This window comes from Abrus precatorius, unplaced genomic scaffold (assembly GCF_003935025.1).
Source record: "Abrus precatorius isolate BTA unplaced genomic scaffold, Abrus_2018 Scaffold6, whole genome shotgun sequence".
NCBI lineage: Eukaryota > Viridiplantae > Streptophyta > Magnoliopsida > Fabales > Fabaceae > Abrus > Abrus precatorius.
Genome location: NW_020874406.1, coordinates 1,585,037 through 1,729,215, shown reverse-complemented (window position 1 = coordinate 1,729,215; position 144,179 = coordinate 1,585,037). Strand labels below are relative to the sequence as shown.

Genomic DNA, 144,179 nt, shown 5'->3' with positions numbered 1-144,179 from the left:
GCCCTCACCCTGGTTATACACCACTAATAGCTTAAACATCCATCCTGTCATATGATTATCATCAAAATTCCCATCACCAAGAAGCTCATATACCCCACACTATACCTATCCCAAACTAACTGATCTACCACCAACCACAAATTACTAATCTTAGCCTTGATGGAAACCCAACCATATCACCATCCCATTCCCACAAGACCTTGGGAGAATCTCAGCCAAATTATTGAGATGAACACTTCCAATCTAGAGAAAAATTTCAAATATTAAAAGAAAGATTGAAAGCTATTGAGGGGAGTAATTATGGCATCGGAGAAGCTGTGGACCTTTATTTGGTTCCAGATGTCATAATTCCTTTAAAATTTAAGGAACCAAAATTCGACAAGTACAGAGGAACAACTTTTCCAAAGAGTCATTTGATCATGTACTATAGGAAGATGGCATCACATGCTCATGATGACAAGCTGCTAATCCATTTTTTCCAAGATAGTTTGATTGAAGGAGCCTTGAGTTGGTATATGCATCTCAAACGTACACGTATTCGTAGTTGGAAAGACTTGGCTGATGCTTTCCTAAAGTAATACAAGTACAACATTAATATAACTCCTGATAGATTATAATTGCAGAACATGTTAAAGAAGGATGAGACTTTTAAAGAATACGCCCTGAAATGGAGGGTGCAACACCTTAAATTTAATTTTCAAGTAATAATTTCGTAAAATGGGAGTAGTGAAATTTTCATTTAATAAAAGATCTCATAACAAAGTTTCATAAAACGGTTCAAAACAATAAAAGATTACAATTTATATCAAAGACTGCTACAGGACTAACTCAATTACATCATAGTTTCAAAATACAATCTAAGTCCTATAACAGTTCATCCTTCCTTCACTGAGTCCGGTGTTGATCGTCTTGGACACTTGAAAAATAAATGTAAGGGTGAGTACTCTACACTATCCAACACACATTGCTAACATAGAGTCTCATCACGCGTATCTATAGGTATTCTAGCATATTTACCCAAGTTTAGGTAATTACAAGCAATATTTCAAGCATTTCATTACAGTTCATAACCGATGTACTCACGGCACTATAACAATTTACACACGTGCTCTTACCACACCTAGCCACACTCATTGTGGCACTATAATCATAGATTTACACCATGAATGGTCGCCGGTCACCCCCGCTTCATGGATATTGCGTCGGCAGTCACGAGTCGCTCAGCAAAGGTAATGGTCAGAAGTTTAGTCAGGAGGAGAGTGTATAGCACGTGGTGCACCCACGCTCACTGTTGGTGTCACCATCACTCTCTCTTCCCCAAGTATTTCTACCGTCCTCATCTTCCACACCTCTAGTGTATCACTGAACCATTCACAACATCATTACAACGACATTTAACATCCCCCATTCACACACATTTTGACCACACACATTACTCATTCATAGCACACGGTACAATTATCCATAGTTATTAACATTACACGACACATAGGCTCACATTCATTCGCACACATGGCATAAGTGCCCATATTTATTCACAACATATGACCCAATAGCCCACATTCATTTACCACACACGACACACATGTCTATTTCATACACACAACATTTCAACGTGTCATCTATACTCATTTCCATCCATTTATATCATTCAAGGACACAGAAACACACCTATGTTTGGTTCAACCATTCCACTCATCACATTCAACATCAATTCTTTATAAAAATCCACTCAAATCACTTTGAAATCATCACAATCATACCCTCTACATATTATCTATCTCAATACATCAGTTCATACATCCTATCTCAATCACATTACAAAACATAGTAAATAAACAAGTTTCAAGCAAAAATGAGATAGGGTAGAGTCTCTCTTTACCTCAAATGAAGACCCACACACAAAATTAGAAATGAGTAGACTCCCCACACAAACTGAGTCCTAAATACACAAAAACTTCTCGTGAGAACCAAGGAAAACTGATAAATAAGAGAATGGGGATGAAAAACCAAAACCCTAACCATTACAACTTACCTCCAAGCATTCCCCACAATTTCAACCTTGAATCTTGCTCCTAAACATCTTGGAGGCAATTTAATCGGTGAAATAAGATTTTGGGTCGAGAGAATCAAAGGGACCTTGAAAAGAGAAAAGGGAAAAATGAGTTTCCCAAGCCCTAGCCCCTTTAAATCTTCTCTAGTCACGACACTCTCACTACAGCTAAAATATAAAAAAAAAAAACTGCATCTTGGTTTCTGCAGAATCTCGCTGCAGCGAGACCCTCTCGCTACAGCGAGAATGCCCTGCAACAACATCCACACTTAACCTGTACACACACACACACACACACACAGATATATATATATATATATATATATATATATTCAATCTATCTAGTCTAGTCAATTCAATCCATTCACTTCATATATATACATACATATATAATAAATACACAACACATCAAAGTCCATGTAAACACTTATTTTAATAAACAAATTATATTACAAAATCTGGGATGTTACAGAGGGAAGTTGCAGCTCAAGTGGAGTCCCTTTTGTCTGGAAAGGAAATGGTAGTGATGTTTATTGATCCTCTCCAATCACCTTTCTATGATAGGATGATTAGAAATGTTTCATCAAACTTCTCTGATATTGTGATTATTGGAAAAAGAGTGGAAGAAGGAATGAGGAGCGGTAAGAAATCCCATAATTCTGTCAGAGCCTGCAATATAAAGAAATTCATGAACAGTCAAGAAATAAAGAAGGAAGGGGACACCAATGCTATAACTTTCTACCCAAGAGCAATATCTTTCACTAGACCTAACCATGCATTCTCTCAGTTTCAACCTATATTCCTTACCCCTCAAATGTCTTATCCATATGTCAATGCCATTTCACAAAACCCAAGCTACAAATCTTATCAGTCATGACCTTACCAACCAACTTCAACTACTTTTCCCATAGCACCTCCCATGAGACCACCCCAAGATTGGAGCCAAAACCTGAATGCCAACTATATTAGACCCCAAAACAATTAAGAAAGGAAGCAAATTCATTTTGACCCAATCCCTATGTCTTATACAGAGTTATTACCTCGCTTATTTCAAAGTTCACTTGTTGTACCATGTCCAATGAAACCTCTTGAACTGCCCAAGAGGGTATGATCAAAATGTAAAGTGAAAGTATCATGCTGGTGGCATTGGTTATTCGACAGAGAATTATAGAGCACTAAAGTTCAAAGTGCAAGACTTAATCAATGCCCAATGGCTAAATTTTAAGGAGGAAAATCCTAACATTATGAGTAATCCTCTCCTTGGGCATAGAGGACCATCAGTAAATGCCATTGAAGAAGGATCATCCCAAATTTTAGTGAAAAAAGTTGAAGATATCTAAAAACTTGTTCGGAGGGCAAGTGTACCCATCGAGAAGTAATAAAGGGTTCTTAAATTAAGTTCCCGAAATATCATCCCACAAGGATTGTTTTCCAATTACTAAGAATTTCCTAATTCAATTATTTAAGTTTCAAAAATATAAGATTAATTAAAACAATAATTTATAAAATTAATTATAAACTAAGAGCAAGGAATACAATACACTTCTTGGTTAAACTTATCTGAGAAGAACCTAGGGCATATGGGTTTTCTCATTCAATCCATTATGCTATTCTTCTATTTAACTCTAAATTCGATTTTCTTGTGATTACTAATCATTCATATGAATACTATTAATATCCAATGGTTATGCAATATTAATATTATTTTCTCTAAATTAAAATCCCCAATGGTCATGCAAGAAATCAATTTAAGAAAGCTTAAGGAACCTATGAACTTGTTAATTTAATAACGATTAGAAAAAAAAAGATTGGTTTGGTCCACCTAATCATTTCTCTCGTTTTACCTTACACATCTATTAATTAACCGAGGTATGGTCGTCTGACGATATAATTAATTAGGATTAAGAAAGAAGCGCAATAGGATAAAATCTAATCACAAAACAGAAATCAAATTTAGATTCAAACATCAAAAATTCATAAATTCATGAACAATAGTTTCCATAGCCCTAGCTATGGACTTAGTTACTCATGCTAAAGAAAAGAACTAAAACAATCATGAACAAAGTCATAATAAAAAGAAATAGCAAACTAGAGTGTGAGATGTCTTCTTGGTCTTCAAGTACGATCGCTTGAAGCTCCAAGTGTCGCCAAGCATGTGCTAAGGATCCCATGCAAGAGAGACGAGATCAGATGTATTCTAGAGCCAAAGCCAAGATGTAAAACAGTTCCCTAATGGTGCCTCAGATCTTCTCTTATTTGAAAATCCTAAAAACTCTTCATAAATGAGCTTTCCGCAGATGAGCACGGCCGTGCAAGGCCTTAAGCACGACCGTGCATGGGCTCGAAGCACCCCTGTGCTTATTGAATGGGTCTGGGCGTGCTGACTATTGCGAAGCTCTAATCTTTCATCAATTTGGGCCCAGAATGCACCCAAAATCCACTTGTGGCCTCTTTATACCAAATTGCACAATTAATATATAAATTAGTGTAAAACCCAAATAAAATAAAGGTCAAATATGAATATATGGACTGTCAAATAGGGCCATACTTATATGTTTACTTATCCTCAAGCAAAGTGCTAGTTAAGAGTAACATAATAACTTAAAACATAAGCAATCAAAAGGATTCCCAATTAGAATCTTATATTTCCATACTTTTCACTCAAACATCAAACTGAGGTAATCTACTTTTTTCTCTCACTAAGGGACAAAATAAGATATCACTCAATTCTCCTAAAGAAAAGTGTACTACCATAGGCTTGACTATAAATCGACTATCCACTAAATAAATTAAATGCAAGTCAAAATCATGAGGTCTTTTTCAGGTTATAATGTGGCCAAGGAGTTATAATAATTGAGGTGAGATAAATGAAAGAAAGGGGATATATAAAGGGGTAATATATTATAAAAATTATAAACATCCCCTAAGTTTACAAATGAAGCTCTTGGAGTAATTTTTATATTTTTGTATATGAACAGTATCTTTACTCCTCTCTCCTTTCAACTATATATAACCTTTTTTTTATTTTTTCTATTTTTCATTTTCTTTTTCATACTTTATTTCTTTCTTTTTGCACATGAGAGATATAGAGGAGAATTAATCAAACAATTCAACAACTCAATTGCTCCATTCATAAACTCAAGGGCATCAAAATATTTTATAAATTTAATGCAAGGGACCAAGAAAATCAATAAAGCTCAAAATAGACAACTAGTTGTATCTCAAACATGCTGAAAGCCAAGAATAAAAATCCTATTATGCCTCAATCATATTAAAAACATGCAATTAAAAAGAGAAGTCTTAAGTCAGTTCCAAGTCAAGTTCTAGAGCATAGATCCTAAGGAGATAATCACACAAAACAATGAGGAAAGGGGTACAATTAATTAAATTAAGATAGAAATCCCCTTTAAGGTTCAAAACTCACATATGTGGGTTAAAGTTTAATGTAGAGCATAAAAGTAAGAAACTTAGCTAATTATTAGTTTCCAAATGAAAGTATAATGCCAATAATAATCACTAAACATGCTCTTCTATCTGGAAAAATTGGGTTCCATGAGGGAAAAAGTTTTAAATTATCATAAAAAAATAGCATAGACACTTTACTCAAGAACATGCAATTAACAATTATATAATTAGGAACTACTCTCCCATACTTAAAGCAGAACATTATTCTCAATGTTTGAAAACAATCAAATTAAAAGCATGTAAAGAGGGTAATTGAATAAAAGGAAAAAATGGTCCTGATAATTCTTGGCGCGATGGCTTCAGGTGAGGGAGCACGGCCATGCTGAAATCTTAAGCACGCCCTTGCTTATGATGTAAAGCTTTCTTTCATAACTACAATTGAATGCACGGCCATGTATGAGATGAGCACAAGCGTGCTTCCAAATCAGAGCTCAAAAATGTGGGAACAATCAACTATGTTCTTGCAATCTTTCAATATGCTTATTCTTTATTCTAAAAATAAAATAACAATAGCAAAATTACAATAAACAAAAAGAAATAAAATTTAAATAAAATAAAAGACACAGGTTGCCTCCTGGGAGCGCTTGTTTAACGTCACGAGCCTGACGTTCCTGCTAAATCATGGTGGGAAGAAGGCATGAGTCTCAAAGGTGACTCCCTTGATATACAATTGTCTCTCCAGCAGCTTTGCCTCCCCAACACCTATTACATGAGAAAAATTATTCATAAGATGGGGATTTCACAAAGTGACAGGACTCTTGGCTACAAGGGTACTTGAAAGAATTGAAAACTTGAAATACAACTTCCTCATCATCTAGCCTCAGTGTGAGCTTCCCTTCTTGTACATCTATGATGGCCCAAGCAATGGCCAAGAAGGGTCTCCCTAGTATAATGGGGACATCATCATCTTCCTCCATGTCAAGTACCACAAAGTCAGCAGGAAATATAAACTCTCCAACTTTTACAAGTACGTTTTTCATTATGCCTTTGGATTATGTGATCGACCTATCTGCCAACTGAAGTGACATGGAGGTCGGCTTAGGTTTATGCATTCCAAGCTTCCTAAAAACAGAATAAGGCATAAGATTAATACTTGCTCCTAAATCACATAAAGCCTTATTAATATGAGTTTTTCCACTTGTACAAGGAATAGTAAAACTCCCTTGAGCTTTGCAGTGATCACTTTCACTGACAATAGTGATCACGTCCAGCCTGCATTCCATTGTTCTTGTGTTTTGGAGTCCAGAATTGTTATTCTTCCCCTTCTTTTCCATTGATCTTCCATTTCCATGAACCTTTCTCAAATTATTCCTACAAAAACAAGATTAAATTCTTAATTTCTAAGCATAAATTTCACAAATGCTAAAATAACTACATATTAAAAGAAAACCTTCAATCATTATATTTTTCTAAGTTTTTCTGTTGTTTGTAACATGTTTTCCTTATCAAGTGGGTTAGAATTACACTAAAATATTAGTCAAACTATGGATTCCCTCCTGCTACAGCATCAATTGTAGCCCTGGTAGTGATTGACAGGCCACTGTAAAAGATTTGCACCTGCCTCCACATCAGAAAATCATGATGAGGACATCTCCTCAAAAGCTCTCCAAATCGCTCCCATGCCTCGAATAAGGATTCTACTTTATGTTGTTGGAAGCAACATATCTCCGTCATAAGCTTAGAGGACCTTGATGGGGGAAAGTATTTTTCCAAGAATTGTTGAGTGAGATCCTCTCAAGTTATGATGGAGTTGGCTGGGAGTGAGGAAAACCATGCATTCACCCTTTCAGATACTGAGAAGGGGAAAAGGCAGAGTCGAATAGCATCGTTGGAGACTCCATTGTACTTTATGGTGTCCGTCAATCGGAGAAATTTTGTTAGATGCAAATTGGGGTCTTCATTAGGCATGTCCCTAAACTGTATGGAGTTCTGGACCATGGTTATGAGTGTTGGTTTCAATTCAAAATTGTTTGCCTCCACATTAGGTGTCACGATACTTCCAAGAGTGCCTCTAGCAGTGGGTGTCATGTAATCTTGAATTGATCTCCTTTCCTCTGCCATTCTTTGCTCTCTCACTTCTTTTCTTTGTCTACGAATTGTTCTTTCAATCTTCGGATCAAATAAACAAGTTGTAGAGCACTTAGAACAAGTGAGCATACATTAAAAGAAATTGTGAAATAAAAAAATTAAAATAAAATAAATAGAAAAATTATAAAAAAAATTTAACAATAAACAAAACAAAATAAAATAAAACACAAATTGCTTAAATCAATTAAATTTGAGATTTTCTTAATATTGAAAAAGAAATCCCTGGCAACGGTGCCAAAAACTTGTTCGGAGGGCAAGTGTATCAATCGAGAAGTAATAAAGGGTTCTTAAATTAAGTACCCGAAATATCATCCCACAAGAATTGTTTTCCAATTACTAAGAATTTCCTAATTCAATTGTTTAAGCTTCAAAGATATGAGATTAATTAAAACAATAATTTATAAAATTAATTATAAACTAAGAGCAAGGAATACAATGCACGTCTTGGTTAAACTTACCGGAGAAGAACATAGGGCATATGGGTTTTCTCATTCAATCCATTATGTTATTCTTCTGTTTAACTCTAAATTTGATTTCCTTATCATTATCAATCATTCATACGAATACTATTAATATCCAATGGTCATGCAATATTAATATTATTTTCTCTAAATTAACATCCCCAATGGTCATGCAAGATATCAATTTAAGAAAGCTTAAGGAACCCATGAACTTGTTAATTTAATAACGATTAGAAGAGAAATATTGGTTTGGTCTACCTAATCATTTGTCTCGTTTTACCCTATAGTCTATTAATTAACCGAGGTACGGTCGCCTGATGATATAATTAATTAGGATTAAGAAAGAAGCGCAATAGGATAAAATCTAATCACAAAATGGAAATCAAATTTAGATTCAAACATCAAAATTCCATAAATTCATGAACAATAGTTCCCATATCCCTAGCTATCAATTTAGTTACTCATGCTAAAGAAAAGAACTAAAACAATCATAAACAAAGTCATAATCAAAAGAAATAGCAAATTAGAGTGTGAGATGTCTTCCTGGTCTTCAAGTACGATCCTTAAAGCTCCAAGTGTCGCCAAGCATATGCCAAGGATCCCGTGCAAGAGAGACGAGATCAGATGTATTCTAGAGTCAAGGCCAAGATGTAAAAACGGTTCCCCAATGGTGCCTCAGATCTTCCCTTTTATAGGATTTGAAAACCCTAAAAACTCTTCATAAATGAGCTTCCCGCAGATGAGCACGGCCATGCAAGGCCTTAAGCACGACCGTGCATGGGCTCAAAGCAATCCCCCGTGCTTATTGAATGGGTCTGGGTGTGCTGACTATTGCGAAGCTCTAATCTTTCATCAATTTAGGCCCAGAATTTACCCAAAATCCACTTGCGGCCTCTTTATACCAAACTGCACAATTAATATATAAATTAGTGTAAAACCCGAATAAAATAAAGGTCAAATATGAATATATGGGCTGTAAAAGAGGGCCTAATTATAGACTTATCATCCGCTGAACACAAAAATTGACAATTGTGAGATCATTGAGTTTCCTGTGATTTTTAATGCCTATGCCTAGTAATCATGTGAAGCCAATCCTATCGTTTTGTCCCAAAGCTTTAGGATATTCTTACTTTTTGAAAAGACTGATATAAGATTTCTTTTTGTAATTTAAAATATTAGTTGATCTTGTAAGTTGTGACACATGTTTATTTTTAAGTTATATTTTTAGTGAAATACATTTTGAATTCTCAGTCATCCTTCCTTGTTATTTGAATCTTATTGTTTATTTTCTCTTTTTTGTTTCAACTCTTACACAATGCAAATTTGAAAGTGACATACTTGAAAGTAACAGTGCTAGTATTTCATCCAGTAATTTTGGATTGTCTTATTTAAATTGCCAAAGATGATGATAATGGTTGTGATTTATGCTAAGAATTTCTAAGATTACTCAAGTAAGATGCAAAAGAAATCCAACTCCATGAAGAATACACTGAAACAATTAATTTGGTTATTGAAGATGATAAGAGAGATGATTAAGCTCTAGCATAATTATAGTGATGTCTTTTTGTATGGTCATATCAAGATATATTGGGTCTGGATGTTAGCATGGTCGAGTATGGATTGCCACTGAAGCCAAAATGTTTCCCAATTAAGCAAAAATATAGGATAATGAAACCTAAGATGCTATTAAAGATTAGGGAAGAGATTACACAAGTTGTTTAAGTAGTTGAGGAGTTTCAAATTACGGTTGAACCAAGCTAAATGTACCTTTGGTGGTAAATCAGCCAAGTTGTTGGGGTTTATAGTCAGTCAAAATAGAATGGAGGTTGATCCTGTCACGATAAAGGTAATCATTGGGATGTTACATCCTTACACTAAAAGAAAGTTCATAAATTTTTGGGAAGATTGAATTATATTTTCTGATTCATATGTCAATTAATTTCCATTTATAAGTCAATCTTCAAACTATTAACGAAAATCAACTGGTGGAAGGCTTTCTTATAAGGAGGCTTGACCCTCACAAAAATGGATGAAGAAAGTCTTCCAAGCCCTATCAATTCTAATGCTATCAAAAAAATATATTATGCTTAAAACAAAAATAAAAAAATATATATAAAAAAAATAAAAGGAAAATAAAAGAATGTAGCTCGCTAGGTTGAAAACCAGAGAGGGCGACCTAGGCAAAAGTTAAAGTGACCTGGTGAGTTGAAAACTGGAAAGAGAAACTCAGCCAAAAATTAGGGTCAACTAAAATTCTACATTATATTGAAAACCTAAAAAAGGGAAATTCAGAAGAGATGTGGGCAAAAAATAAAAGTTGTAAGAAAATCCTTCACAGTGGCGTAATATGATGGAGTGAAGCATTAATTTGGGGCAAATTTCACAACAATGAAGTCAAATCCGACTGGAGTAATGTGACATGGTAAAATTCTGAACTAGGGCAATTTTGGATTGTTGAAGTTGAATCGAGTGAGATATGAGTCCAAAACATCAAACTGGGCCAATTATTTTTGAAAGTTTTGTTAATGGGTGGTTAATTTACATGAAAGACTAGCATTGTTCATCTAGAAGGCGTTACTTAAGCAGCATGAAACTTCACTATTTTTATAATCATTCTAATTCTTTTTTCATGTATTTGTTTCTTCTATTACTCATGGTGTTGTTTTTTCCATTACTCATTCCATAATCTTCTTTGTAAATTAACCATGTCTTTTCCATTATAGTGATTCTGTTTTTTTATTCAACTAATTTTTTCTTGTCGCCTTTCATTCAGTATGTGCACCACTTCACTAATTCGTTTACTCAAACTTTTCAACAACGTGAACCAACAATTCAATTGTCATTTCAGTAATTATATATTAAAAGGAAACATGTTAATTGTTGAAAGAGTAATAAGAAAATATAATTACAATAATAGGCTCTAAGAATCCACACAGTAAGTTCAATGAATTTTCTGATAAGTTCAGCATGACAGAAGAAGTTGACTCCTTATGACAATTCAAAAATAAATGGCAGTCTTGTTTGATTGATGTCTCACCCAGCTTAGATTTCATGAAAGAATTGATCCTGACCGAAGAGCTTACTCATTCATAAACCTTAAGGTGCATGTTCTAATAAGGTTGAAAAATTAAAAATCCAAAAAGAAAAAGAAAGAAAGAAGAATTTATTTTGATTTAATGTCTCATCACAACATTTGACTTGATCATACAATAACTTCATTCCAAGTGTTAACATTCTTCTAGTTTGTACAATCACATCATTACATTAGCATGTATTTATTTTTTATCTATTGTCACCTTTTAAAGTTTAATTTCAATTCATTATCTACCTCGCAACCTTTTTTTTCAGTCCAAGTCCAGGATCTGACTCAGTACTTTACCTTTCAAAAGAATTCAGAAGATGATTGATCTCTTTATTTGTTTGTCTTACTTTTACTGTTAAAGTCCAGAGTCTGATTGTCCTTTTCATTTTCTTTTGCAATCCAGAACTTGATTGACTTTCTTTACCTTTCTTGTCTAAGCCTCTTTACATTTTTTGTCAAAGTCCAAAACCTGACTAGCACCTTTTCACTTTTCTGTCAAAGCCCAGAACCAAACTGGCACATTTTATTTTTCTATCAAAGTCCAACCCCTGACTGGCACCTTTTCACTTCTTTATCAAAGTATAGAACCTGACTGACACATTTCCCTTCTTTGTCAAAGCCCATTTTTTTTTATCAAAGTTCATAACCAAATTGGTACATTTCATTTTTCTATCAACGCCCAGAATCTGACTGACTGATGAATCCATATTTTTACTAATATTTTAGTGTATTTCTAACCTATTTGATAAGGAAAATATATAAGAAAAGCAGGAAAAATCCAGAAAAATAGAATGATTGAAAGTTTTCTTTTAATATATAGTTATTTTAGCATTTGTGGAATTTCTGCTTAGATCTTAAGAAATTAATCTTGTTTTTGTAGGAATAATCTGAACAAAAGTCATGGAAATGAAAGATCAATGGAAAGGAAGAGGAAGAATAGCAATTCTGGACTCCAAAACACAAGAACAATGGAATGCAAGCTGGGCGTGATCACTATTGTCAGTGAAAGTGATCACTCCAGACATCAAAGAGGAATACACACTAGGCGTTAACACTTTTCTCAATGAAAGCGATCGTTCTAGAGCTTAAAAGAAGAAAAGAGTCTAGACGTGGTTACTCTTGTTGGCAAAAGTGAGTCTTCCAGAGAAGGCAAAATTTTAGCAAGCTTTGCGTTACTACTCTTGCTAGCGAAAGTGGATGTTCCAGAGAGGAGTGAATCAAGGCACTCGACCTTCTGCGTTGCAACTCTTAGCAGCGAAAGTGATAGTTCCAGTTTCTAGAAACCACATAAGCTTCTGCATAGCCACTCTTACTAGCAAGAGTGATAACGCACAAAATCAAGATTTCTATAAATACATGTCTTAAGCTCAGAACTCGAGGTTTTTTGTTCATTTTCTATTTTTTCTGTTAGATTATCGTTGAGAGAGAGTGAGAGAGAGGATTGGGGTCGAATTTTGAAGCTCCAAGAAGAGGCATTGGATTGGAGCTCGTAGAGATGGCTTCCCTGCAATGCTTCTCTTCTTCTCCTTCTTTCTCTTTCTCTGTTACAATGTTTGTTTAATTCTCCATAGTTAGGAGTTTATGGAACTCGAATTGATGTATTGATTTGACTTTTGCCTCTGAAATTTGAGTTCTTGGATTAATTGAATTGTTAATTATACTGTTATTGCAATCTGTGAATGGAAATTCATGTGGTTAATCAAAGAGGAACATTTACCAATGGAAGTTGGATTTGCTTCTCTGATCTGAGTTAGCAATCAGAATTGGGGATTTCTTAGGGATAAGGAGACCTAATTCTGCAATCCTAAGGTTCTAAGTCTTAATGTAACTTGAAATTGAACTTCACCTAAGGGATTAGGGTGGTTTAGTTGCTTGTTAGGGTCATTGAGTTAAGGGATTAACCTTTAGCTATCAATTAACCAAGTTCTTGAATGTTCAGAGGCATAATTGAATCAATATTGACATTCTTGTGAAGTAAATTCCTAACTATTCTTCATTCCTATCTCAATTCATCACAACTTTCATAATCTATTTTTCCTGCAAGTTTCTTACCTTTTAATTGTGCTTGTTCTTGACTTCTAAATGTTAGAAATTTTCCAAATTCGTATAGCTCAAATGGTGATTGTTCTATGAAGTGATAATTGATTGCCTAATTCCCTGTGAAGAAGATATTCTGATCTTAAAAATTACTCATTACTTGCTCCAATTCCTAGTGCACTTGCTAGTGTTTAGAATTGTGAACAACACTGACACCCTTCCTTTCTTTGTCAAAGTCTAGAACCTAACTCATAGATTTTAATTTGCTGTCATAAGTCTAAAATCTAACACTTTTTACCTTTCAGTTAAAGCCCATAACATAACTAGTACATTTCATTTTTTCTGTCAAAACCTAAAACTTGATTGATACATTTTATTTCTCTTCCATAACCTAGAACTTGACTGACACCTTTTACCTTTTTGTCAAAGCTCAGAACCTGACCGACATGTTTCATTTCTCTATTAAAGTGCAAAACCTGACTGACACTTTTCATTCTATTGTAAAAAATCCAGAACCTGATTTACTTCACTTGAAACTATTATTTTTAGCATAAGCCTAGTGTCTGCCTAACAAGCTTTGTTTTTAATCAAAGTTCAATGTTATCTTATAATTTTTGTTATTGTTTGTTAAATACAAGTCGCTATGAACCAAGGCTCTTCCGAAAACCTCTCATATTATCTCACTTACAGTTATGTGTTCATTCCTTGTGCATCCTAACATTTTAAAAAAAATTAATTCACTTCTTTACTCAGTTCTCATCAACTCTAACTTGAAAATATTTATAGCTGATATGAACTGAGTAAAGAGAGGCAACTGTGAATACCAACTTTTTTTTCCACATTTGATCCCAAGTTTTTATAAGATAAATGTTGTTTAAATATATATATATATATATATATATATATATGTATATAAACTTGGAAAATAATTTTGGCCATCGAAACAAAAATTTTCAGTGAACACCCAGAGCCCATCTGAGCTCTAAACATAAGAAAGGAAACTGGAATTTTTTTTACGTTTTGCAAAAACTCTAAACAGACCTACAAAACGGCACAAGTAAGGAATATGAGGAGGAGGAGCTTTCGAAGAAGGAGTAAAAAAGGGCAACGAGTTTTGAGAGAGTAGAGCAAATTTTTTAAATAAAGGAGATCTGAAATCAAAAGGGGGACAGAGAATAAGAAGAGGGATTTTCGGACAATGAAGAGGAAGTTTTAAAAGAACGGACAATGAAGAGGAAGTTTTAAAAGAAAAAGAAAGCTCAAGAACAAATCTTCTTCTTACCTCATTTCCTGGGTACATGAACTTTCACCCTTTTCTTTAATTTTTTTTACCGGAGCTGATGCTGAACTTTTATTTTGGCATTCTTTTCCAGCTTTTCGTTTCTTCTCCCGCCGTTGATCGAATGTATAGGAATGAACAGTTTTATTTTTATTAAGTTGAATAATTGATCAAGTCTACGTATACCTACGTTACCAAGACTTTATATAACATTAATTTATCATATGTTATCTTAAATTAACTAAAAATTATCTTAATAATCAATCAAAATGTATTTTCTATAATCGTTATTTTACCAATCAATCAATTTAAATAGAAGTTATTTTATTAACATAATAAATTATAATGCTAATGTATAACGACTCTACCTTTATGCGTTATAAATTGTTAGAACCTATGTGTACCAATGTTATTTTAGGTTCTACACAATATAAATTTATCAAACAAAGTTTTAATTTTTTCTTATTAATTAATTTTTTTAATCAATTCAAATATATTTATTCCTTTCATTAAATAGAATTAATCTCATATTTTAGTTTTTTTAAATCATATTTCTAATTTTGATAAATTAAATAACCAATCATTTCTACATTCTATTATACAAATTTTTGCAATATCGATGTGCAATTTATATTACCTTCGATTGTTTAATAAATTATACGAGATTTATATATAGCTTACACTATCTTAAATTTCTTTTAACATTAGTCATAATCAAAATTCAAATTCAAATACTTCATTTACAAATAAAATACTTTTTAACGATTTGTAATATAGTTATGTGATATTCCTTCACCATCTGTATTATTTCTCGTAAGGTACCTGTATAATTGTGTTATCTTGTATCCTAAACATTATAAATTTATAAAAAATAATTTTAATTTCAAAATAAACTTTCTTTGACTAAACTTAATTTTAATCAACCAACTTTATAAGTTTTAGATAGAACTACGTGGCTTTGAGTTCCTCATTGCACTTGAGGATATGTAAGAGCGGAACCGTACTCGTCAAGTCAAAATAATGTTTAAAATTTTTTTTTTCTTTTAAGATATCTAGTTAACATTTTAATAAATAATTTTTTCTTCTTCTAAAATGAAAATAATTAATGTTTATGAGTTAGATAAATATTTTTCAAAATTAAAATGAATTTACACAATTAATTTAAGGTAATCATTTTTAAAACGGACGTTGTATGGTGTTAATACCTTCTTTACATGTAAATGACTTTCGAACTCATTTTTTTATTTCAAAGATCATATTATTTTTAAAAAAAAATTCAAATTTTTTTTAAAATAAACTTTGGTAGCGACTACTCTGATTTTTTAGAAAATATTTTTTTATTCTTAAAAATATTTTTCTTAAACATATTTTTGTCATATCGTTGCAACCGCCCGGTTGTGACAAGTTATAATATCTTAGAAAGAAGGACATTCTAATGAATTATGGAAGAATTTTGTGTCTCATTCACATACAAGAAGCATCCATATATACATGATACCCTTCTATATTTTGGTTTCAGGTTTCCTAAAGATAAGCCTATAATATCCCTAAAATTGTGCCTATAATATCTCCCTGGCCAGCTTTATCAAAAGTACAACAAATCACCATTAATATGGCCAATAGTGATTCCATAATAAAAGGAAATATAGTAAATGCGTAGAACACAAAGGATTTCTGCAACAGATACTTATTTCGTATTACATTCACTCACACTAATCCATAACACTCCCTTTTAGATGTGCATTATTTGAGAATGTGTTTCATAACATCTAATTAAGAAAAACTCTATAGGATAAAAACTTAATGAAAGGAAAAAGTATATTATTCTTTAATACATTATTAGATACTACCTCATTAAAAACCTTGCTAAAAAAATTATGGCTAAGAAAAAAAGAGTACAAAACATATTTAATTATTCGCCTCATGTGGATAATCATTTTTAAGATGATAAAGTTCAATCTTGTGAACTAGTTGTACAAAAGTTTTACTTGGAAGTAATTTTCTGAAAAAAAAATCTATTAGATTCTATGAATGAATTTGTTAAATATTTATATTGTCATTTTTTTGAAGATCATAGATAAAAGAGAATTTTAGAGAAATATAACTTGTTCTATGTCCTTTAATGTATTCTTCTTTCAATTAAGTAATACACACAACATTATTTTCACATATAATTGTAGGAGTTATTTTTTCAAAAATAAACCACAAGTTTCTTGCACATGTTGAATCACACCTCAACCAAACATATTCTCAACTTTCCTCATATAATGCTAAAATTCCTGCTTGATTAGATAATGTTGTTGTTATAGTTTGTTTTATAAATTGTCATGAACCGTTTCTGCCAAATAAAAAATGTATGTTTTAATTATATTAATATATGTGTAATATAAACCAAAAGAAAAAGAATGTAATTTTTCTAATACATATTTTTTATTTGAGATAATTTTTGTCATATAAATGTATTTTACTCTTCCTTCATTTGTTATTTCAATATGGTATTCATTTATATGGATATTCTTAAAACTTAAAAAGTTTTTATGAGACTTAGCAGAGTATAATGCACTAACAATATGTAATTTTGTTCCACTAGACAATGATATATTAGCCTACTAAAACCTTTAATAATCTTTGTACTATCAGATATAGTACTTATATTGGCTTCTTGCATCACTAAATGAGAAAATATTTTTTATTTTTGAGATTTATGACTTATTGCACTATGAACGGGATGTCTTCATTATAGGTGTTGACCAAAAGATCACTCATTTTTCATTGCAAAAATAAATAAATAAATAAATAAATTTTTTATTTATAATGACTATGTTAAAATTTAATTTAAATAACAACTATATTAGTGAAAGAACAATAATAATGCTTAATAATTTCTTTTAATCATTACTCTTTTGTAATAAAAAATATATAATAACTCAATAATATAAAAATATGATAAATTTACTTTTAGACATTTTCTCTCCAATGAGATTAGGGATGACAATGGGTAAAGTACTCGATGGGCACCCGCAAAATTTATCCACAATGGGTAGGGTATTTACCTGCTATACGGGTATGGGTAAAAACCTGCAAATTTTAATGGGGATGGGTGCGGGTATGAGTATCTAAGTACCCACCCCGCCCCATACCCGCATATATATATATATATGCTTGAACTTTATTCTACAATTATGCATTGAATTTTTGTATTATTATATTACTTATGTGAAGTTATATAAGATTAATATAAAAATATATTTAATAATAAAGTAAACCAAAAAATTTATTTTGGTTTATATTTTTAATAAAAAAATTTATTTACTATTTTATATCATTTAATTAGGCTAACACAATTTAATTATTACATAGTTAATATGAGATTGATTTTTTTAAAAATATTATTTATATATGACACATATAAAATATTTTTTACACAAATATTTTTGTTAATAAAATCATATTGATGTTTAAATCATAAAGTGAATGATAAATAATAAATATATTATAAATATTTTATAAATTTTACAATCACCTACTATTACCGTAAACTTATTATTTATTAATAATATTTAAATTTCATTTTTTATATTTTAATTGAAAATAATATTTTTCTATGCAACATATATATTATAAGCACAAATATAATCTGTTGAATCTAAATAATATTATTCTTACTATTTATTCACATTCAAAGAAGTTTTTGAAAAGATATAAATATAAAAAATTATTGTTAATTTTTATTTGTTAATTTTTTTCAGATAAAAAAGTATAATTTTTTTAATATACACGTATATTTCTTTATTATAAAATTTTATTGCAACTATTTATCTTTTATTCAAATTCTTTCTTTTAAAATTTATATACATTATAAATATTTAATTCACTAAAATAATTTTTCAAAAATTTATATTTTTGATAAAATACTTTCGTATAGTATATGAGTTAAAAAATACTAGTATTAATATATATATATATATATATATATTAATTATATAATATTATTTTAATTAAATCTATTATTTTTCTTACAATTTCAAATTCAAAAGTTAAAAAAAATATTTTATGTATCCACACTTTTTGTTGTTAGTATTGAACTTCTCTACTCTAACTCTATTCTCATTCTCAATGTCTGTCTCACTAAAACTTAACAACTATGAAACGTTATTCATTAGAATTAGTTGTCAATGCCGTCACAAGAAGTTACTAAGTGATACCACACGAAGGGACAACAATTGTACAGATCTATTTCGTTGTCGCTTTGACATTACCAATCAATCAAATCTCACACAAGATAGAATTATCATTGACAAATAACTTGTGTGTTTAGTTTTACTTATTGTTTCTAAGAATTTTAGTTTAGAAAATTATTATATTAAGATACATTTAATGTTTATGATCTTTGAATATTTGTTTGTTATCTATGTTTGTACCTTGTTCGGCAATTACATATTAAATTTTTGTATTATTATGCTACTTATGTGAAGTTATATAAACATATTTTTCTTTATAAATATTTTTTTCTCAAACAAGCGCGGGTAATGGGTACAAGACGGGTATGCGGGTACCCAGAGGGTATGGGTACGGGGATTAATGTTCATACCCAAGCAGGTATGGGGCCGGGTACGGGTATTTTTTTTAAAACGCGGGTATGGGGATGGATACTGTAGTACCCTACCCATACCCTACCAATTGTCATCCCTAAATGAGAGGGACAGTTTTCCATCTAGGATCAACAAAAAAATCAACAACATCTAAGTGAGTAACGTTTATATGATCATAATTAGAATCATTATCAATTTCACAAATAAAATTTATCTTAATCTTTTTTTCCTTATTTTTAAGTAATTATTAATAAATATCAATAAGATACTTTGGTGTACAGTAATTACGTAATCAATAACCTTTGTTTCCACTATAATAGCATGTGTCTTTCATATTTTTGCTACTTTGAATACCTCTATCATTTTCAATTTTCTCACCATTTTTTCACTTCTGGTGTGAATATATATTTATGATTATCATTGCGACCATGTCCATAATCATTACCACTATCACAGTTATTATTACATCCATGACTACGACCATGACCGCGATCGTAAGTTTGTTTATAATTACAATAGCCACGAGTTGTTACATTCACTTTTAGAAATGGAGCAATGCTAGTTGGACGAGATTCATGATTTTTCATCAATAGCTCGTTATTTTATTCAGCCACAAGGAGACAAGAAGTAATTCAAAATATTTTTTGAATCCTTTTTCATGATATTGCTACTCTAAAAGTACATTTGGTGTGTGAAAAGTGAAGAATATTTTTTCAACATATCCTCATCAATAATCTTTTTTCCCACACAATCTTAATCGAAATATAATTCTAAATAATGTTGAATTATACTTACTAACAATTTTAAAATCTTACAAGTGTAAATGCATCCAATCATATTGAGATATTGGTAAAATAACTTTTTTTGTGATTATATTTGTCTTTTAAATTATTCTAAAATACAAGTAGGTCTTTTATCATGAGATATTCATTTTCAATCCTTCATAAAGATGGTGACAAAGAAAGATTATAACTTTAACCTTATCTTGATTAGATACTTTATTTCTTTTTTTGATGGTATCTTCAAGGCCTTACACATCTAAATGAATTTTAGTATCTCATACTCATGATAAATAATTTTTTCCATGATATCAAGTATGACAAATTTGAGATTTGTAAGATTTAACATATTTAGTACTATCATAAAAATAAAAATAAATTGGATATTATCTAAATATTGTAAATCAAAAGTAAAAAAAAAATTATATGCAAAAATATATTCTATTGATAAATAAAACTAATTTTTTAATTAACGGTAAAAAAATATATTATATTTTTTATATAGATAATAGTGTATTATTGTGAATCTTAAATTATTAGTAAATTTTATGCATACAAATTTATAAATATAATAATTTAAATTAAAACAAATAAATAATAATATTTAAAAAATAAAAAAATATCATACTTTTGTTTAAGAACTTTCTTTTTTTAAAAATATGTATTAGAATTTCGTACTAATAATGTTATAAAATTACATTAAAAAATAAAAAAAATAAAGAGAACAATATTAAAAAAAAGAGAAAATTTTAATTTCATTTCACATATTATCAATATAAATAAAATTTTTATTTATAAGTTTAAATAAGAGTTTTATCACTTTAAATGTGTGATAAAAAAACTATTACAATATCTCAAATAAAAAAATATAAAAATAGAAAAATAAACATTTATTCACAATAATTTATAACATAATTTTTTTAGGATTAATAAGGTATTTTTTAATTAACAATACAAATATTAATTTATTATGAAATATAGAAATTATTAAAATAAGCTTAATCTGTTCTTCGATATACATTTGTTGGAGTTAAATCTTATCATAAATATTTAAAAAAATTTAATTATCTATCAGTTATTATGTTACGACTGGTCTTTACCTCTTTTTCGTTATCTTGAAGAGTTAATATGGTTTAATTTAAATTATTCTAGATTTAAAATAACTTTTAAATATCGAACCATTGAAAAAAGATTTGCTTAACGATAATCCTTTAAGTTGAGATTGTTTTTTTTTTCAATATTTAATAATAATTACAAATATATCTTGAAGAGATAGTATGGTTCAATTTAAATTCTTCTAGATTTAAAATAACTTTTAAATACCGAATCATTGGAAAAAAGATTTACTCAACGACAAGCCTTTAAGTTAAGAATTTTCTTGTCAAAGTTTAATAATAATTATAAATATATTATTCTATTTTTCTAAAAAGATATTTATAAAAAAAAGAGAAAATTATATTTTTTTTATACAAGTCTTTAAAAGTAAAAAAAATAAGTTTTATAATAAAAAATAACAATAAAAATTTTGCAAATAAATTTGAGTGTTCACGTTAGTACATTTCAGTAGGAAATAATAGAATATGAAAATGACTAATATAAACTGAATTTGAAAATTTTAACATCTAATGTGAGTTTTTATATATATTAAAGGACTGATATGTTAGTTTTTTTTTTTTTTGCAAACAAATATTTTTTTGTTTATTCAAAAATTAAAATTATGTTTTAAAAATATTCATTTAATATGAAAATGTAAAACTAAACTCTATGGAAAAAATTTAAAAACCATACTTAAGTATCATAACAAAAATATTAATACATTTTAAAAAATATATATTTCAATTATATTTTATAAAATTATTACAAATAAGTTTGAATTAATATTCTTTTCACACAGAAGAGTTGGCTAATTTTTTTAATAAACATTTTGATTATATATATTTAATAAGAGTTTTAGATAAAATATACGTTAAATATTTATTGATTAAATAAAAAATATTTACTCTAAATATTAGACATAAACTCCCAGCAAGATCAAAGTTTCCTGTGAATTTTTTTATGAATACAAATAGAAGAAATTTTAGTTTTTCCTACGAAGTTTTTTGATAAAAAAAAAAGTCTCACAAAGAACTTGTACAAAGATCTGCAAGAAAGCTCGCTATTTCCTGCGAATTCTCTTCTCAAAAAATTCATACGAAAATTAGGAGGAATATCGCAGCAAAATAATTAATTCAAAAACTTGTGAAAAATTTTGTAGGTAGATATTAAAAAATGGAGAACTTTTTTCCTTTATTTATTCAAGTCAATTATTTTTTTTATTATTTAATTCACTATTATTAAATATTTTGACCCAATTTTTTTTCACTTTTCATCAAGATTTTTGCGTATAGAATTATATTTTTAAACTACAATTTCTACAATTATTAATTTAATATATTTATTTATACTTAAAAAATATTAATGGAAGTAATATAAATATTTATTTTTGTATTTAATTTATATAAAAATAATATTTTTAACTAAATTTACACATATAATTTATTTTGTTAGCCTCGCTGAAAATTTATAAATAAAATTTCAACTAATTTAAAATAATACATATTGAACATTTTTTATTTGTGTCAAAAATGAGTATTTTCTTTTTAATAATATGCAGTGCTAAAAATTTTATTCAGCAATTTCCTACAATTTTTATTACTAATTTGACTTCATATAAATTTATATGGTTTATTTTGTCAAATTATAATATGTTATTGTAAATGAAATTTTAATATTAAGGGTCGGTATAATATTTTAAAAGTTATACAAGTTAAATAGATCATCTGCAGTAATAAAATTAAAATATATTTTAACTATAAAGAAAAGAAAAAAAGAGAATATTTGATGTTAAATTTGTAAACAATACTTTCCTTAAACTTTTTAAGTCAACTAATAAATCTAAAGGATGTTGATGTATTGAGAAAAGTTCAAATTTAAAACAAGTTACTGCAAAAAAAAGAGAGAGAAAAATTAGAGGTAAAATATTAAAAATGAGAAAGGAATTAAATAAGATTAAAAAAGTAAAAAATTTAACTAATACTAAAAACATAAACAAAATTGATGTAATATTTAAAATTTGTTGGATCTAATATTACTCCAACATAACAATGATTATTACAAAAGTATATGATTGCAATAAAAATAATAATATAAAAAAGTTGTACATGTTGAAGATTACATTTGATATATGATTACATACTTTTTTTAATTTATTTATGCTTTTTCAACTAAACATGAATATATTAAAAAATTATACAAATTTTCTTAAGAATATTAATATATATTTTAAAATTTCTATAAAAAATTTTTGAATCTTAATTTAACTATTTTGTCTACTTTTAAAAATTTTGTCAATTCAAATTAATTTGATGGCTTCAAAATAAATTTTTAATTTCTTTGCTGAAAATTTTTCTACAGATATACTTGTAAAAATTATTTTATTTTATTTTGCGTAAAATTTACCTACAGGTTAATGAAGAGTTTTTGGACACTTTTATTAAGTAATTATCTGCAGAGATACCTAAAAATTACAAATTTAATAAAGAGTTATTTGAGAAGAAGAGTTTTGGAAAAAAAATGGGGAAAGAGAAAATATTTTTTTAAATAAATATATTTATAATTAATATATTTTTAAAATAAAAGATATAAAATAATATATTAATTTAAATTTAATATATTAACAATATATGTATCATTATAAATAATATATAATTTTTAATTAAAAATTAAAAAATACATCCTCTCCTCCTTTCTCTTAAAAAAATTATGTGTCAAAAATAATTTTCTCCACATTTTTTTCTCATGCAATTGCTTACAAATTTACTTCTTTAAAAATTGAAAAAAGAAAAAAAAATTATGAATTCTACTTTTTTTAAGAATAGGTACCCACAAAAGTTCTTCATGTAAAAGAAATTTCACAATAAAATTTGCCAATCACATACTTTTCTGCAAATTTTTTATAAGCTTTCACAAATAAATTCTATTGGCGCAAATAAGTTAATTTCTTGTAGCGTCGTGGCTGCTCGTTGGTCTTAACTCTTAATTAGCTGACGGCTCAATATCGATACTAATTAAAGTATTTCTAAAATTGTTTTTTTCTATGTCAGCATGCGTGTCAGATCATTCAACTCTTGCTATAAGGCCTTGAAAATATTGTTAACTATTAATATATTTTTATTAAAAAAGAAAGAAAATTCTTCATTAATGTATAAATAATATAAAAATAAATATTTTTCTTTTGAGTAATAGGCCACCCTTGATTATTGATTTATTTATCTTATTAATTATTTATTTTCTATCAATGCAAATTAAAAAATATTTTTTATTATTTAATTTTTTTAATATTAGAATAAAATAAGATAACTAAAATACCATCATAGATATTAATTACCTATCACGTTTAACAATTGTTATTTTCTTTCTTTCAAATTCTAATGTTTTTCCTATTAAAATTTTTAAAGGAAATACTATGTCAATTAACTTAATCAATTAAATATTTTTTTTAAATACATATACTATTTATAGAATAATAATAATTTAAATAATTTTGTATTTCACTGAAAAAAATTTTCAAAACTAACATTAATTAAAGCTTACTTAAAATTAACAATGCCTTAAAAAATTAAATAAATTAAATTTATTATTGTAATTAAATTGTTAAGTAAAATTAAATATAATAATTTAATAAATAATTTGCATCATAAACAATTTAAAAGTTTCATTCTAGGTCTCTAGGTACAGATTGAGCCGCTCCAGCTGGCCACCGTTAATAAATGAATTGACTTGACTATTTCACTTGACAAAATGTTATATAAAATTAAGAAAAATGTAAACTTTAGTTTTTATATAACAAAATATAATCATTTAAAAATTTATATTAACAAATAATAATTTAATACGTAATATTTTAAAAAAATTAAAAATATATGATAAATGGAAGTGATGCATATGCATACGAGCGTGAGGTAGTGCTTTGGTGAAAATATTCAGAACAAGTGAGTAAATAACAAACATCTGAGTTCCGTCGAAGCTCTACCAACACAAAATGGTATGAATCCAATTGTGTGAGTGATTTCTTGCATTGACTTCACAGAAGAAACCAAACACTGATGTGTGTCGCATTAAAGAGGTTAATAGAACGTTTCCTTCACGCAAGGCTACCTGAGCTGACTAGTATGCGCAAAATGACCGTACTAATTCTAGCTTTCTATATCCTATTAATTATTTTTAACTTTTTTATTTAATTTTATCTTTTAAATATTATTTTTTCATATTAATTCTTTTTATTAGCTTTGTTATATAATCTATTAGAGATATTCTATATAAAGCTGAAGTAACTTAATATTATTTATTTAATTTTACTTTAACTTTTTAATTTGAAAAATAATTTAAAAATATTATATTATGAGTCATTTTATTCATACAAATTAGGATAAATAAGTTAGGATTTTACGTATATTTGAATTAACAAAATATATGATAGAGTTTTCATAAACTTACAATCTTCAACAATGACATGTGCTTATAGAGGAATTGAGCACTTGTTTTATTATTATGACGTGAAGAGTATTTATCATAACAACAAATATAAAAAGGAATTTTTAAGACATAGAAACTGTGAGTAAATGTTGTATTATTATATTAAAAATATAAAATATATATTAAATACATTCTTCATGTAGTAATTAGAAGAATCTATAAAAATAAAACGTAATTAATATTCTTGTTACTGTTCGACAATCAATGCATTGTGTGCGTCTCCACCGAAAAAAATGGGTAGAAGAATTCAAAACAAACATTGAAGTTCCCATTCCCAAGAGTGATTGACGGGTTTAAAAGTCTTAGTAATCAAATTAGTAACGTACCATGCAAAATATCGCCTTCTATGTATGCATATAAATATTGGATATTCGAAGGTGTATATGCTAAGATTTGCTTCACACATTTTTATATAACATATATATCCACTCATTGATATCGATATATTCTTTTAAAGAAGTTCTGCAATGTCTGCAATATTGCTGCTTGTTGGAATATTATCGTCCATTGGACTAGAATTTACGGGTCAATATAGCTCTCTCCCTCTCCAACTAATACACCTTCTTTTGCTCTTATTTTTTTCAACTAATTGTTTATACTAAATGTACATACAATGAGATTTTAGAACACTTAATTGCTTTTTTTTTTAATCCATTTTCATATTTTTTTGTTTTCTATGCATTTTATTCAAGTTTTTTTTTATAAAATAAACACGTGTTTACACTCTTTTTGTATTAACATCAGAATTCATGCAACAGTGGTAGGTACATGATATTATGGACAGTGGAAGAAATGCTACTTTTAATGACCTAAGAATTCTTTTACTAAATAGTTGCGGGAATTATTATATATGATATGTTGTGCTTATTGTATAGCAAATTATTTCCATAGTCTCTCTCTAGATTACGTTAATCATATTTGTTTATAATGTTTCATTGGATTTAAGATGGATTGACCTGAATATCCTTTCTTTTTTCTATATATCAAATGTTTAATTCTCTAATAATATGCTGTATCAAATGTTTACTTCATTTAATCAAAAATCAATTTTGAAAAGAAGGTGAACTGGTCCTAGTGCTGAAAATAATCGAATACTGCTTGAACATGATCTAGAGAATATAACTCTTTAAAAAGAACGGTTTATGCGGTGCCGATCGTTTTATAATATTTTTACATGGGTTCTATATGTATTTATTTAAAATAATTATTAGATGATGTTGTTTTAAGCATTACACCAGTTTATTTTTTACATGATTTTTATTATAATGAATTTATAAATATTCTATTTGTGACAAAACTATAATACATTACTATGTTACTTGATTATAAATATATTATTTTCTTTTATATATATATATATATATATATATATATATATATATAAGATTTATGTGCTCGAATTTGCCTATTTTAATGAATAATGTTTTTCACAACTTTATTAGAGATTTTTAAAAGATAATTATTAATTTGTAATTAAACTAAAAAAAAATTATATTCAATTTTCCATAATCACTTCTAATATATTCCATAAAAAAATATTTATGATGCCTCCTCCGCCTCTTCAACTATCAAGTTTAAAACCATTTTTAGTTTATCATCTCAATTTTAATTTTAGTCTCTATATTTTAAAACTTTAATGTTTAATTCCTATAATTTTACTTTTTCTAAGTTTTTGTCCATGTCAGAAGAGACATATATGTTAGTATGTTACTACATATCTAAGAACCAATGTTAGGTTAATTATATAAACTAGAATTTAAATAAATAAAAATATAAGAAAAAAATTAAAACATGGATTGTAAGAATTAAGTTTTTAAAATAAAAAGAAAAAATAAAAATTACAGAGAAAAAAACATTGTAACCTAATTATTATTTACAAGAACACGAATTTTATCACAATTATTGTCCGTTGAGAAATTAATATTGGGTGTATGGTGTGAGTGTGTACACACACACACACACCCCAATAGACAACAGTATATATTATTTAACCTTAATAATTTTATTCATCTTAATTAACTATTAGTTCAATATGATGCAGCTGCACAATCCATAGGAGTTTGCTATGGAGTGAATGGTGGCAATCTACCATCAAGACAAGAGGTTGTGGATTTATATAAATCAAACGGCATAGGGAGAATGCGCATATATTACCCAGATGAAGAAGCATTCCAAGCCCTTAAAGGTACAAACATTGAGTTGATACTTGACGTGGCTAAGGAAACCCTTCAATCTCTCACAGATTCTAACGCAGCCACAAACTGGGTCAACAAGTACGTAACACCTTACTCACAAGACGTTAAATTCAAGTACATCACCGTTGGAAACGAAATTCACCCTGGAGACAATGAGGCCCAATACATTCTACCAGCCATGACCAACATTCACAATGCAATTTCCTCAGCCAATTTACAATCCCAAATCAAGGTGTCAACAGCAATAGACACCACTTTGATCACTAACTCTTATCCACCCAATAATGGCATTTTCACGGACGATGCAAGCCCATATATAAAGCCCATTATTGATTTCTTAGTGAATAATGGGGCCCCACTTCTTACCAATGTGTACCCATACTTTGCTTATGCTGGTAATCAACAAAGCATTAATCTTGATTATGCTCTTTTCAATCAACAAGGAAACAATGATGCTGGGTACCAAAACCTCTTTGATGCCATATTGGATTCAGTGTACGCTGCTCTTGAGAAAGTAGGAGCATCCAATTTGCAAATAGTTGTATCTGAAAGTGGGTGGCCATCAGAAGGTGGAGATGGAGCCACGGCCCAAAATGCAGCCACTTACTATTCTAAGTTGATTAGTCACTCCAAGAGTGGTAATGGGACTCCAAAGAGGCCTGGTGGGCCTATTGAGACTTTCTTGTTTGCAATGTTTGATGAAAATCAGAAGACGGGTGCAGAAACTGAGCGACATTTTGGTCTCTTTAATCCTGATAAATCACCCAAATACCAACTCAGTTTCAATTAATTGAAACCCATAGCTAGATATATATGCTCTTGAATATAATATATTTTGAATAAGTGTGCGGGGTGTGCCCATTTTGTTTAAATAACCATACAAACCAAATTTCTAATAGATTATTGTTATCATAAGGAGGAAAGAAGCATGACTGCTTCATTTGTTATTGGCTGAATTCTCCAATTATTGATTCAATCAGATCATGTAATTTACTCATTCTCCGATTACTATTTTGAAGTTATGTACTCTTAAATACGGGATAAAATAACATTTATAAAAAAATATAAAAATAAAAAAAAGGTTACTAAATGATGAATGTAATACTTAAATAAAGTGTTTGTTATGATATCAATAAACTTGAGAGAGTATTTTATACTAAAATATTGAAATAAAAAAATATTAGATTATTTTAATAATCTTATTATTGTGGTCTATGTAACTTATAACATGACTCTAATTAATGATTTAATGTGATGGTAGTTAAATATAAAATATAGAATTATAGAGGGTATAATTGTAAATACAATTATAAGAAAACCCTCCCCTGCTTCTTCAGATAAATAAAAGAGCGGTTATTAAATAGAGGTTACGACATTCTCTATTTTTTATCACTTTCATGGTCTCTAAGTGTGCTCACAGTAAACATAATAAATGAACTTTCTTTTAACCATCTGAGAGGAGCTAAAAGAGGAAGGAAGAGTCGAGGAAGATACAAAGGGATCAACGATATCAAACAGAGAGGTAACATCAAGGAACAATGGATTCAGGTTAGTGCTCTCTAAACCTTTAATTATATGAGAACCATGTATTGTGTTGTGAGAACAATGTAATTCAAGATCTAATGGAAAATGGTATTTCATAATAGTCATTGCATAATGAAAATTACATAATGGATTAAGAAAATTCTAATAGTTAGTATCAGAGCAAGGTTGTGAATTTCGTTGATTCTCCATAAGAGATTGGTTCTCTATTAAAGTTTTTTCCAACTTACATGAACCCTAGATATTTTATATGATGGATTAACATAATTTTAATGTTAAATAATTATTTTAGATTCAATAATTAAAAACCCTAAGGTTTTGGAAGCTAGAAAAATTAGATTTTGAATCTGTAACATGAGCATGGTCATATATCAGTGAGCAGGGCCACGCATCAAGGAGCAGGGCCACGCATCAGGAACAAGCACAGTCATGCTTCAACGAAGCATGACCTTGCTTAATGGAAGCATGACTTTGCATATTGTAAGCACGACCATGCATCAAGAAGCACGACCACGCTTCAGGAACAAGGGCATGCATCAGAAATGAGCATGACCTTGCTTCATCGAAACACGGCCATGCATCAAGTAAAAGCACGATCATATCGAAACACGGCCATGCATCAAGTAAAAGCACGATCGTGCATAGTAATTTTACGGTAGAATAAGGAATATAATTCATAAAATATATAGATTTTACTCACCAAAGTGATTAAATTCTCAACTTAATTAATTCTAAATTACATTATCATAATAAGAACTTCAGAATTTAGTGCTTAATTTTAAAGGTAGCTTGTTAGTCACCAAAGGAGTCTGGCTTTAAAAGTTCTTTAAGCATTTAATTGTGTGTTGTAAATTGTTCAAAATTGTTTGATGCTATATGGTAACATAAAGGGTGAACAATTTAGCTCATTAATTATAACGGTAGGAGATCGCCCAAAGGTGGATTGTTGCATATGATTAATGAGATTAAGGAGATGTGTAAACACTTCACAATATGTTTGTATATCCAAAGATGACTTGCATATTAGTTTGAGTGACTAGTTGTCGATTAAAGTTATTTTTTAGCATCATTATAGATAAATTGTGTATTTAGGTGTTACCCAAAGGTAAACTTAGATGTATAATTGATAATGGTTGGCTGTCAGAATCTATTAAGTTTATTCAAAGCATAAATGTTTAAGCATGTATTAAATATTTCAGTCCTTATGAATACGTATGGCATGAGTAATGGCGTAGTCAAGTTCAATGGGCTCAATTATGATGATTGGGCTAAACAAGTTCGATTCTAGCTAGATGTTATGAACTTAGACCTAGCAATCATTATGGAACAAGAGTCTGCAGCCATCACAGAGACTAGTACTGAAGAGGGAAAGACTCTTCATGAAACTTGGGAAAGGTTGAACAGACTGAGCTTGAGCTTGCTGAAAATGATTATGACTGAAAATGTGAAGCCATCGATGCTAAAGACTAGAAATGCTAGGGAATTTATGGCAAAGGTAAAAGAGTATACACAATCGAACATTACTAACAAGTCCGTTTCAGGTACCCTGTTGACTGAGCTGACTACTAAGAAGTTTGATTGGTCACGGTCCATTCATGACCATGTGACTGACATGATCAATCAAGCGACAAAGTTGAAATCAATAGGCATGGAGGTAAATGAATTCTTTCTAGTACAGTTCATTTTAAACTCACTCCCTCCTGAGTTTGGTCAGTTCCAGGTGAATTACAACACCATTAAAGATAAATGGAACATACAGGAGATTAAGGTCATGCTGGTTCAGGAGGAAGGGAGGCTGAAGAAGGTGAAAGAACACTTCATCCATCTCACATTTCATGAAGGGGCTAGTAGTAGCAAGGCTAAGCTAAGTAAAAAGGACAAAAAGGATAATGCCTTACTAAAGGTTCATGAAGGCCAAATCCAGAAAGGCCAAAGATGCTTCTTATGCAAGAAGGCTGGTCACTTCAAGAAAGATTGTCCGAAGGAAAAAGGTTTGGTTCGAAAAGAAAGCTATATATTATGTTTTAGTATGCTTTGAATCAAATCTTATTGAGGTACCTAAAAACACCTGGTGGTTAGATTTTGGTGCAACTACTCATGTGTCACATGTAATGCAGGGATTTCTTTCGATCCAGCCCATAAGCAGAACTGAAAAGTTCTTGTACATAGGAAACAGAATGAAGGCACAGATAGAAGGAATATGGACTTACATATTGATCTTGTATACTGGTTGTTGCATAGATATAGAAAAGTGTCTTCATGTTCCTGAATGTGTTAGAAATTTTGTTTATGTTGCAAAGTTGGACGAATTTGATTCTAATTTTAAGATTGAAAATGGTACATTTTCTTTGTATAAATACTCGTACTATTTTGGATCTAGTATATTAATTGATGGTTTATATCGTTTCAATCTTAATGTTAAATTTATTGAATCTCTGTTTCATGTTGAGAATGATGGTAGTAGTAATTTGAATATGCGTAATGAATGCATTGCTTTCTTATGGCATCAAAGGTTAGGTCACATATCCAAAGAAAGGATGATGAGGTTATTGAAAAGTAAAATTTTATCTCAGTTGGATTTTGTTGACTGAGATGTATGTATGGATTATATTAAAGGAAAACAAACCAAACACACATAAAAGAATCCAGTCACAAGAAGCAGTCAACTCTTAGAGTTGATACACACTGATATTTATGGTCCGTTTGACATCTCATCTTGGGGTGGTGAAAGATATTTTATTACCTTTGTTGATAACTACTCACGTTATTGTTATTTGTATGTGTTACATGAAAAATCTCAATCAGTGGATGTCATACAGGTGTTCATTGATGAGGTGGAAAGACAACTAGATAGAAAGGTAAAGGTTGTGAGGTCAAATAGAGGTGGTGAATATTATAGGAAATCTGATGAAAGTAGATAATGTTCAGGTCCATTTGCAAAACTTTTAGAAAGTCGAGGCATATGTGCACAGTATACTATGCCTGGTACGCCACAACAAAATAGTGTGGCTAAAAGGTGAAATCGTACTATCATGGAAATGGTTAGGAGTATGTTGAGTTACAGTTTTGTACCTATGTCTTTGTGGATGTACGTATTAAAGACCGCTGCATATCTGCTTAACAGAGCTCCTAGTAAGACAGTTCTAAAAACTCCTTATGAACTGTGAACAGGAAAAAAACCCAGTTTAAGATATCTTCATGTCTAGGGTTGTCCAGCAGAAGTAAGAGTGTATAATCCACATGAAAAGAAGCTTGATGCTAGAACTATTAGTGGTTATTTCATCGGCTATCCTAAGAAATCAAAAGGCTACAGATTCTACTGTCCTAACCATAGTATGAGAATAGTTGAGTCTGGAAATGCAAATGCAAGGTTCATTGAAAATGGTTAGTTTAATGGGAGTGGCGAAACACGAAAGGTGAAAATTATAGAGACACATGTAGAAACTCCTGTAGTTGGTATCTCTTCTCAAGTTGTTGTTCTCCTTGTTGTATCACGGTCACACTATATAAAAAGACAACAAATTAATGTTTCAAATCCACAAGAACAACATATAGAGGATGAACCAACTGACAATGCACAAGCCACAAGCGAGCAAGAGGAAGGTGAACCACAAGAGTTAATGTTAAGAAGGTGTGTAAGGTATAAAAGACCTGCTATTTTAAATAAATATATGGTTTACTCACTTAAGTATGAATGTGACTTGAGTATTGATGAGGATCCAGTCTCATTTAAGCAAGTCATGGAATGTTACAATTCTGAAAAGTGGTTGAATGCCATAAAAGAAGAGTTAAAATTAATGAGTGACAACAAGGTATGGGATCTAGTCGAGTTGCTTGAAGGTTCAAAACGAGTCAGTTGCATGTGGGTCTTTAAGACCAAACGTGACTCAAAAGACAATGTTGAGAGATACAGGGCTAGACTTGTTGCTAAAGGATACACTCAAAAGGATGACATAGACTATAAAGAGACATTCTCTCTGGTTTTAAAGAATGACTCTTTAAGAATTGTTATGGCTTTAGTGGCTCATTATGACTTAGAGCTTTCTGAATGATGACTTGGAAGAGAAAGTTTATATGAATCAGTCAGATGGCTTCTTGACTGCAGGTAAAGAAAGTCTAGTGTGTAAGTTAAAGAAATCAATGTATGAGTTGAAATAGGCTTCCAAACAATGGTATCTTAAGTTCAATGATATCATCACTTCATATGATTTTGTAGAGAATACCATTAACCAGTGTATCTATATGAAGGTCAGCGGGAGCAAGTTTATCATTTTAGTCTTATATGTTGATGACATTCTTCTTACTACTAATGATGTTGGGTTCTTGCATGATATAAAGGAGTTTTTCTCTAAAAACTTTGAGATGAAAGATATGATGAAGCCTCCTATGTGATTGGAATAGAAATATTCCATAATAGATCACAAGGATTACTGGGATTGTCTCAGAAAGGCTACATCAACAAAGTATTAGAGAGATTCAAAATGGAAAAGTGTTCATCAAGGGTGGTTCTAATTTAAAAGGGAGACAAGTTTAGTGAAATACAGTATCCCAAGAATGAGTTGGAGCGGAAAGCAATGAAATCTATTCCCTATGCATCAGTGGTCAGGAATTTAATGTATGCTCAGACATGCACTTGGCCTGATATCAATTTTGCTGTTGGAATGTTAGGCCGATATCAAAGTAATCCTACACTGGATCACTAGAAGGCTGCAAAGAAAGTTCTTAGGTATTTATAAGGCACCAAGGATTACATGCTTACTTATAGGAGATCTAGTCACCTGGAAGTGGTTGGCTACTCGGATTCAGACTATGTTGGATTTGTAGACTCAAGGAAATCGACCTTTGGCTACATCTTCTTGTTGGCTGGAGGTACAATTTCATGGAAGAGCAGAAAGGAGTCCATTATTGCTACGTTTACCATGGAAGCGGAATTTGTGGCATGCTTTGAGGCCACTATTCATGCTTTGTGGCTGCAGAACTTTGTCTTAGGGCTTGGTGTTATTGATAGTATAGAAAAGCCACTAAGAATGTATTGTGATAATTCAGCAGTTGTCTTCTTCTCTAAGAATGATAAGTATTCAAAGGGACCAAAACATATAGACTTAAAATAGTTATCAGTGAAAGAAGAAGTGCAGAAACAAAAAGTGTCTATTGAGCATATTGGTACTGATTTAATGATAGCGGATCTGCTAACTAAGGAATTGCCCCCTAAAACATTTTCTAGCCATGTTGGTAGAATAAGCATTATAGACAAGTCCTTGTTAGCATGATTGTGTGATTCACATATATGTGTATAGATTGTTTTGCTCATATTATTGTAGACATTTTTGGAAATTCAATAGAAGTATTGTTTTTGCTTGTTTACTTGTTATCTAAATTGTGTTAATGTATAGTATGATTTGAGTTTGATAACAGGTTGAGTGTTAAAAACACATTAGAATTACAGTCTGTAGTATGACTGATTAAAGCTATTTTGATTTGAGTTAATTTTGTGATACATGGAAAAAATCATGTCGTTAAATAACTTGTGACCGTCATGATCCAATCAACTGAAATCATTAAAAGATGATGAGTTGATATTATCAATGATATGCACACTTACAATTCATTGAATCTTCAAGCCGTCACATAGGCCACGTGGGAGATTGTTAGATTATTTTAATAATCTTATTATTATGGCTTATGTAACTTATAGCATGACTCTAATTAATGATTTAATGTGATGGTAGTTAAATATAAAATATAGAATCATAGAGGGTATAATTGTAAATACAATTATAAGGAAACATTCCCTTGCTTCCTTCAGATAAATAAAAGAGCGGTTACCAAATAAAGGTTACGACATTCTCTATTTTCTATCACTTTTACGATCTCTAAGTGTGCTCACAGTAAATGCAATAAAGAAACTTTCTCTCAACCATCCAAGAGGAGAAAAAAGAGGAAGAAAGAGTTAGGAAAGATACAAAAAGATCGACGACATCAAACAGAGAGGTAACATCAAGAAACAATGGATTCAAGTTAGTACCCTCTAAACCCTTAATTATATGAGAACTATGTATTGTGTTGTGAGAACAATGTAATTCAAGATCTAATAGAAAATAGTAATTTCATAATAGTCATTGCATAATAAAAATTACATAATGGATTAAAAAAATTCTAACAAAAAAGACTATCAAATGGTGAGTATAATATATATAAATACTTAAATAAAGTGCTTGTTACGATACAAGTAAACTTGAGAGGGTATTCTATACTTTTTTATATACTAATAAACTTGAGATGATAATTCTATACTTTTTTAGATTAACAATTGTGATTTTTCTAATATCTTAAAAATAAGAAAGTTTTAATATTTTTTTTAATCTAAATCACTAACTTCACTATCTATTATTAGAAGAAATTATTTTATACCTTTTTAAATTAACATTTATAATTTTTCTAATATCTTAAAGATAAGAAGATATTAACATTATATATAATTAACAATAATAATTATTTCACGTTTAAGAGAGAATATCAAATCCTCTCAATTATAAGAGGTACAATAGATTTTATCTTAAAAAAAATTTACATATATAAAAAGTTTGAACTAATTAATGAAAAATAAATTAATAAAAAAATTAAAATTTAAAATATTACTAGTTTTTTCTTTGAACAACCAAGTTCAATCTTAAATTTAACTGTTTTTATTCTTTTAATTTTTAAATTAAAGAAAGGTCACTTTTATGTAAAAAATGGTTATTAATAATAATGATAAAGATGATTAGGAATTTTTTCATGGGAAGTTGAAAAATATTAAATTAATTCTATCAATCGGTGAATGAAAAACTCGATATAATAATTATTTTTAAATAAAAATACTAAAACAATCCATAAAATTAAACTAATTCACAATTACTACTGAAATATTCCAAAGCAACCGATCTAAAACTGAATTACTTGTATATATACATGTGTAAAGATAAAGATACTAGTCAATTCTAAATCTGAGCGAATGGGTATTGTTTTTTTCTTAGGGTTGAGCATATATTCTAACAGAAGTGTGATGTCTACACACGAATGATATTGAAGCTTAATATTAAATTGAAAACAGAAAATCAGATGTGTGTGTATGAATGCCCTCTGTAAATACTACAACATACTGGTGTGTATATATTGTGTTTCCTTCTATTCTATGCACGTGATTTTTTGAACATTAATTGCAACAAATTTGAAAGAAGGAACCTTATATATGTGCGAGTGAGATTTCCCGTTTTCAATTTCTTTGCAATTACTCTTTAAAATCTTTTGCAATATCGAGACCATATTGATTAAAGATTTCACCAATATTTGTAACGTCCATGCAAGAGTCCGTTCACAGGGTAGCTTGAACAATGAATATATGTAACGGAAGAGGGGTATCTCTCATTGGAAACTTGTCATTTTGTTAATTTACATAACAATCTGATATGATTTTTGCACTACTGCTTCTTGTTCTAAGTGGCTTGAAGACAACAGGTAAATAAACTTCACATTTGACCTTCATTTCTACCCAGTTTGTATTATATTTTAAAAAATGGTAACAAGTTCCCTTAGTACAGTAATTAAAGAATAAAAAAAATGATTAAAAACTTACAAATACACTCACTTTCATATATTTTTATACATTCTAACATTTTTTTTAATAAAAATTTAAGATTGATTTCTTAAATAGAGTATTACTCTTAGAGAACTGGTTAGTAAAACTCCTTTTTTTTTTTCCTTCAATCTTTGAATTCATTTACTTCGATTTACAGCAGCAGCACAAACTGTAGGAGTGTGTTACGGACGAGTAGCGAAAAACTTACCACCAGCCCAAGAAGTAATAGATATTTGCAAAGAAAATGGCATTGGAAGAATGAGAATATATGAGCCTGATCCATTAACCATTCAAGCCTTAAGAGGGTCCAACATAGAACTTCTTGTTGGGGTCCCTAATGAACAAATTCATTCTCTTAGTGTTGAAGCAATAGCCACTGATTGGGTCCAAAACAATATACAAAACCACTCTCGAGATGTCAAATTTAGGTACATTGTTGTTGGGAATGAAATAAAACCTGATGAAACAACAGCACAGTTTGTTCTGCCCGCAATGCAGAATATTTATGCTGCACTTGTATCTGCCAACTTACAAAGTCAAATTAAGGTTTCAACAGCTATAGAGCTGTCATTGTTGGGAAGTTCTTATCCTCCATCTGTAGGAGCATTTACTCCTTCTTCATGTGCATATATGAAGTCAATTGTTAATTTTCTAGTGAAGAATGGAGCACCACTTCTTGTTAACGTGTACACTTATTTCAGCTACATAGGTGACCCCAAAAATATTAGCCTTTCCTATGCCTTATTCACCTCACCAACAGTTGTTGTAAAAGATGGTGGTTATGAGTATAAGAATCTCTTTGATGCATCATTAGGAGCCCTTTATGCAGGTTTGGAGAAGGTTGGTGCTTCTGATTTGGAGATAGTGGTATCAGAGAGTGGATGGCCATCTAGTGGTGGTATTGGCGCATCAGAGGACAATGCACAAGTCTATTATAAGAATTTGATTAATCATGTGGTGGGTGGTACTCCAAAGAGGCCTAATCATGCTGTAGAGACTTATTTATTTGCCATGTTTGATGAAGACCAAAAAGGGATTGCTGAAACAAAAAGGAATTTCGGTTTGTTCACACCCAATAAACAGCCCAAGTACCGAATTCAATTTACAAACAGCCCACATAGAGATGAAGGTTTCTCTCCACGTGTAACAGGCGAGGGAATATTCTTTCTCTCTTTTTTTATCCTTCTTGTTGTTTTACTTATAGTAAGGTTGATATCTTGATTCTTGATTGATGATCCCCCATGGCGGCCTAAAGGTGTCCCTTTTGATTTAGGAGGCTACAATTGAGATAGATGCATACCGAAAAAAAATTATATATGATATTGCATATAGTGTTAATTTTTAGACATTCAAATACTAAAATTGCAGATTTAAGTAGGGAACTGGTTAGTCCCTATTCTACACCGATATGTTTATTGTTACTCCAATTTGAATTTTTTATGTAAAATATATTTACTAATATAGTTATAAGAGAGAAAAGAGAGAGGGTATTTTAGACAAAAATCACTTTTAAAAGATAGTAATAAATATGGGTGTGACAATAAATACACTTAGGAAATTGTGGAAGTAATTATGTATCAAGTTAATTGTCCCATATTTCATTGCATGTTTTAGGCGCTAGTTGATTGGTAAAACTTTTAAAGTTTGCAGCTTATTATAATCGCCATTATAAACCGGGCTCTACTTTGATTGCAAATTTAAATAATATGATAATCTATTAGTCTCATTTTTACACTGCCACATCATATACAATCCATCTCCATGGTGATCTCATTTTTTGAACAGAAAATGGAAGCAACATTGAGAAATAAAGTTAACTTCAATAAGATATAGTCATAGCTTTAATTAGGTATAGCCTAGTTTGAAACAAAAAATGTTCAGGCTTACTAATTTGAGAGGTAAAGTTACTTTGATTCCCTTAATTTTTCAGCTAGCATTGCATTGTATTCCTCTCTCAGACTGTTATATTTCTTGCTCAAAGTATTGAAGTCTCCCATTTGCTCCTGTGTGATCTTTCTCTTTTCCAAGCGGTGCTTAGTCAGTTCAATCTGTCGCTTGAGCTCTTGAATTTTCAAGTTCTTCTCTTCATGCTCTTTCTGTAAAGCTTCCAACTCTGACGATTTCACTCCTAATTAAATTTCCAATAAAATGACACATTTTTCAATAGAGAGATGGTATTTGGCTAATCACAATTCTTGCATTTTTTTTGTCACCCAAGATAATATATCTTAAATATGCTGCAGGACAATGACAAAACCATACACATGTCACCACAAGAAACCCTTCACTGCAAAAGGTGATAAAATTTTGTTAGGTGTTTAACTTTTTAAGTTTTCCTCGTTATGCTTCTTAGTGATATCATGCGAAAGATCTTAGATCATTTGTGTATACATAGAAAATAGAATAAATGCAAGAAACTTAGAAAATGAAAATTCAAAAGAAATGAATACCTTTAGCTGTACTATTTGAGCTACCACCTTCCATGGCTTCCCTGCTGCTGCACATTAGAACATTTCAATGTGTGTATTGACATTATTCTATCATGAATTAGGGTGGTACTACCAGTGACCAAGAAGAACAGTAAATATAAATGTTCAAAGCGCAAACCAAGAAACTCTGGGTCCATAGTCAAAGACTTAATGCTAAACATTGGAAACTGAGAAGTTTGTTGAATGTATAAAAGAAATGATGTGTCGAATGAAGAATGAGACAAGTGTACCTCCTCCTTAGACTTTTCCCAAGTTTCTCTTCCACGTGGAGGCCAACCCAGAATATTTTTTAAGAGATCACAAGGATACAACAAAGAACAAATCACAGAAAATAAAGAAAAATGAAACATGAAACTGCACCAGAAAGAATTGTCTTATTTCTTATTGATTGATCAAGTACATGCATAAAGGGTCTAATTCATTTAGTTTCATCTCTTTTTCTTTCAACAAAAAATGAGAGACTTATGAGATGTTAGACAACCATTTTGCTTTCTAACATGCAGATTGAAGATAGATGAGAAGCAAGGATTTTAGTGAATGTAGTAGTAACCATGAGAGGGAAATGCAGCAGCAAAATGAATCTAACCAAGAAGCAGCAAAATAAATCTAACCAAGAAGCAGCTAAACTAGTTGTGGTACCTTTATACTTTGGCCTGAAAGGACTGCACTTTCTCTTCAGTTCGCACAAACACTATCTCTTTCTTTCTCTGTGGCCCCTGCACCCAAATGTGCTTGTTAACCATTACTTTTACAACTATATATAATGCATAACTATTAAATGTAAAGCATATATAAACCAAAGCAATGAGGGGACCCTTCCCCCTTTAACTCCTTGTCTTCAGCTGTGGACCCATATTTTACACCCTTTTCATTTATTTGTATCAAACAAAATGTGATGGCCATTTGGCTGCCAAAACCTTACTATTATTTATAAAAAGCTTTGGAATGATAAGTGTGGTGGAGGCACGACTTGCAGGTGTATAGCCAGCAACGTCACTATTCTGGATGCCCATGATTTGGACCATCTTCCTTTCAAGGAAACTAAATCAGTAAGATCAAACACAGTACAAAGATTTGTTGAACCATTGATGTGAAACTTTCTGCTTCTGCTTGGTTGTCCCATCACTCTTAAAGTGCCTAGCCATTGGAATCAGATTATCTGCGAGATGTGCTTGCTTACAAAAGCCAAAATTTCTAGCAATTTGACTTTGCAAGAATTTGAGGCCTAACAATCCCACATTGGAAGGTACAAAGGAAAAAGAATATTTTATTTAGTGTGAAGTGGGATGCAAATTTAATGGGGCATGTTATTCAAGGTTTTGATCAAATAAAATAAAATGAGTCGTAATATTCATCATCGAACATTTTTATACTTTTTTATAATATTAATTATTTTACTATATTTTTTTGTTGTACAAATAATTATATAAATACAATTCTTCGAATAAAATTGCCCATTTTACTAGCAATACAGTTTATTTAATTTTGACTAATTGGTTATCAGATTAGAAAAAATATATGTACATTTTTTGTACAACAAAAAATTATAAAACAAAAAAAGTACATAAACAACAGAATCATTGTGATAATAACTTTAAAATATTTATGTTAAAATATTGCTATATCAAAATTACAGTTCAGTCAATTTGTGTTTTATATATATATATATATATATATATATATATATATATATATTAAAAAGAATAAAAATACAAAGACTAAACTGTTAATACATAACAAACTTCTAAATAAATTTTAAAGTATACTGCTGTGCAACTAATTTTTAATTTCAAATATTTTTATGAATAAAAATAACTACATAAAAAATATTTAATGTATAGATTTGAATTCAACAAAATTCATAATAATTTACATAAATAATAAATTAAATTAGAAATTTAGAAAGATAATATTATTATATTTATCATTTTACATGTTTTATGTTATCTTGCTTTTAAATATATTTTTTAAATATAGATAATAATAATAAATCATAAATATTTAAATATATATATATATATATATATATATATAGTATTAAACTTAATAATATTTTACTTTATCATTTAATAATATTTTTTAGATACATTGAAATTTATAAATTTAATATACATATGCTAAATTTATATATAAAAAAAAGTAATACAATATTTTCAACCATAAAAAATGTATTTTTTTTTTTGTCGTGAAATGTATTGTTTTTAAAACAAAAAATTGAACCATTATGTTCTCGTGCAAAGACTAGAGTGGCCCGAATCAAAGCCCATAAGTCCGTGTTAATAATAATAAGAAAAAATTTCTCCAAAAGTATATTTAATTTATATTTTAAATCAGCTAAAGTATTTTGTACAATATATTGAGTAAAAAAATAAATTAATATACTTTTATTTACTGACTTTGAAAATAAATTCCCTTACTAAAACAACCTTTGATTAATAAAAACAGGCATACCAAAGACATTTTTATAAGTTATAGGTTTTATTCATAATTTATTTGTATCACATAGTTGAGTCAAGTTAAGTATTTAAAGTTTAATTTGATATGTAAAAGAAAATAATGTGTAAGTTTCACTCATTTATTTAAATTAGTCAAATTTAAAACTTAAGTTTAGTTAATAATTTTGAAGCTTGCACTTTAATCATTCACTTGTTTATGATTTTTTTAATGTTTTGAATATTTTTTATTGATATCATATTTAATAATTTTTTTGCTAAAAAGTAAAATAAAATGATAAAAATTGTAAGTTTATTTACAAGAAAGTGACTTAAGGTTAAAAATATTTTTTATTATAAAAAAGCATATGTTTTAAAAAATTATAGTCATTTATTTAAAATACAACTCTTAAAAATTAAAATTAGATTAATAATACACACAATGATAATAATAAAAATTTAAATTTAAGTATCTACTTATAAATATTAATGTCAAAGTTTACAGAGCTTAAATTTAACTTATTTAAATAATTAATTTTAACTTTAAATTTATACTTATTTATTAATTAAATAAATGAGTTTAGTTTTGCATTTAACAAAGAGAGTTCTAATAGTTCACGCCCTTATTTATCATGCATCATAATTTACCTGGCCGCTACATTAGTATTTTAAAATATATATATATATATATATATATATATAATTAGAATAATGTTAAAAATAACACTTTATTATGAACAAGAAGCACATAAAAACAATGCCTTGAATTTTGATACGACAGCCTAAATTGGGTCAAACAGAATATAGGGAAAAAGTAAAGAAAAATCAGATGCAGACCATGAACCTATTCAAAATATATAAACCAAGAAATAAAAAAAATTGAAGTAAAAGCAGATTTCCATGCACACTAAAGAAGAAACAGTTAGTAATCTTTTGATATCCAGACCTCATAGCATTGAACACATTCTTCATGCACAAATCAAAACTACCAATTAGAACCCATCTCTTAAGGACTTTTTACCAAATCGCAAAAGCTAGGAGAGGAAGTCAAAATAAATTCATACACTTCTATTTGCATTTTAGAATATGGGTTCCACGATCCAACTTTGAAAGATAGTTGTTGAATAAAGTTTGAATGATTTTCTTGTGTAAAAGCTTATTTTTTATGCCCCATGTTTTAAATTTACACTATCTATTTTAATTTTAATTTTTAAATTACCTTTATCTTTGACATTAATACTTCTCTTCCTTATCTTCACAAAATTATCTTGTACCATTTTTCCAAAACAATTTTAAAATTAGTTTTTCCTTTTTTTTTTAAACAGTGACTCCATTGAAACCCTTCCTCAAATTAGACATGTGTTTTAACTAATAAAGATATACTCATAGATTCTCAATTTTCTTGCTTGAGATATTTAAAATAAGTTATTGTTCATATACATTACTTCAAAGGGATTACTTTTTTTATCCCATATTTTCTTCACCATCGTTTAATTTCTTGTATTTTTTATAAAGTATTCTCAAGCACCTATGACTTTTCTTCCTCTCTCTCCTAAGTCCACCTCCTACCTATATTATCCAGACTTAAATGCTCCTTTGCCTTTATATTATTTAACCATACACTTTGAATACACTTACATCACAGACACAACGTCTAACAAAGAGGTGGGAAGGAGAAGGAAAAGTGTGAGAACTTTATATACCAACAAGAGAAGTCACATGAAAATCAGTAATCAGAGGTTGAAAGAGATGACCAATACTAAGGTTTGAAAAGGTATTTGCAAAAAAAAATTTACAAAAGAATAAATAGGGGTGCAAATAGAAGAAAAAGTTGCAAAAAACAACACTCTTGTGAAAATTTGGATTGAAAGTCTCTTACTTATATAATATAATATTTAATTTATAGTTAGATTACCAATGTAAAATTTAATATTTAAATACTTCTCTGTCTAACTAATTTTGAACTAACTGTGACTTGCCTTTTTTTTTTTTTTTAATTTTGATCTTGTAACTTCAAAATTTGAGCTTCTAACTTTGGTTTTTTTTTATTGCTTGCTTTTATACTTCATTTATTTATTTTTTTAGTGCTAGAAGTCTAACTTTTTTTTACCTTATGTCTTTTAATTTAGGATCTTCAGTTTTTTTAGGATCTAAGTTAAGATTTTAAAATATAAGTCTGATTTAATGATGAAGGAGAGTTATTGGATATTTCTCAAATAAAGAACTGGTTGAAATGATCCAATATTGTGCTCAAAGTAAAAAATTGAAGCATACAGGATCATATAAATTTAAATTTGAGTGGCCTCCTGATAACTTCAATGCAGCAAAATCAAAAGCAAATTGAACATTTCATGCATAGATGCACTGCCCAAACTAGAATCTGACATTTATTCTCCAAGATCATTAACCCAACCATTATTTCATTGAAACACAATGATAAGGATTCGATGCTAAGTATGAGTCAGTGAGAATGAGGTCTGAAAAGACAATGTGCGCGCAGGACAACATGCAGATGTCAACATGTGATTATGAGAATGTGTTGCATAGTACAATGAGCAAAATACTGTTTGTGGGATGTGAGATAAAGCATTAGTCTCAACAGAATGGAAAGAAAACCACATAAAGCCACTCTCAACACTACAATGCCATATTTCTACAAACGATTTGATGAGGAGATGACATAAATACAATAATAGGAAACTTCAAGCAATTAATATACACCACTAACATGCATTTAATAAAAAATTGACATCTGCTCATATTTTTAAACAAGGAAAAGAGTTAATAAAAGTGACCATACAATAATTTCTGGTCTCAAACATTATACCTTACTCTTGATACTCATGTTAGAACAAACAAATACAGGAAGATTATTGTGCACCATAGCTTCCCAATCTCAATGATTGGATTTTGAATATAATATGAATACTGTAATATATATATATATATATATATATATATATATATATATATATATATATATTATTTATGGGGATTCAGTTGCAAATGATTTCTTACATGGATTCAAATGCAAACTGACTACACGAACAAAAAATAATGGAACCTCTTGTAATAAGTTTGCTACTTTGTTGACGTTAGGGGTGTTTATGGATTGGTTTTTTCAAAAAACCAATCTAAATCCATTTATAATCCAATTATATAGATTGGATTATAAACCAATCTATTTTAATTTTTCTAAAATCGGTTTAACTTTAGTTTTAAAATTTGGATTTGGTTTAAAACCGGTTTTAAACCATTTTTACATATATTAAAAATATACTATAATTTTTTTATATTATTATTATATTAAAACATATTTAAATTTTATAATAAATAAAATAACATTATGTTTGTATATATATATATATATATATATTTGTTAAGCATCAACATTTATTAAAAATAAAATATAAATACAATAGGTACTTTAATTTATTACATCTCTAAAAAGAATTAACAATACATGTCAAAAAAATATTCACGTATATTTTAATTTATTAATAATATTTTTAATATTTTATTAAAGTAATAAATATTTAGATATATTCTAGTTTTTATCATCTATTCATTATACAAATTAATTATATGAATTAAATTTTAAACTATTTTATTTTATTTTATTTTTTTAATTAGTTCAAAAATAATTTTAAAATTTAAATTTAATTTAAAATTAATTTTAAAGTTAATTTTTATTGAAATTAGTTTTAAATTTAATTTTTAACGTAAAACTGATTTTTAATACATTTATAAATTTTATTTTTAAGATAAAACTAATTTGTTATATAAAACATTGTATTAAATCAGTGCATTTCAAAAAGATTTGAACAATATTTATCAATATATTATATTTTATAGAAGTGTATAAAATATTTATTATTATTTTTAATTTATTTTTAATAAATAAAGTTTATAGTGAAAGTTTAAATTAAAACCTATAAAAATAAAAATTAATAATATAAATAATAATAAAATTATTATAATATTTTAAAAATTAAAAAGTAAACATAAATATAAAAAAACTAGTATTTAAAAATATTTTTTATATTTTAATATCTTTAATTATTTTAAATATTTTAATTTTAATTATAAGAATTAATAAAAAAATATTAGTGGTAAAATATAGTTATAATAAAATTTTGTAAACTAATATAACACAAAAATTTAATAAATAAATATATAACATAATAGTTTTATACATATACATATGGATTTGGATAACTAAAAAAAAATCCAGTTTTAGAAAATGGATTTGGATACTAAACCAGTTATATAAATACAGTTAATAAAAAAACCGGTTTAATATGAATCTAAATTTTTAAAACCAGTTTAATATTAATTATAGATTGGATTTGTAAAATCGGATTTTTTGAACACTCCTAGTTGACGTAAAAGAAAAAGATAAAATATATTTTATTCCCTTATAGTTTTATGTTTTTTTAATTTATTTCCTATACTTTTATTTATCAATAAACCCTCTATGAGGAGTCAAATGATAAAAAAGGGTAACACAATAAAGAGGTTCGATTACACAAATATAGATACAGGGTCAGTGAAATAAAAAAAAAAAAATTAAATATATTTTTAGTCTCTATTTTAGTGACTTTTAGTTTTGGTCATTCCACATTATTTTTCTTGATTTTAGTCTTATATTTTAGCAAATTATTATTTTAAATCATTCTAATTGATGTGGTCTAGCTCAAAACTGACATTTAATAACATTTTAGTGCATCAAATTAAATAAGGATTAAAAATAAAAATTCGTAAAAAAATTAGATGGACTAAACAAAAAATTTACTAAAATACGAGGATTGAAAACAGCTTAAAAAAAATTAAAAGTAAATTAAGAAAACGTGAAACTATGTATTATAAAGTATAATTTAAAGTTTGGTACTTCGTTGTCTTTGTGCATTGTAAAAGGCACACTGCAATGTTAGCCGAAAACAAATTGAACGATGCGTAGAACTTCATAATTAGTCCATGGCAGGACTCGAGGCTCTATTGCCCATAAAACTAAACATTTCAATGAATTGATAAGTGACAGTGAAATGAGTGCGATGCCTCTGTACAATTGTTCTCTAGTAATGTCAGCACCATGTGACTTCAGGTTACCCTTTACCCACTTGTGGACCACACACACTATGCAATACAAGACAACATAGTACTCTATTTAATACACTACAGTTTAATTTAATAATTGACCAACATTGAACTAAGATAAAAATGGCCATGTCCCACAAGTGTTCCTCAATCTTCATAGACATAGCTCAAACGCCTACACGAGTGTCCAATATTCCACATAGCCATACCAATTTTTATTCGTTACATTCCCATTTTAACAATGCATAGGAAAGTACTCCGGAACTTTCTTGAGCAATTATTGAGAAAAATATACTATTTGTTTAGTACATTTATAATTTCTTATTCTTTCAATGAGTTCACTAAATCATCTGTATAATGTTTCCTTTGTTAAATTTATGGCCATTGATTTTAAATTCTTATTCCGAGTTTAATAACTTGATATTCTGCCATCTAAAACCAGTCGTTAAATTTTGCACATGATTAGCTACCAATTTTTCAAGTAACAATGATGAAATCAATTTTCGTTCAAGAGGCACAGGTATCCCACCCTTAAAAGAAAACCATAGTACAAAGAGAAACACTAGAATAGCAGCATATATTTTCATGTCGGATTTCAATTCGGGTCTTTTTGCATATCAGTGTTGTACTATGATTTTGTTGTGATTACCCTGCCAGGCAACTGCTAGTTTACTGGAACATGTACAAAATTGGAAGTGGATGATAGATATAAGAGTTGTATTAATTACAGAAATGAGGTAAAAACCACGGTGCTTAGTTCTGCTTCACTCTAAATGAAAATGAAAAGAGAAAAGAAAAATACTTGTAACATGTCTATCCAAGTATGCAATATATGTGTCGCTTGTTGTTAGTAGTATGATGACCTCATTTTAATCTTCTCAAGGATCAAGTCTTTTAATCTAGGTGTATTCGGATATGCCTCTTCTAGAATGTTGGTCCTTCTGTATGCTATTATAAATCTGCATAAAAACATACCAGCAACACAAAAGAAAATTACTTGTTAAGAAAGAGGGATTAATTTACTAGACCATAAGTAAGTTTTGAAATGATTTATAAAATTTCAAAAAAATGGAAAGGAGCAATAATATCTTACCATAATAAAAACGTCCCCGATCAACGCTTCTATTTTTATTACCTACAATTCAAAATGTAGACATGCAGAATGGAGCCTGAAAAACACTTCAATTGTCACCACAACATTAGTATGGCAGGAAAGTGCAGCATACAAATGGCAATCGGTGGAACCTTTGATATCAAAGAAAACTAATGAGAAGCCATGTCACTAGAAGTGGTCTGAGATTCTAACTTGGCAGGAGATCCCAGGCTTGTTGAGAGATTGGGCAGATTATCTCTGGCAGCTTCTGTCAGTGAAGCAAAGAGGCTATCAGGAAGGGCCTGCTCCACACTTCACAACCAAGAAAAGCACAAAAAAATATAAGCTTGGAATGCATCTCAAAACAATACAAGAAAACTTGGAATTCATTAAAATGAGGACCAACCACAGAAAACCTGCACCAACAATGCGACAGGGATAAGATCTGAAAGAGTGTCAAGCTCCGTACCTCTTACAAAGATCTGTGATTTCTGACCCTGTACTATCCTTTTTATTCCCGCTGACAGTATTATGAATGCATGTTGGATCAACTTCTTGCAATGGCTGCTGCTGCTCAAGTGAAGAACTGGTTGAAATGATGTTGCCACTGAAGCCTGTGACAAAATGTATATCAGTAAGTGTTTACTGCTTTTCTGGAACTTATTGTGCGGCTACAATCAATTGACTAACCAGTAAAATTTCTTTTAATGCTATCAGGAGAAAGACCTGGATTGCTAATATGACCATGAATTTGTAGTAAGGGCAGAGAAGCTCCAACGGAGAGACTGCGTTGGTGCTGGTGAATTTGATTATTCTTTAAGTCAGGAAGCTGAAAATTCATCATCCTTCTTTCTTGAAGTTCAATGGCTTTTAGCAACTCAGCCTGTTCCTTCAATTTTCTTCTCAACAGAATCTCGTGTGGATTATACAACATTCTTGTTCCTGAAGAGAAAAAAGATTTAATAGAGCTAAAACCAGAATCACAGGACCCTGAAAGTACCTGCATGTACATGAACCTTCGGGGAAGTGTAGGGGCTTCACAGGGAAATGCAAATGCATAGCAACTTCTTTTAAGTATGATCCATCTCCAGCTCATGTATGTAGAATTAAAATATCAAGATAAAAGGAAAAAAATATCAAGACAAGAAAATTGATTACCAAGATGGAAATCATGAGGTTCTTGTGAGTCAAGTCCAGCAGGGCTCAAACACGGCAAAAATTCTCCCCTCTCTAGTTGCTGTTGTCTCCTGCATTTATCATGTCACAGCAATATAATTGTAGGAATATGAAGAGATATAAAGTAGGTAAAGAGATGATCTTGATTCTTGCCCACATACTTGTCAACTGCTTTCCCCTTCTCCTTGTAGGGCTTGACAAGTACACGTGAATCACAGATAAAATGAGGATTCCCTTTGGATAATATGAATCTCACTGTTTCTGGATGGACAAAAGTAACAAAGCCAAACATTCGCTTATTCTGGTATGGAATCCTCACATCTTGCACGGGTCCAAATTTGCTTCAAAAACAAAGTAGCTACTTTGATGAAATTCCTCGATTTGGACTAAATCGTATGTATGTAGGAATGATAGTATGAATGAATGAACGAAAATGGAAAGACACAATAAATACTTGGAAACACTGAGACAAATGTTTTTGCACGTAAATATTAAGCTATAGAACAAAAGAGGTCAGTTAGAAATCATGATTCTATTCCCAATAATAACTCAGAAATTAGTTAACATACAAAAATGCTTTCGTTATATGCAGTAAGGCCCAGAACATCAGAGAACGTTCAACTAATAGAAAAATACATCACCATCTTTAAACTGCAACCTGCCCGGGACACAATTACTATGAGCTCAACCCTGGAAGTCAATGGAGGAATACATCCATCCTTCTTTACCACATACAAATAAGTTAGATGTGTTCTGTAACCTCTAAACGTTAAGAATATTAGTTCTCAGGCGCTTCTAACCGTTATCACACCAAAGAATCAAAAAAGCAAAAACCTTGAGTGTTGTGCTCACTGAAAACAGTAGAAATTAACCACATTTTTTCCACCTTTTTATTTTTTACATGGAATCTGGAATAATTAATGGCAATTTGGGAACAGACTTCAACAGTATCTATGGGAAAATCTGGTTACAATAATGCAATTTAATTTCAAATGTTTCACCAACACTGTACTGTTTGTTGATGTACCATGTCATCAAACCACAGTCATTTAGATAATAAGGTCCTAGTCATTAATGCAATTAAATGGGTATTACTGCATGTTTTACCTGAAGTATTCTGAAACATCTTCATCTTTAAATGTGCTTTCCGCAGGAAACGTTAAATAAATCTGCCTAGAAGAAGAGTTAAATTTTTCAGTCGAAACCATGGCCAGAAATTCGTTCCTTTGCAGCCTGCACCGTATAAACTTGTGAAATTCGTCTCCCAAGTAGCCAACCATACACACAATATCACTCTATGACTGAAAAAAGATTTTTTATTTTTTTTTTGCTTTTTTATAAAGAAAACAGTAACTACTAAATGGTATCTTTTTTTAAAAAAAAAATAACGAAAAAGAAGAAAACTTTAGTTTGTATTTTATAGATGAACCTCTGCAAATCCTTTTGTTGCTGCATGAAAAAGTTAATGTATGGCGGTGAGGTTCCAGACATGACTTGTGAAGGAGCCACTAATCTTTGATGCTGCGCGGCCTTCAAACTGACAACATCATGTTCCAAACCCTCATCAAACTTACTGGGAAAACCAACCATGGCATCCATTGTATCATCATTCAAAGCACTATGCATGAACTTGCAATTGCTCCCATTTTTGCAAAATCCTTTGGCAAAGTAGAGGCATGACTTATATCGTGCTTCTTCATGTCCAAAATATGCAGCACTTGCAGAATGGCTCCTTCTATGGTAATTGACATCACCATTGTTGACAAGTGAATGCCAGTTGTGACTCAATTCAGGCCTTGAATCCACCAAATCCCCATCCATCATCAGTGTCTCATTGAGAAAAGAAAAGTAATCACCCATTTGATGATCATCCATCACAGGAGGTGAAAGAGAAGATTTTGACACAGACCCAGCTTGGATACTATCGTGAGAGAGTAAAGGAGTGGACTTTAAGCTAATGGGGTTGTTTAGGGAAGAAGGGTTGGTAGAAATGGGGGGTTTTGGAATGTAGTTGAGAAGAGAAGGTGCAGAAGAGAGGTTAAGGTGGTATTTGAGCCTTAGAACGAGGGTGTGAAGAACAGAGTCAGGGCTAGTGGCGAGGCTTATTAATTCTGTGTCTTGAAAGTTGACGAGGATATGGCCCATGATCTTGGAAGCATTTTGGGGGTCAAGGTTGTTGATTTTGGAGAGGACCACGTGTGTGGCTTCGTAGGTATCCATGGAAATGAAATCTTATAATGCTGGGTTTGTGTTCTTCTCGTAAATAGAATGAATGATAGCAGTGGGGTTAAGGTTTCTCTCTCTCTCTCTCTCTCTCTCTCTCTCTCAGGAGAATGTGTAACAACTAACAACACTGCTGTTTGTGTTATGCGTGTTTATTACCTTTTTCTACCACTTGCCGTTCTCATTCTTGGCTTGTGTATTATTCAGATCCGGTTTGAGTTTAAGATTATCGTCAACACTCAACACTGTTGCATAACACTGCAGGTTACTGTTGCTTCTGCCACTTTAAAAAAAACAAAACAAAATAAATACGTTATTTTAACTTGATTCTTCTATGAAAATGTGGATAGGGATTATAAATATCTTGTATATTAAAGTCTTTCTAGTGAAATCGAAGTATTAGTTAGATTCTGTTAGAATCTTTTTTTTTTTTTTGTTAATTCTAGTAAATTTGTTAGGGTAATATATATCTATTAAGGCATTATGTATTCATCTTTGTTAGGGTTGTCAAATTGAATTTATTAGATGGATTAGCCTGTATAGCCTACCAAAAATAATGAATTGAGTTGAATGTTTTAAATTTAATGGCCCACTTAGCTGGTCCTATTTTAGCTTGTCAAAATATAGACCAATGACAGGTCAGACTCTTCGTTGGGTTAATTTTTTATTTTTAAAAAATTATTTATTTATTATTTATTATAATTTTTTTGTTAATTTTTAATGGACTGACGCATTAATTTAATGGTCAATCAACTATATTTTATTTTTATTTTTTAATTTTTGGCTAATTGGCCGTTAGTCTGCCAACTCACTCTTAAATGAGTTGATATAGAAAATTTAGCTCATTTTTTAAACCAAGCAGACTTAGGTTACCTATTTATGGATGGACTTGAGTTACCCATTTTGGATGGGCTTTTGATGGGTTAGGAGAGTTAGTTTGTTTTGCCATCCTTAATCTCTTGGTAAAAACATTTAAATTCATTCAATAGAAAAATGTATTACTTATTTCTCTTCATTCTCTTTGTCCTTCTTTTGTTCTTAACCCTCATATGGTATCACGAGCTTGATCCAATTTCAAGCATTGCTTCTGCATCTCAATCTTTTTTCTCCCAACCTTTCACAAACCCAATTTTGTAAAAATTCAGTAAAGATAACTTCCTTACATGGCATTAAAAGTCATCTCCACTATTAAAGGGTTTCGGTTGAAGAATCACATCGATGGTGTTGACAAGATTCATCAAATACAAGGATGAAGCATCCAAACTTGCTAATACACTGACTATAGATCACATCGATGGTACTGCTGAGATTCCTATCAATTTTAAGGATGAAGCATCCAAACTTGCTCATACACCAACCATAGAGTTCAAAATTTTTGAATAACAAGATAATCTCTTGAAGTCTTGGCTTCTTGAGTCAATGGAACCTAGTTCAAAGTCAGGGTGGTTGGATTTGACTGATGTTATCAAGTTTTGAACTCAGTGAGGACTTACTTTGCATCTCATATAAAGGCTAGGGTTAAGCAGCTGAAGATTAAGCTAAGAGAATAAGAAAATCTACAGCTATAAATCTGTATTTGCTTGAAATCAAGAAGGTAATTGATACCTTAGGAGCAATTAGATCGCCATTGACTCCAAAAGAACATATCGAAGGAATCTTTGATGGATTGTCTGAAAAATATGATACTTTTATGACATAAGTGCTCTCCAGATCTAAACTATATTCGGTCTTACAAATTGAAGCCTTACTAATGGCTTAAGAAGAAAGACTCGAAAGGCATAAAAAGAATGATGTTGACTTTATGCAAGCCAACTTTGCTTAACAAAGAAATCCTAACACCACTTAAGGAAGAAATGTCCAAGGTCGTGGCCAGGCACAAGGTAGAGGTTGTGGCCAAGGAAAAGTAACATTCAATCCTGGAAGAAGCAAGATTGTTTGTCAGGTTTATGGCAAAACTCAACACCTAGCCTACCATTATTGGCACAAGTTTGATCAACAATTTTCAAAACTAAATCTTAGCTCTCAACCCTCTACAAATTCTTAACAAGGTAATAACAGTCAAGGTATGCATGCCATGATAGCAACTTTGACCCAAAACTACACCTATGATGACTCTTGGTACCTTTACTTAGAGACTACCAATCATTTAATTTGTGATCTTAACAATCTAATAATTAAATGTGAATACACTGGATAGGAAAAAGTTCATATGGATAATAGCAGTGCTATAGGTATAACTCATATAGATGACTCTACATTTCTTGTTAATATTTGTTTCCTTACATTAAAAAAACCTTTTGCATGTGTCAAACATTTCTAAATACTTAATTAGTGTGTCTAAATTTGCTCAAGATAATGTTGTGTTTTTTGAATTTCACCCAGGTATTTGTCTTGTGAAATCATAACCAAGAGTATATTGCTTTGAGTGACTCTTAAAGGAGAACTGTATGTGTTTGACAATCTATAACAATTAGTTCCTTGAGTTATACTTGTACCAATTCACATGCTAATAGAAACGTTAGGAATTTTTCTTTGAATTTTGTTGTTAAAACTAATTCACATGCTTCTTCTCGATTAGTTTATTGTCAAAGGTTACGCTATTTTAATTTCTTTTTAATGGTTTTTAAATTTAAATTCTTGTTTTATTTAATTTTGTATTCTCTAAGTTCAAACAATTAAATTAAGATATTTTTAGTAATTATAAACAATTCTTATAAGACTATATTTTGATAACTTATTTTAGAATCATTTATTACTTTTTGATGGGTACACTTGTCCATAAACATGTACTTGTTTCAAACATAAATAAAACTCAATTTGTTTGATCTTTATGCTATATGGAAAAATCCCACATTTTACCTTTCTATGATTCGAATGCTACTTTTAGTGCTCCTCTTCAATTAGTATATTTATATGTATGGGGACCTTTACCATATCCATCCAGAGAAGGATGGTTCTATATTCATTTTATAGATGCATATTCAAGATTCACATGGATTTATTTTATACATAAAAAATTTGAGACATTCACCAATTTTAAGAAATTCAAAGTAATAACTATATTGCAATTTATATGTCAGCTAAAAGTAATTCAAATAGATAGTAGAAAAGAATTTTTTGTTTTTACTAAATATCCTTCTAACAATCTCTTGCTTAAATTACTCATACTTTCCTTGTTCTACCACCTTCCTCTCAGGTAGTAACTCACTTGGCTAGAATTTCCTTTGACATGGTTCTGAACTTAAGTATCCCTTTTTAAGGTTAGGGTTTGTGTTTTTGTTGGTAATGGTTGTTGTTGGTCATCTATAAGTTCTTCATGTTGTTGTGAACCTTGGCCAACATCAAGTCTTTGCTTCTTTCTTCGAGGAATAGACTACTTAGGTGTCATCCTAAACAAAAAAAAAACAATTTTAGAATAAACAAATGTGAGGAATAAACTTCTTAAGCACATGGAGTTTGCTTCAGCATGACAAATTTGCTTAATCAAATATCTCATGCTTCATCTCCCCTATGTAAAAAATCTGCTTAAGCGAGCTCATTATACTTAAGCAAATTTAACAATGTAGAGAACCAACATACACCATGCACATATAATCCAAATAAGTTTTTTTTTTATTAGTTCAATGGAAGCATGTATGAGATTAAAATACATCAAAGCCATATAATCCAAAATGATAATAAGGAAAAACATGTCCTAAAACCATATTTACATTGAAAAACAACACCAAAGAATAGTGCAAGAAGATTGAAGAAAAAGTACCTAACATTGCAATGTGGTTTTGTCCTTAAGAAATATTCTAGGTTTAAGGTTAAGATTAGGGAGAAAGGACGAAGTTTTCAGACAAGAGGAGCGAAAGTGGGAATAACAAAGGGTTGTAATTGTTCTTATTCCTTAGTTTCACTTTTAAAAATTCTAAACATTGCAATTTTTGCTTAAGCATCATTTTATACTAGCTTAAGCAAAAAAAAAATAAAAAATTAAGCAAAAATCTACCATAAGCAAATTTCTCGCGCTTAAGCAAATATGTTTATTTTTTGGCACAAAACATAAGTGTAGTGATGTATTGAGGAAGAAATAAGGATTTCTTTAGCTTTCCTTCTATGAAACACTAAACTAATTTATCTTGTGGGAAGATTTGGTAAAGAAAGGACCTATTTGATGCTAACTCCTTGAAATGTCTTAAGCAAGTTTGTTCCAACCAATGTCTTCAAACACAAAGTTAAATGGATTTAAAAATATTAATGTCAATGTAAAAGTGAACATTTATTTGACATTTTGTTTGGATTTAAAAATATGTCTTCAAGGAATCAATTCTTATAATGTTTCTTCGCATTTTGTTGGAGTAAAGACGAAATGATGAGTATGGATGTTGCGTGGAAGCCAAAAATTGGGTTACAATTCAAAAGTCTTCAAGAAGCATGACAATTTTGGTTTGAATATGGAAGGCTAGCTGGATTTGGTGTGAGAAAATAATATTTTAACAGGCAAAAGGTAAATGGTATGATTACTGCTTGTATATATGTTTGTTGTAAAGAAAGACATTGAAAGGAAGATAAAAGAAATGCTCAAGTTATCAAGCACAAACCAAATACTAGGATTGAATGTCTTGCAAGAATAGCATTGTCATTGGAAAACAACAACAAATATGTTATACATGAGTTTCTTGAAGAGCATAACCACTTATTATAACTTCTAGAGACAACACACATGTTTGTTTCTCATCATAAGATAACGAAAGTTCAAGCTCATTAGATTGATTCAGCTAAGTGCTCAGGATTACAACAAAAATCATCATTTCAACTTATGAGCACATTTGCAGGACATTGAGCTAATGTTGAGTATAATCGCCTGGATGCAAAAAAATTATTTGAAGGCAAAAAAACAAAGAGGAATGATATACATAAAAGTTAGTTGTCTAATGCAATACTTTTAGCGATGGTTATTAGATAACCCAACATTTTTTCGTGCAAACAAATGGATGCTAAGGAACAAATCACATATGTTTCTTTGAGCAGATGCAAGGTGATTGATTACGGGTTTTTTTGGTGAAGTCATATCGTTAGACACTACATATTGCACCAACGTGATAATAGGCCTCTAGCATTGTTTGCAGGTTTTAACCATTATAGAGGTGTTGTTATCTTCAGAGCAGGCTTGTTGTATGATGAAACGATAGAATCATGTCAATGATTGTTTGAGACATTCTTGAAAACACACAATAAAAAAAAACCTCAAACGATTTTTATAAACCAAGATCAAGTAATGGCCAAGGCACTTGTCCAAGTAATGTTTGAGACACATCATGCTTTATGCATATGACACTTAATGCAAATGGAATAAAACACATTGACAATTTGATGAAAGGAGGAAGTTATTTTTTAAGAGATTTGAAAACATCTATGAGTTTGATGCTTCAATTAACTTTAAGGATGCTTGAAGAAGGTTGATTATAAGATACAATGTTGAAGAAAATTCTTGGGTTACTTCACTTTATTCCATAAAGAAGAAATATGCATCATATTATCTCAAGCATATGTTCACCTTGGAATGCAAAGTACTCAACTAAGTGAAAGCTTAAATTATGATTTCAAGGCAAGTATGAAACCCGGCATTAACATAAAATAATTCTCCAATCACTTTGAATGGGTTGTTGAAGACAAACATTACAACGAGCTGAAGTGTGAGTAAAACTCCCGTCATAAGCTAACCATGTTGCAATATGAGGTGTCGCCAATACTAATACAAATGGTCAAGGTTTACACACATACAATGTTTAACTTATTCCAATAAGAGTTTGCCCAATTCTTGACTTGTTGCATATCACAAAGGATTGAAACTCCTCATTTAATTGAATATGTCATTACTAAAGTCAATCAACAAAGGTCGTGGACAATTATATTTAATTGTTCCTGAACTACTACATATTGCTTTTAGTAAAAAGTTTGAAACATTTGGCATACTTTGTTCTTATGCATTAAAAGTGTAACACCTTAAATTTAATTTCAATTTAATAAGAATTTCACAAATTCAAATAACCAATTTTCATAAAATACTTCAAAATAAAGGAAGGGTTACAAATTAATATCAAATGACTACTATAAGACTAGTTTAGTTACAACAAATTTTAAAATAAAAACTAAGTCTTATAGCAGTCCATCCATCCCTTCACTGAGTTTGGTGTTGATCGTCTTGATTACATGAAAAATGAATGTAAGGATGAGTACTCTACACTACTCAAAACACACATTCAACATAGAGTCTCACCTCTAGAACCTTCCCAATACATTCAACAAACACAATCATAGGTAGCAATTCACATGCATAAGTACAAAATACAAATCCATGCATATGCATACCAACCACACTCACTATAGTACTGTGATCACATATTTACACCATGAATGGTCGTCGGTTACCCCCACCTCACGGATACCACGTGGGCAGTCACGGGTCGCTCAACAAGGATAGTGGTCAGAGGTCTAGTCAGGAAGAAAGTGTGTGGCTTGTGGTGCACCCTTTCCGCAGTCAGTGTCACCACCACTCTCTCTTCCCCAAGGTATTCCTACCATCCTCATCTTCCACACCCCCAGTGTATAGCTGAACCATTCACAACACATCACAACGGTGCTAATACGCCCATTCACACATATATTCCATTCACGCATGCAATGATTATACTTACACACGGCACACAGCCTACATTGCATTCAAATACACGGCACTAAGCCCATATTCATTTCACCTCACATGGCACATAGCCAATATTCATCTATCATGCAACATTTACATACAATCCATATCCATCAAGTTCAGGTCAACACACATAATGTTCACATATCACGGCACATGGCCCACATTACATTTCTCAGCAATTTCCTACCCCCTAACTCAGCCACAACACAATATTAAGCAAAATAACAACAATTCATTGCACAAAAGAGTAGGATAGAGCCCTTTTTACCTTGAATTGACGTCCTACGTGCTAAATCCACCAAGAAGTGCTCCCCCTCACGGATTTCGTCCTAAACACATAGAGAAACTCCATGAGAACCCAGGGGAAACACGAAAGCAGAGAAAGGGGATGAAAAATTGAAACTCTAACCATTAAAACTTACCTCCAAGCGTTCCCCACATGGATTCAACCTTCAATCAAGCTCCCGAATGACTTTGGAGGCAATTAATCGGTAGAATAAGGCTTTGGGAACGAGAGGATCAAAGGAATTTTGAAGGGAGAGGGAGAAATAACTCTCCCCGAACCCTAACCCCCTTTAAATCCTTTTCTGATCGCGAAACTCTCACTACAGCGAGATATGGACCTCGCTGCAGTGACATGCCCTCTTGCTACAGCAAAAAAAACTAGAGAAAATTGCACTCTGGTTTCTGCATAATCTCGCTACAGCGAGATTGCACCCAAAATTGCACCCCAAATTGTCGCTTTCTCACTACAGCGAGACGTCTCTCGATACAGCGAGAAGGTGACAATTTTAGTCTTTTCTCCAAGGAAGCTCTAACTACAACGAGAGTCCTCTCGCTGCAGCGAGAATAGCTCAGTATCACACCCTGCACTTAGACACTTAGTTCATTTCAGCCCTATCTAGTCATGCATACACGTATATACATACACACATCCCCAACATACATATATGCACATATATTCATACTCATTACATACAAAACACCATCATTACGCATCCAAGATAAATTCACAACATTCATTTACACTTGTATACATATATATATATATATATATATGCATTTAGATTTATATAAATAACAATAATTAATATTACAAAATTAGGGGTGTTATAAAAAGTGTTTGAAGTCAATGATATAAAGATTGTCCCTGAGAAATACGTATTTAAGATATGGACAATACAAGATCGTTGTGGAATTATTCATAGTGTAAAAAGAACAGAGGTGGAAGGAGATCTTAAACTTAATACCATATGCCGATATTGTCACTTAGCATGTAAAATGATTAAGTTAGCCTCTAAGATATCTAGTTCAGAAGCATATTGTCAGCTATTCTATGACAATATTAACAATTTAATTGGTCAAATCACAAAGCTTTGATAACAGACACAAAGTTATGACAAGAAAAGAGATGATGCTGAAGTTATGGTAAATAATGATGGTACATAACGTATGGGATTAAAGCAGGGACCAAGCATCAAGAGGAAAGGAAATAAATATTTCAAAAGTTAGGTTGAGCTACAAGTAAAGAAAAAGAAGAATAGAACTCCAATTTTAGATCAATCATCAGGTACTTTTTTATAATGATTTTTAATATCAATAAATACATGTATTTTAACTTCCATTTTATAACACCAAACAATAATATGTGTATCAATTTGTTTTAGGAATATCAACACATGATTTGTGATCCAATTGAAGTACATTTTTAGCACCTCCATCTTATGATCCCCTTTACACATTAGTTAATACATTAAGTTTCACAAATTTGTTAAGAGTAATACTTTTCAACTTAACTTTACATCAATAAAATTTTCTTCTTTTTTACTCATTCATGGTTATTTGTAATTCGCTTCTTATTTTGTAAGACAACTTCATGATACCAATGATTCAATCCTTGATGAAATTTGATCATGCAACCACTAAAAATTCTTTTGTTTCTTCATTCTATATGTATGAATGAATTCATTTTGTGTAATATTTCATTTTGAACAATTATATTTTATTAATGGAATGGAATGCAATATTTATCCATGTTGATTTGCTTATAATTCATATATTTATCTATTTTGAACAACTATATTCTTGTTATGGAATGGAATGGAATATATAAACACATTTTGGCCCAACCTTTCATGTTGTATATTTCTGCATAATAAACTCATTTTTTGCATTATTCACTTAAGTGAATACTTTTCGTTTTAGCGAATTCTAATTTGTTGCATCTCAGCCAAGTTGGCTCAAGCAAATTCTAAACTTGCTTAAGCATATCTATATTTGCATAAGCAAATGACAAGATTCTAAACCATTGCTCTTTGTCCCAAATTCACTTAACACTAATTAAATTTGCTTGACATGACTTAAGCGAATCCATGACTCTCTACTAAATTTTTTTAAAAGTAATTAAATTTGCTTGGATGGACTTAAGTCACTTGTTCGCTTAAGCAGGTATTGAGTCGCTTAAGTGTGGAATGCTTATGATTTCTTCTATCTCGCTTAGGCTTGCTTCACACATTGACAAGTGCATGGTATCTCACTTAAGCGAGATTTTATTTGCTCAAGTGAAATTAACTCATTTCACTTAAACTAGCCAAAATTCTCTTAAGCAAATGTTGATTGTAGGTTCATGTTCACCTTAGAACGGTAGAAGATTCATATCAATGAAAATTTATCCAAGTTAATCATTTTGTAATATTTATAATGATTCATTTTAAAATTAGTGTGTGTATATACTTTTAATGATTAAAGATAAAAAAAAATATTTATGATTTATTAAAATACACTATTAAAAAAATATATTATAAAATAAATAATTTAAAAGTAAATATTTACTTTGTACATGCACAAATTTTAATCTTTCATGATAAGTAGCGTTAAAATTAAATATGTGATAATATGTTGACACATGAAAGATGTTGATACAGAAGAATAGGATGAGTTGCTCCTCCAGTGTGGATAGTTATTTTGCATGATTGAAGGTGTTTGTTTGATTCATTGGTATATGTGTAATGGGTACTTCTATAACAAACACTCCAACACTCAAGTTAGGAGAATTATCCTAAGTTGTAGTATGAATTTGATTAGATAAGGAGAATATCTTCTTTATATATTAGTTTAGGTTGGTATGTATTAGAAATGTCAAGATAGACGATTGGTTGTATTCTTGAGACTGATTGACTCTGGATCATAAGGTACATGCTCTTGTTTTAAATAACAAGTTACATTTTAAGTAAAGATTGAAAAGTTAATATGTTAAATTTAAAATAAATTAGTTAAAAGTATATTAGAAATTTTACAAACCATCTAATATTCAAAAGTTAAGATTTATAATAATATAATAAAAATAAATAAAATATTTTTAAGTTAGGATGCATTTAGATAATAAATGAATTATTTGACCCTAAAAATGTTAGATGCTCTTGTTCCTGTTAAGGAAACACTAGTCTTCAGGTCCTTGCTCCGAAACGGTGACGTATCTCTAGTAGTCGCTGACGTGGAGAGGGTATCTGCAAAAGGCACTCCGATGCTGAAGTCAAGATTCGGTTCTGAATAATAAATGGTATTTAATAATGAAAAGTCAACCCTTTACCTGTACTTTTAGTTTCCTTATATAGGCATTGTAATGGGCTAATGGGCCTGTCAAGCTAGTCTTGATTTTAGCCCTTTATTTAAAATAAATAATATCTTAATTATTATCTTAAATTAGGTTTAATTACCTCTTAATCCTGACGAAGGGTATCCGGCCAAATTAGGCCGAATAGGTACTCGGTTTCCTTTTTCTACAAGTAGGACCGAGTTGGTCTCTATCCAGTACACTAGCCCCCTAAGCTCAAAGAGGGACGAAGTGAGGGCTTTAAATAATAAGTGGCAGTCGGTTAGGGTGAATTTTGAACAAGACCGAGGAGGGTACTCGGTATTGACTGGACAAGTGGTGGTAGCATTTACACTTAACTGATGTATATTGAGTGTATACCAAAGGATATTTGGTTTAGTAACAGAATGATGAAGACCGAGACAATAGATAAGAAATGAGGATATAAAAATAAACAATTTGTGAAGGAATATTCTAGAACATTAGCCATTAGGGCTTCCTCAGTGTGCATGAAATGAAAGGGTTCCCAACCTCATCCGTTGATCTGAAAAGGATCTGACAGTTCAAAAAGGGGGCGATCTTTCGTTTGCCCGAAACCAAATCCCCTATAAATATGTGGTGGTCCTTGCGTCTATTTTCTACTCTTTTGCTCTCTACCAAAACGTGCACACTATTATTCCAAACCGAAGGGTGGTCATTTTCCAGAGAGCTTCACTTTTCCTTCCATACCGACTACTTACAAGGTGCGTTTTAATTTCACTTCTTTTTCCTTCATGGCTGATTCTATTGAGTGGGAAGATTCTTTGTCCAATGTCTCAGGACCGTCTACTATCGAAGTAGACATTATAAACGAAACCGAGGGGAGTGGCAAAGTTTTATCAATACCAATCAAGAGGACTGAAGAAGCACAAGTCAGAGGATGCAGCACCGAAGCTGAGTCGTTTGCTTCAAGTGATACTGACGCTTCTGAACCCCTACCGAATACTAGCCCTCCTAGGGAAAGACAAGTGTTCCCCCCATGCACCATACCCAGATACGAGTGAGTGCACGGTGAAGTGGCCTTATACTTCTCTTGTTTTAGAAGAAATAAAAGTCTTCAATTTTTTGTAGATCATTGTGATATTTCCTTGTGGGAAGCCTCTGATCCGTATTCGATATACCTTAATCCTTGTAAAGGGGACAAAACCGAGAACCATGAGTTTATTTTCTTGGGAGGCGTCGGTATGGCCGACACCTTTTACATGTATGAATATAGGTTTAGAGAGTTAGGTATTAGGCTACCCTTTGATGACTTCCAAATGGGAGTTTTAAGGGTTTTAAATGTATCGCCGACGCAACTTCATCCGAATGGATGGGCGGCAATATATGCCTTTAGAATACTTTGTAAATTTCATTATATAGAGCCTAGTGTAGGACTATTTCTTCATTTCTTCTGTACCCACCCATCAAACTTAGCAAGGTGGGTATCTTTAATAAGGCAACCTGTGTTGCCTTTGTTTAAACCTTATGCTTCATCTTTCAAGGGTTTCAAAACTGGCTACTTCAAGGTAACTGTGGACCCTGAAGGTAGAAATTATTTTTTTGATAGTGAGAATAATCCTCTTTTCCCTTTTCATTGGACTCGGGCACCTCGTCGATACGATATATTTCTCGAGGACATGTTATCGACTAGGGAGTTATTGGATTTAGAATATTTGAAGTCCCTTCCCCGAGAGCTACCTGCCCGACACATACTCCTCGTGCTCAAGTCTCCACGTCCTCGTTGGGAGATGGAGGGTATGTATCATCTTTTTTAACTTACTTTGTGACTCAAGTTGTATTGATTTGACTTATTGTTTTTAATGTAGGCTTAATGGCTCAACGAGGTGTTGATGTGCCAACTTTCCGTCGTACTTTGAAGCAGAGGATGTCGGAAGGTACATCAGTTGAGGAGCACCGACACCCTTAACTTGATCATCTGCCAGAAATAGTCGACCCTAGCCCTCCTCCATAGGATCTGGCCCCGACAGAAAATCAGCCCAAGAGGCGCAAAGACAAGGGCAAAAGCAAGGAGGCCGAGAAGGAGAGAAAAAGAAAACATGCCCATTCGGGTATGCCGAGTGGTATAGAGGGGGTGCGCAAGCAAACCCGAACCACTGTTACAGAAGTGGCCAGTAGTTCCTTCCACTCAGTAATTCCTATTGCTATGCTAACCGAGTCCTTCTTGGCGTCTGGTACACATACTGGCCGGGTAGCTGCTCCTGACTTGCTGTCTGATTCGGGGAAAGAATTAGTCGATAGCCTAGACCTTGAATCTCTCTGGCGCTGTTTTGCAGAGCTACAAGTGCGATCGACAACTATGCTCTGAAGGTTGGTTGTGGATCCTATTCTTGAGATGAAGAATATGCAGAAACTCAAACCAGTCTTAGCGAGACTATTCAATTACTAGAAGCAGAGGTGAGTCAATATAAAGAGCACTACCGCATTGTGGAGGGTCGAGTTCAGGCGACCAAGGAGGCATTGAGGGTCAAGGAAGAGGAAATAGAGGCGCTGAGGGTGAAGTCTTCTCAGATGGAAGAGGCCTTACGAGCCAAATCAACCGAGATAGAAGAAGCTTTGGCACATGAAAGGCAGAGGGCTGAAACCGACATGAAAGCTTTTGCCGAGAAGTGTTCACAGCAAGTTGCTTTTGAACATGAGTCAGGTTTCAATCATGTCATTCGTCAATGTCATGGATTCTGTCAAGTCCCAGCTGATTTCCATTTTGACATTACTAAAGACTTCTTCGGCGGCATGTTCATACCATATAATGAAGTAGATGATGACGTGGAACCTGACGCCGAAGCCCCTAGCCGAGCTGTCCAGAACGAAAACAATCCTGCTCCCGAGGGCCCTGGACTGGATATTAGGGAAGGGCAATCATAGGACTATCGTTTATAATTTTCTTTGTACTGTCAGGCCAATAGTGCCTCAATTCTGTAGCCCTTTAAAGTGAAATACAATTTTAACTTATTTCCTTCTAATTTCTCTTTACATAACAATTAAATCGAATATTTCTCTTTCGTTTCTCGGACAAGTAAGGGTACTCAGGAGAATTCAACTTTAGCCAAATGATACTTAGAATTTTAATAATGATTCGTCCTTGGCCGAGTAGGGGTACTCGGGAGGGAAATTAATCAATTCTACCTTAGCCAAGTGATACTTGGGAGGAAATTTTAATAACGATTCATCCTTGGCCGAGTAGGGGTACTCGGCAGGGAAAATAATCAATTCAACCTTAGCCGTGATACTTGGGAGGGAATTTGAATAACGATTCATCCTTGGCCGAGTAGGGATACTCGGGAGGGAAAATAATTCAACCTTGACCGAGTAAGAATACTTGGCAGGGAAAATAATCAATTCAACCTTAGCCGAGTAATACTTGGGAGGGAATTTGAATAATGATTCATCCTTGGCCGAGTAGGGGTCTCGGGAGGGAAAATAATGATTCATCCTTAGCCGAGTGGGGGTACTCAGGAGGGAATTATTGATTCATCATTCGCTGAGTAGGGGTACTCGGGAGAGAAATTAAATAATGATTTGCTTGAAATAATTCCATAAATGAGAAGAAGTGAGAAGTAGTATTTTATTGATAAGGTGCCTCGTTAAAAACCTTCCCAGGAAAACCCCTTTTCACTTTCTTTTAAAAGGATAAAACCTGTGCAAGGAAAAGAGTACACCAAGTACAAATTACAAGTTTTCAACTAAAGTAATGCTTCAAATGTGTAAGATTCCAAGTTCTAGGTATAAGCTTTCCTTCTAATGTCTCCAACTTGTATGCTCCATTGTTTAATCTTGCCGATACCCAAAAGGGTCTATCCCAATTAGCCGCCAACTTCCCTTCCCGTCGATCTCGTCGTGCATCTCCGGTTACTCGTCATACCAAGTCATTCTCATAAAATTGTCTTGGGTTGATTTTAGAATTAAACTTCCTAGCCATCATTCTTCTGCTAGCTTCGGTCATTATTGCCGCTTGGCCGCGCACTTCATCTAGCAAGTCTAAGTTGACAGCTAGGGAGTAGCCATTGGCCGATTCCTCAAAGTTCTCCCTTCGAAAAGATGGTTCTCCAATCTCGACCAGTACCATGGCATCAGTACCATAGGTTAACTGAAAAGGGGGTTTCTTTTGTGGTAGTTTGCGGCGTACAATGATAAGCCCATAGTACCTCAGGTAGCTTCTCTGCCCATTCCCCTTTTGCCGACCCCAATCTTCTTTTTAATTCGCATAAGATGACTTTGTTTGCAACCTCGGCTTGGCCATTGGTTTGGGGATGCTCGACGGACGTGACCCTGTGTTTTATGTGAAGCCCTTCTAAAAATTCGTTGAATCGTCGATCTGTAAATTGCAGCCCATTATTTGTAACCAACGCATGAGAAAGACCGAAACGTGTAATGATGTTTTTCTAAGTAAACTTTTGAACATTATTAGTCGTAATGGTAGCAAGGGGCTCGGCTTCAATCCACTTAGTAAAGTAATCCACGGCGACAATGAGAAATTTACACTGTCCTTTTACTAAGGAAAAAGGACTGAGGTCCATACTCCAAATAGCAAAGGGCCAGGGAGAGCTAATAGGGTGGAGGATGTTGGCATGTTGGCGCAGGTGAGGACCATGTTGTTGACAAGGGATGCATTTCTTTACAAACGTGTGGCAATCTTGGGCGAGTGTCGGCCAATAGTACCCAGCTCTGAGTATTTTTGCTGCCATGGTTCGTTCGCCCAAATGGGTTCCACATACACCTTCGTAAATTTCCCTCATTACGTAACTAGTCTGGTCATCGTCAAGACATTTAAGCATAGGTGTTGAAACCCCTCTTCTATACAAGTCTTTGCCGAGGAGGAGGTATTTGGCTACATGAATTCTTATCTTCTTAGCTGAGTCTGGATTATTTGGCAGGCTGTTGTTGGTAAGGTATTGGATGATGGGGGTCATCCAATTGTGAGGCATATTTTCTATGTCCATTCACTCTTGTTTAGTGATACTGGGTTGGAGGATTTCTTGGTGAATCACACTTTGCAGTTGCCCAGGCTTCCTTTGACTAGCAAGTTTAGCAAGTCTAGCAAGCCTATCGGCTCGTTCGTTCATATTTCTTGGGGTGTGCCGAATACATATCTCATCAAATTCATCTTTTATTTTCTTAAATTCTTGATAATATTGGAGCATAACCGAGTCCTTAACTTGATACATATCATTAACTTGTTCGGCCACTATTTTTGAGTCACTCCAGCCAGTAATGCGTTTAACTCTCATCTCCTTTGCTAATCTAAGACCAACAAGTAAAGCCTCGTATTCGGCTTGATTGTTGGACGCCTTGAATCCAAACCGAATGGAGTGTTCGATGGAGATTGCGTTTGGCCCTTCGAGTATAACCTGTGCTCCACTACCGAACCGATTTGATGACCCATCAACGTGCAGATTCCACATATCCGAAGTAGTTTTTTATTGTGCAGTGAATTCATTAACAAAGTCGGCTAATACCTGAGCTTTAATGGGGCGTCAGTTCTCAAAATGAATGTCAAATTGAGAGAGTTCTATTGTCCATGCTACCAACCGACCAGCCAACTCAGGTTTCCTCAAAATTTTGGTCATTGGACAATCTGTGCGTACGATTACCCGATGGCTTTGGAAATAATGTCTTAACCGACGTGTTGTATGGAGTAAAGCCAATACTACTTTTTCCATCAACTGGTAACGGGATTCGAGACCTTGGAGTGTTCGACTGACAAAATACACAGGGGTCAGTTCAGGTATTTCTTGCAGTAAAACTGAACTGATGGCGTTATCTAATACGGCCAAATAAACAATCATCTCTTGTTCAGGCCTCGGTTTTGTCAGCACAGGCGGTGCTGATAGCATGTGCTTATATTGAACGAAGGCAGCCTCACACTCGTTGGACCAAGCAAATTTTTGAGATTTTTTGAGCAGTTCAATGAAAGGTCGAGACCTTTTTGCCATGATTGGTAAGAATCGAGCGAGGGCTGCAATCCGACCGGCAAGTTTCTTAACTTCTTTAACATTCCGAGGGTTAACCATTTCGATGATGGCTTGGCATTTGTTAGGATTAGCCTCGATTCCCATTTCAGATAACATAAATCCTAGAAACTTGCCCCCGGCTACCCCAAATGTGCATTTCTCAGGATTAAACCTCATACCATGCTTTCTGGCCTCCCCGAATACCTCCTCAAAATGGGCGAGATGTTGCTCCAGTACAATGGATTTAACTACCATGTCATCTACATACACCTCCATGCATTTACCTACTTGCTTCTCAAAAATTTTATTCATGAGTCTCTGGTATGTCGCCCCTGCATTCTTCAAACCGAATGGCATCACTCGGTAGCAAAAATTTGCTGAGTTCGTGATGAATACCGTTTTTTCCTCGTCAGGGGAATACATTTGTATTTGATTATATCCAGAATAAGCATCCAAAAAACTTAGTATCTTGTGACTGGATGCGCCATCTACCAAGGTATCAATGTTTGGTAGGGGGTACACGTCCTTTGGGCATACTTTGTTAAGGTCTGTGAAGTCTGTACACATTCGCCATTTACCATTGGCTTTTTTAACCATGACCACATTGGCTAACCAAGTTGAGTACCTGACTTCTCGGATAAAGCCGGCCTGTAGCAACTTACTAGTTTCTTCTTCTACCCCTTTTTCTCTATCACCACCTATCTTCCTTTTTTGCTGAGCTATCGGTTTGGCCCCCTTATAAACTGATAAGTGATGACATAGAAATGTCGGGTCGATGCCAGGCATGTCTGAAGCTGTCCAAGCAAATAAATCGGTGTTATTCTGCAAAATTTTTTGAAAGAGTTGCTTTTCTTGGATAGCCAAACCGACCCCCAAGTAAGTAACTTGTTCTGGCTTTGATCCAAGTTTGAAAGGCTGCTTGTTTTCACTAGGCTCAACCCGATACCCCTCATTCATTCTAGGGTCAAGTTCAACATCCAATTCCTCTCTGAACTGAGGGGATACAATGACATCTCGGCTACCTTCATGGAAAGGCTTGAGACGTAGGCTTGCGAAATAGCATTCTCTAGCTGTCTTCTGATTAGCGTGGACTGTAACGATTCGGCCCCTTTCAGATAGAAACTTCATGGCCAAGTACGGAGTAGGTACTACGGCCTTCAACTTGTTTAGGGATGGTCTGCCGAGTAGTATATTGTACAAGGTATTTGCATGAACTACCAAGTACGTGATCTTGATGTGCTTTCCTTTATGCTTTGATCCAAATGAGATATAAAGGTCAATACACCCACGAGTCTCCACCCGTTCTCCTGAAAAACTGACTAAGGGTTCTCGGTATTCTTTGAGTACCTCTTCTGGTATTCCCAGTTGTTTAAAAGTATTCCAGTAGAGGAGGTCAACAGAACTTCCCTGATCAATGAGTGTTTTTCGGACAGTGTAGTTGAGAATATCTACACTTATCACCATGAGGTCGTCTTGTACAAGGTCCACTCTTTGAAAATCTTCATCAGTAAATGTAATAAGGGGGATCCGAATCCTACTACCAAGTGAGATATTATTGACTGATCTGACTTGCCTCAAATGTCTCTTTCTGGCCGAATGGGTAGGTCTTCTCCCAACAAACCCTCTAGCTATAGTATTAATGACCCTTTTAGGATACTTCTCACGTTCATCGTATCATCTAATTGGAGGTTCCCTGGACCTACTCCTCTGTCGTTCAAGTCTCTTGTCATCGTATCTCCTTGATGGCTCAGGGTAACGGTCTCTTCCTCTATTAGATTGACTGACAGGATTTGTCTGCACAAAATCTTTTAAATGTCCTTCCTTTATTAATTCCTCTATTTTATCTTTTAGCGCGGTGACTCTTCGGTGGTATGACCCATGTTCTGATGGTATCGGCAAGCCTTGCTTTTATCTGCCCGATAAGGGGTGTTGGCGCGTCTAGGCATTCTCAGTATTTATGTAGCCAATGCTTGATCTAGTATTGTAGACCGATTAGTATTGAGCGTAGTGTAGGAAGAATATTTGGGTCCCCTGGGCAGCCTTTCAGGTTCATTTCTTCTCTCCTTATTTTCTTACCTAAACTTGAAAGTTTCTCTCCTATCTGTATTTTTTGAATTGGACCCCTGGTCCATCCGCACATGGTTTCGATATTCAGACAATTCTTCCATCTGCATATACTTTGCAGCACGACTTCTTAACTCGTCTAGGTCGACAGGTGATTTTCTGTAGATGCTATTAACAAAAGGTCCTGGCTTTAGGGCCGTTGTGAGGTGGTGCATAGCCACTGCTGGTTCTAAATTATGGATTGTAAGGGTCACTTTGTAAAAGCGTTCCATAAATGCTCTAAGTGACTCTCCCTTTTCTTGGCGAATATTAACCAGCGGCAAGGATGTTAAGGGATGTGGTCGGCTTGTGGCGAACTGTAAGTTGAACCGTCTTGCGAGTGTTGCAAATGAGTCGATGGATGAAGGGGGGAGTCGGGTGAACCAACTGAGTGCAGGCCCTCAGAGTGAAGTGGGAAAAATCCTACACCATAAAGAATCATTCTCGGTGTACAGACCGACTTGGGTTGTAAAGACATCCAAATGTTTCCTCGGATCAGATGCGCCATCATATTTATCTATTGTTAATCCTCTCCAATTATCGGGCAGCTTAGCCTCCAGGATATAGTGAACGAAAGGGCTTCGGCTCACGAGATCGCCTCGGTCATTTTTGGCTTCAGATTGATAAACTTGCTTTGATTTCTCTTGCAACGCTGAGGATTCCCCCTAATCCTGGATTATGGGCATAGTTTGGGAAGGGATGTGTGTTCTTATCTCTTCTCTCAAGTTAGCATTTTCCCTTCGCAGAGCCGAGAGCTCCAGTGCATCCTTCTCCCTCTCTTTCTTCATCTTCGTCATTTCTGCTTTGAGCTGCCTCAGTACAACTAAAATGCTCTCGTCGGTTGCCCCTTGCATCACAATTTCAGGTGTTGGGTCATCTGGTGTAACCCCCTCCAGATGTTGCTGAGAGGTTCCTCCCTGTTGAGTATGTCCTTCCTGTTGACTTCTCGTTAGTACCATGATTAATCTGAAAAATGAGGCTAACAATGCCCCACGGTAGGCGCCAAAATGTTCCTGTTAAGGAAACACTAGTCTCCAGGTCCTTGCTCTGAAACGGTGACGTATCTCTAGTAGTCGCTGACGTGGGGAGGGTACCTGCAAAAGGCACTCCGATGCTGAAGTCAAGATTCGGTTTTGAGTAATAAATGGTATTTAATAATGAAAAGTCAACCCTTTACCTGTACTTTTACCTTCCTTATATAGGCATTGTAATGGGCTAATGGGCCTGTCAAGCTAGTCTTGATTTTATCCCTTTATTTAAAATAAATAATATCTTGATTATTACCCTAAATTAGGTTTAATTACCTCTTAATCCTGACGAAGGGTATTCGGCCAAATTAGGCCGAATAGGTACTCGAATTCCTTTTCCTACAAGTAAAACCGAGTTGGTCTCTATCCGGTACAGCTCTAGTCATAATAATATTCTTGATAAAAAGTGTATACTCTTATTTTAAATAACAAGTTATCATTTAGATGAAGAGTTAACATATTAAATTAAAAATGATAATTTAATTTAGGATGTATTTGAATGATAACTTAATTAAACACTTAATAATAAGTTATTTTTGCATAAAAAATTTATACCATAAGATTTATCAATGTCAATTGTAGCAATCGGGATCACGATGGGATGATAGCCGTGTAGGAAAAAGGAATTATGTAGAAACAGGATTGTAATTAGTTTTAAAAACTAATTACATGGAGTCACTATCAAAGTTTATTAAAGAAAACATTAAAAAGAAATTTTAAAAAACTAATCTCAGAAATCAAAATTGAATTTGATAGTCGTTTATGCGTAAGAAATATATTAGTACCCTATGACATCCGTTGATTAAAACGGTTACCCTCTAGTTAATTGTGTAAAAATTAGTTTAATTTTAAACATATTTATTTCACTCTAAAAAAAATAATTAATGTTTTTTATTATTTTCAAATTTATCATTATTTTTTAGTTTTATTTCTTATTTTTGCAACTTTTAAAAGGTTTTAATTTTATATTTTTTAAAATAAAGAATGCAATTTAAATTTTATTTGAATTAAAAGAATGAAGTATTTACGACAATGTTATTCTTTTTTTTTATATTTTTTAATTAAAGAAATATATTTAAAAAATTTTATCTTAGTATTTTATTTATTTGTTTTTAAAATAAACATAACAATTTCTCTAATCTTAGTTTAAAAAAATTTTAAAAATAATTTAGACCTGAAAAAAAATTTAGAAAGATTTTGGACTTGACACGTTAGATTCACGCTCCTACATATCCTACGTGTATAACAGAAAAATCAAAACTACATAGTTCTTTTTAAAATTAGGTTTAATATAAGTTACAAAAGTTGCACGGATTTTTTTGGAAAATTGGATTTTTATTTATTATTATTATTATTATTATTTTAGTGAAACTTTTTTGAAATTGAATTTTGGGTAAGTTTCAAAAAAAAAATTTGAAAACTTAATTTTTACTTTGATATGTATATTTTTTTAGTAAATTTACTCTTGCAGAGGGTTCAAGTTAGTACAAACTACTCAATAAACCGTTACGATCTAAACAACATTGAAGTTGAATCTAACACTATATCAAAATCGTTTAGTCGTTACGTAGATTCAAAAGATTTTTATTTTAGACAACAAAGGTTTACTTTTTATATGCAAAGAGGAAATAAAAAATAACATATAAAATAAATGAAAAAGATTCAGGACAAATACAAACAAAAGTAATGAGAAAATAACTCTTTCTTGATTTAGGGTTTTTTTTTTTTTTAGGATTTACAAAGAAATTATGTTTTTTTAAAGATTTGTGAAAAAGGATGATTTTTAAGGGTCTAAAAAATTAAGGTTTAGGGTTTCTCAAAAGGATATTTTTAGGTTAGCAAAAAAGGAATTTAAAAAAAAAAAGATTAAGTTTTTTAGGGTTTGCAAAAAGGGATTTTTAAAAGAAAAAAGAAAGAAAAGATTTTGAAAAAGAAATTAGGATTTTTTAGGGTTTTGTAAAAAGGATGATTTTTTTTAAAAAGAAAAGATATTGATGAAAAATTAGGGTTTTTCAAAAAGAATGGTTTTTAAGAGAAAAAAAGAAAAAGGATGGGGGGAGGGGGAATTAGGGTCTTTTCAATAATTTAAGGGCAAAGTTAGGTTTTTTAAGGTTAAAATTTTTTAAGGTTTATCATTGCAAAAAGATATTTTTGAAAAAAAAAAAATAGGCCTTCTTTTTAAATTTGCAAAAAGAATGATTTTTTTAGCATAAAAAGAAACCTTATGATTTTTGGGACAAAAAGAAGGGAAGATTTTTTACGAATTTGGGTTTTTTAGGGTTTAATAAAATTAAATTTTTTAGTGATTAATAAAATTAAATTTTTATTAAAAGAAAAGGAACAAAAGGAAAATAGTTTTTAAGGTTTCATGAAATTAGATTTTTTTTTAATTTTGGGACGAGTGAGAATCAAGAAGGCAAGAAGAAGAGAAAAAAAGAAAAAAAGCACGCAAAGAAAAAGAATTAAAAAAAGATAAAATAAGTTCTTATTTGTTTTGTCGGCTCTCTCATGGTGGCTTAAGATTCTTTTATTGGAGTTCTTTCCATCAACCCCTAACATATTATTGATTCTATGAGCTTTGAATATCCTAAGTGCTTTCTGAATATTTATTTCTTTGTGACTTTCTTTTCTCTCCTCTTTGTCTCGTCGTGCTCTCTTTTTTGAATTCTCGTTCCTTTTTTTAACTTTTAAATTCTCTCAATTCTCTCTTTTCATTTCTTACACTCTCAATTTTCTCATGCTCTCCAAAAGATGTCAGTTCTCTCTCCTTTTGTTTCATAAAAAAAAGTTGTTCCTTTCTTTGAGGACCTAAGCTTTCTATTTATAAGTATTTTTTTGAAACTATAGATCCCATTTAATATATAATTATTTATTTATTTATTTTTACCTTAATAAAGGCTCCAACATCTCATGACCTTTTATTTTCTGATTACTACTTTTTTCTACCTTATCCACTCTCTTTAAAATTTACAAATTACTTTGACCATTTCTAAATCTGATTTTAAATTTAAAAATTTAAATTTAAAATTTATTTTTTAACCTCCTATAAAATTGAATTATTATATTTAATTTTTGTAATTTTAAAATTTATTTTTAAAGAGAATTGGATAAAATTAGATATTTACATAAATTAAAAATTATTTATTTTAAGAAGTTATACATAAAAACTTATTTCAATCAAATGAAAAGAGTAAACACTCTCTTTTAAATATATTTTTAATCATTACTATTACCTATACAAATTAAGGACTTGTTTAGATTTATTTATTTATTTGAATTTTAGTTATTAAATTTTAAATATAAATTTTAAGACAAGATTTGTTTAACTTAAATACAGTTAAATTTTTTTAAACTTAATTTGAAATAATTTTATCTCAAATTTCAAAACAAGAATAGAGAGTTTGCAGTTGCAAGTTTTCAATTTTTGGTTTATAAATGTGATTTTTAAACAAAACACAATAAAAATAAAGTAACAATTTTAACTTAATTTTAAAATAATCTTACTTCAGTTTTTCTTTTAAAAACTAATTTTTATTTTTTATTTTAGTTGCAAAAACAAATCATGCAATCAATTTTTATTTCTCTTAAAAACACAACAACAACCACGCAAGAATATTACAAATTAATTAAAAGAAATAGTTTTCTCATGCACGTTAAGGATATCATTAAATTAAATTAATTTCCTTCTTTAAATAATTTAAAATTTATTATATAACTATTTAAAATATATTAAATTTTATAAAAATTTAAAAATTAATATTATAATTAATAATAATAAATATTCCGTTAAATTAAATAAGATTCAAAATAAATAATAAAAAATTATGTTATTATTAAGTTTAAAAATAAAATATATAATGTAAAATAAAATAAAATTTTGAAATGAAAAAAAAAACTAATCCGTAAAAATGTTTATATTTTAGAATACTTTTTAAAATAATCTCATTTAAAATTTAGTACTCACAAATTATATATAAAATGTAATTTTTAAAATTAAAAATTACAAAACTTTGAAACTAAAAGTTATAAACATAGAAATTGATTTTAAATTTTTAACATTTTAAAACTGAAAATTAACAGTCATATCAAACGAACTCTAGCTGGAGCTGAATTAATTTCTAAAACAATTTTATCTCTTAATTTTTGTAAAAATATTTGATTTTTTGGTTTTTAGTTTAAAAAATAAATCTGATGTAGATTGGATTATGATTATATCATCAATTTGGTTCAATTTAATTTATACATTTTTTTTATTTTACATATTTGATTATTTTAATTTTATAATTAGTGTTTTGATTTTAAATTATTTATATAGCATTATTTTGATATTTGTATCTTTTTTTATGAATTTTTATGTTTGACCCGTATTAAATTGAAAATTTTGATCTCTTTTATTTATTTTTTATTTAATTTAATTTAGATTTAACTCAAATCGCACATCTAAACATAATAAAATGAGTTTATTATTAAAAAAAATTTACATATATAAAAAATTCTCTTTATACATATAAAAGAGTTATTAATGAATATTAACTTTTGCATTATTTTTATATTTGAGTCAAAGAATATGTATTCTGTAAAAAAAATTTAAGTGTGTTTTAGAAAGTATTCCGGTCGAAGAGAATAACTTTAAGATTTACGGTCTCCACCAAAATCTATAATTTTTATATTATTAATTTATAATTAAAAAATAAACTCATAACATTTTTAATTTCAAATTTATGGAAAACTTTTAAAATCCTCTTACTGAACATTCCATAAGTTATTTCAAAACAATATTTTAATATAATTTTGAAAATATTTTTTTTTGTAAAACAAAAGTTTCTTGCTTGATTTAAAAATTTTATATCGTAAATTCAAACTTAAAGGGACGAGTTTATCTCCGTCCCTGCTTAATTATTTTTCTAAATTGAAACTTATCCAATAAAAAATTATAATATTACAGTACGATTGAGTTAACCCAATTTATAAATAAAATATATAAATCTTAATATAATTTATAGCTAAATTACAGAATTAATAAAATATAAAATATAAAATAAAAATTAACAAGATAACTTAAATTATAACTCAAGCTCATCATAAAAATACACTATTTTTCTAAAATCAAAATGAATATAAAATTAGAATAGATTGGTCATTCAAGTCTAGTGTTATACAACCTAAAGCATAAATAAGACGGGGAAAGGAAAAGCCACAAAAAGTTTCTTATATAAGAACATTAGCTGAAGCCACAAAGGCTTTGTAAGGTATCTAACATGCAGAGTCGCCTAGATGGTAGAGTTTACAGAAGAAGCTTATAACTTCCATAGAGGAGAAGACGCTTTGGGTAAGAAGGAATGGGACACAGATTCTTCGTTGCTTCTCCACACATATCAATGTCCCACGAACAAGGAGTTTTGTTGTATAGTTCCAATTTGCAAGCCCGTAAAGAGGGTCGTTCAACACTGCGTACTTGAAAGAAAGCAACAGAATATCATCTCTGCTTAAGCCATTGCATTTGTTATCAGTGAGGAGAAGAGTGAATGCAATAGTCAGAGTTTTGAAAGAGGAAACGAATGTTATTGGGTTTTGAAGAATACACCTTCATTTTCATCCATGAGTTAAGCATTTTAGACTTAGGAATGAGTCTTTCACTTCCATCTTTCTCCATTATTTTAGTTTCTAAGTACAAACCAGAAATGGAATACTAACAAGTGACGTGTGACAGTTAAGTTAATTTATACTATGTTGTTGTATAATATGTAATATTAAATACGATAACAGTATATAGTTAGTTAGAACTTTTTTCTTGTTTGTTATGATGAACTCTAATTTTTCTTTTCTAAATCTTAAGACTCAATGTTTTAAATCCTAACTTTGTCAGCACTATAAATATGAGATTGAAATTTGGCGTACCTGAAAAAAGAGAACTATATAAAAGATTTAATATTATTCTTTTTTTTTCTAATTTTTTAATGAATAACATAATCTTAATTTTTTCATGTCATTATGGATAAAAATATACTATTGGTGTTAAGTTTATTTTATTTATTATATTAATATTGTTTTCTTTTTCCTTCATCAATGATAATCTTATTTTTAGAATATGTTTTTTGTTGTTTTGTAAGAAGAAACTAGTGGTATCAATGGAAGTAGTCTCCCTGTGTCACATATTTTTGCTTTATAAAACATTAAAAAAAAGATAATATGAATGGATTTTGCGCCCTTGAATTTTAATTTTTTTATTTTTTAAAAAATAAAATATTAATATAGATTCATAACGTACAAAATTTAAAGATAAGATAATGAAAAAATTGAAGTGACGTAACGTTACTATTTAACTGACGGAAGTTAATGTTAAGTATAAAATTAAAAAAAAAAATAGTTAAGTATTAAAATAATTTTTTTAGATAAATATTAATTTAAAATAAGTCCTATTTAAAAGTAGTTAAAACATATTTAAGACTTCAATTATTAATTAATTTATGTATTTTAAAAATATTTATGTATTCTTACTTATCTTATAATTTTATTTATTTCAATATAGATAATATTATTTTACTCACAACTAAGGTAATACTGTTTTATTTTTTTTTTGTACTTTAAAAATATTATTTTAAGAAAAAAAATTTGAATCTATACTTTTAACTTATCATAACATCGAATAAAAATTAAAAAAAATAAATATAATTTTTCTGTCGCATAACCATAGTAAAAAGGTTAAAATTTTTAAAAAGATATTAAAAGTTATTACATAAAATAGTTAGAAAATTATTATATAATATTTTTTGGATTATTAATTTAAATATAAAAAACCAAAATCTAAAAATTAAAGATAAATTATAAAAAATATAAAATTTATATTAGTTTTTTATGGAGGTATGGAAATTCAAAAAATGAAATGTTTTTTAAATATTAAAAATAAAAAATATAAAAAATGAAATTTACATTTTTAAAACATTATAAAATTTTTTAAAATTCTAAAAAATTTCATTAACATTTTTTTATAAATTTTTACCAAAAAATACTATTAACTTTCATATTTCTGTAATTTTAAAAAAAATCTCATATTTAATATTTAAAAATTGTTCTCATGTAATAAAAAAAAGACATAATTTTTTTTTAGAAAATTTTAAGGAAAATATATTGTCTTATGCCATAAGGAATTAAAATATAAATATATTCAAATAATCTCTTAATTAATATTTTAAAAGTAACTTATTTATACTACACGAGTATTAGTCGTGTGTGTGAAATGGAGACTCTCTGTTCTCCATTCACCTCTGCGTTGGCGTTCCCATCTTTGTCTAAACGTCGCATCAGAGCCTCTCTCGCCGTTGAGCAACACACTCACCAAACTAAGGTTGCACTCCTCAGAATTGGAACCAGAGGAAGGTACTTTCTCTTCATAACACCTTAAATGAATCAACTTTAGCTTAATATTAAGCATTTGCTTTAAAGGGGCTTCTGCATGTTAAATAAGTGTATTTGAGTATATTGAATTCAGAATCTCCTGAAATGTTTTATTTGGATTTTAAATGTTTGTATTATTATTGCCATTAATTGTGACAGAAATGAAGACAGTTACCATGCTTTGGTATAAATTTGAGATTGTCAAAACATAAGATACGGTTCATCAAGATTGTCACACGATCCTTGATTACAGTATGCTGGTTGCTTGTTTTGGAGGAAGGAAAATGAGTGGGGACAGAAAATTTGAACTTTGAATTGAGGAGGATACTTTGAAATAGTGGATGAAATGCTTGTAATTATCTTGGTAGATTTAAGTTAACTTCATACCCATTTAAACTCTAGATAGAGCTTGAAGTGAAACTGTTTGACAGAAAAGTAATTTCATCTTTGTTTTCTTCTGTGATGCAATTTTTATATTTATTTCTTATCCTATTATTACTAGCTACTTGATTCTGCATGCTTCCATTATTGTTTTGAGAAATGGTCATGGATTCCTATGTTTATTTGGGTTTATTTATAATCTTGTTATGTTTAGAGCAGTCCACTAGCTCTGACTCAGGCATACGAGACCAGAGACAAACTCATTGCATCACATCCAGAGCTAGCGGAAGAAGGGGCTATTCAGATTGTAATAATAAAAACAACCGGTGACAATATACTATCACAACCGCTTGCAGACATCGGTGGGAAGGGCTTGTTCACCAAAGAAATTGATGAGGCACTCATAAACTGTGACATTGACATTGCTGTCCACTCAATGAAAGATGTTCCTACTTACTTACCTGATAAAACAATTCTACCATGTAATCTTCCACGTGAGGATGTTAGAGATGCATTTATATCCTTGAGTGCAACTTCACTGGCTGATCTACCCTCTGGAAATGTTGTTGGTACTGCTTCACTCAGGCGAAAGTCACAGATACTCCACAGATATCCATCTCTAAATGTAAGCCTATACTATCATGATTTTTCCACTGTACAATGTTTGCATTATTAATATTAAACTCAGTACTTAGTCTTTCTTCTTGACATTGTTTTTTTTCAACTATCTTTTATTTTAGTCTAACCTAAAAGCATGAAACACAAAACTATGATTTCCAATGCCTTTTCCTTGAGAGAGAACAGCAATAGTATCATCAATTCATTTTCATTGCTATTTTCCTGTTAGATGGTTTTTAACTGTGGGGCATCCCTCTGGTCTTTGGTACTTTATATATTAAAGGTCAATGGTGGGAGGCATTCAATTTTTTTATATGACGAGGGGGGTGGTCCATATTTTCAGTGTAACCAATTGTCTTAGATAAATTGGATGGATCTGGGATTCTATATGATAGTTGTGCTTAAAAATCATCCTCTGGATTGTGCTGTGGGACTAATACAAAGTGGATGAGCATTGTCATACAATGGTAGCTTTGGTTTATGGACAGAATGGAATGACACGGTTCTGTTCTGTCTCTTTTGGTTCCTCTAATATGTTATACTTTTTTAACCTAATATCCATTCTGTTTTATTCTTAAAATACTCCAAACCCAGAACATAACTTATGCTATGCTCCATCCTATTCTAACATGTCTTCCAAACACTACCAAAAAGTTTCTGAAAAGTATGAAATGGGGACTGGTATTGATTTATACCATAATGATTGTATTATAGGTGCCTTCATGTTATAAGTATAAAAATAGAGGATTTAATTGTAATATTTCTGAAATTAGGGAAGCAGGAATAGAAAATAACTGTTTTAACAGTTAATTAGCATGTCAAGAGAGTTAGTCGTACAGCAGAAAAGTAGTTGTAAGGGATTGGAGATTATAAAAAGACCCTCCTGTAATCATTTGATTATTATGAATGAAATTCAGTATTGTGTTCCTTTCCTATTTTCATGTAATTGGAGAGTGAGTGAGTCTCGGAATGATTTCCAATTTCTTCTCTGACAATTGATATCAGAAGGTATTGGTAACGATGGTGACCACCAAAGAACTCGAGACCCACATGGATTCATTGGAGAAAACGTTCACAAATTCTCAAGAAGCGACGCAAAAAACGTTGGAGTTGTTACGAAAATCCATGGATAGCCTCATCGCTTTAGTTGCAGCGCTCAACATCGGAAAAAAGGGGCGCCAGAGATGGAAATTCATAGTGAGACATCAGAATTTTCGTCTTCAATTCTGGACAGAGCTCAAATTAACTTTCTTTCGTTCAATGGAACCATCTTCCGCGACTGGAGAGTCAAAGCTGAAAAATTCTTCGATTTGGAAGGCACTTTGGTGGATCAACGTGGCCATTTATTGTTGCTTTCAATGGATGGAAAAGCGTTCGCGTGGCAGAGACATTACATGTAGACAACAAATTTCAGGAACAAATCTTGGAGTCAAATCTTTCAGGATGTGGGTTATCACTTTGATGATGGAGCTTTTGATGATCTTGTGGCTGAATTAGCACGACTAAAACAAGAAGGGCCCTTGATCGAATATCTAGAAGTGTTTGACAATTTGCTGGCTCGTGTCACTGTATCAGAAGAGATAACTCTGAGTTTCTTTCTTTTTGGATTGAAACTTGAGTTAGAAAAATCTGTCAGAGTACATAAACCTTTATCAATTCAAGCAGCAGTCTGTTTAGCAAGGTTGCAAGATAAAATTCTTCAAGAAATGACAAAGAAATTTGCAATAGGAAGATCTGCAAACCCTGAACCCCCAATACGATATTCAAAAGCTTGGTCAAACACAACATAGCACTTTTGTAGTACACCTATCACAAGTCTGCAGCAAAGTCATTCCCAATCTTTCACAAATTCTTCACCTGTAGAAGAATCAAAGGTAACATCTACACCTGCTATTTCTAGAAAAGAAGTAGGGGATAGAATAGCTAGAGGACTATGTCGTTTCTGTGGTGACAAGTGGGATGGGTATCATAAACAAAAAATGTAAGGTTTGGAGTAAATTAAGTGTTATTTTTGCAGCACAAGGCAATTTTGAGATAGACTCAGATTCTGACAATGAGAATGAAGTAGAAAATGAACTTGTACAGAATAGTATTAGATTAATTCAAGATGAAAGTGTTCATATCTCCTTGAATGCCTTGCAAGGAGTTGCTGGTGGAAATACCTTACAGTTAAAAGAGTTGATTAAGAAACATGAGGTTCTTTTTCTAATGGATACAGATAGTACCCATAATTTTATATGTGAAAAGTGGGTGAAGGTGCTTGGGTTAAAGACAACTCATATTAAGAACTTTCCTATAACGGTGGCTTCAGATTCAGACAAGAAATTAGTCATCACAAAAAACTGCACATAGGTACCATGGAAATTTAATGACCACACATTCATAGCATATTTCTTGGTCTTGCCAAGCAGCAACTTTGGTGTTATCCTTGGTATGCAATGGTTGAAAACCTTGGGTGAAATATGCTGGAATTGTGCACAATTGACAATGTCATTCCAGCACCAATGTAAATCAGTGACATTACACGGAGAACAGCAATTGAGTGACATACTGGAAACACAAGGAAAATTAAAAGCTATTCCTGGGCAAACAATGCTTTTGGTAATACAAGGTTCTGCTTGCTGGAGCAATTCAACACGGGACAAGCAAAGTCATTTATCAATAGCAGAACAAGCAAAATTGGAGGCCCTATTGCAGCAATATCAGCAATTGTTTAAGGAACCTACACAACTGCCTCCAAAAAGGAGATATGATCACAAAATACAACTGACTAGTGAGGCACTGGTATGTTTGAAACCTTATAGATACCCACATAATCAAAAGGAAGAAATTGAAAGACAAGTAAAGCAACTATTGCCACAGGCTTTATTAAAGAAAGTGCTAGCTGTTATGCTTCTCCTCTGGTCTTGGTGAAGAAAAAGAATGACTCTTGGAGATGCTATACTGATTTTCGAAAATTGAGTGCACTTACAGTTAAAAATAAGTTTCTTGTGCCACTAATTGAGGATTTGTTAGATGAGCTGAAGGGTGCTAGTTACTTTTCCAAGTTGGATTTAAGAAGCGAATATAATCAAGTGCGAATGGCAGAGGCAGACATACATAAGACAGCATTCTAAACTCATAGTGGCCACTATAAAGACTGACCAGAAAGCCTTAAAACACCTGCTGGGACAACCACCTACCACATTAATGCAGAATTAGGGTCTGGAAAAACTAATGGGGTTAGAGTTCAGCATTGAATACAAAAAAGGGAAGGAAAATATTGTGGTAGATGCACTATCCAGGTATGATCACCAAGGCAGTTTAGCAACAATTATGCTAGTGATCTCACAACTAATCAAGAAGCAAAGGAAGCTTGGCAACAAGACACCAAGTTGAAGAAAATAGTTGATAAAATCAGATTACATTAGCAGCCTCATAAGCACTATACTTTTAATGGAGACATTTTAAGAAGAAAAGGAAAAGTGGTAGTGGGGAACACATCAGAAGTCCGAAAGAAAATTATGCAGCATTTTCATAGCTCAGTGATTGAGGACACTCTGGAAATGAGTTGACTTATAGGAGAATAAAAGAACAATTTTATTGAAAATGAATGCAGAAAAAAGTAAAGTAGTGGGTGCTAGAATGCGAGATTTGTTAGAAGAACAAACCTATGCAGCAAATGCCAGCAGAGCTGCTCCAACCATTACCTATTCCAGCAAAAGCATGAACTTCTATATCCATGGATTTTATAATTAGATTGGCTAAATCTAATTGTATGACTGTAATTTTAGTAGTCATAGATAGACTAACTAAATATGGTCATTTCTTAGCATTAGGACATCCATTTGGTGCAGCTAAAGTAGCACAAGTCTCTATGGATCAGGTAATTAAACTTCATGGGTGGGCCTACTGAAATAATTTCTGATAGGGATTCAATTTTCCTGAGTACATTTTGGACTGAGTTGATGAAAACTCATGGGGTAAAGCTACTGAAATCGACTGCTTTCCATCCACAAACGGATGGACAAACAGAAGCTTTAAATAAATCAGTTGAAGTCTTACCTTAGGTGTGTAACTGGTGACATGCCTAGGAAATGGTCTCAATACTTATCATTGGTAGAATTGTGGTATGATACTAAGTTTCATACTGCTACTAAGATGACCCTCATTTGAAGCATTATAGGCTACCCACCTTCCACACCTACTATAGTGGCAAATGGAGAATATCTAGTAGAAGCTGTGGAATATACAATCAAAACAAGAGAGCAAATAAGCAAGACATTGCAGGAAAATCTACATAAAGTATATGAGAAAATGAAATGGTATGCTGATTTGAAGAGAACAGACAAAGTTCCAATGTGGTGACATGGTCTACCTCAAAATTCAACCATACAGACAGCACACATTAGCAAATACTCAATTTCATAAACTCGCTGCAAGATACTATGGCCCTTTTAAAATTATTGAACAAATTGGCAAGGTGGGATATAAATTGGAGCTGCCCTAAGGAACAAAAATACATCAGCACAATTACCTTTATTTGATGCAGATGGAGAATTGCAAGTTCGACCTCTAGTGGTGTTGGATAGAAGAATGAAGAAGGGCAATAGAGCAATCACTAAAGTACTAGTGCAATAGTCAGAAACGAATCCAAAAGATGTTATAGGGCAGGAGTTGCACAACATGCAGGAGAAATATCCAGACTTTCCATGGACAGCTTGATCATACATGGCCTTGAGGTCAAGGCCATACTTGATGAGTGGGACAATTGTTATAAGTAGAAAAATAGAGGATTTAATTGTAATATTTCAGAAATAGGGAAGCAAGAATAGAAAATAACCGTTTTAACGATTAATTAGCGTGTCAAGGGAGTTAGTCGTATGGCGGAAAAGTAGTTGTAAGGGATTGGAGATTATTAAAAGACCCTTCTGTAATCATTTGATTATTATGAATGAAATTCAGTATTGTGTTCCTTTCCGATTTCCTTGTGATTGGAGAGTGAGTGAGTTAGAGGGATTTCCAATTTCTTCTTAACACTTCAATTATGTTCAAAGCACTCAATAAAATCACAATTATATGTCGTATGATTCAGCAGAGAGCCGACATTAGTTAGTATACCCGTACTACCTCTAACGGCATGGATAATGGCAATGAGTGTAAGGTAATAGATAATGTCATAATTAAGTGTCTTACTCTAGGATAATGGGCATTACGTATGTCATCTTCTTAAAAGTCTAGCCTTCTAATATGACTTGCATCTGTATTAATGTTTTTGTGTTTCTTGGACATTTCCTCTTTCTGTTGGTGTCGTCATTTTGTTTTTGCATTAATTCATTAGTGACATTTTAGTTTTCTGGACCACTGGTGGAATTTTATTTAACCTATAATTTTAATCTCAGGTGGAGGAAAATTTCCGTGGAAATGTGCAAACAAGGCTAAGGAAACTCAGTGACGGCATTGTCCAAGCTACCTTATTGGCATTAGCTGGACTCAAACGATTAAATATGACAGAAAATGTGACTTCAATCCTATCCATTGATGATATGCTTCCAGCTGTTGCCCAAGGTGCAATTGGAATAGCCTGTAGAAGTAATGATAATAAAATGGTGAGTATTTAACTACATTGCATGATCTTGCCCCTTGGACATTTTGAAAAGATGTTTGATGATGATGGTTGGTTAACGTGCAATCATATTCTATAAGCCGTAGTATCAGGCCTTCAGGTTACATGTATGGGTTTTGGCTGCTGTCAAACAAGTGAGAAGCTATGGAGGGGATGAAAAACTTAGGTCTTCATCAAATAGTATAAGCTTGAAAAAAAGAAAATATGATACTGCCTGGCCAATAACTAGGATGAATTGGCTTGTAGATGTAGATCTATCTCTAATTGGTAATGAAGGGTGTTCCAGCTAGCTGGTTAAGACTTAGAAAATGCTAGGGAATAGCTCAAGGTAGCTGTTATAAAGATGATAAGTGATGGATTTTGTATGTGATGTTATTATTGAAATTATGGTGTTGTTGGGGAGGAGGAAAAGACGGAGTGGAAGCTTTGAATATTAAAATGTTAGATTGATATCATGATGTCATAATAAATCCTGCTCAAACATACAATAATCCTTCTCCCAAAATACGAGAATTTTTAGTGAGAGAATATTCTATATGAATTATTTCAAGTAGAAGGATTTTGTACTTGATACAGTTACATAATTTAGTTTCTCTACATGTGGTTGGCTGATTTGTGCAGGCAGAATACATTGCCTCACTGAATCATGAAGAAACAAGACTAGCAGTTTCCTGTGAAAGAGCCTTCCTTGAAACTCTGGATGGATCTTGCCGCACTCCTATTGCAGGGTATGCTTACAGAAACGAGGATGGCAATTGCTTGTTTAGAGGATTAGTTGCTTCCCCTGATGGAACATGTGGTACTAACATCTTCATAACTATATGAGACTTCTAGTTTACTCTCTAAACCTTCAAAAGTTACCATTTTTTAAGCCTGTGTAATTCCGTTTATGCAGTTCTTGAAACTTCCAGAATTGGTCCATATGCTGTTGAAGATATGATGAAGATGGGTAAAGATGCTGGGGAGGAGCTTCTTTCTCGAGCTGGACCTGGCTTTTTCAGTAGTTGACAGCCTACATTAAAGGGCCAACACCTGATCAGAGTACGTAGGTATGAGAGGTTGCATGATCAGCTTATATAGGTAACTGCATCCCAAGTTTGTCTATTCCTTAACAGTGTTGTAAAGACTAAAACATTTAGCATGGTCAAAATGTTGTATCTTAAGGTGATTAGAAAGCCAAATTTTATAGTGTAGATTATTCCCGCAACAGTGTAATATGGGCGTTTGGTTGAATGACTGTTTCTTTACATGGGGGTGTTTGTTTTCATGTTTGGTGGTACAAGTTTTCAAAAACCATTTACATCTAAATTTAATTTCCAACTTTTTAAGGTTACTTCTACTGTTGTTGAAATCTTGCTACCTTCAAATATGAAAACTAATTAGCTAATACACTTTTTACTATTGGTTAAAATTTATTTAAAACTAATTGGCTAACACACTTTTTCATTTTTGAATTAATATTTCTCTTACATATTTTTTTAAATAAATTTTAACCAACGTGAAAAATGTATTAGAAAGTATGTTGCAAACATTCTTCCTTATATTTATATTTAAAATATGTTTACCAATTTCATTTTAACGTTTGGATTTATTCTTAAGAATAATTTGGTTAACTAAACATAACCATCGTTTTGGTAATACGACTAATGGGGCAGGCTATTCTTTCTTGGACCAGGCTATTGGCATTCCAATATATTTAGTTTTTTTACTGATATTTTTAAAAACTTGAACCAAGCCTCAATTCTCATTGAAGGTTCGAATCTTGAATATGTCGAGGCAGAGATATATATTAGTGTGTTGCTTGACTTTTTCGTTGAAGTGAGAGAAATGATTCATAGGGCTAAGTTGATAAACATTGAATGTATTCTTTTTCTTCTTGTTCCGATAGAGAAAATTTTATATAAACTTTGTGCACACGACCTTTCGTGCCTCAGATGTATAATCATTATGTTTAGGATAGATGTACTTTAAATTATTACATAATTTTTTTTTTAGGAAATCACAAATATTTTATATTTTAAAAGGATTTGTGTATTAATCGGTAATTAATTTGTCGAGTTTTTTTACCGTAAAATTACAAAAAAAATAAAATAAAACTATTGAAATAGACCCTATTGCAATTTTATTACAAGAATAGACCTTATTTTTTTTGCTATCCTTCCGAGTTAATATTTATTTTATATATATAATAAAATAAATATTATTATTTAAATTATATTTATATATTTTTATTTTGTTAAAATAAATATTATAATATGTTATTCTAATAAATATTTATAAATATTTTATTAGTTATATATAATAAAATAAGTTTTATTATTTGAATTATGTTTTTATTTTTATATTATTTAAAAATAAATAAAAATAGTAAAAATATTAATTTTAAATATTTATTAAAATTTATTTGACATATTTGAGATAATAAATAATATTTTTATTTTTATTATTATATTATTTAATATAAAATTATTTTTAAAAATGATATTAATATTATATTCTAAAATTATATTTTTGGTTATTTAATATTATATATTTATAAAATAAATAAAGTATTAAATAATAACTAGTTTATTTATTTATTTTAATATATTAGTATTTATTAAAATTTATACATAATTATTTATTTAAAAAATATGTTATTAATATTAATAAATATAATTAAATAATATTATGTAGATATATTATATATATAATTATATATTTAATATAAATTACAAATACTAAAAATTTAAAAGTTGTAATGATATTCATAAAATTAAAAATGACATTAAAATTTTTTAAAATAATAACAAAAACATAAATCAATGGCGGGAACTAGAAGCTTGAGCGATGTTTGGACATGTCTTCCTTGTGTGACTAGGGGTATGACAATAAGAACAATTTTTTACCTGACTTTGTTGTTCTCTAATGTCCATATCTGTTCTTATCCTACTAGATTTGGGTCGACCCTTTGAAGTTCTTTTCAGTTCTGGATTTGGACACAAAGTTGGACCCGTGTAAGTTGGTCAATAGTCTTCGTGTCTGAGTTCTCCAAATTGACCTTTGTATATCCTAGAAATTTGTTGTAAGGTATACACAGGAGATATGGAGATGTCAAAGTTGTGGTATGTGTGTAATCATGAAGCAAGTACATGCGAGCATGGGATGTGAACTTCTTGAAATTTGTCACAATCACACCACATTTCATCTAACTATACTGTAAATCTTTCTACGGGTCAAATTTCTGCCGTATGTTGTGTTTCTTCAACTAAAAATCTAGTGTTTGTTCTGTCAAAGATTATGACTCTATGAGTGTTCGCCTTTGACTATGCATCTTAAATTGCTTTAGTTGCAACCTCCGAGTATATATGTCCAGCATAAATCATTGCATCTACTTCCTTACTTCTATCAATGAATAACTTATTATAACGAGTGTATGTTGTCATGACCATAGAACAAATTGATAAGTTTCTAGTTTTCTTCAAGACTGAATTGATTGACTCCCCTAGGTTTGTTGTCATGTGTCTCCAGCGTCGTCCGCTGTCTCATGCCAGTGTCCATTTTTCCTTGGGATGTTGTCCAACTATTGTGTAGCTTCAGAATTATTATCTTTTACTATGTTGTAATAGTAAAAGAATCTCAGTTCAGTCATCCCATATACTGGAAACAAGATTACAAATTAAATTAATATAACTAGCTAAGCAATTGTATAAAATATTAATGATAATATAGAGTATGTAAAAAATTAAAATTACTCATATTGACGACATCTTTCTTCAGTGCAGCATTTTTGAATCGTCGCATGAAGTTTTGTGCAATGTGTCTAATGCAATAGACATGGACAGAATTGTTTTTTGTCCAACCACTTCCATTTCTGAAGTATGCACTTTTTATGGCCTCGTAATGATCCGAAATAAGGCACAACCCCTCTTGCGAGGTTACGTACCTCCTTAAGTTTTTCAAAAAAAAGAACCATGCATCGCTAGTTTCACCTTCAACCACAGCAAAGGCAATGAGAATTATATTGTTGCAGTCGTCTTGTGTAACTGTCACTAATAAAGTCCCTTTGTATTTGCCAGTAAAAAATGTTTCATCCACTTGAACAATTGGTTTGCAGAAGGCAAAACCATCAATGCATGCCTTGAAGGTCCAAAACAACCTCTTGAAGAACACATTCCCTCGTCAAGCAAGCCACCGTTGTATGCCGATTGTGTACTCAATTTCCATATGAAGTCTGGAACATACAATTGCATTGCAAGCAACTGTCTAGGTAACTTATGGTATGAGTCCTCCCAATTTTTGAAGATATTTTTAATGGCATGTTGTTTCTCCAACCATCCCTGATTGTATAACCATGTGGGCTAAGATGGTTGCGATGTGTGTGGATGGATCAGTCTCGATAATTTCACGAATGGTTTGAGAAATCATTCGTGATCCCAACTTGTTGTGATCCTGTGAAATGATTAGAGAAACACATGTGTGGCACTCTTCAAGCTTCATTATTTTTCAGTGTTGTTCTTTGGTGTGTAATATAGCACGACATCTCCAGGCACAGTCGTTGTGAACACATTTGACGACAAGCCTAGTGTTTGACATTTTCACCTTGTAAGTGTAATGATTGACAATGTGAAATATATTTATGGCGTCTTGGACTTGTTCTTTTGTTGGGAAGCGTTGGCCAACAAATAGTGTGTCAGGCTAATACACTACCATTTCACGATCAAGGACACAGATCCGCCTTCATTGGAAGAACGGTAAGTTAACTGAATATGTAAATCAATATTCTACATATAATGTTACTAATTTATTAATAATTGCAGAAAACTGAAAACATGATTTCATCTTTCTGTCATTCAATGGCAGAACCCAGTCCTCTAATTGTTCCTATACTTGAACAACTTGGTTTTGTTGGGGTAGCAAAGCTAAGGCATCTTAAAGTGGATCACGCATTGATAACAGCTTTGATCGAGAGGTGGAGACTTGAAACTCACATTTCATTTTCCAATAGGGGAGTGCACCATAACCTTGGAGGATGTTGCACTTCAACTTGGGCTAAGAGTTGATGGTTTACCGGTCATTGGTTCAACAATGTTTGACTGGGAGGAAATGTGTGACACATATTTCAGTATCGTGTTAGTCAAGAGAGAGTCACTTATTGGCTCTATGCTAAAACTAAAGTGATTGAGAGACAACATGTTGCCATTACCAGAAGAATCACTTGAAGAAGAAGTTCACGCCCATTGTAGGGCTTATATACTAGGTTTAATTGGAAGTGTTTTGATGCCTGACAAAACAGGAAACAAAGTACATTTTATGTATTTAGCTTTATTAACTAATCTTAGAAGAACAAGATGATATAGTTGGAGTTCTGCTTGTTTAGCTATGTTGTACAGGGAAATGTGCAGAGCCACGAAAGTTGGTAGTAAAATAATAGGTGGTTGCTCATCACTGTTAATATCCTAGACATGGTATCGCATGCCATATATTGCGCCAATTTCTAGTAATCCACCAACATACACTCGTGTGCAGATAGAATGAGAGTAGAGTACTAAACTTTTGAAATAAACCTCACAATGATGTTGTGGGGTACATATCAATGTTTGATCACATTCAAGCTAATAAGGTAACTCTTCATATTTATTTTCGTATCTTTTATACATCATCTTAAGTAACAAAGTTAAACATATTTATAGTTTTTATGGGCATCATATCAAGACTTGCAGACATCAATACCCATGGAAGCATATAGAGATGTCCAACTGTGGACTTCATGTACCGCCATCTTTTGTTTTGCAATTGTTAAATGACACCAAACAGATAGAGTCAAATTACAGTTTCATCTAATCCAAGAAGTTCCTTTTCCACCGAATAATTTGAATGACCTCCACAAAATTGACATGAGAGGAAGACAGAATGAAAATTGGGTTACAAGACATGCTTAATGGATCGAGATATGAAACAACAAACGTGAGCTGACAATAACATGTCATCTAATACAAGGCCCATTGTGTCACACACAAGAATACATGGAATAGTACATTGCTAATTCTATCTATTTCCTATCTGTGCCACAACTACTACAAGATCCAAGGACGAGCGACCAATAACTAAGGCTACCAACACATTTGAAATGGGTACGACTTCCACACCATCATACCACGAGACTGCATCAATTCCGCTGAACATTACACTAGAAGCAAATATAATTAACACAAGACATTCGTTTCCAACAACATCGGAGGATTGTTTTTACAAACTTATTTGGAGTTGATTTTACAACTCCATCTTTAGCACAAACTTACATGTAGTCTCTTTACCAACCGAATTTTACTAATGAACCTAGTAATTCATCAAATGCATCACAACAACTAGACCTTCATGATGATCCAAATCCTCCACAAGTTCATCCTGAAATCTCAGAGCAACAACCACAACGACGAAACCCACCACGTCACAGACGTCGCCTTCGTTGTGGAACTGGCCACTATTACAGAGATAGTTAATTATTAATGTTGTTATGAATTTGTTATCATCTTTATTAATGTACTTTGTCTTTATCAATGTTACCTTAATAATATGAAAACGTTAATTTTAAAATATTTATCTCAACTATAAATAATTAAATTATAATTTAATATTTTACTTACTTTTTAAAAATAAATTTTTTATTCTCAAATAAAATTTATTCAAAATTATAATAGTAAAATTTTAGGGTTTATGATATTAAAAATTATAATATTAAATAATGACATTTTTTAAAAAATAATTTAATTAAAATAAAATTTTTATTTAAAATATCATTTTATCATACTAATATTTAAAAATATTAAGTCAAAATTACATATTTAAATAAATAAATAAACAAAATAATATTTAATATATTTTTTTAATTTTAAAAAATATATTTAATATTCTTTAAGTTTAAATAAAAACATTAATATTATTATCTAAAATAATATACTTATTATTTAAATATTTTAAATAGTTTTTAAAAATTAACTAAAATAATTTACTTATTATTTAATTATTTTTTTAAAATTTAGTTATTATTGTTTTCTAAAAATATTATTTATTATCTTAAATATGTCAAATAAATTTTAATAAACATTTTAAATTAATATTATTACTATTTTTATTTATTTTTAAATAATATAAAAATAAATCATAATTCAAATAATAAAACTTATTTTATTATATATAACTAATAAAATATTTATAAATATTTATTAAAATAACATATTATAAATATTTATTTTAACAAAATAAAAAGATAAAAAGATAAAAATATATAAATATAATTTAAATAATAATATTTATTTTATTATATATATTAAAAAAAAACTAACTCAGAATTCAGTTCTCAGAAAATCAAATTTTAGATAGCAAAAAAATAAGGTATATTCCTGTAATAAAATTGCAATAGAGTCTATTTTAGTATTTTTTTTTAATTTTACAGTAAAAAAATATGTTAAATACATTAAATATTTTCATAATTTTTTTAATACACATGCTAAAATTTTTGTTGTTATTTTATATTAGTCACTTTAAAATATGCATAAAGTATCACAGATTTATGTATTTTAAATTTATCCTTAATCTTTAATAAAGCAAAGTTAAACTATTCTCCATGTTCTAATAATAATAGTTATATTTAAGGTAGAAATCATTTGAGCTATTTGTAAATGATTCAAGGTAAACTTGTTAAATGTTTAGTTGAGCTCATTTATTTAATTAAATAAACAAACTCAATCACATCTTATTTAAAAGAGTCATGTTCAATTTTTACAAGTTTTTCACGTTGGTGGATACTTCATAAATATATGTATACTTAAACAATTATATTTTTATTTATTATGTTTACTTGAAATTTATACTTTTATTATTATAATTGTGTGTATATTATTTACCTAATTTTAATTTTCAAGAATTATATTTTAAATAAGTGATCATAATTTAAAAAATATATATTTTATAATAAAAACTAATTTTAATTTTAAGTCATCTTTGTGTATATAAAATTATTTTTTAAAAGTTATATTTTATTACTATTTTACTTTACTTTTTAACACAAAGTATTATTAAATATTAAATTAATTAAAAAAAAGTATTCAAAACTTGTAAAAAAATTCAAAACAAGTTCAAACTTTAAATTTTACTCATTTAAATAAATAAAACAAGTTTAAATTTTTTTTTTCATAAATTAAATTTGAGCTTTAAATACTCACTTTGACTTGACTCATTTATACACCTAATTATACGAATATTAATATGGAAAAGAATGAAAGATATAATTAAGGTGAAAGTGAAAAAGAGATAACAAACAAAATGGATGTATTTTTAATAAAATAATTTTTTTCGTCTTTTTTATGATTTTTAAAATATATTTTAATTAGTCTTTGATATAAATTTATTTACAAAATTTTAAAATATTTATTATTTTTAAAAAATAATATATTAATTATTTTTAACAATTTTTGTTAATAACGTGATGTAATTAAAAGGGAGGTTTTTTAAAAATAAAAAAAAGAGTATTTGAATATTTCACATATTTTTTAAACTATTTAATAACTTAATTTTTTGTCATACAAATTTAGTCCATTGCATTCTCTTGACAGTACATTAGTCCATTGCATTGCATTGAGTTGCGCTTGGATGCTGAATTTTCCTGATCCTTCGGCGCGTAAACTGAATCCCCATTCTTCTCATCTCGTCACACGGTAAGTATCTCAATTCTCAAATCCACCCTTGGTAGTTTCTTCTGTTGCGCTTGGAGAATCCGCAATGGCGATTGCGTTGTTGTGGAATCTGCAAAACCTGTGGCCTTTCTCAGCTCTCAAACCCGACCAACTCAGAGCTTCGAAGCAATTGGTTAACAAATTGCTTGTACCCGATCACACTAAACAATTCGTATTCGCAGTTCGTGATTCCCAAACCCAATCACTTATTTACATTCTCTCTGCTTTGAATTTGTCTGAACGATCAGTCTCCGATGCCCAGTGTCTCATCAGAGAGATTAGACCCGACGCCGTTTTGGTTCAGGCGAGTTTTTCCCCCTTTTCTCAGATTCAATCCGAAGAAGAGGAAGAACAAGAACGGGTTACTGAGTTTGATAACCCGTTACCCACTTCTTCTTTTGGGGTTCTTAAGCGTTGTTTCTTTGATAAGATTGGTAGGGATAAGTATGAGAATGTTGCAGGTAACTTTGTGTTAAGGGAGATTTTTGGGACCAGTTTTCATGGTCCCTTGTTGGCTGCTAAGAAGGCTGCTGAGGATGTTGGATCGTCGTTTCTTGTGGTTGAGTCTCCGTTGGGAAAGTGTTGTTGGGGTAATAATAGTGATAACAATTCTGGTGGTGTTGTTGATAAGGGAAGCCATTTTCAGAGTCTTGTTAGTAGTTTGGTTCCTCAGCAGCACCAAGCTGCTTCTTTGGCTCCTGTTGCTTTGAAGAGGTTTTCTCTTGACAAAGAACTCCGGTCGCTGTTGACAAAAGCGTTATCTGGCTATCTGGATCCCCTCTTGCTTAGTAATGCCAAGAATGGTTCTGTTTTGGAGGGGGGTTCCGTGGAAATTCAGCCATCGACTAGTTATGAGACCCCGGCTTTTGCTAGGTCTATTTACCCTTTGCTTGAGGACTTGCATAGTATATTCGGTGATCTTCCGACTATTGGGAAGGCGCTAGCTCATGTGCAAAAGATGCTGTTGGATGTAAACAGAGGGGAGGTTCTAGACAAGAGAACTGTTTCTGAGGTCTATACTTTCCGAATTGCTGTTGAGGGGCTTAGAATAGCTCTAAATAATAAGGCGTTACGACCAATTGACAGGAAGAGTGTTGCTAACTCAGATAAAATTGAGTTCGCTGAGCTTTCGGTCGATGACAAATCACATGTGCTCTTTGCACAGGCAATTCGTAGCCAGACTGATAAGTATAAGACCATTGTGGCTGTAGTAGATGCTAGTGCCTTGGCTGGTCTTAGGAAACACTGGGATACTCCTCTTCCTCTTGAAGTCAAGGAGCTGGTTGGACAACTGATCACAAATTCCGAGGGTAAAGGGGTTATGTTAAATTATAGTGACAAGAAGCGGTTATTAACAGATAACCCTGTGGTGGCAGTAGGGGCTGGAGCAACAGCAGTTTTAGGAGCTTCATCCCTGACCAAAGTAGTCCCTGCATCGACGCTGATGAAGGTTGTTACATTCAAAACTCCTGCTTCACTCAAAATCGGACTCAGCCAGATGCAGAAAGTACTGGCTTTTGCCTTTGGCCAATCTAAAGTTGTGGCTCCAGGGATTGCAACTTCTGGAGTCAAAACGTCTGGTGTCATGAAGGCAGCAGTATCTGCTGAAAAGATTCGAGCTGTTGCCCATAGTGTTATAGCCTCTGCTGAAAAAACCAGTATTTCAGTTATGAGAACAGCTTTCTATGAAATAATGAGGAAGAGAAAAGTGAAGCCTATTGGGTTCTTGCCTTGGGCTACATTTGCAGGCAGTGTTGGAACTTGTACAGGCTTGCTTTTGTATGGGGATGGGATTGAGTGTGCTGTTGAGTCACTCCCTGCAGCCCCCTCAATTGCCAGTTTGGGCCGTGGGATTCAACATCTTCGTGAGGCATCTCAAGCAGTGATGCAAACTGAAGGAAGTAGAATCCAAGCATCAATAGAATCTCTAGTAAACAGAATAAAGAAGACAAGGGATCGATAGAGAAAGAATATACTTTTTTTGCTGTACAGTTTTGATTTTCTTCGTAAAATGATGAAAAGCTGATTGGTAAGAGTTCAGGAAATTCTTCTGTACATATATTTCTCTTGTAGAAATGGTTATATTGTTGGCTACTTAAAATACTGTTTAGCTTTATATGACGAAGCATATAAAAACATTCTTTTCCAACTATAGTGGCCAGGATTTCAAAAAGGAAAGTCTTATTTCCTCTTCCTAACTACTATGCATTGATTTCAATCACAATACATTTATCCTTCCAATCTCTTTGGTGCATGGTTAAAGAAAATTTCTTATCCACTTTACTTAATATCAATCCTTGAATCAGACCTTATGTGTTGATAATATACATATTGTCGAAACAAAAGCTTGCATCTTTGAAGGAGGGAATATGATGATCATCCAATGAATCAGTTAGTGATCTACCAGCAATCAGACACAAAAAGCAGATTATTTTTGTTGTTATTTTGGCCGGAACCTAAAATAGGCCTTTGAATTGTTTTTTATGACCATTCAGATCATCCAAGCTTATAAAATGGTTTCTTTTACTCCTCGCAATCCTGATATTCAATTTTTCTACTCTTCTATTTTTATCGAGTTATTTTATTTCTGACTATTTATTGAGGAATTCATGCCAGGAACCATGTTATTCAATGGAATTTTTCTCCTACTGGAACAAATTCAATTCAAATTTTGTGATCTATTGATCTTCTATTTAATGTGAAGAGTGGTAAAAACGCTGGACATATTAATACTTTTTGACTTATTATGCAAATCATGTTTGCTGCTTGGAAGCTAGAATAGCAGTAAATGTAATACTGTTAAAGTGGCATCTGGCAAATACCTATTTCCCATAGTTTATATCTTGGAGATAATATATATTCTGGTGCTCTGCAGTGCTCCATTTGGTCAGACGCTATTGTGTAAATAAGTGTAGTTTAATTCCTTGGGTCTTGATTCCGTTGATGTTGAGTTGGTTACTTATTAATGTCGCAAGTATCTGGAATTTCATTTTATTTTCCCTTGTTTAAGTGGAAGAGAAATTGCTATATACAGGTTCTGTCCTGTTCCTTGTAATTTTGTGTTTACTCAATAAGCTAATGATGAATGTCATTCCTGCATTGTTCTTCAAACGGTGTCAGTATGAAGGAGCCACTAAATTTAGTATGACTGTCGTTAAGTAGAACCTTTGATCTCAGGGGAGTCAAGCTCAGTCTAAAACAGCATTCTCTTGAAAGGCTATGCCTTTGTGGAGATGATCTGGTACCTGTTAAAACATTGTAGCCTTTCCAAGGATGTGGCGTGCTTTTGTGCTGTTTGAAAATGATTTATATGACACAATTAAGAGGCAGAGCATACCAATTATTTTTAAAATTGTACCAAATTTTATTGTCAGTTTGTTCTTGCATGGTAACTCTTGATTGGATTAGTTGCCTTGTGCTATGATATCTTTATCGTTTTTTAAATTTAATTTGTTATACTCACGAGTTATGATCCTCAACATCAGTGCACCAAATCACTTCGATTAATATTTGATTTTTGATACCTCATTGAATTCACTTTACCAGCTATTTAAAAGGCCTACGTACCCCTTCCCCTTCCCCAGCCCTGGAATGAGAGAAAAAGCTTGTGTCCACATTGTTGTCCACAGGCGAGGATGATCCATTATAAGAGAAAAAGATACATGTATTTTCTGGATTCCTAGACTCACAAAGTACATGCGTCTTTCTCTTTCCCAGAACATTCAGAAAATAGACACGGATTTTTTCCGTTGTCCACATTTATTCCTAAATTAGTGTGTCACAAGAAAATCTCAGTTAAGCTAATATTTGTTTATTATAATATGTATATTATGTACAAAACTATGAAGATGCATATCCATGGACATTTAATTAATATTAGGTTTAAATATATTTTGTGGTCCTTATATATTTTTAAGGTTTTGATTTTAGTCTTCAAAAGAAATTGACTTAATCTCTGAATTTTTTTAATTCAACACTTTTGGTTATATGACTATTTAAGAGATTGTCATGTATTAATTTTGGTGTCAGTGTCATTTTTATCACTAATGATAAAAAAATATTGAATTTTAAAAAAATAGAGACTAAAATAATTTTTTTTTGAGAATAAAATTAAAATATTGTAAAAATATAGGAATAAAAAATGTATTTAAAACATTATAATCTTATGTTGCATGTATTATTGTAATTTTCACAATGTCAAAGACTTTGCTCACATTATATTAATAGACGATAGGAAATTTTGTTTATTATTGTTGTTAATTTATCAATAGGACCTATTAACAATGTTACAAGCATATCAGTAAGGTTTTTTTTTAGTGAAATTGAGAGAAGTAAATATACTGAATCTTACTATAAATGATTAAAACTAAAACACAAGTCAAGTGATTCTTAAAAAAAAAAAATCATAGTATCTGCCTTCAACAGGAGATCAATACCAATTACCTAGGAAGGGTCTATCCTAGATATTCATATGGTCATAAATCAAATGAGAGCCAAGTCATGCTAGGAAGGCAGCAGGTAATTTGTTGGCTTCACGATTTAACGCCCACCATCTCCATCTGTGCATGAATCCTTGAATAGACGAACAACTTTTAGGGCATCAGATTCCATATGATGCGTCTAAATCCTCCATCCCAAGACAATACTGATCAATCTTTAACCTAAACAGTTTCGCATGCTGAGTGCTTTAAACATCAACGGCAATGATGAATGTCTTCAAAGTTAGTAAACAAAAGCAGCGTGTCACAAATACCGACGCATAAATTATATTATCTAAACATATTACTTAATGTGTCAAACGTAAATAAAAATTAACACATGAGATAATAAACTATTTTAATAAAATAATACAATAAATTTATTAAAATTTCGGTAGAATTTTTCAGTATTTTCAATATTTTAAAATATAATAATTTGTCACAATTAATTTATAACTTAATTAAAATCAATTAAACTTCAACATATAATATTAATATTAGAACATCTAGTACATATCTAAAATAAAACTTTAATTCTTTAATAGTTGCATAATGTTCAAAACGTGACAAATAAATGTTAAAACTACCGAACCAATAGAAACCTATCAATAGAAATTCTATTGGGATGGATGAATGTTCTTAATAACCTATAACTTTACTATCTTATGATTTATGAATATTAAATAAATAGGAATTGAGTCACACATACTCATTAAGGCATAATAACCATAATAAATAAGAAAAGAAAATAAATATTACACTAGTTTTTCACAATCATCAAACTTACTTAAAACATACCATTTTAAAAGAATTCTATCAAAAAATCTGACTCATGCTAAAAAATATACAAATTTATACCGTTGAAAAATATCATTTCAATAATGAGTATTATAATAAAGTATACAGTACTAGAATTAAATACTATTAGTTTTCTAAAATATTATCAAAGTAAATGTCTATATAATGTTATAAGGGTTGATAAGACTCAAAATTTAAGGTAGTTCCACTTCATTGATAGTCATATCTTCCCAAGGGTGGCCTCTCCCCTACAGGTAGCTCCATCTAAGGAGTAGTCATCTCTTGACATATATCATGTCGTAGTTCATCTTGGAGGTGCAGCTCCACCTTATTGATAGTCCCTGTATGTATATTGGTAGATTCATTTAATGGGTAGCTCTCTCCTCTTAGAGTATAACTTGGTGCACTTAGACTTATATTTCCACTAACGGTCATGGAGTTCTAACATAACTTCTCTCAAAAGTGTTAATGTCGCAGAAGGTCATTTTTATACACAAACCAAATTTATTTTTCAATAATAAAAACAACTTCTGTGCACATTGCATAATTAAATACCATCAAATAAAATTAAAATAATTACTTAGTTCACACTTTACAAATAAATCCATATAATTTAACAAAATACGTGTCATAATACATTTTCATATGATAGAAAGTAAATTTAAAACTTATTTCTTTAAGCAAATAATTTTATAGCAATAATAATATAATGAATAATTAAAATAAGACACTGTGATTATTATCCATAATAAAGACTAATTAACTCTTTTAACAAGACTAGTCCAAAATTGCGAGAAAATTACAAATTTACAAATATGCATACCAATAATATTTGACAAAGATTCAAAATTATCTTCAATAATAAAATCTTTAAATCTATACTCAATGTTGGATACGGATCCAGTGCAGTTTCATTTTCGCTTAACCGAAAATAGACTCGCTTAGGCGAAAATACAGAAAACAAAAATTTTTTTTATATAAAATTGGCTTAAGCAAATTTTTTTTTAGCTTAAGCGAATTTTACAGATTCGCTTAAGCAAATCATGTTTAGCTTAAGCAAATTTTGTGCATTTAAGGATATGAAAGTTAGGTATGGGAAGTAGAGAGAATTGAGAATAGATAGAGATAAGAAGATGAGTGGTATAAGGGTGGTGGTGAAGGGAGATGAGGGTGGAGAGTTTGAGATGGAGTAAAAAGAGAGATATAGGTATGAGGTAGAGAGGGAGTGAGAAGAAGAAGAAGAGAGGAGTTGGGCATGGGGTGAAGGAAAGAGGGAGTTGGAAGAGGAAAAAATGAGTTAGGTATGAGAGAAGGAAGAAGGTTGAATATAAAGGTTAAAGAATGTTAAATATAAAGGTTGAGGAGATAATATTAGGCATGAGGAGAAACAAAAAAAAAAAGATTGAGAAAAAAAAAATTCAAAATTCGCTTAAACTAAACATGATTCGCTTAAGCTAATTTTATATAAATTTTTTTATCGTTTTCTGTATTTTCGCTTAAACAAGTCTATTTTCGCTTAAACAAAAATGAAACTGCACGTGCAGTTCCTGCGTTAACTGCACTGGATCTGTATCCACTCATTGTTCTAAAATATACATTCTCTAAAAATAAGAATTTGTCAAGATCTAACATTTTTATGTATTTAAGTTACAAGCATGCTTTCAAAACTCAAATAAAAATTTTCTTTTCAATGAATAACACTCATTTCTCTTTATAGCATTATCAACTCCCAAAATTCACTCAAAACTATTTATGTTAAAGAAAAAAATAAATGAGTTACAAGAGTTTCTTTTAAATCTCAAAAAGATGATGATAGGAGTGTTCTAAGGGAAAAAAAAGAAAGAAAAAAAGAAAGAAACATACAGAGAGAGGGTGCCGATTAAGGAAGCTTCACGGAAAAAAATGAAGGGAGTTAATTGCCCAACTCCTATTTTGTTAATTTTTTTAAAAATAAAATAGTGAATTTCAAAGTGCCTAATGTGACATCAACATGTCTATTATCATTCTAATTTATTTATTTTATACAAAATAGTAGAAAAAGTATTTTAATTAAAATCCCTTAAAAGGAATGATAACAAACATTTACAAATGACAATAGACACTGATAAAAATATTCATTTAGTTTATTAGATCCAAAGTAGATTTATCCTTATTTATTCATCAAAAGATATATTTAATTTAGAAAAGTCACATCCAACTTGTACAAACTAATGTTATTGATGGCAGTTTAGTCACTCACATTATTTTTAGCGACCTGTGCAGCTAAACATTTATTCATGCAGTCTGTATAATTAATGATCTATCAAAAGTTCAAAACTGAAAATGGACTAATTGTCAACTAATCAACGATGCCGAGCTAGTCTACAGAAGTGGGTCTATTAGAAAGTCTCGTGTAACCCTTCCATTGGTTTTTGCTAAATTGATTAATATATTCACAATTTCACATAAGAGAATAGTGAAAAGCAAAGGTGTTTAATGTGCCAGGTCAGCTTCCTCATATTTAGAAGCCCATGTTGAATAATTAGGCACGTTTTCTTATTGTATAAGGAAAGGGGGGACCTATAGTGATGAATGATGATCACATGTGAGGGCCATGGAAGTTGTGGGAATCTCAAATTCCTAAAAATTATACAAGCTTTTCTTGAACAATTATATCAACTATTTTATTTTCCACGTTATTGTGTTTGTATGTGTACAATTGTATAAACCTACACATAATTTCATATATGATAGTATCATAGAATTACGTATGCAAGAGGCACTAGCAACTCCAACACAATTCACGATGGCTTCACTATTTTTTCTTTTTAAATCAAATTTATAGATACCTAACTATCATGTTACTGTTATGATCATTTTTCGTCTGTGAGCATAGAATAAGTGTAAGCAAAATTAGTTTTTCTTTCTAAGAGCAAGATCATCATCAAGACGAACTTTGTGTACATTTGTAAAAGCCGTAGGCCAACCACTTCCAAATGCTGATGTGTTCCTTGTCGTTTTCATAAGTAAATGGCTTCAAAAGAAAACCAATGGCATGTGAGGTCATACATCTATCTCTCGCTCTCATGAACCCGTTTGATACGAAACTTGTAAGATTTTCTATTCCCGGAGTCAAAGCACTGCAGAATATCAGAGCCATTGGTTGGTAGGTTTCTGATGATCCAATGACAGTTAATACATATCATGATATTCATAAGTAGTTGCCACATTATGTCAAGGTAGTGGAATCTGTGTTCCTAGTAGTAAAAGTCCACGCTGGAATCTTAATAACATTTCTTTACAAACACAAAGCAACAAGCAAATCTTCAAAATCTATCCCCTAAATTTCAATATAATGTTAAAATCATGGATAGAAATTAATCTGAATTTGGTCAGATAAAGCAGCCATCTTAGAACCGATGAGGACTCAACTCACCATTATGATGTAGAAAAATATTAATAAACTAACACGGTAGTTAAACTGCCGTGTGGAAGATAGGTTTTATTTTATCAAATATTTAACTTCGAAGTTGGAGAAAAAGGAAGCCATCTCCAACTAATCGAAGAGGCAGTTATAATCTGAGAATCACTAGCTTCTGCTATTATATGAGACCCCACAAACCTACCCTTCTCTTCATCACTGGCCCATCATATTCATATCTCAAATAATGAAACTCCCTTTTACAGACCATGAAATAATCACTTTTCCAATAAATTTTAGCTCTTTGAGCAGATGATTACAGCCTTTAAATCCATGGCCCATATGGGATTACCTCATATGGCACAACACAAACCTACCAAGCTTGTCCTTAGAGTAACCTACAAATCCTAAATTTTAGGAGTTTCTGTTTTATCTGGCTCAGTCTTCTCCCTTTTCATCAGGCTCCCCATGCCACCATGTCAATGTTTCATTTGATATGTGGCATCTGGGGACTCTTGTCTTTGAGTTGTTGTACAGTTGTGGGTTGTTCTTCATGCTGTTTGTATCAGTTTTTTCAACAAAGCAATCGAAGATTTGAACAGAAAACTGATAGGTTTTGGAAGTTCAGTGAAATAGATGGAAGATGGGTTGAAGTGCAACTGCCTTGTGATCTGTTATCTAGTGGTAATAGCAAGTGTAGTAAAGTTAACAGCAAAGAAGAAAGCTTGAAACAAGAACATGGATTTGATGACAAAAAGATAAGTCTGAACAGAAAGGATGATAAAAAAGGAGTAGAGGAAACCTTGGAAGTGGTTCTGCCTCTGAGAAAGAGGATTTCCTTGACCAAAATGTCTGAGACATCTGTGTGGATCACTGGTGAAAGTGGGTGTATCTATGAGAGGTTTTGGAATGGACTAGAATGGGTGATAGCCCCTCATGAGCTGCCAATATCAGCAGGACGTGCAGTTGCAGTTTTTATCATCAATCAAATAATTCTTGCTCTATCTGAAGCAGGAAATCTGTATCAGGTTATAAATATCACTTCTGTGAATTCAATTTCATTGAGAATATCCACTATTCGTTTTAGATACATATTACATGATACATGCTTATAGCTTGGCAAGTTGGCACGTGATTGAAATCAAGTGAATATAAGAACTGGTATTCTGCAAGTTGTTGTTGGAACTGCAACAATACCTTTGTCACTCTTGTTGATTGATTATTTTGTACCAGATGCATGTGCAACTTGGAGAAACCTCTCAACCAGTTTGGGTTGAATTCTCACCTACACTCAATCAAATCACAGATGATATAGAGAAAAATTCTTTGATATTAATTAAGTCTGGCATGGTGTCAGATGATAGACTGTGAGTACACATTTAAATTTTAGCTTCTGATTGAACATGCATATAAACTCGAGAATACAATTGAATTCCATTACTGTTGAAACCTATCAAGCTCTCTTGATTCATCAGTTATGTTGTTGCATTGTCAACAGGAGAGCTTATTTCTGCACTAGGAATGGAACATTGGTGGAACTATCTGGGGAAGAGCCTACAAGGTAAAAAACTAAAGTTTTGGAGCACGTATTTGTACTTAAGAAGTTAAATCCTAAGCAAATATTACTAATTTCGGTTCTATTTTGCCACACATATATAGAGCAGATGGACAAATCATGGCCAACCAACCGGAGCAAATTTAGCAGCAATAGCTGCTGTTGATTTTACACGAGAAGTAGTATACACCATAAGGTGGGTGTTGTGTGTGTAGCTTGATTCACGTTGACTAGCAAATAAAACACAAAGGAAACAATATGAAACATATTTAAAATATGTTGTTCTTTTTTTAATTTCATAGATGGCCATGCTGTCTTAAGTGAGTGTCAAACATATTCTTCAGCTTTTTGGAGTCTAACAAGTTTAACTGACGATGTGGTAATGTAGTTCTGCTGGTGATCTTTATGAATATGATAGAAAATCAAAACCATCATGGAAGAGGCACATATGGCAAGAAAAAACGGCACAAGCTGCACCTTTGATACCATCTAAAGGGTGCATTTTACGTGGATTAAGTGGTGACCATTCTGAATCTCTGTTTCTTTTAACCAAGGTACTGCAAATCAAAGAATTTTATAAACATATCTACAATAGTCAGAATATTGAGTGCATGGTTTTTCTACCTTAGTATATATAAGTAGTTGGGCAGGTATTGGTGAAAATGATGACTGATATGTTGAGTTCAATGAAAATTTTCAAAGGAGAAACTAGATTTTTGTCAGAATTACAAATATAAAATAAAATCATGGTAAAACCCTTGAGTCATGAGCATGTGTAATCTGGCAAAACGTTCATATTAATGAGACCATTTACGATTTCTTTCAACTGGTCTTGGACACCACTTTTTGAAAAATATTTGATAATTATACAGGAGGGCACTTTGGTGGAGAGAAGATTACATCAAAGGAAGTGGAAATGGATAGTCCATGGAAGTCCCCATCATCAAACTTTGACATCTATTACACCAGCTTTGCAGGATGAATTAAGTGAAACTTTAGTTTCTTTATTCTTTACTACTTCAGCTGGATCTGTTTTTGAATATCAAAGGCCAAAACAATTAGGTCAGTCATCTAATTGTGCTAATTATATTTGACTTCATGCATTATCAATACCTTGCTTTCACTGCATATGAACTTCTTTATAGGAATTTTCAGTTGTATTCATCTATCAATATATCAAAAGATGTAATAGCAATCACCAAAACCTATCCTCCATCAGAAACTTGTCTTATGAGAAATGGATTCCTGAATAGAGATTGAAATAGTAGGGAAGGGAATATAGCGTCATAGGGGACGGGGGTTTTTCTATTACTTCATCCAATTAACATGCATGCCTTCTTTTTCTTTCTTATGAAACATCTTGAATATGGATTACTTTTACTCATGACAATAGAATACTCTCCAATAATTTATGTAGCTAAGAAACTAAGATAGGCAATTGAATAGGTTTCTATTGAACTAAAATGTTATTTATGAACCAGAGTGAGATGCTGAAAATCATGAGTTAGTACGAGCAAATGTAAAGCTGAAAATTGAAGATTGTATTTCCTTTTACTAAGTAACCATTCCTCCATCTTAGTTGTGTCTCTTACATAGTTTATATACTCTCCAGTTGTTCAATGATTAAGGACCAAGAGCAATAAAATAGCAGTTAACTCTTAAATTTTTTCCCTATCTATTCAAAAATCCTTGTTATAATCTGTCAAGAGCTTGAAAGATTGTTGTAGCTTATACACATTCAGCAGAAAGACTGACAAGATTATTTGTGAATCAGATTATTTGCTTCAACATCAGTAACACTATTCTTCATATTTCCTACTTCAACTAGTTTTTGGAATATATTTTCTCTAAATTAAAAGCCATACATGGAGAATAAACAATAAAGTGATAAAACGGAAATAAGATATAGAATACAATATCTATATGATTCAAACCGTTCATGTACTGGCTATAGAGTTTTCAATTAGAATACTATATTCTATACATTGAATTCTCAAATGAACACAGGCACTGTTCCAAATAATCAGTTTCCAGGAGCATGGGGAAGTCATCAGCATCCCTTACATGCAAAAGCAGCAAGAGGTATAACCGGCTTACCATTACAAGTTGGGAGGATACTATTTGCACTCGATGATGGTAGACTTGCAGAATTACATTTAGTAGGACTAGGTGGTGAAAGTTCAGGACCATTTGTACCTCAAAACTTTCGAAGGAAAGCATCAACTAAATATGTTTGGACCATATTAGATGTGCCAGAGAGTGAAGGATGGAATGCAGAATATTGCACAGAAGAACGTGGCCCCCGGAATTGTATGGCAGGAATAAAAGATGAGTCAAAGGATTCAGGACTAAGTTCAGTAACAGGTAGGAGAAAGCAAAGCCAAGCACAAAATCATTACTTATCTCTAGGCACAGGTGGTGAACCGATTAAATCTTCAGAAGAATACAATCTGCCAGATGATTGGATTAGTAGTAACTTTCGCTTAAGGTTGATGTATGAAGGCAAGTCGTTTTTCATAATAACAAATGATGGTTTGATTTTTGAATACATTTGTATTGAGAGTGTATGGGTATGGTTGAGGCATGATAGCTCCACAGCTATGAATGGTATAGTTGGGAACTATAATGGAAGTTTATTCATGGTTGATACATTTGGGAGTTTGCTGCTTAGAGAATGGAGTGACAATGAGATAGCATGGAGGAATTGCACTGCAATGAGGAAAGGAAGAAACATTATTGGAGGTCCACCATGGGATAGATTACCAGGTAAAGGAAAGAGGGTCACAACTGAAGATTCACTCTTCTTTGTGAGCAAAAATGGAAGATTACTGCAGTTCATGGTAGGTAAACAGTAACACAATTACTCAGATGAAAAAAGAAGTCCAAGATGACAGTATACTTGCAAACTATCTACTTTTTAATTGCTTAGAATAGTTAAACACTTCAAGTGACAAGGCTCAATAAATGTATGCTGGAAGTGTGAAGGAATAAGAAAACTTTAAAAAGTGTTTAGGTAAAGAACTTGAATGATTCCATGTCCCTAGCAAAAGGATAATACCTTTTGAACCCTTGAGAACCTTTCTTTCCTGAAAAGTTCATCACTTTACAATTGAAAGCAACTAGCACCAACAAATTAATTCAACGTAGTCAAATAAAAGTCATAATCATCATCATCAACTTCGCTTATTCATATATATTTAATTGAATAGCAAGTTTTATTCAACACACGCACATGGATAAATCTTAAGATACGAAGTAACTGTTTACATGTTCTACCCAGGTTTACATGGGGAAGTTTAAATGGAAAGATTGCAGAAATCCTCAAAATGTTAAAGTTGCAAGTATAGTTGACCAGGAATTGTTCAGGGAAAATATAGTCTTTGTCACTGGAAGAAATGGTCGCCTATACCAGTATAATAAAGTGACTGATTTGTGGCATGAGCATTACCAGTCTCGGCATTTGATTCTATCACAGTTTCCTGGAACAGTTATAAGACAATCATCAAAATCACTCTCAGGCTCTCTCTTCATGCTTTCAAGAGAAGGTGGCCTTGTTGAGTACCACTGGAATACATGGTATTCATGGAACTGGGTGGAACATGGGACACCCTATAAGGGTGTAACACTGGTTGGTTCACCTGGTCCTAGCTTTGAAGGCAATCAACTACTTTTGATTGGTTCAGATGGAAAAGTATACCTGAGATACATGGACAACAATGCATGGAAGTGGAAGGATTATGGTTTCCCCTCTATGAGAAATAAAATTGTTGAGGCACATAGTGAAGGAGGAATCAATGAGGAGAAAGCAGTTCAGATTGATGGAAAGTGTGCATCTGGATTGAACAAAGACCAAGAGAACCATGATGATTTGAACTTCAACTGTGACTCAAAGGTAGTAATACTAGTATAGTGTTACTGGTTATTTGAAAATGGCATATGTTGTACCTTGAAATAAAAAATAATGACATAGCATTGACTTTGAATCTTATTCAACACAGGTGGCATCTACAAGACCAATTCCATTTTCTGAAGGTTCTGTCATATTTGAGCTCAGAGATGGCAGGGTAAGAACCTTAGTTCCCTGAGATTTTCAATTTTCTGACGGAAAATCATAATTAAACCACACAATCCATTCTATAAAAAAATTAAAAAGCATTCATTATTTAGAAGAAAAACTTTGAGAATGGATTATCAAATATTAATATTCTACTTAACTCAATTGAGCTTAAATTTATATAATCTTTTTCTTCTAACCCCTTTGCTGTCAGCGCTGGAAACATTTGAAAATTTGTACCATAAAACATAATTGAACTAATAGAATATCACCTCTTGGCCAATGAACTTCTCAAATTGTTTGTTTCTAACTCAACTCTATGACAAGCAATGATGGTGAAAAGGTATAGTGGTGTAGTACCAAAATTTATTTGTATACTAAACTATTATTAATTGTAGCTAACATCAGCACTTATTGCAGTTAGCAGAATTACAACTTGTAGAGGAGGCAGAATGGATTTGGTCAAGGATCATTGGCACTCCAAACAGTTTATGCTTAGAAAATTATTGGATTACAGTTGCATCATCATAAGGTTGTCTGCAATATCTCATAAGACAACGAATGATCAGATAGAAGCATTTGATGTACAGTTCAGAGAGACATTCTAGTTACAACTGAAGGGTTGACCTTCTTATCTCCACCAGAGGCTGAAATCGGTACTGTTGATGTAAAAAACGCAGGGGAAATGAGCCTTCTGATCACTTGTAACAAACATGTACAAAATAAAATACTGGCTACAGCAAGAAAGTATGAATGAGACAGTATGCCCCAATCAATCCCTTATTGTATAGATTAATATAAAAATGCAGGCTTAGATTAACCCCTTTTTTAGACAAATAATTATGTTTTTAAATTTTATGATTTTTCATAGAATTTAAAAAAGAAGAATTATTTTTCAATTAAATTATACCTAATATTCAAAGGAGCTTTTAATTTAGTCTTATCTATGTTTAATTCAAGACTATTGTTATTAATTTTTCAAAAAGAGAGCGAATCAACTTATCCTAATATAAGTTAGGTTTATTTTTATACTATTAATTACTTTATATAAAATATAGTTATCATTGATCAAACTACAAAATAATAACTTTATAATGCTTGGATTATCCTGCCAAATTTAGTGAAACATTAAGTAAAATTATTTTCTTTTTTTATATATATTTTAAAAATATATACCATGTTGACGAGGTTTTAAATAATTTTAAATAATCTTTATATTATAAAAAAAAGTTTAAAGCTACTTTCATTTGTAGCTAATTACATATACATTTTAAAATTAAAATTAATTAAATATAACGTATAAATTGTACTCATTCTCGTTACAATAGTTTTAATTTTTGTCTTTATCTTTCTTTATTAATTTTGTTTTAAAATTTTAAAGTTATAGTTGTTATTTAGGATTTTTTTTATTATCTTCTATAAACTTTAAAATCTTTTGTAAATACTTATATTTACATTTATAAAATTTTCTATATTACCTTATATAAATTTTAAATTTCTCATAAATACTTATATTTATATTTATAAAATTTGTAATAATCAATCTATTATTTATTATATTCTTAGAAAAAAATTTAATAATTATATATTTTTAGTTTATGCAGAAAACATGTTTTCTCTATTTTAAAATAAGAGAATCTATTACTTTCATCTAGAGTAATTATAACAATTTTATTTTTAATATTAAAGTATCTTTTACTTTTCTCTATATGTTATATTATCATATATATATATATAGATAGATGATAGATAGATAGATAGATAGATAGAATGAGTATACTTTATAACATTTATATTTTTTTAGCACAAGACTATTTAGATAAATTATACCTTTGTCCAGATATACATCATAATTGATCTTATAACACTTTAATTTAATTTTTAAATAATAAATTTTGCAAAAAAAATAAGGATATTAAAAATTTTCATTTAAATAAAATTATCATCACATGATTTCACAAATATTTCAAAATGAAAAAAAGGGTTACAAGTTTATATCAATTAACTGCTACAGAACAATATTCAATACAACATTTTCAAAATAGTATCCTAAGCCTTATAGCAGTTCTATTCAACCCTTCACTGAATTCGGTACTGATCATCTTGATTACTTGAAAAATGAATGTAAGAGTGAGTACTCTACACTACCAAACACACAAATAAGCATAGAGTCCCACCCTGCATCTATTCTACATAATTTCTAACAAAATTCATGAAATATATTCACAGGCAGCAATACTACTCCATTCAATTTAATTCAGGCACCGATGCACTCACGGCATCAAACAGTTTACACACACACACAAAATTAACAAACAATAATCCCGCGCACTCAATGCACGCCAGCCACGTTCACGGTGGCACTGTGATAACAAATTTTCACTATGGATGGTCGCCGGTTACCCCTGCCTCACGGATACCACGTGAGTAGTCACGGGTCGCTCAGTAAAGATAGTGGTCAGAGGTCTTGTAACACCCTCATTTTTGTAATTTATTATTATTGTAATTAATGTTAGTTATTTGTGCATGTTATTTAAAATTAGAAGTGTTTAATTGATGTGAACTATAGGATATTTCGCTGTAGTGAAAATGAAGCAGTGAAAATAGAACATTCTGGAGCCCTCTCGCTGTAGCTAGAATCTCTTGCTGTAGCGAGGAGCTCTCGCTGTAGCTAGAATGATAGACAGCAAAGGAAGAAAACTTCTGATTTTTTCGCTGTAGCGAGAATTTCTCTCTTTAGCGAGAAAGTCACGAGTTTGAGAGATATTTAAAGAACTCTCGCCTTAAAATCTTCATTTTCAACCAAATCACATATCCCTCTTGATGAAAGAAATATTTTCTCATTTGCAAAAAGATTTGTCGTCAACCTCCATCAAAATATGCAGAAAAATTTATGTAGTCTAGGATGCAAGCCTAGGTCGTCTCCCATGAATCATTGGACGAGTGACCAAATATCAAACATGTAGTGTGCAATGTATTTAGAAAGCAAGTAAAAAGGGGAGTTTGTGATTTCAAGTTCAATCAACTTAAGCAGAAAATTAAATTGCAAACTTCAATAAGGAAAATGTAGTAACCCCTAGTTCATTCATGTAGACTCTATCCTTATTCCTCTCAAGATTTAATACTTTTCCTCTCCTCTCAGAATTAGGTTAATTTAACAAGCGAAAATCAATCTTATGTTTCCATGCGAATTAAGCGATTCAATGGACTCCAATATCTCATCCCAAGATTACGCAACCTTAGAAATAAACCAAGAATTAAGCAATTCAAGTTTAGAATCTCATTAAAATGAATTAGGGTTAATTAAGCAATGTCTCCCTCATTCAATAATTAACTCAATTCAAGAGATTAGGAAGAAGAAATTCATGAAAGAAAAGGAATTAAATTAACATTCAAAACCTAGGAATTCAAGAATCCATATGAACTCACTAGAGATTACAAGAAAATTACCCCTCCATGAGGATGAGTCTCATAATTACAAAATGAAAGTAAAGAGAAATCAATAACATCAAGATGAAAATCAAAGAAAAGTGAAGAAGAAATGGAATTCAAACCCTAGGTTGGACCCTTGGCTGTCACCCAAGGCCACCCTAGGCTCTCCAAGTGTTCCTAAATTGGTAAGCAATCTTAAAGTGTGTAAAAGCTCTCCTCCTCCTCCATTTACCCTAAATGGTAAAAATCTATTTATACTAAAGTTGATGCCTCTAAAGTGATCACTTTCATTCTTTCATAGTGAACACTCTCGAGCATAGTAATCACTATGAACTTTGATAGTAGCTACGCGCAACACCTTCAATTTTGCACTCTTTGGAGTGATCACTATGAACTTTCATAGTAGCTACGCGCAGCACCTTTAATTATGCACTCTCTGGAGTGATCACTACGAACTTTCATAGTAACTACGCGCATTCTGCACACTCTGGAGTTGTCACTATGAACTTTGAAAGTGATCACTTTGGTCCCTTTGCTGAAAGTAGTTTGCTGTAGTAGTCACTATCAATCTTGAAAGTAGTTACTTTCACCTCAAATTCATCAAAATCCAATAATTCTTCAAAATAAGCTTGGGGATTCCTGCCATATTATTCAAATGATCAAAACATGTAAATTAAACTATCTAAATCCATGTAAATTAACAAAAAAGTAAGAAACATATATCATTTAGCCTAATTGGAATATTCATCTTATTTACACTATCTAAGTCTATTCTTTTCTATAAAAAGTAATAAATGATGTATAAAAATGTGGATCCATCACCTCTCCATCCTCTTTGTTCTCTCCCTCTCCTTTCTCAGAGAAAACCTCCAATAACTCTGGATCTCTTTCAGTTTGAGCTCAAACATCTGTTCTTCTCAGATCTAAGTAAGTTTCTCGGAGCTTAAATCTCTATGTTATCCCTTTTCTTCGATTCTCTCCTCTTGTTAAGATCTCTACCTCGAAATACTTAGGAAATCTTATCTTTTGGAAGATCTCTCCGTGGATACTGTGGAATCTCTCCGTAGATCACTCAGAGAACTAGTTGGGAGGAACCGTTACCAGGTAAGGGGAGTATTTCTGAGCTTTAAGTTTGTATATACATATTTAACGACCCTAGAAGGATGTGGATAACCTATTTTAGTAAAAACCTATGATTTTATGGTGAAAGAATATTTTGGGTAAAAGAAAGACTTTGAGTTCTTTAAAAGAAATGAAATCGGATTCTTAGAGAATGTATATGGATTAAGTAATAGAAGATATACAATAATGAACTATAGGTTAGGAGACTACCTTGAGATGGTACGAGTTGGGTTGAGTCTGAAGGTGTCCGACCTTCGGCGCATTGTATTGCATGTATGGTGTGACATTGTGTGGTAGTCTCTGTAATAAGTTTGATGTATTGTATTGGTTGCGTGATATGACTTTGTATGACCACTTTATATGTTGAACTGATATGATGCAATAAGTGTAGGTATAAAGTGATGACTGAAATGTATGCAATATAAGTAGAATTATAGAAATGAATGAAGTGTTGAATGAAAGTGAAATCATGTGATGTATGAATGAGAAATGAGAATATGATTGAGAAAGAATATGAGGCGTGATTATAATGCATGAGTCCACGCAACTTGAAACAGAGTGATTATGATATAAATTGTAGCACATTAAAATGGTGTGTTATCATATATATTGTAATCCATGAATTTATATAAATTGTGACTCATGAATCATAACATGCTGATTGATATAAAGAATGTGAAATGAGAAATGTTGAGAAAGAGAAAGAGAATGAGTATAGATAGTACAACGATACACTGAGAGTACATAGTTAAGGAGAAGATTTTAGAAATCTTAGAGAAATGAGGATGGTGAATGTTAACAATGAAAAGGGTGCACAATAAATTATTAAAAATAAACATTCACAGGCTACACCCTCATCTCCCGACGAAGCTCTTGACTATACCTTTGCTAAAAGAGGCCAGGATGGCACACGTATATCCGTGATATTGTGGCCAACCAGCAGCTATCTATACTAGAAGTCCTCAAGGGATCCCAAGGGAAATTATGATAAAAAGTGTTATAAATGAGATATGATATAGAATATGTATGATTATTATATATGTATCGTAGCATATCGATTTATGTTGTTATGATACGTGTGTTGTAGTACATCGACGGGTGTTACTGGGACATATGTGTTGTGACATATGAATTGAAATGATATGACGCGTGTATAATAACATACAGGTCAACATAGAAATGTATGTATGATCAATGAATTGCATGTATTTGGATGTCATGAATGTAAATATGGATTGTACCCTGTTAATAATGAATTAGAATAGGATATTATGTTATAACTCTAATTACTGGTAATTAATTTATATTAAAAGAAACTTAGTGGGGCAGAAAGTACTCACCCTTACTGATTATTTTCAGGTAATGAAAGAGAAGAAACATATATGGTTGATCCGTTCTAGGGTCATACTCGGCAGGGATTGTGGAAAAGAAACTGTTCAGAAAAATTTGATTTAATGTAATAAAATCACTTATGTGTTTTATTTATTGACAGTGGAAATATTCTAAGGAGAAATATTATAAATTCGTAAAGTTTATTAATTTGTATTTTCATATTGTACCATTTATTCCAAATATACAAGTTTTTATCAATTTTTCCCTAATCATGTTTTAACAATATAAGTTATAAATGCAAATTATTTATATATTAAAAGAAAGATGTTACAAAATGGTATCAGAGCAGTTCGTCCTAACAAGCCTGGGGTATGGGACTAGTTCGCTCATGTTATGTGTTATTTGTAATGAAATGTATTAAAGTAAGAACGAAATATGATTGCTGTTAGTGTGACCTGTTTGGTACTCAAGATGGGGATTTCTGTGAAGTGTTTGATTTGAATGTGTATATGTATATGTATGTGAACAATAGGCTTGCTAACATATGTCTGATGTGTTCATTTAGATTAGAAATGATGAGTAGAGATAGATTAGTTGAAGTTACCGCTATGACTCCGGCAAATGTAGCTTAAGTGTTAGAACCCTTAGTGTTTGATTAGAATACAAAAGTAGTTAAAAGTCACGGATTACCAACGTTTATGAAGCATTGTCCTCCAAAGTTTGAAGAAGAGTTTGACCTAGAAGGAGCTTGGAAATGGATTGCGGATGTGGAACAAGTTTTCAGTACAATGAGCTATCGAGAAGAACATAAAGTTGACTGTGCTACGTTTATGCTAATTGGAAAGGCAGAGAATTGGTGGAAAGTCACAAGCGACACGTTGCCAAAAGAAGGTGAATTCATCGCTTGGGATACGTTTAAGACAAGTTTCTTAGAGAGGATAAGGAATTCCTTAGATTAAAGCAAGGAGAAAGGTCAGTTAAAGAGTATGCCATAAAATTTCATGAGCTGATAAAGTATAATGATGATCGAGATTGGTGTAAACGGTTTGAAAATGGACTAAGGAGTGACCTTCGCAAAATAGTTAGTATCTTCCAACTAACAGATTTACCAACATTAATAAGTAAGTGTATAATGTTGGAAGATAATTGGAAAGAGGGGTTAATAAATGATGAAACTGAGAAGTTACTCGAACAAGGAAAGAAGTTTATTAGATTTCAGCAAGAATCTTACTTGAATATCACTAAACAATGGGCAAGGAGAAAGACACCTTATAGTAGCAATACCAAGAATTCCAAGAACTCTCGTAATAAGGTTAGATGTTTTAGATGTAAAGGATCTTATAGAGTACAAGATTGCCCACAACCACATACTAAATGTAATTACTAGGGAAGGATGGGGCATACGGAAGATGTGTGTTGGCACGCCCCTCAAAGAAGTGGAAGCATTGGTAAAATGAAGAAATTCACCTCTAAAAATAAGGATCCATTAGATTCAATAAAGTGTTTTAGATGTGGAGGACCACATCGGATGAGGAGTTGTACACAAACACCTACAACCTACAACCTACAACCATTGTGGAAAGACAAGACATTACACGAATGTTTACCGATTTGCATCACGAAGAAATGAAGGTACAAGCGGAGACAACAAACCAGTGTCTAAAAGTCAATGATCTTCTGAGCTCAAGAAAAAAAAAAACCTACAATTGTAGAAAATCTCGGTTAGTAGGGTAAGATACAGAACGAATAGTGTTGTCACATCAAGAGGAGTAGGATTGTGTAATGTAGTCACCATGCATATAGCGACCTTATTATAATCCTATTGTTTTGTTGTAAATTTGAATTATGTATATAAACTTCTTCATGGCATAAGAACTTTTGTCTTGTCTGTAACTTGTGGCCATGCACTATCCTTGTAATTATCCTCATTAATAAACCAATTGACTTTGAAACTCCTGCTCAGTTATTCCACATACTTTCAAATCGAATCCTTATTGCTAATTTGGATCACTTGTACTTTCTATTAAATCATCAAGTAAGGAATGAATCAATTTCGTTCAATCATGTCTTTTGGTATAAGGATAAATCTTACACTCTGAACACTTATGTATTACTAGTTTGTAAAACTTTTGTTGAGAGTTATTCCAAGGAAATATTTGAAAGATCAGAATATTTGTAACCTATTTCTTCTTAAAGATGAAATTCTTCGGAATGGGAATATTCGGATATAAGAGAAGTTTCTAAGATTCTTTTAGAAAAAGTGATGGAGTTATTGTATAAGTATAAATTCGGATTCGTTATGGATTTGATGATGAGATTTAGTCTGGTGTTGATTGCATAATATCGTACTTCAACTATAAAAGCATTCAAGGGAGAAGACATGAGGAAAGAATTCTTATGGGAATGATTAATCGTAGTAATGTTCAACATTGGACTTGCCTCAACTCTTCAATTAGAATGAATGGAAATGTGTCATATCACTCTTTACTGATGAATTGGTCAAAATGTGTTCCAGTAAGGGAATGACATGAATTGAAGTCTCTGTGAAAAGGAAGTGATGATCGGTTTTTCCTTAAGGTGTTTAAAAGATTTGTCGCAAATCCTCATCAAAATTTAAATAAATTAATGTAGTACTAGGGTTACCCTAGGTTGTCTCCCGTGAACATTGGCTATTAATCTTCATTAAACATGTTGAAGGCAATAATTGAACAAGTCATTAAAATAGGGGGTTTTGTGGTTTCAAATCAAAATAAAGAGTACAAGCAAACAAGTTTAATTAATTCAAGCAATAGAAAGCAGCAATCCTTAGTTCATCCATAAAGATTCTATCCTCATTCCACTCAAGATTTAACATTCATCCTCTCTCCCATGAATTAGGTTAATTTAACAAGCGAAAATCAACCTTATGGTCCCAACGAAATTACGCAATTTGTTAGGCTCTAATCTCTCATCCCAAAGTTACGCAACCTTAGAATTAAATCTAGGATTAAGCAATCCCTAATTTAGAATCTCCTTAAACAAATTAGGGTTAATTAAGTAATATCCCCCTCATTCACCATTAATTCAATTCAAGAGACAAGGAAGAAATAATTCATGAGAAGAAAGGAATTATATTATCATTAAAATCAAGGAACTCAAGAATCTATGTGAACTTACCAAGGATTACACAAAATTTAGCCCTCCATGGAAATGGGGGTCAAAAACGCAAGTTGGAAATACAGAAAATTCATTAACATTAATGTAAAAGCAGGAGAAATGAGAAACCAAACCCTAGGTTGGACCCTTGGCTATCACCCAAGGTTTCCCTAAGCTCTGGAAAATCGTCCTAATTCAGTAAGGAAGAGAAAAGGTACGAAAAATGTACGAAGTCTTGCCCTAATTTGGTAAAAAATCTATTTATACTAAGGTAGGCGCCCTCCAAGTGATCACTATGAATCTTCAGAGTAAACACGCGTAGCATCAATGAATTCTGGGCTCTCTGGAGTGTTCACTTTGAATTTAGAAAGTGTTTACGCGCAGCTCCTGAAATTCTGCACTCTCTGGAGTGATCACTTTCAACTTTGAAAGTGATTATACGCAACTTAGTGGATTTTGGGCTATCTGGAGTGATCACTATGAACTTTGAAAGTGATCACTTTGGTCCCTTTGCTGAAAGTAGCTTGCTGTAGTGGTTACTATCAATCTTAAAAGTGGTTACTTTCACCTCAACTTCCTCAAAATCCAATAATTCTTCAAAATAAGCTTGGGGATTCGTGCCACATTATTCAAATGATCAAAACATGCAAAATAAACTATCTAAATTCATGTAAATTAACCAAAAGCTAAGAAACCTATATTATTTAGCCTAATTGGAATATTCATCTTATTTACACTATCTAAGTCTATTCTTTTCTATAAAAAGTAATAAATGATGTATAAAAATTTAGTAAAATGTGGATTCATCACAACCCCAAACTTAAACTTTTGCTTGTCCTCAAGCAAATCAAAATTCAAGGGCTTAAGTAACAAGGGTTGGACTTATCCAAAAAATTTTCTCAAAATTTTCCTGTTCCAATCTTTCAACTTTAACATATGCTTCTTCCATTTCAAAATCATGGAGTCATTCAACAAAGAAAGCACACTCATGTCAATTAATTTTATGCAAAGTCCCATACAAGTGAAACAAAAATTCAACAAGGTTCATTATACTTCACACTATGCAAAGAAATTATCTATCTCACAAGGTGGTGTTTCACTCTTCACTCGTCAGTGTTTCAAGCTAGGTATTTTCGCTCAAAACATGCAAATTGCTCTACCCTACCATATGCTTGCCCATATTCTCAATCTCTTTTGCCTTAATACAATGATTTACCTATCAAAAGGACTTGGTTGGTCACAAATAGGGATAGGTAAGGTTCAATTTGATCAAGAAGGGTCAAAAGCTCAAGTGGGTTTTCAAGATAAAGGAATCCGTTTGAGTGAGTGAATTACAACAATTAGAATGAAATGCATCAAATGAGGTATTCTAAGAGGTTCAAGCAGTCTTTCACCTTGTTTTTCATCAATTTTCATTATGTGAGGATCTCTTCAATCTCTTGGACCTTGCTTCATTTATTTTCTTTCCTTTTTCATTCTTTCTTTTATGATTTCTTGGACTTTGACAACCACTCTTTTTCTTCAAATTTAAGCAAATTTTTTTTTTTGACATGTCCACCACCCCAAACTTGAGAGTTGGTTGTCCTCAAGCAACTACCGTCAAAATTAACACCCCAAACTTAGTGTTGACATTCACTCTTGATGTTACTCAAAAGAAATACGTTCTTGATGGAAGAAAAATGTTTTGGCAGATTAAGGTTGGCAAAAGACGGGGATGTAATTCAATAAGGTGCAATGGTGGACAATGGTGAGTGTGTGTGTAAAGGAGGCCTCAATCATCTAGATAAAAATTACATAATGCATATTCAACTAAGAAGCAGGGCAAGTTCTAGAGGATGGATGTAAAATTACATGGAATATACACACAGAAAGGAAATTAGGAGCTCAATTCTCTACCATGGTTAAAATGGTGATAACTACTTAATATCATGTGAGGATAATTCACCTTGCAAGAAAAGATATTCAGCATGACATGGAGAGAAAATTATTTACAAAAGTAAAGTGTGTTCATGAATTGAATGAAAATTGCAGTAAGAGTCTAGAATTGGAATTACAAAATTGGATTCAATGAAAAAGAAAAAGAACAAAGATATATTTTTGTATTTTGATATATAATTGTGCAGGAAAAATGAGGTTAAGAGTAAGTAAAATAGAGGCAAAGAAGTTCACCCCCTTTCATGAATGATAGTGCCTCAACTCATGGGCAAAAATATGCTCCTCTTGATGGAACTGAGGGCATCATCTGCACAAAGAGACAATGAATTCAACGCTAGAAGAAGAAGCAAAATAAACTCAAACTCAGAATATATATATATATATATATATATATATATATATATATATATATCCCCACCAACATTTCTAAGAAACCCAAAACAGGTATAACCTGTTACAACTGTGGTAAACCCGGCCATATCAGTAAATACTGTAGGTTGAAAAAGAAAATCAGTAGCCTTAACCTAGAACCTTCTGTAGAAGACCAAATTAACAACCTCTTTATTAAATCCTCTGATGAAGATTCTGTCAAAGAATCAGATGAGGATGTCAACCAAATCCAAAATGATGATCAGATTTCTTCTTCTGATAGTGATGACACTCCAGAAATCAATGTTTTGACAAAAGAACGAGATCTTCTTTTTGAAGCAATAAGCTCCATTTCTGATCTTCAAGAGAGAAATTAATTTTTAAATAAATTCAAAGATATTTTAGAAACTTAACCAAAGTCCAAAGAATATTTTACTACAAACAAGTTTGATATTACAAATATTTTCAAAAGATTAGAAAAGAATTTTAATATTAAACCAACCACTATTCAGGATCTCCAGATTGAGATCAACAATCTCAAGAAAGAGATCAGAGAGATCAAAGAACAACAACAAATTCATCAAGTTATTCTTTCCCAATTAGATGATGAATCTGACATTGAGAAAGAAGAACTTCTTGAAGATAATGATTCTGTAAAGGTCGATTCTGGAAATCTGGAAGAAACCTTTATGTGTTTGATTAACAAGGTCAAAATTCAAAAATTTTACATTAATATCAGAATCATTATTGATGATTTTGTTCTTGACACTTTAGCCCTCTTTGACACAGGTGCTGATTGAAATTGTATTTTAGAAGGTTTAATCCCTACAAAGTACTTTGAAAAAACTTATGAAAAACTTAGCACCGTTAGTGGTTCGAAACTCAAAATTAATTATAAGCTTTCCAAAGCTATGATTGAAAATCAAGGACTTAAGATTGAAACAAACTTTCTCCTTGTAAAAATCTGAAAAATGAAGTTATTTTGGGAACTCCTTTTATTAAAGCCCTTTTCCCTTTATAGATTTTGAAAGATGGGATCTCCACTTATCATTTAGGGAAACGAATAACTTTCAAATTTTCAAGTAAACCATTTACAAAAAATATCAATTCTATTCAAAATAAAATCAATCAAATTAATTTTCTGAAAGAAGAAGTTTCTTTTGCTAACATTGAAAGACAATTACAAAATCCTTCACTTCAGAAGAAGATTCAATCCCTTTTAGAAAATATCCAATCTTCTATATATTCTGACTTGCCTAGCGCATTTTGGAATAGGAAGAAACATATTGTCAGTCTTCCTTATGAATCAGGGTTCAATGATAGCCAAATACCCACCAAAGCTAGGCCTATCCAAATGAATGAAGAACTCCTCCATTATTGTCAGAAAGAGATCAAAGATCTCTTAGACAAAAATCTTATTAGAAAAAGCAAGAGTCCTTGGTCTTGTTCTTCCTTTTATGTTAATAAACCCGTAGAAATAGAAAGAGGTACTTCCAGGTTAGTTATCAACTACAAACCTCTTAACCAAGCTCTCCAGTAGATTAGGCATCCTATTCCCAATAAGAAAGACCTTCTTAACAGATTAAACTCTGCTAAGATCTTTTCAAAATTTGATATGAAATCTAGGTTTTGGCAAATCCAAATTTATGAAAACGATAGGTATAAGACTGCCTTCACTGTCCCCTTTGGGCACTACGAATGGAATGTTATGCCTTTCGGCCTAAAAAATGCCCCTTCTGAGTTTCAAAAAATTATGAATGACATTTTTAATCCTTATTCAAAATTTGTCATTGTCTATATTGATAATGTCTTAATCTTTTCCCATTCCATTGATCAGCATTTTAAACACATAAATGTTTTTATCAATGTTATCAAACAAAACTGTCTTGCTGTCTCCAAGTCCAAAATAAATCTTTTCCAAACCAACATTAGATTCCTTGGTCATAATATTCATCAAGGAACCATCATTCCTATCAGCAGATCTATTGAATTTGCTGATAAATTTCCTGATAGAATCCTAGATAAAACCCAATTACAAAGGTTTTTGGGATGTCTCAATTATGTAGTTGACTTTATTCTGCACCTCAACAATATTATTAAGCCTTTACATGATAGGCTTAAAAAGAATCCTCCTTCTTGGACTGATGTTCATACCAATGTCGTCAAAGAAATAAAAAATAGAGTCAGAAAAATAAATTGCCTCTATCTTCCTATTCCTTAAGCTTTCAAAATTGTTGAAACTGATGCCTCTGACATAGGTTATGGTGGCATTCTCAAACAGAGAATCGAGTCTTATGAGCATATCATTGCATACACTTCAAAACATTGGAATTCTGCACAACGGAATTACTCAACTGTTAAAAAAGAAGTTTTAGCAATTGTTTTATGTGTATCAAAATTTCAATCAGATTTACTAAACCAAAAATTTCTTATTAGAGTAGATCGCAAGTTTGCTAAAGAAATTTTACAAAAAGATGTTAAAAATCTTGCCTCGAAACAAATTTTTGCAAGATGCAAGCAATTTTAAGTGTTTTTGATTTTGATATTGAATATCTCAAAGGCACCTCCAAGTCCCTTCCTGACTACCTTACCCGTGAATTTTTACAGGATAAATAGAATGCCTAGAAAGGCAGCAACCCCTTCTAGGGGAGGAACAACCAGAGGTGGTAGAGTTAGGCTCGCCCTGACTCTAAACAAAACAAAATCAAAGTCTGTCACTACAGACTCTTGTTCCAATTATTCGGGGTCATCTACTCTGACTGGGTCATCCACCCAGAAAGCCATCCAGATTGTAGAGTCATCTACTCAGCAATCTGTGATTCCTAAAAAAGACTCATCCAACAAGGTTGATTCTTCCCAATCAAAAATTGTTAAACAAACCAAGGCAGACTATGCTTTCCCTGTCAACACTCTTCTAGCCATACAACAAGGTAGCCTAAACAGCCTACCAAAGAAATCTTGGGCAGACATTGCCTCTGATGAAGACATGGAAATAGATTTAGCAAACCTAAACACTATTATCCAATCCTTCAGTCAATCACAAAAGACAATAAGCCTCCCTGATAAAATAGAGAAAGCTATTAGCCTTCAAAAGGGCAAATCCTCAAACACCAGTCATTACATGGCAAAAGGAAAATTTTCCACTGTCATCCAAATGGAACCCGAATTTTGGGACAAAAACCCATACAAAGCTATCACCAAAGCATTTCCTCCTGGTTTTCATTTCAGACCTTATGCCTTGAATAAAACCAGACAATTTTATGAGTTCATCTTAATAGATTCCGACTCTGTCTCTATTAAACATTACAAGGACCAAAAAGATCCTTCAATAATCACTCATTCAACAATACAGATATTAAAGATTCTGTCACCAAAGAATTTTGGAAAAGATCTAAATGCATTCAAAAAGTTCTCCCAACCTTTTGATCCGATAGGATATAATTACTGGGACTACATTGATGCCTGAACAAGGACTTTCTAGTTCCAGAATAAACTCAATCGACACTCTTGGCTGACCTATTTCAAGAAAAATCAAAATTACAATTTTGCTAATTGGTTCCTACAATGGTGGGATTTCTTTGGACCTTTAGAAGCAATCCTTCCAACACCTGTAAAAGAAGGATTTGAAATATTTAAAGCTAGATATGCTCTCAACAGAATTGGTGCAGATTTAAATATTTTTCTGCATTTGCTATGGCCTAGGTATTCTCATGGCAGTACAGGTATAGCAAGATAGAAGAAGATGATATTCTACCCATGATTCACAGACATGCTTTTGTGAAATGTTCTAAGGAATCACACCTGAGGTTTGAAAGGAGTTCACCTGATCTTTCTCTCCAAAGAGAAGGGTCTCCAAGAAAATGTTGAGATATAGTATATAATAAAGTATATATTGCATCAGGAAGACGCTCATTATCACTGACAATGGTTTTTCCTTTGTCATCAATTTTTACTACAGAGAGGATGTTTTCTTTATCAGTTTTAGTGAGATAATTGTCCCACCATCCTTTGAGTTGGTCAGTAAATCCTGCAACTAGAATATAAACAATGGTGTCTTCAGGCATATTTTTATTAGTAAAATAGCCCATGGCGACAACCGACATATTTTGGAGTTTGGCAATGATATTATATTCAGACAAACCATCAATATTCCAAATATAAATATCATTAGAATTAAAACTTTTAATGAAATCTTGTTTTTCTTCTAAAATAAGATCAGGAGCGGTGACTCTATTATAATAAAGTTTGAAGGAATTTTTCCAATTGTTGATAGGATTGATAGCTAAGACAAAATCTGTTTCAGAATATTGTTCTGAATCAGTCTTAGAAATGGCATTGACAGTTTTGGTAAGAGATCTAGTTCTAGGTTTGGCACTAGACTCTTCAGTACTTTGAGGAGTGTCGAGGACAGAAGTGAGAAGACTAGTAATCTTACTAAGTAACTCATTTTGGTTGTCCTCATTCACTCTGGTTTTTTCTTTTTGCCTAAGTTCTAAGATTTTCTGCTTAGCTTTGGCACTAATCTTGAAAGGTTTGAACAGAGATTTCTCTAATTGAGGTTGAGAGGATGAAGAAGCCATTTCTTCAGCTTTAGGTTTGACAGGATTAACAGAGATTTTTTCTCCTAGAACCTGAAGGTACTTATTGGTGTAATTAGCCTGTTCCATAAGGCCTTGGATATCATTAGGAGTGATAGACTCGTTAGGGTTCTTGGATTTAAAAGGAGTAGCAGTAACAGGGTTACCGCTTTTGTCTTGCATATTAGGTAATTGATATTGAGTTGTGGGAGGCAGTTTACTTTGAACAATTTGTCTGTCTTTTATTTGCCAGGATATAACATTAGCAGAGGAAGTACTAATAACATCCTCTTGCCAAGGATAATCAATATTATTATGAATGGTATAAGCATGATACCAATCAAAGAATGGGATGTTCTGTTTGACTTTTTCGAGAAATTGATAGAACTTCTCTTGGATATCGGACCTGTCTTTTCCCTATAATTTTGAAAGAACCACTCTCTTTGAGGTTTCCAATCCTCAGAGTAGAAATCTTTCCTAAGAGTTTCCTTATCTATATTGAATTTATGAGATAATATCATAAGACTCATTAAGGGAAGAGTAGGTTGGAGATTGGATACTCTGGTTTTCTTCTTCTTTCTCAGAAGCTTGGTAAACATTTCTAGGAATCCTATAAGAAGTATCTAACCCCTAAAGGTTTATGGAAGGATCATGATTAATAGATCTAGGGGTTTCAGACCTAGAAGATTGAGACCTGTAAGAGAAAGACCTCCTAGCAGAGGCAAAACTAGAACGACTACTATAAGCATCGACTCTAGAAGAGAAGGAGTTTCTCCTATCAAAGGTTATTTCAACTTTCCCAGAATTGTCCTGAGAAATATTTTTGATTTGAGGAGCAGGCCTAGGGACACAAGGCGAAGCCTTATCCAAGACCCACTTTTCAGGAAGGGAAACTTCATCCCATTTGATGATTCTAGGAAGAGAGACATTAGCTTTTGTCATATCAGTGATAAACAAAGTAGTCTCACCATGTTGGGGTTTGAGAAGAACTCTAGAGGCACAAGAGTTCATGGCTTTGTACTGAATCCTATAGATTAGAGCTGCGAGAATAGATCCCTCTTTCATGTTTAACCCATGAAAGCAAACATTGAGGAACAAAGAGTCTAGGATATGGTCATCTAGAAGACTCAGTTTTGTTGGGAAAACAATTGAAATAAATTGGTCCTTGGCCAAGACTGGTTTCAACAGTACCTATAAGGGAGTCGTTGAAGTCATTATGGCGAGCATCTCTAAGACACATGAGGATAGGAGCATCTATTCCTATGTTTATGAGAGGTTTAGTGGCTACCTGGACACATCCTATGTGGAGGTACTTGTATTTTCGCTTGTTCTCATTGATAGAAGATTTGGACATGAGATGAAATTCTTCTCCTAGATCTAGCATCAAAGAGTTAACTTGTTGTTTAGAGTAAAAGTACGAAAGGAAAATGAAGAACAGGGAAAATAAATGGAAAAGTGTACTAATTACAATGAAATGGAAGGGTAAATAAATGTCATAAATAGAAATTTAAAATTAAATAACATCCTCATCAGAGCAAGAGGAGAGGTCATCATCAGTTGAGCCAGAGTCTATGTCTTCATCATCTTCCTCCTCTGCTATAGCTGGGTCTGGTATTTCCTCCCCCTTTTCTGCTGTAGGTGTGAAAGGCATAAGATCGTTCTGAACCACTGCTCTAAGATAAGGGGCTGAGAAGGTGGGAGCATGGTAAATCTGCTGAGCACTCATCCCCATCTTCTTCCCCATATTGAGCAACATAGTCTCTGTGAGGGTCAGAGCAGCCTTCTGACCAGCATGTATGGCATCTTGTCGCAGAGCTATCTGCTTCAGCTGGTCCTTTATGTTGGAAGGAAAGCCTTTCTTTCCTGCAGATTGTGGGGTCAACTCTAGGGCTGGATTCTTCTTAGGCTTGAACAATTCCTGCACCATAGCTGTGGTGATGGGAGGGGCTGCTCTAATTCTCTGGTGATAGTCCCCAAAATCAACTCCAGCATCTTGGCAAAGTATAGTGATGATGGAGGGGAAACCTATAGAGTCTCTGCTCCTGCTCAAGATCTCCATGATGGCACTGCTGATCACTTCACCAACATGGATGGGCATGCCTATCATGATTGCATAAATCAACTTTGCCCTCTTCACTGCTAATGTGGAGGAGTGACGGACTGGTAGGAAAGAGCTAAGAATGAAGACACTCCAGACTTTTGCTTCAGGGATGAGGTGTCTTGTGGTCAGGTTTTTGGGCTGCATTTTACAGTCAAATTCCCAGTCTTCACCTCCTCTGCAAATGGTTTCAAGGATGAGTTTGTAGTCCTTTTCCTCCTGGATGCTGAAAATGGAGAAGTCCAGTTGGCCAGCTCGTTTACGGACTGCTGGAATGCTCATAATTCTTTGGATGTTAGAGGGAGTGAAGTTGATGATTTTTCCCCTCACCATGTTGTGTCTAGGGGGAAAAGTGTCGTCTGCAACTCTCATTGCATTGGCGAATAATTCTTGGGTGATTTCTTGCCATCCATGACCAGCACATGTAGTGAAAAGACCCCATCCACGCTTTTGAATCTCCTCTTGAAACTAGGGATAAGTGCCTTCTTGAATCTCAATGTTGCAGTCCTGCACCACTTTCCTTCTCAGAATGTTTGCCTTGAAGTATTCCTCATGCTCCAATGATCGAAACCAAGGGTCATGGGTAGGTGGAGGTGCAAAAGAAGATGCACCAGCTGTCTTGGTTCTTTTGGACCTTGGGGTGTTCTTCCTTGGGGTATTGACCATGTTTGCTGCAGAGAAACAAAAGAATCTATGTGAGAGCATTTTTATTCTGCAACAACTATATGTATCAATTAAAATAACATTCAAATGGATAGTGATTGATCAAACTAGAATATCAGCAACCATGATTCATGTTATGGTTCAGGCATGATAGTATAAAGGCAACCGAATTTTGACATGGACAGTGATGCCGCAAACTGAAATTAAGTGCACATAAAGCAAACAAGTGGTAACAGACCACTCTGTATGGTAGCAAAGTGTCAAGAACTATGCAGACAAGTAACAAGGATGTTCATTTTTTATTTGCAGAGAGCATTTACGAAGAATCATGCATGGTTGCAATTAGGGAGATTCATAAATTATAACAACAAAAGGACAGATGCAATTACAATTACACTCAGCAATGTTTTGAATTTCAGTCTGGAGTCAGTACAGAGAAGTGCAAAATGTATGGTCAGTTGTGATGCACAATGTATGGTCCAAATGTAGTGTAGTCAAAATGGAGTACAGCATGGTAATATTTGCAACAAGTGCAGAACAAGTTGCAGTGACTACCCTAAAGTGACAATTATGCAATATTCAAGTTGGACAAGCACCAAATAATTCAAGCAAAACAGGTTAAATTGCAATGATAAAGTGATTCGCATACAACAAGGATACTATATTAGCTGCCATTGTATCAAAACATGCAAACAGAGGTGGCAACAGAAAATGATCACATACAAGTAGGAAAATGAGTAGGTATTTACAGAAAGTGGTCACTATGAATGCTAATAGTGACTACTCCAGAGCACAAACATGTCTAATTCACAAAGGAAAAATGCAAATCAATTTCTAATCATGAGAATTGGAATTTCAATTTATAGAAATCACATTCAAGACTAAAACGAACCTAGGGGGAGCAGAATGTCAGCATTATGCACAAAGTAATCACTAAGAATTGTGAAAGTAACCACCCTAGGGTTTAATCATGTCAATTTGCACAGAATGAATCAGATTAATCATCCCACTAACTCTGAAATTATGTAATTATTCTCATAGAAATCGATTTCAACCAGTAATTTCAACAGAAAAATGGTCCTAATCAAAAATCCCAGTTGACAGTGAACATGCTAGAAATGGAAATGGCAATGGCAAAATGCACAATTTGTCACAATTAAATACCCCCAATCCCTTTCAATCAGGCAACATGCAGTAACTAACAAAATTTACATAGAAAACATAAAGCATGAAACCCCAAATTAGAACTCGCAAATGGAAGTTAGCACGTTGGGGTTCGACAATGAGAGAAATTACAGAAATTCACCCAATACATACCCCCTGTCCATTTTAATCAAGCTATTGACACCTCAACCAACAAAATTTACTCAGAAATAACAAAATATAAGGCTCCAGTTTAAAATCCCAAACACAGTGGGCACTTTAAAGGTTTATCAGACAGAGGGCAGAAGATTTAATCAAATTAATGGTCCCTATCCATTCGAATCATGCAAACAAACCTAGAATATCATGTTTTCCCAAGCAATTTCAATTCAAAAACCCAGAATTAAAAACCCCAAATTTTGGAACGAAGAACCCTAATTTAAAAAGAAGAGGAAATTACCTAGATTGGAGTTCAAATTAATTGCAAAATTATGGAAATGAGTGAGTCTGAGCACAATTCGTCGTGAAGGAAAAAGGGATTTTTCAGAAAGATTGGAGATGGAGGTGAGAGCATGCAGTGGTCGAGTGAGAATGGGTGAGAGAGTGAACACTTTCTATTTATATAGGTGGTGGGCGTTGTCACTCTTAAGATTCATAGTGATCACGCGCAGAGTGTTTTACAAAATGGGGTGCGCGTGATTACTATCAATTTTCATAGTGAACACTTCAGAAGCCCCTTTTTCTCAGGATTAGTAGAGAGCACTGCGCGTGTTCACTTTGTTTTCTAAAAGTGAACACTTCAGAGAGCGTCACTTGGGGGTGTTCACTTTGTTTTCTAAAAGTGAACACTCTAGAAAGCTTCACTTGGGCGCTGGGCTAAATTGATTGGACGTGTTCACTATGGCCATTAAGAGTGAACATGCACATTGCCTTGGGCTTACATGCAGTGAAAGTGACAACTCTCAATTATGAAAGTGCTCACTACAGAGAGTGAAAGTGCATGTGTTAGAGCTGAAAGTGCTTACCTGCAGGGCGAGCTTTCGTCTTCTTACCTAGGTGATTTCTTGAAGCCTTGAAAATATACACCATCTTCATGCATCCAAACACCCTTTGGCAGTACTTAGCCCCCACAATCACCATCTTACCCTGCAAAAATGGGAATTATACAGAAATTGAGTTCAAATAAAGCAATTTTGCCTCTACAAAAAATGGGAATTATGAACAAATCAATAAATCAAATAATGAGTCAAATGTGAAACAAAGTGTTTGTGCAGCATGAATTAAGCAACATAACTAGTAACACAGCTCAAATGAAGGAATGCTTATTGAAATTAAAAGAGAACTATAAAGTGTCATAAAAATTGTGAGTTGCCTTTCACAAAGCGCTTCTTTAACGTCACTAGCTTGACGTTTGATGGAGCTCTCACTCCAAAATAACCAAAGAATCAAGAACAACTGGAGGTTGATCTAGGAAAACTTCCTCCACATTAGCCTCAAGTATAGGATTCCCATGGAAGGGCTTTAGGCGATGGCCATTCACTTTAAAAATTTTGTTTGTGGATTCACTTTTTACCTCCACTGCTCCATAGGGAGAAATGGAAGTCACAATGAAAGGTCCAATCCACCTAGATCTGAGTTTCCCAGGCATGAACTTCAAACGAGAATTAAATAACAAAACCTTTTGACCTATGAAAAACTTCTTCCTGGCTATTTTTTCATCATGAAAGGCCTTTGTTTTCTCCTTATAAATTCTGGAGTTTTCATATGCTTCAAGGCGAAGTTCTTCTAATTCTTGCAAGTGCAGTTTTCTTTGTTCCCCAGCTTTGTCTAAGTCTATATTGCAGGCTCGCACTGCCCAATAAGCACGATGTTCTACTTCCACTGGAAGGTGACAGACTTTTCCATAGACAATTCTGTAAGGTGACATTCCCAAAGGAGCATTGTATGCTGTTCTATGAGCCCAAAGAGCATCGTCAAGACGCTTGCTCCAGTCTTTCCTATTTGGCTGAACAATCCTTTCCAAGATCTTCTTAATTTTTCTGTTGGAGAGCTCAACCTGCCCATTTGTTTAGGGGTGATAAGGTGTAGATACTTGGTGCACTACTCCATACTTTCTCAATAGAGTCTCAATGGTTCTATTGCAGAAGTGGGTACCCTGGTCACTAATCAAAGCTTGAGGTACTCCAAACCTACAAAACAAATGAGTACGCACAAAATCTGCAACCACTCTTGAATCATTAGTTCTTGTAGGCTTAGCCTCTACCCACTTAGAGACATAGTCTACAACAAGTAAAATATATAAGAAACCAAAGGAAGGAGGGAAAGGACCCATGAAGTCTATACCCCAAATGTCGAATACATCACAGTATAAAATAGATTGTTGAGGCATTTCATGTTTCAAGGTGATTACCCCTCCAGTTCTTTGTCATCTCTCACATGTAGAACACGCTTGCCAAGCGTCCTTAAAGATTGTAGGCCAATAAAAACCCGCATCCAGTACTTTCCTTGCAGTCCTTTGGGGCCCAAGGTGGCCTCCTATTGTGGATGTATGGTAGAAATGCAAAACTGATACAGTTTCTTCCTTAAGAATGCACCTCCTAATCACTTGATCACTACAGAACTTCCACAAACAGGGGTCATCCCAGAGGTAATGCTTGGCATAATTTTTGATCTTTTCCCTTTTACTGCTTGGTGCATGCTGGAAAAACTCCTGCAACTAAAAAGTTCACAATATCAGCAAACCAAGGCAACTTTGAAGTACACAACTCTAATAGTTACTCATAAGGAAAATCATCTTTTAGAGGAGTGAGTTCAGGGACTCCCTCTATCCTGCTCAAATGATCTGCCACCAAAGTTTGTGCTTCACTTCTATCCTTTATCTCTACATCAAATTCTTAAAGTAGAAGCATCCACCTTATTAGCCTTGGCTTTGAATCTGTCTTTTTCAAAAGAAATTTAAGAGCAGAATGATCAGTAAAGACCACAACTTTTGACCCTAGCAAGTATGATCTAAATTTATCTAAAGCAAATACTATGGCCAATAGTTCCTTTTCAATTGTGGTATAGTTACACTGGGCAGGATCCAAAGTCCTAGATGCATAATAAATGACATGTGGATCCTTACCAAACCGCTATGCTAAGACAACACCCACAGCAAAATTAGATGCGTCACATATGAGCTCGAATGGAAGTGTCCAGTTTGGTGGCTGAATGATGGGGGTTGTGGTCAAGGCTGTCTTAAGACAATCAAACGCCTCCTTGCACTTGGCTCCAAACTCGAAATTAATATCTTTTTGCAGTAACTTAGAGAGAGGAAGGGCTATCTTAGAAAAATCCTTGATAAAGCGCCTGTAGAAACCTGCATGGCCAAGAAATGCACGTACCTCTCGCACACAAGAGGGGTAAGAAAGCTGTGAAATGACATTAAGCTTAGCAGGGTCTACCTCAATTCCCTTCTCAGATATTATATGTCCTAAGACTACCCCCTGCCTAACCATAAAATGACATTTCTTAAAATTCAGAACAAGGTTAGTCTCTATAAATCTTTGTAAAACTCTATCCAAGTTTCCTAAACATGCAGAAAATGATGACCCATATATAGTGAATTCATCCATGAAGAATTCAATACAATGCTCAACCAAGTCATAAAATATGCTCAACATGCATCTTTGAAATGTACCGAGAGCATTGAAAAGCCCGAATGGCATTCTCCTATATGCAAATGTACCAAATGGGCATGTAAAAGTGGTCTTCTCCTGATCCTTGGGAGCTATGGATATTTGAAAATAACCAGAGAATCCATCTAGGAAACAGTAGTGAGACTTACCTGTCAGGCGCTCCAACATCTGATCTATGAAAGGTAGAGGAAAGTGGTCTTTCCTGGTCACCTGGTTGAGCCTCCTGTAATCAATGCAGACTCTCCAGCTGTTCTGCACTCTAGTGGACAAGAGCTCATCCTTCTCAGTCTTCACCACTGTAATCCCTTACTTTTTCGGCACCACCTGCACTGGGCTCACCCATGTGCTATCTGATATCGGGTAGATGATGCCTGCCTGGAGTAACTTGGTGATTGATGAATCCACATTTTATCATGTTTTTACTTGTCTTTTTAGTTTTCCTTAATAGAAAAATTAGACTTATATAGTGTAAATAGTACAAAAATTACATTTTGAGTAAAAATCATAGGTTTATTAATTTTTAGTTAATTTGCATTTAATTACATAGATATAGATGGCAATTTTAATTTTCTTAATAATTTTGCAGAGCCCCCAAGTTAATTTTTGAGAAATCTTGGCCCTTGGATGAAGGTTGGCTTCAAAGTAGCCACTTTCAAGAGCAAAAGTGGCAACTACAACAAGTTTGGAAATTGAAGGACCCAAAGTAGCCACTATTGCCTCTCATAGTGACCACTCCAGGGAGCTCCAGGACGCCGTTTGGGAAGCATTTTTGCGCGTGGACACTATTGGCTCTTATAGTGGCCACGCACACCAGAGTAGCCACTTTCAGCACAAAAAGTGGTAACTCCAGAGAAGTGAAAAACCTTTCATCCTGCGCGTGGACACTCTTTTGGCCCAAAGTTGACACTTTCAAAGCAAAAAGTGGACACTTTGCTGACATGGCATCCAATATAAATAGGTTTTGGGAATTAGGGTACGGGACTTTTTAACACTTTACACATTTTTCCTTTGCCAAATTGAGACAATTTCTCAGAACATTGGAGTCTTGGGTGACAGCCAAGGGTCCTCTATAGGTTTTAATTTCCAATTTTCCTTTTGATTTTTGTTGAATTTACATTGATCCTGCTTACGTTCTTGCATTTCTTTCTTTCATTTGTGAAGCCCATCTATATGGAGGGCTAAACTCCCTTGTAATTCCTAGTTAATGCACATGAATCTTGAATTCTTGGGATTAATTGCAATACAAATCTTTCTTTCCTTGAATTTATTGACCCCAATCTTTGAATGAAATGGAATTTGCATGAAGGGAACATTGCTTAATGAACCCTAAATTACCCAACAAAATTCTAATTCAAAATTGCTTAATTTTGATTAATCTTTGAGGTTGCTTAATCTTAGGGATAGAGATTGGAGCCCATTAAGATGCTTAATTTTAATTGGGATGTTAAAGTTAATTTTCGCTTGTTAGATTAACTTAATTCAGGGGAAAAAATGGGATTATTGAATCATTTGAAAGCATAAGGATAGAACTCATTGATTGACTAGGGATTACTCATTTTAATTGATTGAATTTCATTAATTCACATTTCGTTCTTCATTTAAATCTGGAAATTAACAAAAATTCCCCCCATTTTACTTGCTTTAAAATCCATGTTTACACTTGTTCGATGTATGTTCCCAACCAAAAATTCCTTGGAGACAACCTAGGATAACACCCTAGTATGACATTCATTTCTTGCATATATGATGAGGATTAACGACAATCTTTTGCATGACGAGTAGCTAAATTTGTTTCATCAAATTGGCAGCGTTGCTGGGGAGTTTTTGGTGTTGAACTTATGTTGAACATGCTTGGTACTCTATTTTTGTGTCTTGCATGTTAGTGTGTTTGTTTCATTTTGAGTTTTTGTGTTGTGTTGAAAGTCATACGAATTTTGTGATCTGTTTCTGCATTGTTGTTGCATCATTTCCTTCATTCAAGTGCTGTAACTTATCAATTACTCACTTTCAATTTTCTGTACTCATTTCGCTGCATTATATTCTGATTTTTGCACTTTTGTTGCATAATTCTGCAGAATTCTGTAGAGAGACTTCAATTCATTCTTGCTATTTCGTTTGCTCAATTTGCTTTCAATTTATTTAGTTGATATCTAGTGCATGACCCGATCAAACCCTGGAGATTTGTATCCATTGAACCAGGAAATTGATAGGACTTTTCATAGAAACATTAGGACACATAGGGATCACTCTAATCACTCTGAACACTCTGAACCATCAACATTCCCCACTGCATCGTTGCAATCTGTGACTCCAATTTCTATTTACTCTTCTACATTTTCGCTTGACTCTGGTTTTGAAGCAATGGCAGGTGATGAAAGGACTCTTAAGGAGCTAGCTGCACCGGATGTCACATACCAAACATTGTGCATCCAATATCCAGATGTGGATGCTCCTTTTGTTTTGAAGACCGGACTAATTCACCTTCTACCTAAATTCCATGGTTTTGCAGGTGAAGACCCTCACAAACACTTGAAGGAGTTTCATATTGTGTGCTCCACCATGCGACCTCAAGGTGTCCCGGAGGAGCATGTCAAATTGAAGGCCTTCCCTTTCTTATTAATGGACACCGCAAAGGACTGGTTGTACTACCTTCCACCGAGATCAATAACAAGCTGGGATGCTTTGAAAAGACTCTTTCTAGAGAAATTCTTTCCAGCCTCGAGAGCTGCATCCATAAGAAAAGAGATTTGTGGAATTAGACAGCTAGAGAAGGAAACACTCTATAAATACTGGGAAAGGTTCAAAAGACTGTGTGCTAGCTGCCCCCACCACCAAATTAGTGACCAATTGTTGATCCACTACTTCTATGAGGGACTGCACCCTATGGACTAGAGCATGATAGATGCCGCAAGTGGAGGGGCATTGGTTGACAAAACTCCAGTTGCAGCCCAGAATTTGATAGAGAATATGGCTGCCAACTCACAACAATTTGCAACAAGGCAGAACTCTTGTGTTACCAGAAATGTCAATGAAGTACAAGCTGCAGAATCTAGTAAGCTGGAGTACAAGCTTGATGAATTGGCTGCCATGCAAAAGAGTACTGCTGTATCACAGCCTCCTCCTCCATCCATTCCAGCCATGCTATGTGGCATTTACTCATCTACAGATCATTATACTGATAGCTGCCCCACTCTGCAAGAGTCTGAAACTCTAGAAGGTAATCCCCAGGCTTATGCTGCAAATATATACACTAATAAATTTCCCTTTCCAAATTCGCAGCAACAGCCCAACTGGGATCTATCTTCGAATAGATATAACCCGGGGTGGAGAAACCATCCAAATCTTAGATGGGGGAACAATTCTCAACAGCAGAACCAGCAGCATGCCAATCAATATCTAGGACATCATGGTGGTCCAAGCAGACCCCATCAACCCCAACATCAACCACAACAAGCTCAGCAGCATCACCAATCCTCGGGACTTGAAGAAGCAAAAGGCTCAGGAATTCCTTGAACTGAAGCAAGGAAGCATGACTGTGGGAGAATATGCGGTGAAGTTTCAAGAATTAATGATGTACTGGCCTCACTATCAGCATGAAGATGGATAGGAAGACTTATATGATAAGTTTGAGCAAGGGCTGAGGCCAGATATCCAAGTTGCAGTCAGCGTATTTAAGCTGACCGACTTGCCCATTTTGGTGAGCAAGTGCAGAATATTTGAAGGTAACTCGAAGGGCAAGACCATGGACACCAAGGGGAGTTGTAGCGACCCAAATTCACTACATTTATTGATACTACTTTATAACATGATAATTCAGAAAACACCAAAATCTGGAATATTTCTTTTTCTTTTTCTTTTTCTTTTTCAGACACATACGCAGCTTGCAATAATAGTTCTCTTTCAAGAAGAGAGTTAACATGCATATATCTTCTCCTCTCATCAATTTATAACTCACTATCAATAATATACTCATATCAAATCATCACAACTCATCATCAAAGATACCTCAAATATATTAAATATAATGTGCGAAAACGATAGGTTCATAGTTCAACAGTACGGTCAACATGGTTCAGATACAGCATAAGTAAGATAGAAATAGACTCAACTCCCTAAGAGCAGTTCCACTAGAACATAACTAAAAATAACATCAATCAAGAGGCGAATAATCCTCAATAGGGTCAGACTCCTCAGATGATGTCGGGGAAGCGGAACTAGGAGTTGCAGCCACAAAATCTACACTATCCTCCTCTGTTCATCCAACAGGGTGAAGGGATGAACGGGTAGCAGTAGGTGGAACCAAAGTAGACGGGTGTGCAGGATGCATGTAAGAGGGCATGGTGGTATACCTAATGGAGGATTCCACCACATGGATATCCCTCTCTATTGGCACAGGTGGAGAAGTGGGGGACATAAAAGAGAATGGTGCAGGTGCAGGAGTAGATCTCGCAGTAGGTGTACGGGGGTCTACAGACATGGGTGTGGGAGAAGCAAACAAGGCGGGGTAAGGTAACTGGGTGTCACCAGGAGGTACAGAAAAGACAATCTCGATGGGTGTGTCGGCAGTATATTGGGTAATCCATGAGCCTCCACTATCGACTCCATGAATCACTCGAGCAAATTCGCGAAAAACACTCTGCTGGGCCGCGGAGTCAAACACCCATATGTCATCCTCAGAAGGAAGGATGAACACCTTCACCTTGTTCCTGTTCATCTATATAAATAAAAGAAAAGCGATATGAACAACACAAACACAGGGGTGAGTTCTCTAAACACAAACAACAATCATAGCCAAACCCCAAGGAAGGCAGCATCATAGTCACAAATCCATTCAACCATTCTCACTCAGCATCATACAAAGTTCAAGCATATAATAGGGAGATAAATGTAATCACAATCATAGTCAATTTCACAAGCATTCAACCATCCCTAATAATAATGCATATGATGCATGAATGCAAGTTTCCACCTTTCTCATCTAGTAACTCATGTGTTATTAGCATGCAAATGATGTATGGGGATCCCATTTCTCTATGACTGGCGACTTGCCCAGCATTTACAATAGAGATAGATAGATAAATTCAAGTCGTGTGGCGATCGGAGGACTCCATTCCCTACTCTGCACAGATATAATAGATAAAAAAATAATAATAGCATATCATTAATGTGAAAGGCCATACGGCACGTTCAGGAATGGACCTCTACGACCCTAGTATTATGGAGTTCACGTCAGGTTTGGCTAAGGTCTTGCAAGTGGGTCACGACCCGGCTACAGGGAGCTCAACTGCCATGTGCAACTTAGGTCGGATGTTCCCCCTTTGGCTATCCCCAGAAGATCTACTTTGGACTGAACTTCCAATACCTACAGCTGTGCCTCTATAATGCCATCAAGTCATTTCACAAGATTATATATGATGCATGAATAGCATTTTCAGCTTTCTTGTGATTGTTTTCTCAACTCATATCATCCAGCCACTCGAGCTGTTGCACAGATATAATACAAGTCACATCAGACTTAAAATCATAGCATATATCATCAAGCTAAAAGTCATCATAGACTTAGCAACATGGATAGATAATCTCCATGAGTCACATGCCTCAGCAGGAACTCAGGACATAACATATAATTTCTCATCAAAATTCATAATCTCATGGTTTTACAATTTCATACTCATGGAAAGCTTTAGTGCAGCATGTTACATCTTTGGACCTTAACTTAGGCGAATCATTCAAGCCTTCATAATTCATTTTTTTTTCTCACTTCATTCTCTTTTAAAATTCAGCACCATCCCATTTCTCAATCCTTGTAATTTCACCATTCAAATTCATCCTATTCATTTCATTATGCTTATTAACCTCCATCCCCTGATTATCCATAATTCTCTTAATTCAAATTCTTGTTTTCTCCATTTCTTCCTCACGGTTTTTCTCTCCTTAAATGGATAAATTATTAAACTTATCTCCTGCCTAAACCATCAACCAAACAATTTAACTTACACTAGATTTAAAGGCATTACCTCTCGGTTTTCTTACTTTTATTTAGGCAAAATAATTCAAGCTTATGTCCTTGTCATGCTACTAACTTAGACCAATTCATTCACCATTCTTTCTAAGTTCTATCCTCTCAGATTTTCGCACTTTTTCTTATAAGATAAATGTGGTTCCTCACTCTCTTTATTCAACCACTCAATATATTTCAAATTCATGATATTCCCAATAATTCCATTTAGGTCCAAGGTCCTTTTTGATAATTCAACCCTCAAGGGCACTAGATCAATACCAATATATCATTGTATAATTATTTTCGCTGCACAATCTCTTAATTCATAAAGTGTTTTGTGGTGAGATGCAAATGATGCATGTAGCACTATCAATATAGACATTTCTTGGCATAACCATAACAAATAGTGAGTCATTCAAATTTTTCAGCCAAGTGTCAATTCAACCTCTTCACGGTTTTTCAAGGAACAATATAATTCATGAATAGTACCTTACTTCACATCACTTACATTTTTCCAGCAACTCATTCAAGCAAACATCACTAATTTCAAGTACCAATACCAAGCAACATCAAGGTCAATCACAACCAATTTTACAATCAATCATTCAATCACACACTCAACCAAGTCCCACACGGTTCAAGGCATTCCAATCAAGACAACACACTTTCAAATTCAGTTTTAGTTTCCTTAAAATGCAAGGTACATACAAGATATTTTTCTGAAATTTTGCAACACTTTTGGATGTCAAAACCGAGACCATCCAAATCCATTTCCACTTTTTCCTTCATAACTCTTTTTCTCATTACTCTTAATAAACTTTTCAAAATAATTTCAAGGTTCCAAATCAATTAATTTCAACCTTTTTCCTCAAAATTTTCAGAACTGTCTAGCCTCCAAAATCTCATCATTTGACAAGTCACTAACAAGCAAATTAGGGAAAATCAACATGCAAACACAAGGTTCCATTATCTAAGTGTAGTATTTTAATTTTCAGCAAAGGACTATGTTAAAAAAGGTACACCGAGACAACACAAGGGCAATTTAGTGTCCAAACTCTCAAAATTACTAAAGGAGTTCTTTTTATGAAATTAGGTTTGGTAACAAAGTGTTCAAGACATGCAAATTCACTGTCCAAGGTCTCAAGGGTAGATTTCTGTTTATTCAAGAGATTTGGCAAGAAAACTTCTAAACCGAAACTTGTACAAAAGGTTTCCAACATATTTTCAAGTCCAAAATTTCATACAAAGGTTGGATGTCACATGTAAGGGTTAAAAATTCAAACTTTCTAAAGAATCTCTTCACACAAAACCAAAACCAAAACTTTGAAAGTGAATCAAGTAATTTTCAAGCGAAAATCCAACAAGTAAGTGAAGGAATACAACATGCAAATTCATGGATCATGGCTTTGAAGGTGGATCATCATACAAATCAAGGATTTCAAACATGCAAAGGCAAAACCGAAATACTTTCAAGGAAGAAATTGCAAGCACTAAATAAAGTTTCAAGCTTTGAGAGAAATCAACACATCTAAGCATGAAACCGAAAATTTCAAAGAGATAAAGTGGAGTACAAGACAAATACTCAACATGCAAATGAAAGATATTGCCATCCAAGCTCATGGTTACTTAATATCAAGGGTGGATCATCATTGGAACAACAAACTCATTCAAAGAAGTGAAAAACTGAGACATTCACAAGGAGTAAACAACATGCAAATGTTCAAAATGCAAGCTTTTAGAGAGATTACCTCCTTTTCACATAAACCGCAAACTTAGAAGTAAATAAGGTGAAGAAATCAAGTAGAATTTAACATGCAAATGGTACAATGAGCTTGATCAAAGTTATTGGAAATAAAGATGGAACCTTTACAAGATTTTACATAGTTTTCAACCAAGAAAGGAAAACAAAGGAACAAAGGATGAGAACTCCCCCTTGCCTTGAGTTTTAGGCGTGAAATGAAATGGAGAAGGGGTTGGAATAGATGGATCTCCAAGGAAAACTTTGCTGGACCGAGAAAATAGCAGCCAAGTTCTTCAAAGTTCTCCTCCAAATTTGGCTCCTTCCACATGAAAATTGAAAGGATGAATGAGGAAGAAGTTTGTGATGGTGAGGTAAAGTGTTTGAGTGATTTGGATGAAGGAGTGGTGGTGTTTGAGGGGTTGCAAGCTCTCAGTTTTCTTGAGAGAAATTGAGAGAGTTTAAGACTTTGAGAGGATGAGAAGTGTGAGAGAAAGGTAGAGAGAAAAGAGAGAGATTCTCAGTTTTTGGCTTCCAAAAGGCTTAATCTCATTTAGCAAATCTATTTATAAGGAGGGTTTAAGCTTTAAGTGACCAATTGCCACTTAACATTTGTATTTTGGCTTGCTTGGCAAGACTTCCAAACTAAAAAACTGCACACGGTTTTAATTGAGTAAAAGCTGAAGTGAATTTGGTAAATTGGTGCAAGGAAAGAGGTGTCACGGTTTTTAATGCATAAATAGTGAATTTTGGGAAAGATTGTAGGCAAAGTTAGTAAAATTCAACAAGAAAAATGCATGGAACACCCTAGGCTGCATGCACACGGTTTGGATATCACAAATCCCAAAATTGGCACAAAATACCAAAGTTAAGATTTTGGGGCAGCAATGCATGAAATTTGGTTGGCCGAGAAAATGCGACATGACTAGGTTGTCACTTGGACGAGACTTTTGATGTGGTGCTAAGTTTGAGAGAATGTGATTGGTTAGAATAATTATGATGTTGGCAATTTGGAAGACATGAAAAGAAAGTTCCGAAATGACTTTTGCCGGCAAATCGGGAGACAAAATCCCGTGTATGGAATTCTAGTAGTCAATACTAGATTTCGGAATATTCGGGCAATTACGATGTTTGTAAAATGGGGGACAAGGTTTGTTTGCATGAAAATCTAGTGGCCGATACAAGATTTGGAAATCTCCGGGTAATGAATGCTAGATCTCACGCAATTTTATGCAATGATTTTAACGGCTAATAAATCATTACTAAATCCTTGCAATGATTAGGAAATCTTACGTTTTTCGAGATGGATACTTATGATTTGACAATTATTTTAATAAGACAGAATTTAACTTTTCAGATAAATCTCTCAGGGATATTTTGCATGCAGTCACCCTAAAATGCCGAACTCAGAAATAAATCAATATTCTAAAAATTAAAATTCAGCATTTATCTAATTATTTCGACGCTAGCAAGCTGGAACCAGCTAATAATTAAAATCTAATAACTACTAGCTAATTTATGAAAATTGGGGCGTTACAGGAGTGGTCCAATGAAACATGATAGAAGACCCCTTAGATTCTCCAAGGGACCGTATTCGGGCTCAAGTAATTCCCAGTCCAGAGAGAGTTCATCTTAAGAGAGGAGCAGTGGGAGTGGCTCTACTTCTGGCTCTTTTAGAGGGTCAATCAAATGCTTCAGGTATGGAGGACCACACATAGTGAGAGGCTGCCCATAACCACGGACAAACTATAGTAACTATGGGAAGTCAGGGCACACTGCCATTATGTGTTGGGCTGCCAAGAGGAGTGATATTACGAGTACAGCCCAAAGGCCTGAATCAAGAGGAAGCACGGGGCCAAAGCCAAGTATTTCCAAAAGAGTATTTACTATGAGTGGGGCTGAGGCATCTCAATCTAAGGAGATGACCCGAGGTAAATGTGTTATTAAAGGTAGACTACTTGATGTGTTGTTTGATTCAGGTGTTACGCACTCTTTTGTATCCTTGGACTGCGTGAAGAGTCTAGGTTTATATGTAACTGAATTGTCATGCAATGTTGTAGTGACTACCCTACGGGTAAGCCAGTTCAATAATGGTGCATGGTAGGGACTTTGAGGTAGACTTGATTTGTTTACCTCTTTTCCAGCTAGAGGTGATTTTGGGAATGGATTGGCAAGCTGCTAACCATGTATTGCTGGATTGCAGAGAGAAGACGTTGATCTATAGCGCATCAATGTTAGAAATTCTGAGGCTCTTGAGCCAAGGTGTGTGGGAGAACACAGTGAACGCTATGGCCTTCATGGTCATGTTCTCAATGGAGGCTAAAAGTGTAGTGGAGCTGGAGTACATCCCAGTAGTGAGGGATTTCTTGGAAGTTTTTCCTGAAAATGTCTTAGAATTACCACCTAAGAGGGAGATCAAGTTCGCTATTGATCTCATTTCGAGAGTAAGCCCCATTTCTATGGCACCATATAGGATGTCATCAGTAGAGTTGGCAGAGGTCAAGAAGTAAGTAGAGGATTTATTCCAGAAGCGGTTTATGAGACTGAGTGTATCACCATGGGAAACGCCAATGCTCTTGGTGAAAAAGAAAGATGGGAGTATGAGGATGTGTGTGGATTATCAGTAGTTGAACAAGGTGACAATCAAGAACAAGTATCCACTTCCGAGGATTGACAATTTAATCGACCAGTTGAGAGGAGCTGCGGTGTTTTCAAAGATTGACTTAAGATTGGGGTACCATCAGATCAGGGTGAAGGATGAGGATGTACCCAAGATGGCGTTCAAGATGCGGTATGATCACTATAAGTATTTGGTGATGCCATTTAGGATGACCAATGCGCTTGCGGTGTTCATGGACTACATGAACAAGATTTTCCATGAGTTTTTGAATAAGTTTGTGGTGGTGTTCATTGACAACATCTTAATTTATTCAAACACTCAAGAAGAGCACGCTGAGTATTTCAGGATAGTTGATGAATCTACATTTTACTACATTTTTATACATCATTTATTACTTTTTATAGAAAAGAATAGACTTAGATAGTGTAAATAAGATGAATATTCCAATTAGGCTAAATAATATAGGTTTCTTAGTTTTTTGTTAATTTACATGAATTTAGATAGTTTATTTTACATATTTTGATCATTTGAATAATATGGCAGGAATCCCCAAGCTTATTTTGAAGAATTATTGGATTTTGAGGAATTTGAGGTGAAAGTAACTACTTTCAATATTGATAGTGACAACTACAGCAAGCCACTTCCTGCAAAGGGACCAAAGTGATCACTTCCAAAGCTTAAAGTGACAACTACAGCAGCCCAGAATCAACCAAACCTGCGCGTGGTTACTATGAATATTCATAGTAATCACTCCAGAGCATGCAAAAATTGAAGGTGCTGCGCGTAACTACTATGAATATTCATAGTAATCATTCCAGAGACCCAAAATGTCCCAGTGCTGCGCGTAACTACTATGAATATTCATAGTAATCACTCCAGAGAGGAAAAACCCAACTGATGCTGCGCGTGGTTACAATGAAAGAATGAGAGTAATTACTTTGGACGGCGCCAGCTTTAGTATAAATAGATTTTTACCAAATTAGGGTAGGGAGTTCTTACACTTTTTGAACCTTTTCTCTTCTTTACTCAATTTAGAATATTTTCCAGAGCTTAGGGTAACCTTGGGTGACAGCCAAGGGTCCAACCTAGGGTTTGGTTTCTCATTTCTCTTGCTTTTACATTAATGTTAATGAGTTTTCTGCATTTCCCAATTGCGTTTTTGACCCCCATTTTCATGGAGGGCTAAGTTTGTGTAATCCTTAGTGAATTCACATGGGTTCTTGAGTTCCTTGAATTTAATGATAATACAATTCCTTTCTTTCATGAATTACTTCTTCCTTGTCTCTTGAATTGAATTAATGGTGAATGAGGGGGGTATTGCTCAATTAACCCTAATTTCGTATTAAGGAGATTCTAAACTAAGGGTTGCTTAATCCTAGGTTTAATTCTAACGTTGCGTAATTTTGGGATGAGAGATTAGAGCCTAACAAATTGCGTAATTTCGTTGGGACCATAAGGTTGATTTTCGCTTGTTAAATTAACCTAATTCATGGAAGAGAGGATGAATGTTAAATGTTGAGTGGAATGAGGATAGAATCTATGTGGATGAACTAAGGATTGCTGTTTTCTATTGTTTGAATTAATTAAACTCATTTGCTTATTGCTCTTTATTTTGATTTGAAACCACAAAAACCCCATTTTAATTGCTTGTTTAATTAATGCCTTCAACATGTTAAATGAAGATTAATAACCAATGTTCATGGGAGACAATCTAGGGTTACCCTAGTACTACATTAATTTGTTTAAATTTTGATGAGGATTTACGACAAATCTTTTAAACACCTCGAAATAGATAATCATCAATAGTTTTGCAGATTTTGAAGGAGAGGCAGTTGTATGCCAAATTCTCAAAGTGTGAGTTTTGGTTGTCCCTGTGTTAGTTCTGCCCTACCCAGAGCGAAAAGTTTGATGTGCATTATGATGCTCTATACATGGACTTAGATGTGTTCGGATGCAAGATGGATGAGTAGTTGCTTATGTCTCGAGGCAGTTGTGCTCACATGAAGTCAACTATCTGATGCATGATTTAAAGTTAGCCGTGGTGGTTTTTGCCCTTAAGGTGCGGAGGCACTACTCTATAGGGCAAGATTTGAAGTGTTCAACGACCACAAGAGTTTGTAATACTTGTTTGATTAGAAGGAGCTAAACATGCGGCAGAGGAGGTGGATGAAATTCCTTAAGGACTTCACATTGTCTTACCATCCTGGCAAGGCAAATATGGTGGCTGATGCGTTGAGCAGAAAGTCATTGCATGTGGCACCCATGATGGTGAAAAAGATGGAGTTGATTGAGGAATTTCGAGACATGAACTTGGCTATAGAGGTAAGGTCAGGGAGTTTGTACCTCAGAGCGACAAAAATCTACAAAGACTTCTTAGTGTACATCCGAGACGCTCAACAGAGAGATGTTTTTATGAAGATATGATGAGGCAGAAGAATAATGGGATTTGGAGTTTCACTATGATGAAAACGAGGTGATTAAGTTTCAGAATCGAGTGTGCATTCCCTAAGTGGATGAGTTGAAATAGATGATACTTGAGGAGACGTATAAGAGCAAGATGATTTTCCATCCCAGTGTGACTAAGATGTAACAGATCCTCCGAAGGAGCTTTTGGTGGAATGGAATGAAGAAGGATGTGGTTGAGTACATGTCGAAAT

General features: G+C 32.6%; 8 protein-coding genes and 1 non-coding gene across 11 annotated transcripts; 7 read left to right on the top strand and 2 right to left on the bottom strand.

Annotated features, from left to right (window-relative positions):
• Window positions 1-7,091: 7,091 nt before the first annotated feature.
• LOC113870594 lies at window positions 7,092-7,198 on the top strand. Its single transcript, XR_003505615.1, has one exon. It is a non-coding gene; the product is annotated as a small nucleolar RNA R71 (small nucleolar RNA).
• Window positions 7,199-25,793: 18,595 nt separating this feature from the next.
• On the top strand, window positions 25,794-28,599 carry LOC113869177 (glucan endo-1,3-beta-glucosidase-like). The gene is made up of 2 exons (XM_027505377.1): window positions 25,794-25,935; window positions 27,452-28,599. Exons 1-2 carry the CDS (start codon window positions 25,878-25,880, stop codon window positions 28,393-28,395), a joined length of 1,002 nt encoding a protein of 333 aa, XP_027361178.1. The 5' UTR covers window positions 25,794-25,877; the 3' UTR covers window positions 28,396-28,599.
• A 7,996-nt stretch (window positions 28,600-36,595) lies between these two features.
• LOC113869267 (glucan endo-1,3-beta-glucosidase-like) lies at window positions 36,596-37,986 on the top strand. The gene is made up of 2 exons (XM_027505509.1): window positions 36,596-36,644; window positions 36,923-37,986. Exons 1-2 carry the CDS (start codon window positions 36,596-36,598, stop codon window positions 37,984-37,986), a joined length of 1,113 nt encoding a protein of 370 aa, XP_027361310.1.
• Window positions 37,987-48,034: 10,048 nt separating this feature from the next.
• Window positions 48,035-51,272, bottom strand: LOC113869264 (zinc finger CCCH domain-containing protein 55-like). Its single transcript, XM_027505507.1, has 7 exons — window positions 50,482-51,272; window positions 50,160-50,345; window positions 49,214-49,393; window positions 49,035-49,123; window positions 48,567-48,818; window positions 48,346-48,490; window positions 48,035-48,188 (listed from the first exon to the last, which is right to left on the bottom strand). The coding sequence occupies exons 1-7, from the start codon at window positions 51,270-51,272 to the stop codon at window positions 48,047-48,049; spliced, it is 1,785 nt and encodes a 594-aa protein (XP_027361308.1). The 3' UTR covers window positions 48,035-48,046.
• Window positions 51,273-65,456: 14,184 nt separating this feature from the next.
• Window positions 65,457-66,540, bottom strand: LOC113869262. The gene is made up of 3 exons (XM_027505505.1): window positions 66,081-66,540; window positions 65,746-65,915; window positions 65,457-65,651 (listed from the first exon to the last, which is right to left on the bottom strand). The coding sequence occupies exons 1-3, from the start codon at window positions 66,538-66,540 to the stop codon at window positions 65,457-65,459; spliced, it is 825 nt and encodes a 274-aa protein (XP_027361306.1).
• Window positions 66,541-77,899: 11,359 nt separating this feature from the next.
• LOC113869593 (porphobilinogen deaminase, chloroplastic-like) lies at window positions 77,900-86,011 on the top strand. Its single transcript, XM_027505995.1, has 5 exons — window positions 77,900-78,059; window positions 78,678-79,083; window positions 84,458-84,664; window positions 85,303-85,480; window positions 85,577-86,011. The coding sequence occupies exons 1-5, from the start codon at window positions 77,920-77,922 to the stop codon at window positions 85,687-85,689; spliced, it is 1,044 nt and encodes a 347-aa protein (XP_027361796.1). The 5' UTR covers window positions 77,900-77,919; the 3' UTR covers window positions 85,690-86,011.
• A 7,321-nt stretch (window positions 86,012-93,332) lies between these two features.
• LOC113869555 lies at window positions 93,333-95,486 on the top strand. Its single transcript, XM_027505936.1, has 2 exons — window positions 93,333-93,965; window positions 93,996-95,486. Exons 1-2 carry the CDS (start codon window positions 93,442-93,444, stop codon window positions 95,356-95,358), a joined length of 1,887 nt encoding a protein of 628 aa, XP_027361737.1. The 5' UTR covers window positions 93,333-93,441; the 3' UTR covers window positions 95,359-95,486.
• A 6,651-nt stretch (window positions 95,487-102,137) lies between these two features.
• Window positions 102,138-108,553, top strand: LOC113868792. Of its 3 annotated transcripts, none has more exons than XM_027504689.1 (10): window positions 102,138-103,099; window positions 103,305-103,438; window positions 103,570-103,632; window positions 103,736-103,822; window positions 104,015-104,180; window positions 104,499-104,688; window positions 105,634-106,466; window positions 106,907-107,518; window positions 107,625-107,690; window positions 108,101-108,553. In XM_027504689.1, exons 1-10 carry the CDS (start codon window positions 102,548-102,550, stop codon window positions 108,209-108,211), a joined length of 2,814 nt encoding a protein of 937 aa, XP_027360490.1. In that variant the 5' UTR covers window positions 102,138-102,547; the 3' UTR covers window positions 108,212-108,553. The 3 variants fall into 3 exon arrangements, 2 of the variants coding, with proteins under 2 accessions (XP_027360490.1, XP_027360491.1); XM_027504690.1 differs by having other exon boundaries at window positions 102,308-103,099; window positions 104,499-104,613; XR_003505424.1 differs by having other exon boundaries at window positions 102,140-103,099; window positions 103,731-103,822; window positions 105,634-107,518.
• A 31,905-nt stretch (window positions 108,554-140,458) lies between these two features.
• On the top strand, window positions 140,459-141,412 carry LOC113869258. The gene is made up of 3 exons (XM_027505500.1): window positions 140,459-140,600; window positions 140,882-140,976; window positions 141,047-141,412. Exons 1-3 carry the CDS (start codon window positions 140,459-140,461, stop codon window positions 141,410-141,412), a joined length of 603 nt encoding a protein of 200 aa, XP_027361301.1.
• The last annotated feature ends 2,767 nt before the right edge of the window (window positions 141,413-144,179 follow it).

Coding starts and splice junctions, on each gene's coding strand:
- LOC113869555 (XM_027505936.1), top strand. CDS start 93,442: ATGGCGATTGCGTTGTTGTGGAATCTGCAAAACCTGTGGCCTTTCTCA. Junction 93,966..93,995: donor TTTCTTGTGGTTGAGTCTCC/GTTGGGAAAGTG, acceptor GGGTAATAATAG/TGATAACAATTCTGGTGGTG.
- LOC113869258 (XM_027505500.1), top strand. CDS start 140,459: ATGATAGAAGACCCCTTAGATTCTCCAAGGGACCGTATTCGGGCTCAA. Junction 140,601..140,881: donor GGGTCAATCAAATGCTTCAG/GTATGGAGGACC, acceptor TGTTTGATTCAG/GTGTTACGCACTCTTTTGTA. Junction 140,977..141,046: donor TTGTAGTGACTACCCTACGG/GTAAGCCAGTTC, acceptor CCTCTTTTCCAG/CTAGAGGTGATTTTGGGAAT.
- LOC113869593 (XM_027505995.1), top strand. CDS start 77,920: ATGGAGACTCTCTGTTCTCCATTCACCTCTGCGTTGGCGTTCCCATCT. Junction 79,084..84,457: donor ACAGATATCCATCTCTAAAT/GTAAGCCTATAC, acceptor TTTTAATCTCAG/GTGGAGGAAAATTTCCGTGG. Junction 85,481..85,576: donor TTCCCCTGATGGAACATGTG/GTACTAACATCT, acceptor CCGTTTATGCAG/TTCTTGAAACTTCCAGAATT.
- LOC113869262 (XM_027505505.1), bottom strand. CDS start 66,540: ATGGACATAGAAAATATGCCTCACAATTGGATGACCCCCATCATCCAA. Junction 65,916..66,080: donor TTCCTTAGTAAAAGGACAGT/GTAAATTTCTCA, acceptor TGCAATTTACAG/ATCGACGATTCAACGAATTT. Junction 65,652..65,745: donor GGGCAGAGAAGCTACCTGAG/GTACTATGGGCT, acceptor GTACTGGTCGAG/ATTGGAGAACCATCTTTTCG.
- LOC113868792 (XM_027504689.1), top strand. CDS start 102,548: ATGTCAATGTTTCATTTGATATGTGGCATCTGGGGACTCTTGTCTTTG. Junction 104,181..104,498: donor CTCTGTTTCTTTTAACCAAG/GTACTGCAAATC, acceptor ATAATTATACAG/GAGGGCACTTTGGTGGAGAG. Junction 106,467..106,906: donor GAAGATTACTGCAGTTCATG/GTAGGTAAACAG, acceptor TGTTCTACCCAG/GTTTACATGGGGAAGTTTAA.
- LOC113869264 (XM_027505507.1), bottom strand. CDS start 51,272: ATGGATACCTACGAAGCCACACACGTGGTCCTCTCCAAAATCAACAAC. Junction 50,346..50,481: donor CAACAAAAGGATTTGCAGAG/GTTCATCTATAA, acceptor TCAGTCATAGAG/TGATATTGTGTGTATGGTTG. Junction 48,819..49,034: donor ACCTCATGATTTCCATCTTG/GTAATCAATTTT, acceptor TTTTCTCTTCAG/GAACAAGAATGTTGTATAAT.
- LOC113869267 (XM_027505509.1), top strand. CDS start 36,596: ATGATTTTTGCACTACTGCTTCTTGTTCTAAGTGGCTTGAAGACAACA. Junction 36,645..36,922: donor AAGTGGCTTGAAGACAACAG/GTAAATAAACTT, acceptor TTCGATTTACAG/CAGCAGCACAAACTGTAGGA.
- LOC113869177 (XM_027505377.1), top strand. CDS start 25,878: ATGTCTGCAATATTGCTGCTTGTTGGAATATTATCGTCCATTGGACTA. Junction 25,936..27,451: donor CATTGGACTAGAATTTACGG/GTCAATATAGCT, acceptor AATATGATGCAG/CTGCACAATCCATAGGAGTT.